Genomic DNA, 144,179 nt, shown 5'->3' with positions numbered 1-144,179 from the left:
CCTGCAGCTGTGGCCTACTGGTTAGGGCTTTGGACTGGTAACCGGAGGGTTGCCGGTTTGAACCCCGACCAGTAGGAACGGCTGAAGTGCCCTTGAGCAAGGCACCTAACCCCTCACTGCTCCCCGAGTGCCGCTGTAGCAGGCAGCTCACTGTGTTGGGATTAGTGTGTGCTTTACCTCACTGTGTGTTCACTGTGTTTCACTAATTCACGGATTGGGATAAATGCAGAGACCAAATTTCCCTCACGGGATCAAAAGAGTATATATACCTATACATGGTGAAGCAGCTTTGTGCTGCATGCGGCCCAGGTTTTTTGACGAATGACATAAAACATGTAAAACTAGATTTAAGACCAAACTGTTTTCAGAAGCTTTCTGTTAACTGATCAAATGCATTTTGTTATTATGTGTTTTAATTATTTTATCAATGTACTTTATTTTCTAAACTATATTGTATTCTGCTTTTATTTACTATTCTTTGCTTTGGTTTATGTAAAGCACATTGAATTTTCCCTGTGTATGAAATGTGCTATAGAAATTTTTCATTTTTAATGATGTTTTTAACATGTGTAATAAAATTGGTACAGTAAGTAAGGCTGATTCAAATACACAGCTCCTCTCAGGATGTGAATCTCCCTGCAGACATTAAGAACCTATACTGCCAAGTGGTGCTGGACCAGAGAACTGCCTGTTAGCAGGAGGAAGTGAAGGCCTGGCCAAGCAGAGTTTTTGCTGTGGATGCTAATTCACATAACACACATTATGAGGTTTTAATGAATACAATTCACACATTATGCACTTATGATGAAACCACATCGATCCATAATCTGTGGGTTTTGGCCAAATTGTAAGCAACAGAGCACAGCAAAAACTTATATTTCAGTTGTTAACAAGTTTAATGTTTTGGAATATCTTCACAAGAATAGCTCTCACATATTTTTTTTATAACATAACATTTCCTCTTCTTTTTACAACAAATTATTAGCAATCTTTTTGTACATTTGAACAGAACATTCCCTCTCAACTAAAGTAGAGAAGCAAGACGAATTTAACACATCTTAATATACCACCTTTTTATGACGGTTTTTGAACTGTAACCTGTTCACTCCTCTGTCCTCAATGTGTTCCCTCTTGTTAAGAGAGGTGGATGAGTAGGTCTGGCATATAGATGACACAAAAAGCTTGATAAACTGCCAACAAAGAACTGAAACATACATTCTGCGCTGTTTGAGGAAAAACAAAAAGATGAACAAAAAAGAAAGTCCCTCTACAATAAGAGTTCAGCAAGTTGGGGTAGTTTGTGTGTTGTCATAAGTACTTCCAGTTAGGCTGAGTTTGGGGCAGATTTACAGGGCCGAAACATCACAAATGATCTGCAGGGGATTCTCTGTCTTCCACTACGTGCTGCTCTTGACAGCGAGAACTGTTTTCCATTCCCCAGAACCTGGAAAACCTGCGCCTTTCCCTCCAAATGTTCACTGCTGGTCATACATTTCTTACTGCCTCCCCCCACCCAAATTCCCAGCCCTTCTACATTCACTAAGTCCATTACAGGCTTTCCCTCTATACGTGGGGGGAAGCTAGCACTCTGGTTCTCGTCTGATTGGGTCCGGGTGCTCTGGAGAAAGGCTCACTTCCGGCACATTCTATGGGGCGTTTTTTTCTTCTTCTTGACGGATACCTCCGGCCGACATCGGACACGTTCACGTTCATCCAGCCATGGGAGTTCAAAGTTCCTGTGGAGACAGGAAGACACCATGCTGAACATACCTGGAGATATACTAGGACAATGATGTAATTATGAAATTAAATCAGCCTGTTGCAACTGCTTCAAATGTATACGTTTCGGGGCTAAAAAAAAACTGTACAGAAATGAATTGTTTCCCATTATTTCACTTACTGTGGTTTTATGTTTGGCAGAGGTCTACCAAATGCCACCACTGGCAGGAAAGGTGTGATCATGATGGATTCCACTGAAATGCAAGAAAAACTAAATCAGAAGAAAGAAGAGAAACTACAACCCGCCCCCCACCCAAACGAAGGCCTCTGCTAACTACAATCATCTGACTTTTGTTGAAAGAATGTCTCTGCTAACAACGATTGTCTGACTTTTGACATTTTGCTGTGGAAATCAGCACAGGTCCGAGAAGCCTGAGCCTCGCCTGCGGGTCCGTACCGTCCTCGGCTTCGGGGTAGAAGGACAGCAAGTGGGACTCGGGCTCAGGGATGGCCTTCTTCTTGTTCATGCGCTGCTGCAGCCGCTGGAAGATGCGCTGCTCACGGATGCGCTGGATGTCCCATCTATCAGAGGAGGGCAGGGGGTAGATACATGGGGCAGGAGTAAGGATTTTAAAAGCTGAAAGTAGACACTGAAGTGACTTCAAAAACAAGAAAATCAAAAATGTCCATATCAGATTATTTCCTTATTGTTAAATCTGACGAGTAATTGGTGCAGAAGCATTTTTCTGCACCTTATCCCCTTGAGCTGATGGAGCTAAAGAAAGTCATCACTGTCCTGGCTGTCAAGCTGTTTGGGGCAGCCGTGGCCTACTGGTTAGCGCTTCGGACTTGTAACCGGAGGCTTGCTGATTCGAACCCTGACCAGTAGGAAGCTGAAGTGCCCTTTAGCAAGGCACCTAACCCCTCACTGCTCCCCGAGCGCCGCTGTAGCAGGCAGCTCACTGCGTCGGGATTAGTGTATGCTTCACCTGTGTGTTCACTGTGTGCTGAGGGTGTTTTACTAATTCATGGATTGGGATAAATGCAGAGACCAAATTTCCCTCACGGGATCAAAAGAGTATATATACATTAGGGCTGTCTAAATAAATGATTAATTTAGATTAATTAATTTGAGAAAAAAATAACCGATTAAAAAAAAAAAAAATAGTGCAGATTAACCGATTCCGTATGACCTCTGACCCCAAGCCGTTCTAGTCAGTAACCATTAGACTATAAAATGAAGGAGAAAGAAGAAAATGTGCTGCCTAGATCATTGATTGGAACATTTACTTTCAAAAAACAGCCTGATGGTGTTGATAAATATAAAGTATTGTTTAAAATAAAGTCCTCTGCAATGTCTGCAGCAATGAATTTGCATATCACCGGAGTTTGTCAACTCTAAAGTCGCACATTAATGCAAAGAAATAGTGTTGACATTGAGGGGAGTGTTAATTTATTTTCATTGTGTCCCCTAGGTTATATCTGTGGCCTGAAATGCCTTGTATGTGAAAAAAAAAAACTTCTTCCTGAAGCACTTTTGAATTTATTTCCTCAGCATATTAGGTCATATCATAGATTATTATGGCCATTATTTGAACAGTGACAATAATAATAAAAGAGTTTTTCAACTTTAATGTCACTAATGCTGATTATTCAATGATTCATTTGAATTTAAATATTTAAAATACTTTCACAGCAAAAATTATATTTTAATCGATTCACAGCCCTAATATACATACACACATATATATATATATATATATATATATATATATACATACATACACACACACACACACACATATTTACACGCACACTACTTCTGAAAGTCCACACTCTGATTAACTTAAATAAATTTAAATTAGATAGGAAAATGCTTCTGTTAGGTTTTGTTTATAAGATTTTTCAGGGGTGCCAATAATTGTGAGCGAAGTGTTTTGGTTAAAAATATTTATTTCTTTATGAGATTTTCCTTTTTCTCAAAATAAATTTGCTTCCCTTCAAGGTTGTATTTTTCCTAATTTATTTCTTTGTGAGATTACAATAAATTACCAACAGATTATGTTTTGTACAGGTTTTTAGTCAACTTTAGCAGAGGTGCCAATAATTCTGGAGGGTACTGTATATAAACTGTCTGCCACACCCTGTGAGGGCTCTGCCCCTGAGCCCAGGCACTCACCTCTTCCTCCTCTTCTCGTCCAGCTCCAGCTTAATGTGTCGCTTCCGGAACACCGTATCCTCCAGGCTCTGGGGGAGACACAGGATGGGAATGGAAAACAGTGAGTCTTTAGTGGTGAATTTAGATCAATTGGGTGAGAGGATGTGAAATGTCATCTACAATAAATAAATCTACAATATATCTGCTACAATTGTCAATGTGTGGTACACTACTAGTGCGCGTCAGAGCTATGTAAAAACACAGCAACACTACTATTAGAACAGATTGAGTTTAATAATATTTGATCAAATCCCTTAACGGATTTATCGCACCTCATAAAATCCTGGATTGCTCTAAAACTGAACTGCAGTGTTTATATTGTATTTATCACTTTGCATTAAATCACGTGTTTGACACCAATTGAAAAGGTTTGTTTAAATGTTTTTATTCTACAGTCCATGAACCCCATGACCGTTAGCAAATATGACTTCCATTGGGGCGGTGGTAGCACAGTGGCTAATAAGCTGTGCTAGAATGCAGTAGCCTGAAAAGTTGTGGGTTCATTTCCTGGCTTCCACCTTTGTGCCCTTGAGCAAGGCACTTAACCCCCGAGTTGCTCTGGGGAGAACAGCCCTTGTAACATAATTAACATAATAAGTCACTTTGGATAAACGTGTTTGCTAAATGAATTAAGCTAAATAAATGTAAATGTGACTCTCTTATTATATGGTTCTAACGCACATCCCAGCTTCATCTCTGGCTCCTCAGCTTACCTCTGGGATGTTAGCCGCTTCCTTCTCTCCCAGCGGAGCCACCGTGTTCTCTCTCCAGGAGGGCACTGCACACACAGAGCAGGTAGCAGGACAGGTCAGTCACAGAGCAGCAGGACAGGTCAGTCACAGAGCAGCAGGACAGGTCAGTCACAGAGCAGGTAGCAGGACAGGTCAGTCACAGAGCAGCAGGACAGGTCAGTCACAGAGCAGGTAGCAGGACAGGTCAGTCACAGAGCAGCAGGACAGGTCAGTCACAGAGCAGGTAGCAGGACAGGTCAGTCACAGAGCAGCAGGACAGGTCAGTTATGGCCTATGCAGATTACACAATTTTTTTTGTCTTCCACGATGGTCTTTTACGATTGACCATGTCAGACTAGACGATCTTAGAAACATACATTCTTGCCACATCTTGCTCGGGAGATTAGCCTCATTACAAGATCATCTAGCCCATCGTAGCCTACTCGTGGCATGTCGTCATACTGTCAGTGTCAATACGGGAGTCGTAGGAGATTCCCCAAAAATTCTAACATGCCAGACTTTTGGTCGTGGAGTCGTGGAAGATGCGTTACAAGACGCGTTACTCCTTCTGCGTCGTTCCTGACTTTTCATATTCAGGCATGAAACTGGAAAGTTGTCGGCTATGACAAAATCGTGGCAAAATCGTGTAGTCTGCATAGGCCATAAGAGAGCAGCAGGACAGGTCAGTCAGAGAGCAGGAGGACAAGTCCGTTAGAGAGCAGCAGGACAGGTTAGTCAGAGATCAGCAGGACAGGTCAGTTAAACAACAGACAGGACATTTAGGTACCTGATGCAGTGCACAAAGATTTGGAAATGTTCAGAGGAAATACTGTACTTCCTCTCAACTGCTGAAATCAACAAGCAACAGCTGTTGGCTTGTTTACCCAGTTGGGTATGATAACAAAATGAATACTGGATAGGTTACAGATTGATCAATGTCCACTCCGGTATTACATAATGATGAGGGTTTGGAGCCATGCCTGGACAAATTAGATTTTATAGAACTGTTTCTGTGTGCTTTTGTGAAACTGAATGTTTGCATAGTCTTAATACATACATACACACACACAGCAAGATTCCAAATAGAGCAGTTAACTATCATAACCTTTAATGATAATTAATTGATTATTATTGAGGCAATATATTATGTTTCCAACTTCACGAGTTTGAGTGAGTTTGAAGTATGGACCAGATTATAGCTATGCTAAGATTTCACTAGGATATGGTCTAGAAACCCCAGCGTGTGTAGGGGACATGTGTCTTTTGATCAAAATGAGCCATGGTAGAACAGTGTAAGGTTAACGTTTAACCTAAATTATAGGCTGAAGATTAGATAAGGTTAATTTGTGTTCTGAACTACGCTCATTTCCGGCAGACTCCACCCTATTAATCCATAAAAAACAATTGTCCTGTGGTGACCTTGCAGACCAAAACAAGTACAGTGATTATCAGGGAAAAGTATTGGCAGGCTGATAAGTTAAAGCAGACCTTCTGTAAGGTGAAGGTTGTTAAAGGAGAATTCCGGCGATTTTTCACATAGATCTCTATTTCTCGAGGTGATTTCTCATGAACATGCCCCCAGAGTGTAGCTGCAGCAACTCGAGCTAGGTGGAACCAATTGTTTTATTTATTTTTTTTCGTGCCAACAGTACTCGGTGATCTCGAGAAACAAAGATCTATGTGGAAAATCACCGTAATTCTCCTTTAAAGCTTGCCTTCTGTAAGGTGGGGATTGTTAACATGTAGGTGAGGTAGGTCAGGTCATTGTCATGGACACCCACCGTCCACCATGTCATCTTGGGTGGGAGAGGGGTCACGCCAGGGTGAGTTGGAGGTGGGTGGCGGCTGCCAGCAGCACAGGTACATGTCGGTGGTGGCCAGGTAGGGGAGCTCTTGCATCAGCTTCACTGACGCCACGTCCTCCCCTGTGCTGGGTGAGCTCTGGAGGCTGAAGTCTTCCCGCACCGTATCCTCTTCCTCTTCGTCATGATCCCCCTCATCCTCCTTCTCTTTGAAGACAACGACTCTCTGGGGAGGGGAGCGGGGGCCTCCGCCGCGGCGAGACCGGCCAACTCGGGGCTCTTGACATAGGAAGCGTCTACAGGAAGTAGAGGGTGGGGGTTAGACAACAGGCGATAACCTAATTAGTAGGGCGTCACAATTCTCCAAATCCTCGATTCGATTTAACTTTCGAAAGTCATGATTCGATTAGATTTTCTTTCTCCATCTTTTTTTAACATTATATTACTATTAATGCATTTCTTTTGTTGTTTACTTTTTAGCCTTATTTCCAGTTATGTTTTGGGGGTTTCATTTTGAATGGAACCATTCCTACTGCGAGCTACTGACACAAACATAGACATGAACATAACACTGAATGATAATTTGATTTTCATAGCACACTCTGAAGAGGCACAATGTTGGCATACAGAATATTACACTGTTAATGTGCGTTTTATGCCTAATAATAATGCCTAAGTAATTTTGGACTCCATCTATAATTTTAATTGCAAAGTTGAATAGCCTAAGTTAGTGTTAACTGACATGAATGAACCTTAAAATATTTCCACACCCGTGATTTCAGAGAAGCAGGAGGGGTTCCTGTTCAGTTGATGTGTATTTTAGTTTGAGGAGATAATGTTGATGCGCCGCACTTCAAGACGTGTGTGTTTTTTCCCCCTCTTGGCATGCCTGCTGGATGTGACATTGGGGGTGTGGCTGCATCATCAATTCTACCTTTGATTTTGAAGTTTGAGATTGTGATGTCATTTCGATAAATTTTCGACATAAAATTGAGGTTGTTGTGACCTACTAATTAGTTTATTTTATATGTTTAAATTCAAACTATACAGTCTTATGTAATGTTCTCTTAACTCTTGGCTTGGGAGTGTTTTAAACTGGTACAATTCAAATAAATAAAAAAGGACTTAAAGGATATAATTAGAGTTTTGTTTTATTGTGCATATGTTGTGTAGGGCAGAACCACAGATTGGAGTCTATAGGTAGACAAATCCAGGCTGCAGTATTAACAGATTTAACACCAATATCTTAACCCTAATTCTATGGTCATGTTATATGGCAGTGAACAAAATACCATTTGTACAATAACCCTAAATTGAAATTGGCTTTCTTCACCTTTTATGGCCCTTGCCGCCCCGGCCAAAATATGGCTGTTTGGGGGTGTGCAGCCCTCTCTGGGACAGCCCTGGGCCTTGCGCGGTCTCAGACAGGGGTTCCGGCTCTTTCCGCCTCGTGGCTGTAGACGACGTCTGGGGGGTGCGTGGCGCGGCCTTCTTCACAGTCTGCTGCAACCTCCGCTCCATGCGGTCGATACGTGCGATCAACTGCAGCAGAGTAGAGCAGAGGTGATGCATATGGCAAGGACTGACACATTTGACTATTAGTCATGACAAATAATATTATTAAGAACTATGCAAGTAGATATTCTAACGCATGTAATATTATTGCAGAATATGCAAGTGTGTGTGTGTTTAGGGGGTTCTACTCATAGAGCAATAAATAGTGAAAACATAAATTCACTCCTCAGACCCTGTACAAATTTGGGTTTGTGAATGTACAGATCAACAATTTGCATGCTGCTTATAGTAGTTTTATCATCAAAACTGTTTCAAAATATTGCAGAATGTCATGGTATAGTAATGTTTATGTACTGTTTATATTAATCTTGAAAGGCTGTAAATATTTAAATCTGTACTGCATAACATGGTTCACAGGAACCTTGTTAGCAAACGCACCATCTCCTTTTCCGCCTTGAGGTCGTCGATCTCGTGGTTCTTGGACTGCAGCTGCTGTTGCTGCTGTTCGATGAGCTCCAGTTGCAGTAGCAGGATCTGCCGGATGCAGTTGGTCTGCGCTGCGCCATGGTTTGGCCCCTTGCGGACGTTCCTCCTCTTACCCTCGGGGCACGGCTCAGGTGAGGGCATTGGTAGCCCCCCCAGAAGCTCCCCCAAACCCACGGCGCCCTGAACATCGTCCGCCTCCCGTGGCTGCTTGCTACCGTTCGACACCACAGGGTCCATCTTACCCATACTCTTGTTGGCGTGTCCGAATAGTGATTTGCTTTTCACTAGGATTCCCTCGCCCCCCATCTGCTTGCAGGTGGGAGTCAGGGCCCCGACACTTCCCAAAAGTCCAACGTGCCCTTCCCCAAAAGCAGGGGACTGCCCTGGCCTGCACGCAAACGTTCGGGCGGGGCCCCTGTTCTTGTTACGGAGGACCGGCCCACTAGTGTGCTGAAAGGTGCCAATCAGATTGGGGAGAGTGTGGATGAAGTGGCGAGTGTCTTCTTCCTGGCCTGCAAGGAAATCTTGGACTACTGCTTTGGTAAGGCCAAGGTCAAGTGCTCCTGTGTCCAGATGAAGCCCTCCACTTGTTAACAGAGTGGATCTCATAGTCAACACAACACACCTGCTCACCACCCTGAGCACCCTGGTTGGACTTGAGAGGGAGGCAGAAAATCACTGGATGCAAGTACACCCCCTCCGGGGTCCATTTCCATACCTGTAGAGATTTTTTTTAAAAAGGCAACATTTTATTATCAGTAGTCAGAGGAGACAAAACATGCTCCAACAGTGTGTTTCAGGCCAATGACATATAAGAATGCTCTCCTGTCTATGGTCGAAACGCGTCGCTTCTGATGTCACCTCGGATTTCGGAGGAGACGTGATGACGCAATGGATAGGGGCGGGTTGGCCGAAATCAAAACAATCGTACTTGACGTTGAAGTGATCTCTATAAACACTGTTGTTCTCAATAACACCACAATGTTGCACCGGCCTGAAATATATGTGTTTTCAGTACACCATAAGCCCCTTAAATACCTATGTGTCAAGTTTACTACATCACGTTTGGTTGGACTGCTTCCACGGCTAACAACGTCAACGTTTAACTCCCACCAGGAAGTCGGACTTCAAAGCATCCTAACAAAGTCTAGGCAATGCATGATAAGTCATTCAGTGCTAACCTTATGAGACAAAGCTTGACTTAGTCAATTATGATAGCTAACATAATCTGACTTGAAGACGCTTTTAAGTTAATTTAACCCACTGCAGCGTGAGCATTAACTCGCAGCTGACGTTTTCTGGTCGGCTACTGCAACAAAGTGGCTAACGATAATTAGAAAGTAAAAGGGTGCAGTTAAACAGCATAGCCTGCATATTACATGACGACTATTTGCTGGTTCTATCTGGCACATAAAACATCTCCTGCTGCAACCTGCTTGCTAGTCCTGCGTCCTCCATTTTAGATCTACAGCAAAACAATGACAGTCTTAGCAGTGCTTCTTTTGCAGTAAAGGGCTCATAGTGGCGCCATTTTAGAATTTGCAATATTTTGACAAGGCAATTACGAGTAAAGACAATTATTTGGTTGTTTAAAGCATCATAGTATTTTGTTTGAAGCCCTATTTAAATTTACCCCGTCCCCGCCCGAACTCACCTATCTCCGTCATGCCCTAGTTTCGGATTTTCTTTAAAACACAATGTACTACGCATGCGTCAAACCCTCCCATTTGAAGGGGATCTGATCTTCAGTCCCAACCACTGTCTATGGTCCCAACAGATTCAAAGGTAGTTTCTGCTCAATCATAGATTTGAAGTGGTTTTAACTTTAATGTAGCCTAAGCTATGGCAGAAAATTGTTCTGCCACCATAAAAGTGAAGTATATACAGTGAAAGAAACCAATGCTTAGTTTCAAACATTAAAAGGATGGCTTGGCCTGACGTGACCCGAAAGTCCACCGTCTGTTCCTGCTTTAAATATGAAGATAGGCTACCAAAGAGGAAAGATACTTAAGTGGCAGGTTTGTAGCAATGAAGGATAGGCCTAACGCATGTCACAACCATGCAGCCAAATGCATATAGGCTGTTACAGACAGGAAATGTGTTATCCTATATGATGACATTTGTCAATTTGACTAGGCTACCAATTGGTGCAACAGTGAGCTGCCTGCAACAACAGCCGTGCCTACTGGTCGGGGTTCGAACTGGCAACCCTCCGGTTACAATTCCGAAGCGCTAACCAGTAGGCCACGGCTGCCCCAATTAAATACATTTACCCCCTTCATAAACTTATTTTTATACTCAAAGATTCACAGTAGGACTTGCCTTGCAAAGCCTAGCAAGCCTTGCAAAGCCTTACAAAGACCACTTTCAAGCCTTTTGAATTTTTTATGTCAAAATCCAATGGTGTTGTTTTCTTAACCCTGGTGCCTAAAGTTTTCCATGCAGGTTTAAATAAGTTATGAGAAGAAAATATTTTTATTGGAGTGAAACACACACATACCTGTTTTTATGCTTTTTGTTTTTTAGAATTTGTATTAATATTTATTTTGTCATTATTTTATTTATAAGCTAAGGTTGTTAGCACAGGTGTCTAAAAAGAGATAAAAAGATTTGCACTTTCTCTTTGCAGTTTTGTGTAGTATTTGAAATTTTTTTTTCAGAATTTTCAGAAATAGCCGTTATTTTTTGTATTATTCTTCAACACTGACGTGGCCCTCCAATCAGATGACGTTGACGAAGTGGCCCCCAGCTCATTTGAGTTTGAGACCCCTGGCCTATCGCATAGATCGGCACTAGAGGAGACAGTTGGTTTAAATCTCTCTCAATTTTGGGCACATTTCATGGATTCCCTTGAAAGCCCATTCTTGTTCCAAGTTTTCATTTCTGGCTTATACATATTGTTATTTTTTCTTAATGATGCCAGGCAGCAATGTTGCTAATATGAGTTAGACTAGTCAATAAAAGTCCTCATAATTGACCCAGAGCCAGTACTAATTAGCCTAACTCCAGAATTGATTAAACCATTTATTAAGCCCACTGTATGGCTGTGTATGAGTGAGTAGCCATATGCTACACTATTCCACCTATAAATGAACTAGCAAGCTGTGATGTAGCCTATTCATAATTAATTTGGGTTGGGATAAAACAAAACCACTAGCATAAGATTTCATGATGTTTGTAGTGATCAATTATGACACCCAAGGCTATTATCAATTACTACTGTTATTATTATTATTATTATTATTATTATCATAACTGTTTATCAGTAGTTGTAACATAGGCCTATCGTAGCCTAGTTGGCTGAGGTGTAGTAGAAGACCATGATTATCAACAACGACATTAGGATGACATTAATAGTCTATTAATGATAGCCACATAAATAATAATAGGCCTATGATAATGATATTGAGTGGGCTTTTCGGAATAGGCATGTTAGTAGCTTGTATTAAGGCTACAATCAGGCCTATATTCTTGCATCAACATCCCTAAGTGTTTGTCAATTATTTTAAATCATCAGAAATGTTCCTGGTTACTCATTTTTGCCATGGCTGTTTACCATGTAGAAAACAACACCAAGGAGTACTGCACCGGACTCACATGTCACAGCCGCTCCTCGAGGTGTTTACACTGGTTAATGACCCACGTTGCCCGCTGACTTGCTTTTTTCCACGAAAATAGAGCGCGAGCTACACGCCCATTCGGCTGTTCTACATCTATAGTACTGCCGTCGTAAGAGCGCCCCCTCACGTGGATCGGCCGTGTGACCGCGCACACCCGCTGCAGTGTTTGGTGACGACACTCCCCTCTCACGCTCCTAGGCGCTAGTGCGCTGTCCTCAATATCGGAGAGCTCACATGTAGCACGGGACCCTGTGACAGCTGCCTTCAAGTATGAAGTAAAGGGGCCGCGTCACCATAAACCTAGTCTGCATTTGCTGTTGCGGCAAGAGTACAAATTACTAGGCTATTGCATGCATGTTGCAACAGATAGGTTACACGATTGCTATAGCCTACTGTTTAGGCAAGATACTCTGGCTGTAGCCGGAGACGTCGTCTGCATTTTAATGATCACATTCAGCTGTCATCATAAGCAGAACAAGTGTCTGAGCATATTCCATACACATTGAGAATCCAGATCATGAGCATCTCACATTTTGAAGTGTCAAGCCCCTGAAAAGAACAGTGAAATCGTTGTTTGCCCTGATGCCCGCAGCGACTGCAGGCAGAGGAGCGCTCCTTCCTCCGTAGAGTCACGCGGACAGTAGGTTAGGAGGCGGCTTGCTTTGCGACATGACCTACATTCTCGGAGCTCTGCACCTCAACTTTTTTTGTTACAGTGTAACTTTCGAATATTGAGTTAAACAAGTTTAACACGAGAAATGGCAAATTATGTAGAACACTTAAGATCAGTGATAATTCTTTGATGTCAGCAACACGCATGGTGATGCCCTGGGGAGCATTTTCTTTAAGCAATGACTTAGGATTCAGTTTTTCAAGAATAGTCATGTTTAGTCAGGAATAGTGCTTGCTGCTTGGGAACCGATATGGTAACCAAGTGTAGTCGACTCGACATTCGGAAAACATTTTACGTGTGGGAAAAGTGCGCGCGCTCCTTCAAATGAATGGGAGGAACATTGTACCAATTGAAGGAGCGCTTTACTGTGGCTATTTAAAGATACTGCAAGCGCCACAATGACCGCTACTGCGAAAGCTACAAACACCACCTCCGACTGTACAGAGGCACGCGGCGATAAATGCGCGATCACGACGCTTGGGTTTTCTCACGAGGACAGACACGGGAACCGGTGTCTCGTCTAATAGCAAGGGCACCGAAGCAGCACGGGGGGACGGTCTGGCAAATCTCCTCTTATGATGCCCCCGGCACGAGATCAATGCGTGTGTTTGTGTCTGCTCTGATGTCTTATGATTTATTTTATAATGCATTGTCAGATGCGTACACTACTGAGTTGCAATTAAAACTTCACACACCTCTCTAAACTGCGTGTTTAGTGTTTGAAAGAAATAGTGACATAATGATTGGAATATAATAGCTCTTTATACAAATTATTGCTTTTTCAAAATATATGTGCCATCCTATGTGCAAGGATATGTGATCTAAGGTGATCTAATTGTCCACAGTGTTTAAAAAAAACTCAGTCCATTGCATGTGCATGCTTACAAACGTGACTCCAACAGGGTGGATGTTTTTGATCTGGTATGTGCTTGAAATAGTCACACGTGTTACTTGAATAGTTATTACTTTGCTGCGCTCTACTGAAAGAATGCAATAAAAGTCTCATATCAGACGCAAGCCAATTGCTTTCATTGTTTCCGGCATACGGATGACAACCGCTGCAGGGGTGATTATCTTGAACTGAATGCTTTAGTGATCAGCATACTGTGCAAACACGCGCGCCGCCGCCGTGGCTAGTGGCGTGCCGTTTAAACGTGAGGAAAACGCTACTCAGTCATCCCCAGGAACAGTCATTATCCGATGGCCTTGATCCCACAGTCAACATCTCGTGCAGGGTGAGCCAGGTGTCTCAAACATGCTTGACTGAGTGACATGAGGGCTGTTTGGCGCATGTTCGCTATTTACAGCGCAAAAACAAAGGTGACGCCAACTCTGTTTAGCACAACGTGCTTTGCGTGATGTGCGCAAGATTTTGAGATAGTAGCCTAATGTAACCATGTATTGTAAACAACGCAATAAAAAAGGATGCTCAAGCCAATTTCATTCAACTGCCGGTGCCATACTGAGAGCTACAATTAGATTCCCATGCGCGTCTGACGGGTTTCTGTTCTGATCTATAAAAGCATTTTGCTGCTATTTCGGACACATAGACATAGATATGAACAATAGCCTTATGGATTTAATTCAAGGGACAATAATTTGTTTATGTGCTTTATTTTTGCAGCTGCCCTTCCTGTATCTGCAAACCAAGAGGCTATTTTGGAAACAAAAGGAGACAGACGATTTGATGTGGCAGTCAGAAGAAAGTGAGCAGAACACATACACAGATATGTGCCAACATCAACACAATGTTTTCTTCGGTAGCAAAGGACAACAAACTTCTGGTAGCAAAGAAAAACGTTTTTATGTTGCAAAGAAAGAGGTCGGTCCAGTCCTGTCATGCAGATACACTCACGGGTGCACTGATAGCGAAATTCTGGGCCCATACTGATGTTTAAAACAACTATTTGGCCTTCATAGCACCACATCTGAATGCCCCATTCTGCACATAACTCTTAACATTTTACTGGTGCAGACTTGATGCAACATAACAGATGCATCATCCACTGATGTCGGTAAATGTCATATCAATTTGCCAAAAACCAATATCAGTCAACAAGGCTGATATCGGCAGATACTGATGCAGATTGCATCTCACACATTTTACCTCTAACCCATTGGCTATATGGTGTGTTGCAATAGAAGATGTCCTAGCGTCTGCCCTATATTAAATTTCACTGCAGTATCTGATACATGTCCCAGTAATCGGTCCTTTGTATGATGGCCCTCTTTTGAATACTTTAGAGGAACACACCTTTACAAAACAATCACAGATATCAGGACTTTGTTCGGTTTTATCACTTAATTGTTCTCCGTGGATGAAATTACTACCCTATCACATAGCATGATACAATACAAGGCTATCCAATATACAGTAATGTTTGGACAGAGGGCATATCAAAATAGGTGTCCTCCAGAGCCATTGCATTTCTATTGTAAGGGAAAATAGAGAGCTTTGTTCTGTTAGAGACTACTAGATATCTTTCATACTGCTGTGCGATTGAGGAGGGCCACCCTTGCTGCCGGTGTATTCTTTAAACCAGGTCCAGAAACCATAGAATTCTAACCCAATTATGCAGAGTTTGGTAGGTTTAGGGTCAGTCATGGCCTACTGGTTAGGGCTTCGGGCTTGTAACCGGAGGGTTGCCGGTTCGATCCCTGACCAGTAGGAACGGCTGAAGTGCCCTTGAGCAAGGCACCTAACCCCTCACTGCTCCCTGAGCGCCACTGTAGTAAGGCAGCTCACTGCTCCGGGTTAGTGTGTGCTTCAACTCACTGTTTGTTCAATAATTCATGGATAGGATAAATGCAGAGACCAAATTCCTTGTATTGGCCGAGAAACCTTACTGATTAAATTTACGTTCAATGAAAAAAACAAGGTAACCCATCATGGGAACACAGTATGTGAAGGGAGCCAGTTTGAAGGTATATTGACTCAGGTAAACCTGATTTTAAATGTCAGTACATTGGTCAGTTGCAACCATGCTTTGTCCATTTCTTAGCTAGTGTTCTGCTGCTGACTTGTTTGATCTGACATTCTGTTTCATTTTGTTCTTTTCCTGAATATCTATTTTTCGATAAATTTAAATGATTGACCATTTAGATGATCAACAACTAGTGTAACCTAATGTATCTGTATGCAAGCAAGAAATCTGATACTGTAGCCGACACCGATCATAACACCACATCTTTCTCATGGAAATTCATGGTGAAACCATTGCTGGCAAGGGATCAGACGAATCAGACCCTGTTGGAATACTCCACCACATTAATGAATTATTCTCATATTATTATCCTCATATACTGCATACTTTGCTCTGACAGACTGACAGATGCCACAGGGGCATTAATAGCCTATGAAATGTCAAGATCAAGCAGTGCAGGCTCCTAGGGCCCATGAAGATGTAACGTTACAGGAAGTAAAAATCCAATTCAGTTCAGCATACTCTACTCCTGCAACACCAAGTCGGCAACAACAGAAACAATTCTTTGGTGACACCTAAATGTAAGTCTGTATTCGCATTGCACAAGTATACTTCTGCTTTTATGATTTTACACACTGTTTTGTAGTATGTCTGGATTTCTACCATATCTGCCATTATGCCAGTTCGTGTGTGTGCGTTTGCAATGTGACTGTGTGCATACCTGTGTGTGTAATCCGATCCAGCCCACAACATACATGCTGCTCACAAACTAATTTAATACACATGCCTACATCCAAGTAGTGATCACAGACCAAGCAGCTATGAAATATGTCAGTTGCAGCGCCCCCTACGGACAGAATGGCATGAAATTATACATGAAAAACGTAAATCTGAAGAATGTAACAATGCAGCATGTGTGAACTTGGACCCAAGTTACCTACCCTGGCTGCAAATGACATTTGCTGCCGCTAGGGTGCGTCAAGATTTGTAGGCTAGTTACCAACATACTGACTATTGAATTGACACTTGGCTATGAGCTGAATTGATCCACCTCATTGAGACCACAAAAATTTAATATTTGGGTGCAACATCTAGCGAGTTATTCAGTGCGGAGGCGGAATGGTTTCCCAGGACCAAGAGCTTATATTTCTTATCAGCCTAGTGGGGCTACATGCACCCCAGTGTTTCTGCGTCCCAGGAATCGTTGATGAAAAATCGGTGTAAAAAAACAAAACCGATAATAGCCTAACCTATTTGTAGGATGTGGAACGAGATTTTAAATTGATAATGTGGAGATACATTGTCGGCATACCTTTGTACCCTAACCCTGCATGGTGCCAGCAAAATGCACTTGCAGGCATGCAAAGTTTCTTTCGAAATCACCACTAATAATCTCAAATATAAGCTCGTGTGCATAGTTCTGAAAACGCCTCTGTACATTTGCTTTAATGTTTGAATAAATGTAGCCGCCAATGCAGTGCAAAACACTACAAATCCCATAGACACTATAGTACACGTGCGCGGGTTTTTTAAAAGAACACTCAAATGTCTTCACGAGAAAAGTGTGTCACTGGGGCACGAGGCACTCCCCGAGGGTCACATGGTCCCGTTTTTTTGCAACGTGCGGCAAGCGGCAAGCGGCTGCGCCTGCGCTGATGCTCTCCCGTTCCTGGGGATGAAGCTAGCGGAGCAAAACCAGGCCGACTTCAAACTGCAGATCAGAGCGACACAGATAGAGAGAGTAACAGCAGGGGTGTAATCATAGTCTCCTGATTTCTTTCCCTTTACTTTTCCTCTGGTATTGAATGAATCACGTTTCGAGGAGGCTTTATTCATAGCTGTGCGTTGCGTTCTATTCCTTAGAAATCCCAGCATTTTGCGTAAATGTTTAATTTGAGGGAAGTTATTTCTCTTGGATAGACAAATAACATCCTAAACTTTAGAATGGCATGGTTATAGCAGAAAACTCACATCGGTGAAACAGAGCAGATATTGCGAAGAAAATATCCGGAGGCAGGAGCGTTGCATCCTTACCGTTTCCAGTGACGGTCTCTTCATTTTGTCATTATCTGTATGACTCTCTTGGAACTTAAGATGACCACGGCAATGGACACCAACAATAATACAGGTAAATAATGCAGTATGATTGATATCATGTTCATTTCAGCCAGTGTTTGTAATATACTAGGTAGATGCTTTCATGTGAGCACCTGGTGTCTTCTGGGGTCTCCATCACTTTGTGCTGCAGGATCAGTGTTGTACAGAATGCTTGTTGAGGAGCGTGAGAGAGTTGGGAGTTCAGGTCGTGCATCACTGTGGGTGCAGGTGGAAGTTAAGTGGAACTTGGCACAGTTCACAGTGCGTCAACACAGCGTGCTCATCACGGAAAATTCAATTCAGCCCGTGGTGGTCTTTGGGTTCCCATGCACCTCACCATCATTCGCCCCAGCCTCACTTAAGTAGCTTCATATGTAGCCTGTGAAATATCTGGATGGGTGTTGTTTATGGTTCCAGACTGTAGCCTAATGATTCACATGGAATAATTTGTGTATTTAAAATTAGTTAGTTTATCTGGTGCGATATAAAGGCTAATTTTGACATAATTAGACAAACTCGAACTCGGATCACAACAGGCATACCCAATTCCCACTGTAATTGTCTTCTATATGACTAAGAACGTGTTCATGTTCCTAAGATATTGTATTGAAATGATTATATTTGATTAGATGTGTTGTCAATGCAAAGACAAATTGTTCAAAAAGAGTATGGGGAACTGGGTCATGGCAGCAAAGTCAGGTGTACAGACACCCCAGTGATGCGAGTGGCGGCGCATGTCCTTGCTTTGGTTCACATGGCCAGCAGAATCTAGCCATGTGCGTTTTGTTTTCATTCGAGCACACCGCCTCTATCCATTGGCAAACGCGCGCCGTCATTACATAATCGCCCTTTGCCGTTCGTATCCGTGACGGATCGTCAAGAGCCATGTGCGCTAGGCGATTGGATGGCGTGTGGTTGAATAGTGGCCACTGGCACGGATATACCTCTCAAACCTGCGCTTGACTCGGAAGTGGGACATGAAATTGATCCACTAAAACGTACCCCCTCAATAGCCGTAAGATACCTGTTGGCTGTGAATTAGATGTAACCAGTCTAATTGGAACGCGTAGGCTCTGGTTTTGTAATGATGACCTGAAACATTGCATATTTGAAATAAAACACTATCCATCCATATAGTGACGATAAAGGCTTCAACGTGAGCAATATGACATACTTTGAAATGATTCATTGGCTGGGAAATTAATAAGAAGAGAATACTGCTTGGATATTCTTACAACAACAGAAAAACTGCAGTGCGGTGAAAATGATGTATTTTTCTAAAGGGGAGATTGCCAAGGCTAGGTTACTGTATTCGAGGTGTGTCTGAGGTGGAACGTGCAGCTGAACTACGAGAAGAATGGGCGTTCCGTGGGCGGGTCTTAGTCTTCCAGTCTCGTTGACGAGCCTTATGTCTACAGTGCACGTGGAGTGGGGGCGTGATTCGGTGTAAAGCACTGAAGTTGTCCCACATGGCCGCTCACGGAACCGACACGGGTTTCAGCCTTTGTTTTTTTCTCAGCAATCAGTCAGTGGGAACAACTGGAGCCTTGGCCTGATTATCCATTTTTAAAGCGCAACGGTCTGCAGGACATAATAAAGCAAGTCAACTAATCTGAACATATTTCTGTATTTTACAATGAATTGTAAATAGGATAATAGGATAATAGGATAACGACAGAAATATGTCATAGAAGCTACACTCAGTCAGAGGTCATTTAAACAGAATATGCTGTCATTATATATTTTCGATATGCTACTAATATAACACATCCTTTCATATAAATGTCATTACTGACTGGAGAGAGTGTCCTTCTTCACTAAAAGATGCAGGGAGTAGGGGATTGGCCGAGGGAGGGGTATTTTTATGCAGCGGAGAAAAGAACAGGCGACTGCCGTCTTGCTGTTGGGGCTACACCTGACATAGTGACCCTATGACCCTTTGTGCTACAGTTATGTAATCCCTATGGGGCTGCCTCGCCTTCCCATTTGGAATGGCTCTAAGTACAGAATAGAACAGGCACAACATGCCCTATGCACTGGAAGTGTTTGCTGGGTGATTGCCAGCCATAGTGGTATTTGAACATGGAGTGCTGAAATGTCAACAAGCACGCACAGAGTTGCTCTATTTCCTTATAAGATCTTAAAAAAAAACTCCATTTATGTATTTTACTTCATTATAAATATACCAATCGTCCTTTCTTAGATTTAAATAAAATAATAACAATAATGAGTAAACAAACTGTAAACAGAGCTGATAAAAACATATGAAGACTTTTGAACTAACAGTCAATTCAGTACATGACTGGCAATTTAGATAGCAATAAACTCCCCTCTCATCTCTGATAAAAGAACTTGTTTACCACACTGAATACTCAAACTTGAGCGATGAGATTGATATAAGGTGAAGATGTTTCAGAGTTAGACTGTCAGCTTAAACACCTTTCCTGTACAGTCTTACAATATCATTCAATCATTCCTGTTCCTCTTCAATTATCTCTCAAAAGACACACATACACACAAAATCCAGAAAGACAAACACACATTCACACGCACGCACATGCCACCAAGGGCAGAGCGCCCCAGTGTACACTAGGCACTTCAGGTGCAGGTGGCCCTGCTGCCGTGGTAATGTGATCTGAGCGCAAGAGAGGAAGTGAGAACAGCGGGCATGCCACGCCAACAGCCAACATCAGTCAGGAGGATTAGGGTACTGGGGGGTGGGGTGACGTATGAACACACGTGTGTGTGCCCACACACAGCACACCGGCAAGCTTGTGTACCCAGGGTAAACAAGGGCCACCCAGGATGACTAGAGAGCCAAGGGCAGCCCTCCGTTCCCTTCTGTGTAGGTCGCCTGGGGAGAAAGGAACCCCATGGCAAGCTTCAGAGGCATCGGCACGGCAGCAGCAGCGGCAAGCTAGTGGAGTTTTACGGGCGTTGCCGTGGCAACTTTGTTTTCTAAAGTCTCTCCAGTACATCCTGCTCCAAAGTGTTCCTAGAAAGCGCTCCTGTTTTCCAACTGCTCCATCTTCCTGGATATCCTCCAGGAAACACTGCCCCCCCTTCCCGCTATGCGTTGCTATGGTTCCATCTGTGCTACTGCGGCTCCATGGGTAATTGTGGGAACATTTGGAGCCTTGGTGCAGCCGGCCCTTTTCCACGGCACGGTTTAGAACTCTGGGCATACGTCCAAAGTTCTGCTTAGTAGGTTGTCATGCTCTCTTTCTCCCTCCCTTTTTCTTCCCCCTCCTTTGCTAACTTTAAAATCAAACCCCTAAGGGAAAGCATGGAAAATCACTTGTAGTGGTGGGCTAATGTGCTTGTTTTTCTTCTCTCTTTTTCTCCACTAGGGGGCGTCATTTCATACATTGGCTCCTGCGGCGGCTCCCCGAACCGCAACAGCCCGGTGTCCATGTACAGCGAGAACTCCAACAGCAGCCTGCAGTCGCTGTCCCAGCCCTGCTTTGGCTTCCCACCCTCCCCCAACGGCTCGCACGACTCCTCTCGCATGTACACCAGCGGCAGCAGCTCCAGCTCCAGCTCCAGCTCAGGCTCCGGGGACGACGGGAACTCGTCCAGCTCTGGAGGCTCCCCCAGGGGCCGCGAGGATGTTACCATTGCCCGCTCTTCGCCCAGCAAGTCTGTGGCCAGCCTCACCAGTAAGTGTGGAGGGGTGCCCTCAGGAGAAATAAAGTGTGTGAGTGAACGTGTGTGTGTGTGTGTGAGTGTGTCCGTGTGAAGGAATACACCCTAGATGATGAGTATCCCTGTTAATGAGTATGTTCCTGTGTGTGTTTTCCAGAGCTCAATGGGATGGTGCTCCTGTGTAAGGTGTGTGGTGATGTCGCTTCGGGGTTCCACTATGGTGTCCATGCCTGTGAAGGCTGCAAGGTAAGCACCTGCCAAACATACATAGACCCACCACTGCATCTTTGCTCATGCTCGCATAAATCCACATATACAGATCACATACTCCATGTCTAATGGTAGATGGCTGACTCTTGTTCTTGCCTTTCGTCTGCAGGGTTTCTTCAGACGCAGCATCCAGCAGAACATCCAGTACAAGAAGTGCCTTAAGAACGAGACCTGCACCATCATGCGCATCAACCGCAACCGCTGCCAGCAGTGTCGCTTCAAGAAGTGTCTCTCTGTGGGGATGTCTCGCGATGGTGAGTGTTGTAAGACCCATGGTTGATTACAGCTCGTCACCACTGTGAAGTGCCTGACTAATGCTATTAGCACAAAGCCGTTTACTCGCCAGGTTTCACACTAGAAACAATGCAGCATCTTGGGTGCGATAAATTAGAGGGAGTGTTTAAAAATGGAAAGTGAGGGTCGATTATAGCTAAGTAAGTGGCCTGCTGTGGGCTATTAAGTTTAACTGAGTGTGTTTAATCTCTTTCAGCTGTCCGCTTTGGCCGCATTCCCAAGCGTGAGAAACAGCGCATGCTTGCCGAGATGCAAAATGCAATGAACAACATGGTAAACAACCAGCTGCAGAGCGAGTTCCAGCTGGCCAGCATCACCTCCACTACCTCATCCTCCACCTCTTCCTCCTCCCCCTGCCCGGGCCTGACGGTGGCAGCCAAGCCACAGCCCTCGACCAACCCTCAGGGCCCGTCTCACTCGCCCCCAGCCCCCACCCTGCCCTCCCCCTCGGGCCAGCCTCCCTCCCAGAGCCCCCCCATGACCCAGGACTCCCTGTCCCCCAAGTGCGCCAGCCCGGGCGTGGACCTCACCATCTCAGCCATCACACGGGCGCACCGGGAGACCTTTGTCTACGGCCACGACAAGCTCAGCCCGCAGCAAAGCCCCGAGCTCGACAACTGGGGTAACAACCGCTGCACAACCGGCTACCACCTCAATGGCCACAACACCATCTATCACCATGACAACAACACTGCCCGGCAGCAGCAGAATGGCTACAAGGCGGCGCCCGACAACAGTTGCTTCCTTCCAACAGTCACCTCGGCCGCAAACCAGCAGCAGCAACACGGGGCGCTTACGCAACCAAACAGCAGTCGTCGGGTCCACAACAGCAACCTCGTGGGGTCGCATCTGGGACCACAGCTCACCAGCGCCCCCCAGGGGCAAAACTGCCCGTGGAAGAACCGCAAGAGTATCCTACTGGTGAGTCTACAAAACAACAACTTCTTTCTAATGACATCCTGTTAAACCATACTGCTCTTCAAATAAGACATAGTCAAATAAGACAAGTCACTACTAGTAATGCAAATTATCTGACCGCTGCCTTTCACCCCTTCTGTGCCCCAGGCTTGTCCGATGAACATGCACCCTCAGACACAGCCCAACAAGTCTGCTCAGGAAATCTGGGAAGACTTCTCCCTCAGCTTCACCCCTGCCGTGCGAGAGGTGGTGGAGTTCGCCAAACACATTCCAGGGTTCGACACGCTGTCTCAGCACGATCAGGTCACCCTCCTCAAAGCCGGCACCTTCGAGGTGAGCCCTCACAGTAGTTCACGGAAAACAAACGAAAACAAATAAAACAAATATATGCAATCAAATGCACTTTTGACCTCTATTGCACTGAGTCTAAAACACTTGTCCTCTTGTCTCGCAGGTGCTCATGGTGCGATTTGCTTCCTTGTTCAACTTCAAAGAGCAGACGGTAACCTTTATCTCTGGCACCACCTACAGCCTGGATGCCCTGCGCTCTATGGGCATGGGTGACCTGCTGGGGGCCATGTTTGACTTCAGCGAGAAGCTCTATGCCCTGGAGCTCTCCCCAGAGGAGCTGGGGCTTTTCACCGCCGTGGTGCTCGTCTCAGCTGGTGAGTGGACCACTTGTGAACAAGAATAAGCGAGAACTTCCAAGTTAGCATACTCTAGAGACATGTTGAACATCCCCATTGTCCCGTTGGCTTCTAATACAATGAAGTTGACTTCCCACTGTAGAATACTCAGAGGAGATACAAGAGGATAGAGTGGACTTCTGAATCGCTTTTCATTCCTGGTTGTTGTTACTTTGAGATAATGCTAATTGTTTTCTTTCTTCTTCCCTCTCTTTGCTTCTCCAGATCGGTCTGGCATTGAGAATGTGAACGCCGTGGAGATGCTTCAGGAGAGCCTCATCCGGGCTCTCCGTACTCTGGTCAGCAGTGGTGCTCCAGGTGACCCGTCCCGCTTCACCAAACTGCTGCTGAAGCTGCCAGACCTGCGCACACTCAACAACATGCACTCCGAGAAGCTGTTGTCCTTCCGCGTGGATGCATGAGGCCTCCAGAGACAGATACAGGAGAGTGGTGCCAAGAGTACCCTCCTCTCCCCCAGACATGGCTGCTGTCACCCAGGGACTCCCTCAGCTGTATTGGGGGGTCCTTTGAAAAAGGTGCTAGACCACCACAGATGGTCGACAGAGGTCGAGTGAAGCTTTTGGTGTGTGTGTGTGTGGGGGTGACATCTCGCTTCCAAGCTGTCTCTCAAAGAACAATACACAATGCAGCTAGTCCTACGACAAACGACTTTCCAGCCGACCCTCATACAGTATCGGAAGGGATAATCAGTCCAACACAGTGACTGCAGATGACTTGGTTATCCTGAATGAAAAAAGGCTTATGCATCCTCATATGAACTTCCAAAATGACAGCCAATTCCAAGTCAGCAAAGAGATTTCACATCAGCGGTCCATTCCAATGCACCTCACCCATCTTAGGACATTATAGGACCTTGTCCTGTTGTAGGACAAGGTAATGGGGATGGTTTTAGTGATTTTGTAATGGGATGAATGTCCTTTCAAACAAGTTTTAGGATACTGGACACTGAAAGCATAAACACAATCAAACAATCAGATATCTGAGGCCAGCAGGACCCTCGTCTAAAGGGGTTCAACACAAAACCAGCTCTGAAATCTATGCTTTACCAGACCTATATGTTAATGTGCATCATTTTATTTGGTGATCTGTTTTATCAATGAAGTATATACACATTCAGATTGGTGAATGTATATATACATACACATAGTACACTACAACTCTGACACTGTAAAAAATGTACATATTGAAATAAGTATATATGTGTGTTTGTGTGTATATATGTATGCTTATATATACACATATATGAATTTAAATGTATACCGATAAATACTTGAAGATACTTAAAAACTGTAATATATATATCTATATTTTTTTGTTAAGATAAACTGCTAAAAGTGCAGAATCTTTTGTGTGGGCACAAATGTATACGGTTCAAAATGGAGTGCTTATTACTGAAAAATATTCAAACATGTATTTCTAATATGTTCTATAATGTGTTCTATGTCATAAAGACATTTAAAAGAAAACATATTTTTTGCTATCTCTGTGTGTATTATTTTGCCTTTTAAATTTGATCAGTAATTTGATTGTATTATTAGTTCACTTGTGTCTGGGACGAGTTGCTCTACCAGAAGCACCATGAGAAGGATATTGGGGCAGTAGTAAACCGGGCACAGCTCTGGTCCTCATCTGTTTATGACTCAGATGGTTGTTCAGGGAGTGCAGTGGTGTTCACAAAAACAAACAAACAAACTGGTGCTTCTTATCACTCCCACAACACAGTGACCCACGTCCCAGTCATGAACCTGGGCCAGCACATGGGTTCTCTGCCATATCATACATGTACAATGGCCAGGGGACCAGGTAAAATGCAGTCATTTCAAAGTCAGTCACTGTGCTAAGCTAGAAAGAAAAGAAATAAGCTAAAAAGTCCACGGTAAAGCCAGATGAAGGGACTATTGAATGTCATGTCTTGCCCGAACAAGATCGGAAGCAACATGGGCAATCATCTATAAGCTTTTGTGTATGATACAAGGATACAGGGGTAAAATTGCAGTAGAAGGGGTTTAGTAGATTAAGTGGCAAGGGCTGCATAAGAAAGGTGGGGGGAGGATTGGGATTGGGCGGGGGGCACCAACAAGGAGCACCCAAGAGCAACAGGGGCAAGGAAAAACTCTCTTACCAAGGAAGAAACCTTGGGCAGATCCACGGCTCAAGGGGCTAACCCAACTGCCAGGGGTCTTGGTGTGTGTGTTGGGGGGATGACAGGGGAGATGGGATAGTGTGCTGTGTATGTGGGGAGAGGGCAGTGTGCAATATGTGTGTTTGTGTGTTGGAGAAGCTTCCTCATGAGACAATGTGCTGTGTATGTAGGGGAGAAGAGGGGGGGGGGGGCAGTGTACTGCAACTATGGTGAAGGGACTTACTATTGCAAGCAGAGTACTGTATGTATGATGTATGTGAGTGATGACAGTGAAGATGTGTGTGTGGGCGGGAGGGGAGTGGAGCAGTGACTGTGTGTGTGTGTGTGTGTGTGTGTGAGTAGTGTGTGTGTGGGTAGGTGAGGGCAGTGTGCTGTAAGTATGTAGAGGATGTGTGTTAGAGAAGATCCTGAAGACAATGTGCTGTGTATGTAGGGGGGGGGCAGTGTGCAGCAAGTATGTAGAGGAGGCTTACTCTAGCAAGCAGTGTGCTGTATGTATGTGAGGTGATGACAGTGATGATGTGTGTGTGTGTTTTTTGTGTGTGTGTTGGGGATGGGGGTGGGGTGGGGGGTGGGGGCAGAAAGGCTAGGCAATCAAGGACATGGGTAGATGGATGGAGGAGAAATCAAAAATAATAAATAAAAAGTTCTATGGAGATGTGCAAAAGTTGGAGAAAGTCAGATATGTGTGTGTGTGTGTGTGTATGTGTGTGTGTGTGTGTTTTGACGTGTGATGAAATAAGAAAATAAATAAAAGGTCTGTAGCATAGGGAGAGGGATGTAAAAGTGCTAAAAGTCATGTAGGTGTGTGTGTGTGGGGGGTGTGTGTAGAGTCGTTGTCTGGACTTCTACAGAACATATTGAGTGTTAACAGTCCATGTTAAGTCTTCAGTAATGTGGACACCAAGGTATTTAAAACGTGTGACTCTCTCTACAGGTTGCCCGCTGATCATTAGTGGGGTGTAACTGTAGTTCTGCTGCTGCCTTCTGTAATCCACTACCATTTCCTTGGTTTTAGTGAATTCAGCTTGAATTCAGATATTCATATTCAAGCTGTTAGATTGACACCACTGTGCCACCTCATCAACCTGATCCAAGTAGAGCTGTTCATTGTTGTTACTAATCAGGCCCAAGATCACTGTGTCATCCGCAAACTTGATGATGGAGGTATGACTACTGTTGGCTTTGCAGTCATGTGTGTAGATGTTTTACAGCAGTGGACTCAAAACACAGCTTTGGGGAGCACCAGTGCTGATGGTTAATGAGTCAGATGTCAGACCCCCCACTCTAACCACTTGTGAACGGTTGGTGAGGAAGTCAAATATCCAGTGACACAGGGTGGTGTTCAGTCCTAAGGCCTTCATCTTTGTGACCAAGGTGAGAGGTACTATCGTGTTGAATGCTGAACTAAAGTCAATGAACAGCATCCTCACATAATTCCCATTCCCCTCCTCCAGGTGAGTTAAGGTGGTGTGCATGAGGTTTGAGATGGCATCCTCTGTAGACCTGTTGGCTCTGTAAGCAAATTGGAGGGGGTCGAAGGAGGCAGGGAGGGATGAGCAGATAATGTTTTTCACAAGCTTCTCAAAACACTTCATCACTGTAGACGTCAGGGCTACTGGGCGGTAGTCATTCAGACATGATGGACTTTTGTTTTTCGGTACTGGAACAATAACAGACTGCTTGAGGCAAGTAGGAACTGTCTCTTGAGCCAATGATGTGTTAAAGATATAAGTGAACACAGGAGCTAACTGAGCAGCGCAGGATTTCAAAACCCTGTTAGAAATTCCATCCGGTCCAGCAGCTTTTCTACAATTAACCCTCCTAAAGGCATTGCTCACATCGACCTCAGAGACACAGAAAGGAGCAGTGACTGTGTGTGTGTGTGTGTGTGTGTGTGTGTGTGTGTGTGTGGGTAGGTGAGGGCAGTGTGCTGTAAGTATGTAGAGGATGTGTGTTAGAGAAGATCCTGAAGACAATGTGCTGTGTATGTAGGGGGGGGCAGTGTGCAGCAAGTATGTAGAGGAGGCTTACTCTAGCAAGCAGTGTGCTGTATGTATGTGAGGTGATGACAGTGATGATGTGTGTGTGTGTTTTTTGTGTGTGTGTGGGGAGGGGGGGGGGGGGGGGGTGGGGGCAGAAAGGCTAGGCAATCAAGGACATGGGTAGATGGATGGAGGAGAAATCAAAAATAATAAATAAAAAGTTCTATGGAGATGTGCAAAAGTTGGAGAAAGTCAGATATGTGTGTGTGTGTGTGTGTGTGTGTGTGTGTGTGTGTTTTGACGTGTGATGAAATAAGAAAATAAATAAAAGGTCTGTAGCATAGGGAGAGGGATGTAAAAGTGCTAAAAGTCATGTAGGTGTGTGTGTGTGGGGGGGTGTGTGTTGAGTCGTTGTCTGGACTTCTACAGAACATATTGAGTGTTAACAGTCCATGTTAAGTCTTCAGTAATGTGGACACCAAGGTATTTAAAACGTGTGACTCTCTCTACAGGTTGCCCGCTGATCATTAGTGGGGTGTAACTGTAGTTCTGCTGCTGCCTTCTGTAATCCACTACCATTTCCTTGGTTTTAGTGAATTCAGCTTGAATTCAGATATTCATATTCAAGCTGTTAGATTGACACCACTGTGCCACCTCATCAACCTGATCCAAGTAGAGCTGTTCATTGTTGTTACTAATCAGGCCCAAGATCACTGTGTCATCCGCCAAAAACTTGATGATGGAGGTATGACTACTGTTGGCTTTGCAGTCATGTGTGTAGATGTTTTACAGCAGTGGACTCAAAACACAGCTTTGGGGAGCACCAGTGCTGATGGTTAATGAGTCAGATGTCAGACCCCCCACTCTAACCACTTGTGAACGGTTGGTGAGGAAGTCAAATATCCAGTGACACAGGGTGGTGTTCAGTCCTAAGGCCTTCATCTTTGTGACCAAGGTGAGAGGTACTATCGTGTTGAATGCTGAACTAAAGTCAATGAACAGCATCCTCACATAATTCCCATTCCCCTCCTCCAGGTGAGTTAAGGTGGTGTGCATGAGGTTTGAGATGGCATCCTCTGTAGACCTGTTGGCTCTGTAAGCAAATTGGAGGGGGTCAAGGAGGCAGGAAGGGATGAGCAGATAATGTTTTTCACAAGCTTCTCAAAACACTTCATCACTGTAGGCGCCAGGGCTACTGGGCGGTAGTCATTCAGACATGATGGACTTTTGTTTTTCGGTACTGGAACAATAACAGACTGCTTGAGGCAAGTAGGAACTGTCTCTTGAGCCAATGATGTGTTAAAGATATAAGTGAACACAGGAGCTAACTGAGCAGCGCAGGATTTCAAAACCCTGTTAGAAATTCCATCCGGTCCAGCAGCTTTTCTACAATTAACCCTCCTAAAGGCATTGCTCACATCGACCTCAGAGACACAGAAAGGTGCATCCTCATTTGCTTCACATGCTGCAGCTAGTGCAAGATAGTCTGTGTTTTTCATGTCAAAGCGAGCATAAAAAGCATTAAGTTCATCAGGGAGGGCTTTACTCACATTCAGCATAGGAGGGGACTTTCTTTCAAAGCCAGTGAGGGTTTGGAGTCCTTTCCACACTCGTGCTGGATCACCCTCCAAGAAATCAGCTTCAACTTTGTCTCTATAGCGCCGCTTAGCATCTTTACTTTGATACACAAACTAAGCAGTACTCAAAGACAAGCATGTGGTCTACTGTACTCCAAAATGTTTATTTTCATAAAGCACTACTACCCCAGTGTGCGTTTTATCCATTTGTATAACCATAAATTTAACAAGTAAGAAAAAAAACTAATAAAATAAAAAAAATGATAATGTGACTACAAAGTGCGTGCTGTCGTATTTCGCTGTATTGTTGGCTGTGGTAAGAAAAGAGAAGAAAGAAAGTAATTGGTAATACCCTGTAGCATGGGAACATTTCTCAGTTGAGAATATTTTACCACATGTGAAAAGACAATGCAACATCCTCCAAAATTCATTCAGAATCATGATATTCAGAATGGCTTGTATTTGGGAGGTGTAAATCAAAGCTGTAATGAGAAGGAGAGAATTCACTCTGATAAATTACTACAAATAACATGTCACCAAACCAAGCCAAACCAAATTATAAACATTTTAAATAACAATGAAGTATATAAAATATAATGAAGTATTTTAGCAGCACTGCAAGCATAATCTCCATGCAGTGTCTCATCCAGTCCCCCCAGTAACAGTGACAGAACCTGGCGAGCTTATCGGAGAGCATATATTCTCCCTCAGTGCTACCGACCCAGAAAAAAGCGACAGGACAATGCAGTCTGCTCTCTTCCTGGCCAATGTCAGGAGTGAGATGAGCACATGGCCATCAGAAATAGGTCAAAGTGCCCGCATAACCAACTTTTCACGGCTCTTTTGTGATTGGCCCGCTCGACAGAAGCGCCAGCAGCCACACCAGCCAATCAGCTATCAGCTCATGTGGAGTGAGAAAAAAGTGAGTGAGATAGAGAGAATGAATGCAGGAAGAGGAAAAAGAATGGAGAGAGGACAAAATGGGGAAAGAGTTACAGGCATCAAATCCTATGAAACTGGCCCAGTTTGCAACCCCTTTCACACACATGTCTCTGATATTCCGTGAAGCTTGTCTATAAATATTTGCTTTCCTTAAACCTAACTCTAGTGAAATGAGCAGGAAACTATGGGTTAGGAAACAGAGAGACAGAGTAAGATAGGTGTTAAGGAACTTCTTGTGTTACCTAACCCTGTTATGTCATAGGTTACAGAGCATGCAAGAATGCAACAGTTTTGTGCCAAGAGACTCATGCTAATCTAGTGCCTCCTAGTGGTGAAATCACATCACTGCATTCAAGTGATGGACTCTCAGTAGTTGCTCTTTAGATCGGGGCTATCAGGTACAGAACTAATAATGCTGTACCTTTTTGCAAGGCTTAAATGGACATGTCTAGAGATTGCACAAGCATTGTTTCTTTTTGTCCTACCTCTTTACAGCTGATGATACACAGGGCAGCCTTTTGAGGAATGTTGCTGGGAAGTGTTCTTCATTATTGTGGCACGTTCTCATTGATATAGGCCACCATTTCTTTTCTGGAGAACTTAAATAGGAACTAATAACTTTAGTAATCCGATATGAATAAATGGAACTGGTTATGTGGTTGCCCATTAATATTGCTCAAAAGAGTTGCCCCATGTATCATCTCCTTAAAGGGTTGACACTGGTATTGTCCTCAACAAATTATTCACAAAAGTCTCTTGTACACGCTCTTGCATTATCATTATTATTACAATTTTTTTTAATTCAACGCCTTTTAATAGAGTGAGGGTTCACTCTGGTGCTGTCCACAGTGGATAATTCACAATAATTTCTCTTGTACTGGCAAGTTTCAAAATACCACTTCAGTAAATTCCTCAATATGCAGTTGTGGCAAATAATTTGATCTGTTGAAATAACATCAATCAAGTTTTGTGATGTGTTTTCTTGTGTGTTATTCCCAATCTAATATAAACATCACAACCAATCATAACCTCATTTATCGTCACAATAAATAAATATTGGTCTAGAACAGTGGTTGTCTGGCGACCACCCAAAAAACATGGGCCAAGTCTCGCGACCCCCTTGTCTCTAACCGGCGGAATTTGGTTTCTAAATGTTGTGAGATGGGCATTGGAAGCAGAGGCAGAAAATGTCTTCTCTCATAGGTAGGCTGTGTCAACATCAAAGGCATTCTGTCAATGGCAGCCTTTGACTAAAAGGGACATTCCAGAATTAGAGGACATTTTGGCATTTACACTTCTTAAATAATTATTTTCTATTTTAACATTTTATGTTGAATATTTAAAAAATATAGGTCATAAACTACTAAATTATATGATTTGTCAAGCTCAGGCATCAACGGTACTTTTTCCACCTCAAATGTTTTATTTGCTGTGTACATGTAGTTATACGCAACCCTGTTACAAATACAAAATAGCATGAAAAAAGTATATTTTTAAAATATTTTTCAGTAAATCTTTTTTCATTCAATAAAGGAAGTCATTTTACACTGAATAGTCATATGATTTCAAGTAAGATTGTTAATATATATTATATATGTTAATTAGACTAACTATCACAGGCTTAATTATCTTCCATTTGAACAGTGACATACAGTTTTTTTTAATAATTCCAGTATCTATTCTCAAATATGCTCAGACACATTGTGCATTTAATCATATAAGCTGTTCTAAGGATTATTGATGTAATTTTTTGTGTGATAGCAAAATTACTTACCATTATTTATCCTTATTTTAATAAAAATGTTTTTGTAACAGGGTTGCAAATTGAGTCATAACATCACAAATCTGTAGAAATCCATTAGAAATTCTGATATTAGGCCTATCTATTGCAAATAATCACAAATATCTAACCAAAATGTGTTTATTTTCAGCTGTAATTGAATCTCAACATGTATTGTAGCACACTATGCTGCAATGACGCTGTACTAACAGAAGAAAATCTGGTAATTTATTTAAAATATGTAAATAATGTTTAATTATACAAATAAATTCATTTTTATAATTTAACTCAGCATATTTAATCATAAATATATCATAGTTAACAAAAAATACCCTGATAACTATGATAATAACCATGTTACTTTAATTAGAGTAACAGGGTTGCGAATTAATGCTAATATAGCATCTACCTTATGAACAGAAGCTAGCTGTAAAATTTAGCTATTTTACCAAGGTCAAGGACCAATGTGGTTATACAAATACAGAAAATAAAAATGAAATTATTCAACATTAATCTTAAAACATGAGTAACAGGGTTGCGTGGTTAAGCTTTATGTACTCAATTATCCCAGAAAAGTTTGAAAATATATTAAAATTGGAAGAGGACACTCACCTTTTGTCTACCCATGTTTTTTGAAAATGATTGGATGATGTCATTTCTTGTTTGTAATATGACATAATATTTTAACCCTTTATCAGCCAGGCAAAAATGGTATTGGTAACAGGGTTGCGTGCACATTCGGGGACACAACTTCATGGCACAATAAATAGTATTCAAAATATGTTATAATCAAAGAAATTCTTTTTTACAGATACAATAGATGCGTATCCACAAAATACTGCAAAAGATAATATATTAAAGACTTATTTTAGCTGTTCAATTTGGTTTAAAAGTTGGTCATCAGGAGCCGGGGACAGGATAAAAACCCCATTTTAAGGGGTGTTCCAGAACTAATCGGTATTTTTAATCATGTAAAGGAACCACTTTTCCCCAGCAGATTATTATGTTTTGCTTTATGACAGTTTCACTTGCAGGTTATGTAAACATTTTTGTTATTTTGGACTTGAGTATTTGAAATATCAGGGGGGGGACACCAAATGTCCTCTAATTCTGGAATGTCCCAAAAACCTTTAGAAAAATGTCAAATAATTTCACGACCCCACGAACCACTGGTCTAGAAGATGGGCAATGGGTTGATTTGATGCTCAGTGCAGCTGACCGGTCCTGATAAATATACTGCTCAAAAAAATTAAGGGAACGCTTACAGTTTTCCACAATCGTTAAAACACATTTTTTGAAACCTTCCACCCTTTTGTCCATTCTCAAAATACATTCACAGAATGTCTGACAGTTCTGGCAAAATAAAACACGTGCCTTAAAAGTTTTACTTGTGCTCAGAACCAAACAGTGTCAGAGTACCGATCCAGTGTATGATTGAAGTGTTCCCTTAATTTTTTTGAGCATTATATATTCACTTTCAAAGTAAAGACAGACATTTGATTATATCTAATGTGTTCAAACTGTACAAGAATATATCAGCTCATGAAAAAAATGTCTGCACATTGTCTGTAAACCCTGCATTATTTCTGTCTGATTATATCTAGAGATTGATATTGTATATTGTCGGTCTGGCTATAGACATTTATTTGGCTTTGTACCGATAGTTGGCAAGGTACTGACAAAGTTGAATCCAATGTAATGCAATCTAATATGCATCAGACAACAGAGGTATTATTTTCAGACTGAGATTTTATTGACCAAGTCACATAACAGCACAATATCAGCAGGAAAGAAGAGAGCAATGATACAGCCTCAGAAGAGGAAAGGACAGGTTAATTACATACAAACTAAACACAAATACATGGAGAAGGTGCAGTCAGCAATAAACTGAAGGAAAGCAATGCATGTGTCAATCGTGGAGACTTTAAAAAACAACATATGGTTCTATGCCAACTGAAAAGCATGGGAAACTGCAATGGTCCATGAAGCAGAGGAGTATATGTTACGACAATGCAGTCCAGATCATCAATACTAAGCTGTAATTTTGTCCAGGTGCACATCACCCTTCAAGATCTTCTCAGCCAATCAGGGTTCATGCCACTGCAGGATTTTGGACCCAGGATCATACTCGGGTTTGTGAACCTTTGTTCATTATGCCCTGTTTTTTTGTGTCCAATATGTGACATGAATCACCCTTGTGATTCATGTAGGTGAGTCTTGATTGTGATTCATGTTCTGGCTACCTTTAGGCTAGATCCATTGACTCACACAGTGTTGTGGGACTTTATGTCGTCAGCTTTTGTTTTTAAGGGCGAGTTCACACGTCTGGACAGCATGAGAGATACTCCAGCCACTCCGTCAGGCTAGGATTCTGTGAGGGGGGCTGGTCAAGAGACAGACATGCATGATCATACAGGCATGGTATACGCACACACACACACAAACACAGACACACACTTCTCTATACAGAAATAAACAAACATGTGTACAAACATGTGTACATGAATCTCTAAATAGTCTTGCTACTATAAACATTCAGGGTTTTTCCCTGGGAGATCTGCTAATACAGAACAGGGGGTTGGAATGAGGCTGCGTCTCTTTCTGTTCCCTTTCAACAAAACATCTCTCTGCTTTCTAAGAAATCCTCTGTTTTCTCACATATTTGCATAAAATGGTTGTCAGAAACATTGTTTTCAGCTTTTTCATTTTATGTATCTGAAGAGTTCTCCTACTAAAACCGGTCAGTTTTTACTACAACCGGTCAGTTTTTTGCCCCCCTGGGAGATCTGCTTGTACAGAACAGGGTGCTGGACTGAGTCTGTTTTTGTTCCTGTTCCTTTCAACAAATCATTGCCCTGCTTTCACGCATAATTTGCACAATATGGTTCTTTTCAGCCAGAAAAATTATTTTCCCCTTAAGCTAAAACAAAGTGGTGAGGCGGTCAACACGTTAATTACGTAACTGATGTCTTTGGGCAAGTGAGCAGACACACACTGCCAACATTTCTGTTGGTTGAGCTTTTGTGTGGGTGAATTCCAACAAACACATCCCAACACACACATAGACTCACGGCTCCGAGCACATCCACAACGCCAACACAATCCCCACACACCCAAACTCACTGAAGAGCTCACCTGCAGGGTGGTGATATCGAGGTCATGGGCGTCCTTTCGCACCGCCAGCAGAGTGGCACTGCCACCCGAGGGGTAACCCTCACCCACCTCCAGGTGGCACACCACCGATGCTGTTTTCAGGAAAACCAGTAGCCGCTGGGCAGGGCGCCAGTCAATGGCAAACCTGGGAGTGGGCATAGAGCAAATCTCAGACACTAGGCCTTATGGATCTCTATGAAAGATGAATTATCATCAGAGCCAACAAGTACCATCTGGGGTTAAGACACTGTAAAATGGTGGTTAACCTGTTTGTTCTGAATTCCCCCTCCCCAATGGGACTGGGGGTGATCCTGATCTGATTACATTATAGTTACATATATCAAAAGCAACATATATTAAATATAAATTATTAAACAAAAATAAATCAACATCGATTTGCCAACATATCAACAAGCAACCTCAGTGCAGGGAACCAATCGGTGACCTGCAGAGCCTGCTGTGAGTAGCATCCGTATATGCTAATTATCATCAGTGTTTGTGTGCTCACTTACATCAGGGCAGTATACACAGCTCACAGACCTGTGTGTCACCAAGCCCAAAATATGATACTTTATCATGGTACATAATGATAGCAGATAGTACAACTGAAAGTAATCAGTTCAAATTTATGAAGGAACAGTATGAAAGAGTCTGTGATTCAGTTTCTTAGCTCATTAGCCTATCCAATGACACCCCTCCCTTCTATGCTGAGGACCTTGTAATAGAGGCATTCTCTTGACAAAACATAGCTATAGGGCTCTTGCTTTAAGTGGCTTACTACTGAATCTGAGTTAGCTTATCTGTGATAGTCACTAAACACATACTTGAAATGCCCCCCTGAAATACAAGCCACTGTGTTAGTTTACAATTTGCACTGTTGAATATACGTTATGTGACTTGAGCGTAGGCCGTAATGTGATTGTGATGCAGTGGCTATGCTTGGACTTGACAGGAGAGCATGCAAGTGGTGCTGTGATGAGTTTACAGTGCAGAATGTTTTAAAAAAAACAGTGCAGAATCTTTTACTGTGTGTTATTTAAATCCACTTAGTTGACGGTAAATCAGTGCACAGATCTAGGTCTTGGTGCAGATTAAACTGTATTTGGGTCTAGATTCAGACCAGAGTTCGTCTGTGCCTGGTCTAGAGACATACATGTTGTGTGTGAAGCTCTGTTCACATAATAAGGCAATTCACGAATAGCCCGTATCTTGTCACCTCAAAAGTGGAACTTATTTGACGTTTTGCGTTGCCAGTGGCTATTTTCGCTGTTGGTTGCTGAATTACATTAACATTACATGGTCTCTTGCAATCTGAATGGGGCTTAAGTGTGTTGCGAGACATGCCCCAGTGTTTGTTTACCTGGAGTGCAGAGCCTGCACCTCGGTCAACATCGCCCCCTGGCTGACGTAATGCTGCATGACTTCTAGAAGGGCAGCACTCAGCTGCTCAACAGGACCCTTCACTGTCTCCTCCAGGAGACCTGCAGTACCCTGAAACACCTGAGAGAGAGAGAGAGAGAGAGAGAGACAGAGAGAGAGAGAGAGAGAGAGAGAGAGAGAGAGAGAGAGAGAGAGAGAGAGACAGAGACAGAGAGAGAGAGAGACAGAGACAGAGACAGATAGACAATAATTAAGAAATTGCTCATGAAGCCAAATTTCAGCTGTCCTGGTCAATAATAGATTAGCTCACAAGCAATACATTGTGCTCACATACAGCAACAAGACGATATGCTTCCATGTAGAACGTAAACCACTTGGAGAGATCTTACTGGTTGCCAAAACACAATTCGGTGCTCAAACAAGAAGCTAGTCTGAACTGTTCCATTTCATGTGGGATTTCAGATCTTGAGTACTATGTCAACATGTAAATTGCTCATACCATACCTTTCTATCCCTCTTAAAGCAAATGTACATAGAACTACAATAATGAACTACAATCTGAAGAATAGCACAGCAGTGCATTTCCCAAATACATGGTTTAAAGGGCTATACATAATTTCTCTTAGAAAAAAGGGGAAGGAAAACAATTTCTCAACTGACCACCAGAGGGATCAATCTTTTGATTATACTGTATTTTTAATCATACTTGCTGAATGACATCACTTTTGGCATCGTCTTGAGTTTCACATGGTAGAACAAAGTGCTAAAACACCACATTCAACTGGTTGTACACAGAGCAGGTCCTAACAAGTGTCATTCGCTGAGCACAAATAGTTACAGGAAAAAATGTGTAGGCTATGTCTGCATTTTACTTTACCACACACAGGTTCATTAGTTCTCAGTCACTTTGGATGAAAGAGGCAGCTAAATGCGTAAATGCAAATGTAGAGTACTGCTTGAAAGTTTGTGAACCCTCAGAGATAGTCAGTTAAAATAAATAAATAATAATAAAAAATACAAATAAATAACCTTATTTAATGCACGTCTAAACCCAAATTTGTAAAGCTGACCTTCTAGTCAAGTAATAGACAGAAACAAAAGAAAGTCAAAATATGACATCTGCAAAAGTATGTGAACCCATGTAGTTAATTTCTTGTAGCACCTCCTTTTGCACCACTACTTCAACCAAACGTCTTCTGTACCTAACCAGTAACCAGTGCCTCACATCTGACTGTGCACATTTTTGCCTACTCCTCCTTGCAGGACTCAGACAGTTGAGAGAGGTTGGAGGGTCAACTGGCATGTACTGCCCGCTTCAGATCTAGCCAAAACATTTCTATTAAATTGAGGTCTGGACTTTGACTAGGCCAATCCAGAGCACAAATTCTCTTTATCTTAAGCCATTCCTTGGCCATTTTTTTTTTTTATCTTTCTGTTGCATCTTGGTCATACTTTTGATGGGCATCCACTTCTAGGAAATGTTGCTGTGATGTTGAATGCCCTCCATTTGCAAATCATTTGTCTTACAGTAGATAAATGGAGCTGCAATCTTACAGAAAGAGTCCCCAGACAATCTTTTAGTGAGCTTTCCCCAGACAGGTGGGCTGTCACTACTCTGTTCCTTATGTCCTCGCATATCTCCTTTCCTCTTGGCATTGTTGGTCCCTGTGGGCATGCCTTGGCACTACAGTGGTTCGGCGGGCATCCTGTGGGCATGCCTTGGCACTACAGTGGTTTGGTGGATTTCCTCCCTCTTTTAATCATGGCTGCTCAAACTCTTTCCAAAGGAAGTCTGTTTGATTAGTATGCTTAATTGATTATTTCTGCACCCAGATATGTTTTACATTAATCAATTACCTACTTGACTTTACCAATGCAGCTGGGGGTTCACTTACGTTTGTACATTACTTCCATGTTTTCTTGGCTTCTCACACAATTTCCTCTAAACAAGTCCATGAATTTGATAAATATATACACCTGACAGTTCATATTTAAAAATTGGTGAGGATAAAATAAGAAAATCTTGATAAAACACCAGAAAACTCCAAACTGTTGAAGGGGTTCACATGCTTTCAAGCAGCACTGTATGTAAACACTTTGGGAACAGAGATACAGTCTTGACATCAGTGTGGAGGAGGTCAAAGGTGAAGGGTCACCTGCAAGTGGAAGTGCTGTTGGTGGTTGAGGGTGACGCTGAGCTTCAGGGGCTCTAGTTTCCCACAAACAGGCCGCAACTCAACACACATCTCAGACGGACTCACACAAGTCACCCTGTACTGTGTCAGGCCCTGAGTCGCCTCCAGGCAGCTCCATAGCCTACAGACACAGACACACACAATTACACCACAGCCGATATTTTTATATATGAATTTGCGCATCTAAGTGTGAGGCGTAATGGGTCTTACTGCTCTCTAAGCTCTGTGCATTTGTCCAAGCGTGACTGGAGGGCATCGTTCTCCATCATAAGCTGGCGCAGCTGTCTGTCACAGGAGTGCAAAGCTTGCTGGGCCGACAGAAGAGACTCGTCCAGCTGCAGGCTGACGTGCTTCTGAGGTGGGAACAGCAAGAGGAGGAGAGGAGTGGAGAGAGGCAGAGAGTGAGGACAGTGATGAAGCAAAGCAAGACGTTAAAAACTGTCAGAAAAGGTCAGGATGCTATTTGCTCCTACCTCGACTGATTGATTCTTCTTCTTCCTGATGCGTTCAACTGCTTGGCATTCCTCCTTCTGTGAAGAGAAAAATTACTTTTATCATTATTATTATGCATCATTGAGACTCCATCCATCATGATTCACGGACGCAGATGGATGCTAGCCTGGCGAGCCAGACCCACATTAAAATGTAGGGTCTGGGCACTCACCGTTCGCAGTGCTCAGTCCGAGGGGCGGGATAATCAGTTGTCTTTCAAATTCCCTCTGCACGCAATAGGATATTTGTTTTCAAGTAGCAGGGAATTCAAGCCAAACCGTTGCAACTCTGCCATCAATCATTATGTTAAGCCCACCAAACGACTCTATACACGATTTCAATGCCTGATTTCTGGAGCTCACAAGCCAACGGAGTTGCTAGACTAGCCCTGGCAGGAAATGTAATTTGCTGCCGCTAGGGGCGCGTCTAGATTTCTAGGCTAGATGGATGCTGCTTGGCTGAAACAATAATCCAGTCTCAACATAAACGCAGATATGTGAGCTTGTGTATCTTGTGTTCTAACATGAATACAAATGCTTCTGATTCTGTGTGTGTGTATAGACTTCTATATTCAAAAGCAAGAATCAATGTATTCAGTCTCACCTTTCCTCCACTGCATTAGTGAATGTGTGTATGTAAAAATGTAAGCATAAGTGTACGTGAGTCAGGGATGAGTGATGTAGAACTAAAAACTATTTTTTTTGCAATATAAATTCTAATATGAAATATGAAAATAGTCTTATTGGCCACAAATCAGTTTGAGAGCCATTCAAAGTCAAGCAAAAAAAAAAAAGCTCAACCAAAAAAGCTCCACTTTGGCCATCATCACCAATGAACTCTCACTAGCCTATGGTTTGAACTTCCATCCTGCTTATTCTTGTTCTGCATTGGGGTGGGCTACCCACAAAACTGTGCAAACATATCATGAACTATATTGCAGGACTCTTATCCTGGGGAAGAATACTACTGGTATTTCATACTGTAGGTGACACGATAAGTGTGATGAATACCTTTTGTTCGAGAGTAAGCACCAGTGTCTCTAGGCGGTCCCTCCGCTCCTGAAGCTGGTCACTGCGCTCCTGTAAGCTGCTGATCAGAGTCTCCACCTCCAGCAGGCCATCTTGGTACTCCTTCTTCAGGGCCTTCCACCGCTTGCGAGCCTCACTTTCTGCACATACACAGACAGGTACAAATAATCAAACGCACGCATACACACACACAAAAACAGGTAATTTCTTTGCCTATTAAGCCTAACAACTTTGAGCCTGAAATGCATGTTTTGCATGTGTGCCAGTGGCAGGGCATATGGAATTTCTGTTTTTAATGGTTTACCACAGATGTGCATATGCCAATGTTTTGGATCAAATAACATAATATCTCAGTAAGGGTTGATTGAGAATGCTTTGTTTCAAATGCAAGTTGTGCAGTTGTTCTCCTACTCCAAAACACCTATAGAAAAACTGTTAGGCCAAGTTTATTCATTGGACACTTGTTTGGCAGTGAACAAGTGAACTGGGGCCAGGAAGGCCAATAAATATTTTGGCAGTCTAATTTTGTCAAAAGGTTGCCGATATTGGAACTCAACATCCAGTCAAATTACAAATCCTCCTTCCTGTGTTCCTGAAGCAACGTATTGTGAGACTGGAATTGTTAAGGGCTATTGGTCTATGTTTGTCACTTTGCATTCTAACTTTGACGTTCATACGCAGTATGGACTCTATGCCTCTTTGAGCATACACACCAAACAGCCAAGTAAAGGGTGGTAAGGCTATATAGTATTAAAGCCTTAGTGTATTCACTTTTTGAATGTTCAGTTAACGGGCTTCAGGCTTAGAATGCAGACTACATTCTGGAACAGACAATAGAATATAAGATTTGTATTTTATCTAAAAAAAATTTGCCTTTTGGAATCAAAATGGGGAATCGGTAGGAACCAAACTCAATTGGCAGAAACAGAATTAATACAATTTGATGCATAACCAACCCCAGAGGACAGTAAGGAGCAATTTGATTAAGGTTGGTTGAACTAGAATTGCTGTCTGCATTGGGAAGAGATACATTTACCGGTACCTACATGAATACATACTGATAGTAAAGGTTTTTTGCTACTATAACAGGGAATTAAATTGATTGGGCTACAGGGTTCACATGCACCCTGACAAAACACCACTCCACTTCTGAAATGGGTCTGGGGACCTTCATTTACTTCCAATTTCTAAGGGGTGTAACCAGCAGTGAAATTAAGCTGAAACTGGTACAACCCCAAATCAGAAAAAGTTGGAACGTTGAGTAAAATGCAAATAAAAAACAGAATGTCATAATCTGCAAATCCCATAACCTCATATTTAGCTCCGAATAGGACACATCATCAAATGTTGAAAATGACATTTGACTTTCATGGAAAATATGTTAATTTTGAATTTGATACCAGCAACATGATTTTAAAAAATGTTGGGACGGGGCCAAGAAATTGTTGGAAAAGTTGTGTAATGATAAAGGAAACAAAAGTATTTTACAACTACTTAGGATAACTGACAACATGATTGGCTATGAAAAAGAGCATCCCAGAAAGGCAGAGCCTCTTATAGTCTAGGTCCTAGGTAAGACTTGTATGCACTTCATTTAGCGGAAAATCTCTCAACTGTTATCTAATATGACCCCATTGAACAACATGGGATGTGTGCCAAAATCTCTACCCGGGACGAAAGTCTTGAAAATTACCACAACAGATGACACTATTATCACACTACAGGTGAATGGAACTTTTTTTCCCCTTTATAGATATCCCCATACATTTCTACCAGATTAATCTTCATATTAAGATAAATACTTATAAATACACCCACCCCCCCTTTTTTTCTAAATAACTACTTTTCTAGTTTTTCCTAAATAACTACCTGAACCGTGGCACTGAGGATGAAGAATCTTTATGGTATGTTGGTCTCAAGGGCCCACATCAATCAGGCCCATAATCACTCATTTGTGATTTGCACCCCCCGGTAAAAAATTAAAATGCAATATTACTCTGCTTTAAATCGCCCCTATCTTCAGTTAAGATGTTCAGAACTGCACCAAATTTTATGTGTATGATTGACCTGGCATTCTCTGGGGGTATGCCAAGTTTCGTATAATTTCATCCATTGGGGGTCTAAAAAAAATTAGGTTATGTGTACATTTAGTGACTGTACACTCATTGGCCTGTAGATGGCAGTGCACACATATACAGGCACCCACATACTATCGGTATTAGAACGGCCGATACATAATTACAAATTCAGTAGGATTAAAAGAAAGCCAAAATAAATATTCATCATCATCATCATGGCTGCATTTCCAGTATTGGCGATAAGTAGTCGTTTGTCCACTAGATGGCGCGTCGTTGCAGTGAGACGTAATTTGTTTGGAAGTTAAAAGTGGGTTGGAAAAACAATGGACGCTTCATACAAGGAGTGTAGTTTACCGCAGAGAACGTCTAATAAGGATAGGATGATGTTCACATGAAATGTAATTTCCATTTCTTCTTGAAGCCGAAATAAATCTGAGGATGTTTATCGGACATGCTTGGTTTTACTGCAGAATGCGTTAATCTTATAATATCAATAAGGACCTAGGTAATGTTACCGTTAGCGTTGGTTGAGTGATGGAGGCCAATTTGATTGATTGCATTTGTAGAAAACTATAAATGCGGTTATACCAAGCAAACTGATAGCAGTACTGTAATTGTATCTTTCGACTGTCATTTGTTGCACGTGCTACAAAAATCATTCTGTGCAATGGAAGATTTACCAATGTTACACCGGTCTGATACAGTTTTGCCTATACATGCGTGAGACTGAGACGACTGTTTATTTTGTTTTATGTGCGTGCAGCCTGATCTGCCCGCTATTTATTTTTTGATTTCTTAAAAGATTGAGCTTGGTCTGGTGAAAGCCAGACTAGCCATGGACCTCAGTTACACAATGCAAGGGAACATGAATCAGCCTATATTTGCACGAACAATAACGGACAACAACTCTTCAACTTTGGCCCGTTAAAATGTGTATGAACAGTCTAGCGACGCATTTCATCAAGGCCCATTTGGACATGTCAGTTATTTGCACCACTGAAATATAAAAGAGCATTTCGTTTCAGACTACCGTTACTTAATTTGTGCATTAACAATAACGTTTCAGACTACTGTTACTTAATTTGTGCATTGACAATAAAGTATTACATGAACTAGAAGATGACTAAAATCTTATGTAGAAGAAGAAACATTCACAAAAAATCCATCCATCCAAAAATGACCTTTGTTTTTGATAGCTGTTGAAAACGGCATGGAACTGACAGATGTTTTTGTTTATAAATAAATAAATAAATAAATAAATAAATAAATAAATAAATAAATAAATAAACATTATGCTGATACCTTTTGCTTTTCCCAAATACAATGTAGCCTACAGGTGTAAGTGACCTTTCATCAATCCAGTTGCAATGGATGAACTGTGATGAACTGTGATGAACTGCCCTACTTGTGATTGTTTAGAGATTTTAAAGGTTTTATAACAATGCTACATCTTCTTTGGCTATTCTACAATCTATTCACCTTTTCAGCACCAGTATGCTACTTTCTGTGCAGCCGCACACACACACTCAGGCATGCCAAACAAGCATACACAAAAGATTCAAGAGTGGGGGATGGAGTAAAATATGGAGACAAATTGAAGTGATTTATTTTTGCGGAACGGATGTACAGGACTGAGCGGCGGTCATATTTTGTACCGCTATGCGGTACATCTAGTTTTTACTCGCACGTACGAGTGAAATGGGCGCACTGTAGAGCCCTGATGCTTCTTAACATGATATTGTGAAGTATTTTGGGAGTTCATCATCTAATGTACGTAATATTAATATTCAGAGAAATCTTGGCAAACAGAGCTGAAAAACAATATTGGACGGCCGTGGTCTTTTGGACCTCAGATGCCACTGCATTAACACCAGACCTGTTTCTGTTATGAAACTCATTGTATGGGCTCAGGTAAACCTCTGATAACCACTGTCTAAGAGCACAGTGATACATAAATACCATCTTATCTGAGCCTGAACTCATTTAAAATGGACTGAAGTAAAGTAGAAAAATGTCCTGTGGTGAGATCAATCAACATTTGCCATTATTTTTGGAAATCATGGACTCATCTGGGCTAACAAGGAGGGCTTATCCAACTTATCTAACTAAGTGCTCAGTTCAAAACTTAGCATCTGATGAAGGTGATTAGTGCTTAGAGCATGGGCAACTAGCACATCTGACAAGGCACAATCAATCGTGAATAATACAGGTTTTGAGCAACATAATGTCATCAAGGCAACATCTTTTCCGTGGAAGATCTTGAATATTTCAGGAAAGCAATGATTCAATAATATTTAAACAGTATTTCTCCATAGAGGAAGAGTCCGGTGTTAAAATGGCCCATCTGCAGTCCAGACCTGTCAAATTAGGTGCGTCATGGAATGAAAAACATGATTAAGAATACTCCACACTGTTGAAAAACTGAAATCCTTTATCGGGCATGAATAGGACAACATTTCATTCTCAAAACTCTAGCAACTGGTCTCCTCAGTTCCTAAACATTTGTAGAATGTTTAATGAGGTGAAGCAGGTAAACATGTCCCCGTCCCAACTTTTTTTGAAAAGTGTTGCTGGCATCCAATTCAAAATGAACATATATATTCCATGAAATAGTAAAAAATGTAATTTTCAACATTTTATATGTTGTCTATGTCCTTTTTGTAGCTAAATATTGTTTTACGAGATTTGTATATATGATCACATTCTGTTTTTATTTGCATTTTACACAATGTCCCAACTTCTGATTCTGATTTGGGGTTGCACATTGCATTCTTAACAAGGGTTTTCGGAAGTACAGCAACCATCTTTCTTGTAACCCAAGGTTTGAAATGCAGTTGTTCATTCAATTCCAAACAAAATACACGTCCATATAGTTGAACAGGCAGAGCACAAGCAAACCTGATCGTGACTTTTTTTGGCTTAGTCAGGGGTAATGGCAGAACAGTTGAGGTCGGCGAACAGAATCTTACCTGTGGCTTTAGGAGACGGGTCATTGAGGAAACACGCCGGAGATTTTAGCTCTGCCAATAATTCCATCATGTTGTCTAGCATACAGAGTTGCTGGCACATCAGCTTCTGTTTCTGACGACAGCCCTAAACAGAGACAGACAGAGAGAAAGAGCGAGAGATCTCTATTTATTGGAGGTTCAAAGCTCGTATAGTGCAGGGTTACCCACACATCCAAAACATGTAACCTATTTTTGTGCATCTATTTTCATAGATGCAGCCTGTCTTACCATCAAGTAGGAAACCATCATCTCAGTCTCGCCTCTCTCCTGTGGGTCCGCTACCTCGCAGAATAGCTTGGAGGGGTCGGACCTCTCCAGCAACCTGATCACAAGGACGCATGATATAAAATCAGACTGACACATTCTCGCTTTACGCTTTTTGGGTCAATACAAAGCGAGCGTATTGTCGATTCTTGATATCCCTGTTTCGCAACAGGTAAATCAAGGAAAGAGGTGTAGAAGCTAACATTACTAGACGTTGTCAAAACAATGAATGCTAATGCTATCGTTAACATGTAACGTTAACGATAGCTAGCTAGCCTACACGAAATTCAGTAGCTGCTCTGAGTTGTGCTGGTTACTACTTCTCCAACATTGAATGTAAGCATCGTATTGAACTTTAGAGGAAAATAACACATCACTGAACGAATAACCAGTAGCCAAAAATATGAGCTTGCACTTACACTGGAGCAACCTCCATCGCCATTTCTGTTTTTGAACCAAACACGCCCAACTGCGATTGGTCATAATTCGGCCAATCAGGAAGAAGCCGCTCAAGTCACATGGTCGACAGCTATATATATTTTTTTTTTTTTTTTTTTTTTTTTTTTTTTTTTTTTTTTTTTTTTTTTAAAATTCATCTTGGCGAGTCGGCGACAGTGAACCATTTTACGTTAGGCTGCCTGATAGTTCAATGACCTAAGCTGCTTTATGTAAGGCTTTTAAGGCTTTAAATGAGAAACACAAATGTCTACATTACCACAACAAACGTTTAAGCCAAATGAATATCTTATGAATGTTTTCCACTAGAAGATGTCCATAATTCTACTGAAATACATTGGACTATTTTCTTTTTACCACTTGATTCAAGTGAAAATCGCCAGAAAAGTCTAGCCAACAGAGCATCTTATTTAGAGATGGCAGTCTAGCCTAAGTGAAAAGTAAGCTATGCATGAGACAACAACAACAACATTTCTGTTATGTAAAGTAGTTTGTGCATTTATTTTCATAATGTTTGTGTAAACCTACTTAAAAGTTAACTTTAATTTTCGAATTAGAACAACCTATAGAATTCCTTGAGGACAAAAAAAACTTGCCAAATGGGGAAAGACAACAATAAATAATCATAATCCCTAATGCCTTCATTACAAATTGAGCTTGGTTGATTTTACTGAGTCACTCATTTTCCAAGGGAAACAGTTCCAAATAAGATTAAGAATGAATACTGGGGACTACTTTCAATGTGCCTTTAAAATTTTTCCAATTGCATTACTTCTACAATTTGTAAAAAAATCTGCAATTTGTATCCCAATTTATTCTCATTTAAGAATTTAAAATGTTCCCCAATTAAAAAAGTTATTAAGTATAAAAGACATTAAGCATAAGACTAAGAAGGACAGAATTAAAACCAGTTGACTGTGATCACCCATCTTCTATACATGAAGAGCTCTTTTCCAAAATGCTATAAATCAATTTTTGAACATTAATAAGTCATGTTATTTAATTGTGTATTTCAGGTAATATCAATAAGAGCAGTTGTGTTGTTTTGATTGAGTAAAGATAAATCAAATAATAATAAAACAATTACAGTTCCACTGAAATTATTTGGAAAAAATGATCTATGAAAGTGCATTAAAATGGAGGATATAGCAGTTTAGAGAAGAGCTCTTCATATGTCTAATGCATTTTTACATGAACGAGTGAATAAAACAGCACACAAAAACCACAAAAGATATTCCGGTTTTCTCATCTTTTAATATCACATTCATATCTATGCTCTGTATTGTTTACAAGGAGTTAAAAACAAGTGTTGATGAACTAAAGAAAATAAATCAGGCAGGCAGAAAGTCTGCGTGTAAAGTCCAGGCACTTGAGGGGGTAGGGGTGAAAAGGAGAGGCAGATAGGTGAGGAGAAACACGGCTATGATAAAAGTTTCCCCTCCTCTGCAACTCTTTTGCCCCCCCTGTTCTCCCCCCTCCCACCCTCCAGCCTGCAAATAAATGTCCTTTTATTTCGGATGAATCATTAAAGATAAAGTAATAATGAGTTTGTTTTTCCACATCATGCAGCTCTGAGAGATCTCACAGAGTGTTATGTTTGCACTTCACAGAGAAATAGAGAGAGATAGAGATCTAATGCATCCAAACACAAGAGATACAATCCTATGTCATTTTCTTTAAAAAGCAATCAGGAAAAAAGAAAAAGAAACGAAGAATGTTTGAGGTTAAACGTAAGTCTAATGAAAAAATGAAAAGATAAAGAACGGTGATTGGATAATGAAACTGACATTTTCCTTTTATCCCTCCCTAACCCTTGTCATAGCATATTTTTTTCCATTTCATAATCCTTTCAGAATGACTTCTAACAGCGGAAAGAACAAAAAAAAAAAAAAAAAAAAATCATCATCTTTGGAAGAAGTAAGTTTTTTCCTTTAATAGACTATCCACTACAGTATATGTAGATGCTACCCACTTGCTTATGAAATTCATTTACTTTATTTTTCGTTTGAGCATTTTCAATTTTTATTTTTTTTGTGTCCTTTTTTTCCAAGTCGTTTTACCATTGTCCTATTTTTTTCTTTTTCCTAAGAGGTAGATCAACAAAAAATATTACATGGTTACAGGTTTTCGTGCCCATTGATTCATAAAGTGAGTACGGGGGTGGGGTGGGGGGCTTGGGGAGAAGGTTAGGGGGTATTCAGAGTGTAAATATCGGTAAAAAGAAGTTTGTGGAGAAAGAAGGATCAAGGGTCAGGTTGGGGAGGTACAGAGGGTCTTAGAAGGGCGGGGCCATATAAGGATCATTGAGGATCGTGAACAGGCACAAGAGTGTTTCATCAACTGAGGTATACAAAGTTTACTTGAGGCCCACCTATAGCTCGTTCCGCACAAGAGCGCTACAGGCTTCTATACAGTAATAAAATCTTCAGTAAGAACGCGAGTGCAGGGGTGGAGGGGTGCAAACAGAGACTGTCCTAATGCAGTGCAAAGCAAGGCAAGGCAAGTCATTTCACCTATTACGGTCAGTGCTCCATCCCCACCACCCCATAATAATTCTCATTCTCCATGTTCGTCTTGGGACCCTCCACCTGAAACCACCGAAGGCTTCTATGAGCGCATGCTGTTCCCATCCTCAGTGTCACCTCTGAAGCCGCCCTCCATGTCTACTGTGCTAGTCTTGAGTTGCAAAGAGCCCACTCCCAACAGTCAACTAATCTCTGCCCCCAATTAACAAATCAACCAACCAGCACCTCCCGTCACCACTGGAGCCCTTCCCTCAATCTCCACCTTCATTTTGTTACATTTAAGTTCCCAACTGTAAGCCGGAGAGGTAAACTTAACCCAAAAGTGTAAGAGAAACAAATGAGTAAATGAAATAAATTAAAGAAAAAAAAATCAAAATGTAACATGCACTGTCGCTCTTGTCTGGTTGATATAAACAATCTTATGGCTAAGTCTTGAGGTAGCGTTCCTAGTTATGTGAGGTTTTTTACGTCTTGGTAGAACCCAATGTCTTCTTTGAATTTCGGCCAGAGTCTAGTGGGAGGTGAGAATCGTGATGTGTTTCACTCTAAAAAACAAATCCACCTGACGTGGTTGAGGTTGACAGTTGTCTATGTGCGAAACTATATGCTGTAGTAAGTGGAGCAATCTAATACTCACGCCCCTCTACCAATGAATGAGAAGACTTAGAGGGCTATGAACAGTCGTTGTGACGTATGCCAAAAGTTAATTTGGCTTCCATCACAAAATTGCATAAGAAAGGACAAATGAAAGGTGTGTTGTTGATTTAGTTTGTCAACAGAGCAATTAAACGGATCGTAGCACTGTGGCGAAAACATGGGCCACTTTGTGATTAAACCAGGTCTGTATGAATGCTCTTCAAGCATCCATAGACTATTAAGAGCGTAATAGTCATGGTATCTCTCTGACTACCCCAAAGAGCTCCGTTTGGCACAGGTTTCACTAAACGTCATAAGTTTCTTGTTAGTATTTCAACTGATTTAGCTGCTGAAGAGATCTGTGCATTAAAATATGATTGGAAAACAAATCTATATTCCAAACTAAAGGTCACAGAAACAAATAATAATAATAAAAAAACAGAAGTGACTGAACAGAAGTGAGAAAACGGACACAAACGAGGCCAGCGTAAGAGAGGGTGTACTCCAGAAAGTGTCAAGAAAGGTCCTTATGAACGACTGGAGTACAGGAATAATTCCAAATGAACTTAAAAACATTTATGGGGATGGAGAAAGGGGGCATACAAATGGGAGGGAAAGGAAAACAGAGGACAAAAAAGCGCAAGCAAGAGAGGAGGCAGTGTAGTCCTCCCCTGTGTTAGATCACTAGTCAACCTGCTACAGTTTAGTCAACTGTTTGTTTTAGGCAACAAAAATAAGCTGTATGTAGATAATTCCTAACAAATAATTATTCTCCTCAAACTTTTTGACATAAAGACAATACATTTCTACTCCACCCATCTCCATAAAAACAGAGAGATTGGTCCATCTTCCTTTCCTCTTTTGTATGCCTCCCTTCTTAATGAAACAAAAACAAAACAAACCAAAAAAAAGAAACAAAAAACACCCTCTCTTTCTTTTCCAACTTTGCATCAAGTTTCAAAGGTTCCTGGAGATTTCGGTCATATTTCATAAATTTAGTCAAAGTCTTCCATTATAAATGAAACAGTATTTAACCAGATGTCATGTCCAAATAAAGCTTGCTGTTAAACAAAGTAAAAAGACTAAACAAAAAAAAAAAAAAAAAAAAGTCATAAAGGCTGCAGTCTGAATAAACCTAAAAGTGTACATCTCGGTATCTATGGTTACAGCTCTGTGGACTTTTAAGAGACTGAGTATTTCACTACTTATTTTCCCACCTGAGGCGGGAGCAGGGAGGGGTCGTCTCCAAGGAGACAGCCAAGTCAAGAGGTACTAACCAGGCCTGCTACTACAGAAGCAGCAGATGTTGCTGCCGCTAGCAGAAAGCGAAATGGAAGTCAAAAAAGAAAAGACTTTTAAATCGATAAGTAAATTCCTAATTCCTTAACTAAGCCACTGGTCCAACATGATATCAGTTGTGTGGTACACTCGTTGTGATTCAAAGAATATGATGTGGCAGTGGTCTATCAATGTGAGACATTTACTTAGCTTTGCACTCAGAATCATTACGTTTGTCATCAGTTTAGTTCACTGATTTTTTTCAAAGTTATTTAAAAATACAAAAAATCTTCACAATTGCTTTCTTTTAGATCTTATTTACAGGTTAGATCTCTAGTGATCATTTACCTTTTTGTTCTTTTTGTTTGCTCCCATTTCTCAGAGATTTTTTGAGCATCCCCGGTCCAAAGGAAAAACAAAACAAGCAAAAAACCCCCCAAACAAACAACAACAAAAAAACAGACAGAGGCCATAGAATCTCCTTTGAAGTATTCACCCCACCGCTACCCCCAACAAAAGTATGCTCTTAAACCCAACTTAGACACATATTGTCAGTCACTCTCGCACACACACTCAGATACACTCAAGGCAATGAGGGGGACTGCAGTTACACCAGCGCTGTAAGGTAATAATTATTCACATTCTTAGTGTGTGTTTGTGTGTGTGTCTCTCTCTCTCTCTCTGTGTAAATGTTTTCGTTGTTATGTGTTTATTATTTGTGCACGTTGGTTTTTTTTTTTTAAGGCGCTCACCACGTCACTGAGTTGCACTGCACAGTGCAGAGGACAGCACGGGTTTGATACAGTCCACCTCAGCCCTCTGTGTACAACAGAAAACGTCACCTCATGGAGGGTTGCTGTGGAAACAGGCATCATACAACGCCACCTGTTACGTTTTTCAGCATTCCACAGTGTCAGCATTCTGCCATCAAGCGACCGTTCCCCTGTAGTGCAGGTAAGGAAACACTTGAATGACCAGAGTTTTAAAAAGAACACAAAAAGTCATAAATACACATATTTTGACTGGGTCAAAACACTGGCAAGACCCACACTGGAGGTGACATTGTCAGTTGTGACCAAGTGTTCTCCATTTCATGGAAAAGCCACTTCTCATTGGCCAAAAGTGTGATTTCAAGATTAGCTCAAAGCTTGCTTCAGGCAAGTCCCAGAGGTTTACCCTAACAACTGCCACCACAATGGAAAAAACAAAGCACTCGAGAACCACCCACTACAAACTTTCAGGGTCACCTCTGGTTCAATCTGAAATCCATATCAAAGAAGAAAAAAAAAAAACAGCTCACACAAAGACACATGCACACATATAAGAAAAAAAAAAACGAAAAAATACCAAAGTAACAAGACAAAAAACCTAAACAAATTACTTCTTCTTTAAAAAAATAAAATATTCAGGACCATCAGCTTTTATATAAAACACCAGCAAGCTAAAAAAAAAGGAAAAGAAAATTAGGAATACTGAGGTAACAATACCCTGAGGTAGGTTTTTCTTTTTCTTAATTTCATCTTTTCTCTAATCTGTTCTCTATTAAGGGAGAGCGTGCCCAGACCTCTGGTGCCCTCTCCGGCAGACTCTGAGCCAAGTGGGAGAAAAGAGTGGCAGTGGCGTAGCCAACGACCTTGCCTGCTTGTGACCTTTGACCTTAAAGGTTGGAGTGAGGGCTCGGGGAGAACATGTCGGGTTCAGACACACCATGGTCATCCTAGAGCCACTTATAAGGTTTCTCCTGTCCCACAAAGACCTCTGCATGTGACTCAGAACTATTCAGATTTTACTTATGATGACATTTAATACCTTACTTTTAACAAAATTGCACATGGAGGTCTTTGAGGGTAAAGACTGAGTTTAAAAATGAACAAAAAATTAACCAAGGGGAAGCCACACTTACATCACAAGCAGCTATAAGATGGCCATGTCCTTGTACTGAATTACACCCAACATTTCTCCTCTGCCCTCCCTCTCCCTATCTATAATTCTCTGAGGGGCTGGGTTAACTCACATATCATATATATATAATATATATAAAATATGCCATTTGGGCGCGGGTCATCTGCCAACCAGCATCGCTGGCTGCTTTTCAGCCAAACGTTATTTTTTTTTCCATTTTTGTATATTTTTCACACGTGGCATTATAGGCTGCATCTTTGAGCTGGTGCTCTGCAATAGAACTGCAGAGTCAGCTTCGACCCGCGCACTAACTGTTCTCTCACCGCAATGACCGTCCGGCAACTCTGGGGCACTCCCCGAACTCCAACTGTACCTCATCTGGGTCCTGGTGCCCAGCTCGTTGCTGTCGGTCACTCACAGTATTTTAATAAACATTTATGAAGATTATATTTACAACCTCTTTATTTTCTTCTCTTTGCTTTTTTCCAAAATCTTCAACCCCCACAACCTCTCCTATGTGGGGGATTTAAAGAGCAGTGTCAACAACTGCAACCCCTCGGCACTCGTTTGATTGGTCGGGTACAGGGTCACCTGACTGGTGGCAACGCACCCGCCATATGCAATGACTTCCGCCACTGCCCCCTTTTCTCCAGACTTGGCCGCACTGCATTTTCTTTTATAATACCTCTGAATAAACATTTCTATACATATAGCTCTATTTTTCTTTTAAAAAAACACCCTTAAAATATCAAAATGACCAGAGATGGCGAGGACTCCAAAAAGGGGAGGTTGGTTAGTAGAAAGACCTCTTGGCTGAGCCCAAGTGCAGGCGGATGTTGCCTCTAACAGCAGACCCTGGTGCAGCATCCTAAGCCCCACTCCTTGTTTTTAGTATTACAACTTAAGGCAAATCTAATGTCAGGTCTGCTGTATAACTGGGCAGCTTTACTATGCTTTAGCTCCCGGGCTTGGTGAGCTGCAATTCTATGAGCATCCACCAGAGGGCGACCTTACTCCCTTTTACCACAAGGCCCTGCCATCACCGGTCATTAATTCTGGTCTGGCATCTGGTCTCTGTTTTTTTCTCTAGCTATTTATTTTTTTTCCTTTCTCTCACTTTGTATTATGTATCTGTCCTCTAAACTTTGTCTTCTCTCTCAGGCTTCGTCCCTCTATTCGTTTGATGCTCCTCTCCCTGTCTGCCGCTGGGTCTGTGTGTCGCTATCTCGGTCCGTCCATCAGTCCGTCCGTTTGCACGCTCTTCGAACTTCTGGTCTAAAGTCTCGTCCGTATGTCTGTCCGTTCATCTGTCAGTATCTGTCCATCAGTCCAAACCTCTGCCCCTCCGCACTGCCGCCCTCCCCGGGGGGTAGGTGGTGGGCGGGGGGACTAGTGGGCAAGGCGAAGGGAAGTGGCCAGGCGCTCACTTCCTCCGGTTTGTGTCCTGCTGTGCCAGACCCTGCTCGGGCATCTGTTGATGCGGCTTCTGCTGCTGTTTGACCTGCGTCAAAATGTCCCTGATCTTTCTCTGTGCCAGCTGGGAAGAAAGAAAGAAAGAAAGAAGTGATAAATATTTGAAAAAAAGTGCTTTCTTCCTGAAATTTTTGTTTTCTTGTCTGGTGTCAAATACAAACAGGTACTGGCAAAGATAAAGGCACAGTTGAATGAGTACAAGACTGGAGTACGCCGTTGAAACCTGTGGCAGGAAGTAGATAAGTTGGACACAGCACTCTGGCCCTACCTGGCTTGCGTAGAAGTGGCCAATAATCTTGACGATGACCTGGTCCTGTTCGTCGGGGGTCTGTTCTCGGGGGACCACCACCTCAGCAGCAGTCAGGTTCTGGAGCTCATTTACCTGCATGGGGGAGAGAGCACCTTAATTGACACCTTTGCATCCATGTGAAAAGTATAAGGTTCTGATCAGCTTGTTTACACAATATGTAAAGAAGCTTATCAGAACCTTAGATACTTTTCATGCTGCCTCTATACAAATCAAAAATACAAAACCAGCAGACAGCAATGCCTAAGTGTTGTGGTAGCACCAACTACTTTCTGGATCATGGATAACATGTTGCCATATCTCCATGGCAAAAAACACTAAGCACTAGCAATTTCTTTCACTGCATGATTTATGCATCTGCTATAACATGATTGGTTTAGTTTGTACGTTATGCTGGTCGTCTTGCCAACCCCTCTGGCCCATAGCTCTGGCCACTAGTCCACAGTGACCAGCTCCTTACCGTCTTTCCACCCTTCCCGATGACCCTGCCTGCAGCTGCGGCCGCGACCTTGATGTGCGTCTCTAGTTTGACTTCTTCCTTGGGGCCGAAGAAGTTCTCCTCCTTCAGTTTGCCGTAGATCCTGCCCTGGGCCTAATAGTGGACAAAGGAGGGAGAGGATTATTACAAAACTATTACAGTGAGATCAAATGAAGATGAAAACTTCAAGTGAGTGTCCCAGATTAATTTTCTGTTGTGTGAGCTATTGTACCCCTCAAAAGTGTAACTGTGGTCATTAAGGATGTACGGTACCTTGAATTGAGCCTCAGGTGGTCCAGTCACGATGACCATACGCATCTTGGAGTCGGGTGTTTCCGCTGGTGCAATCTACAAGGAAAGACAGAATCCGTGTGATCAGTCAAAACATCAACAACTCTTCATAAAGTCTACAGTCACATGCATCAACTGATGTACAAAGAAAACAAAAAAAGACATGAAGTCCAACAGTCTGACAGGTCTATAATTAGATAGATAAGTATAGATAAAAGGAAAGTGCATGTTTGTCTGCGTGTGTGTACACATTATAGTCAGACGTGTTCTCGTACCTTGATGGAGGCTCCAGCAAAACGACTGAGCTGCTTGATGTGCTGGCCCTTCTTCCCGATAATAGCACCCACTGCCTGGGCTGGGATGTACACATGGACAGTCTCCTGCTCTGGAGCCTGTGAAGCCCACATGGTTAGTTAGGTGTGTTAATCACCATAGGAGGAGATGAACAACAACATCATAACATGATCATAAAGTCACCAGCTATAATGTTAACTGCCAAACTCCAGATCAATAAATAGCAAGAAAAGTGTCAATGGATTGAACATTTAGCTTGAAAGGGCTGAAAATGGACCACATCCAACCACTAGCGGTGTGCAGTGTGTTTGCCTAGAGTGTTGCACTATAGCCAGAAGTAAATCCCAGTGGCAAGCACATGCAGGTATTGTTGAAAATGAATGCAGCCAAAGCAAGGTAGTGATGCATCAGTGGCATTAAGGCACACACTAAGGTAGCAGTCCAAATTGGCATGATAACTCTTATGTTTATTCACTTGTAGAAGTGCACGTTCATATGCAGTTGTATAATGCCTTTCTGCATAATTTGTTTGACTCATGAACACTTCTGTCATGTAAGCATCATCAGGAACAAGACAGCAATACAACACTGCCTGGCCTGAGACTAGCTAATTAGATCATTCTGAGTGGCATTCTGGACTGAACACAGTAGCTGATGCTTGTTCCTGTGGCCCCTCTGTGGTCTGCTAATGACCAGCTAAATTACAGCCACGATACCCTCAGACAGTGCCATTGAAGAGCAGTAGTACTTTAAGTTTAATGCCATATCAGCATCTAATGACTATATTATGGTAAGAAAGGAAAAATAATAATTTCTAATAAATTAGAAATGAGAACAAATAGAATGGCATAGATAACACAAATGTACATATGATAAATTCCAGAACCTTATGCAATGGTGCATTATTGAAAACATATTAAAACGGAAAATAAAATCGCTGCACACACACACACTGCACGCACACTCACACACACGTGCACACACCACACACACACACACACACACACACACACACACACACACATCTGTGTAAAATGACTGCATGCTAAAACAAACTCCACCTCATCCATTAGTTGTTTAGTACCATTTTGTGCAGGGGAAGGAATCACAATCTGAGGCCAACCACATGAGTCCACATGAAGCTTTGGTAGGACTCTAACGTGTCTTAACGTGTGGATTGTATTGTATTAATTGGTTACACTAATAGTATCTACAAAAAAACTAAATATTTAGCAGCATTATAACACCAGCAACTAGACCTATGATGAAACCATATTATAAAATTGATGTCTGCTGCAGCCTGATGTGATGTGAGCCAATGACGGCAGTCCCCCACCGTCAGAACGCTCAGAAAAATCACATGGCTCCTGCTCAAGTCCAGCTTTATTTAACGGCCAATCGCCTGTCGCGCACAGCATGCGGACAGATGCAGGGAATCTGGGGGTGTGTAGGCTGACAGCCAATCCAAGGAGAGCTCTTACCCCGAACGATCCATAGGGGGCGCCAGCAGCTGGGTTTCCTGGAGGAGGAGGGGCCATGGCCGAGGAGGGAGGAAAGAGCCCGAGAGCGCCAAGGTTCAGCCCTGGAATCAGATGAGTCTGTTGCTGCAGAGAGAGACATGGGCAGAGAGGGAGAGACAGAGAGGCTCTCTTTAATTCATTATTCCTTATTATTTAATGGCGTCCAGACAGCACAAAGCACATACAATTCTGACAAAAGAAAAAAATTAAACCTAAGAACACACACACACTTCAGTCCGGTCACAGCTACACAGTCCACTATTGGGTTCACAAATGTGCAGCATAACTATGAACACACACTTCATCAAATACAAATAAAACAGCCGCTATTTTCACACACCACCACTCACGTTCATTGCGGCGATGTCATTGTCGTAGGCTTCGCGCACTTTCTTCATAATCTCCTGCTCAGCCAAACAGCAGGCCTCAATGGCGCCCTTCACTGTGATGGTCCTCTCAGGGTTGTACAGAGTCAGGTCCTGCAGCCTGGAGAGCAACAAGGGACCTGGCATTAAAACTCGGAAGGGTTGCCAGGTGGTGGCTGACCCTGAAAGGCACCCTGAGGAACTTCAGAACACACAACATAGCGTGTTTGTGAGTGAGTGTCTGAGACAGTCGACACTTACGGGGAGATGGTGATCTTGGTGTCCGTGTCCTGCTCCACCTTCTTCAGATTGCGACCCTCCTTACCGATCAGACGACCCACAAAGTTATTATGGGCCAGAATCTTTAAAGGCACCTCATCGGCACTGTAGACAGACAGACACTTTGTGATTCACTAATTCTTGCAGCTCCATACATAGCAATGCCTTTCGAGGCACAGTAACCCTGTTTTCTTCAATGCCTCATTATGTGTGTACGTGTGTGTGTGTGTGTGTGGGGGGTGCAAGGGAGGAGTGTGACCTGCATGATAAACTAGGAAACTGATCTATAAAAATGTAATGGCGTTTAGGCAGTTGTTCACGGAAAGGGGTTCCGACGTCAATTACACGAGATTAACACAGAGACATTATCCCGTTACCAATAAAGAGATCCTTTGCCAAACGATGTGTAAGCTCGTAAATGGAGTGTGCAAACAAGCTGCAAATAGAGCACACGCCCTCACACAAATGTACACTATCTGTCTAGTTTGGGAAACAACCTTTTGCAACTCACAGTCCTGCCATCTCTCATATGTTCTGCCTCAGAGCTTTAGGACACCAGTGGGGTTGCAATTTTTTCTCTTGGTAGGGATCTGGGAGTCATACTAGGCTGACACGCACGCACGCATGCACATTATTTTTTAAAAAGACAACTTCAGCTTGTCCACATTGAACCAAGACTCCCACTTCGATCTCAGTTTAAATGCACCATAGTGTTGAACTGCACTTCAATCAAACTATGACATGCAAACCTATAATACACAAAATAGACAAAAGTATTGAGACACAGGAACTTCAGTGGCATCCCGTTCTAAGTCCATAGATATTAATATGAAGTTGGGCCCTCCTTTGCAGCCGTTACAGCTTCAACACTTTTGGAAGTTCCTGTGGGTATAATGGTACCTGAATACTTCTGTCTATATAGTGTATATTTAAGCAATAAGCCCTGAGAGGCCGTAGGTTACACTGATTCTACAACAGCTAAGGGGCGTTGTTAGGCACAACGTGCTTAGCTGTTGTAGAATCAGTGTAACCTACGGCTTCGAGTGGCTTATTGCTTTTCTAAAACTGTTACTATAAATACCTGGCAAAGTTTCATAAAGTAAAGGCACAGCAACTAGAAATATAACAAGTAATTCCTAGATAATCATTCTTCCACCAAGAAATATATTTACTCTATCTGAATGGTTGCCAAGCAATGTCTAGACGCAGCTACTTTAACTTTTGTATCAAGTTATGGTAGTGCATTAATATAGAATGAAATGCGGTCAAGGTGTATGTTTATGCTGCATTTTACAACGGCATCGAATGTGATTCAGCCAATCACAATCAAGGACCGGAACGATCAGTTTTAGAATGGGATTTCTACTATTTTTACAAGTTTCTGGAAAACCACAGCTGTAAAATACACCATGCTCGCTACAGCACCCCTGAAGAGTCCAGATGTTTTCTTTAATGTTGTCTAAAGAGGCCTAGCTGCAGAATAATCCAGGAACCATCCACAATGTTCCTGTTTGTTCAGTTCAGTGCAGCTTCAGAACAGTCTTGGCTAGTTGTTGGGGGGAGCCAGGTGTGGGTGGGTGGTGTTAAGTTTGGGTGTCTAACACTCACGTCTTGGTGTCCTGCGCCTCCTTCTGCATGATGTCCAGAATCATGCGGCAGGCGGACGAGCAGCCCTCTGGGGTGGAGTGGATGCTGATCGGCTTCTCGGCTGCGCCAGCGTTCTCCTTACGGTGGACATCAATCCTGAGAGCGAGGGAGAGGGGAAGAGAGGAACAAGAAGAGAAGAGAATGAAAGGGAAGAAGAGAGGCAGAGGGAAAAAAAGGGACAAAAAAGAGAAAGTCGAGCGGACAAGAGAAGAGAAGATGGCATGTGAGAATAAACACCACACCAAACCGAAGTGATGAATGACAGCAGAATGTGTGGATTTGAAGCAGCCTTCCCCTGGGCACTCACTTGCTCTGCGTCTGCTTGGTGATGTTGCGGATGGTGGCGCCCTCTTTCCCGATGATGGCGCCCACGTACTGGGTGGGCACCAGCAGGCGCAGGGGGATGTCCGTGTGCTGGTGCTTAATGGGGATGCCCGACCCCGGGGAGCCCTGGCGGGGACCACCCCTGGAGCCGTACCCGGAATGACGGCCGTTGTCAGGGCCACGCTGTCCATCAGCTTCGGAGGTCTCGTCTGGGATGTAGGAGACGCGAAGGGCATTGTTCTCAAACTGGTATCCGTTCAGCTTCTGAATGGCTCTAAAGACAGGGAAGGATTTCAAAAAGGGAAAGATTTTAAAGACCGTTGCCTTTACTTTAGAGCAGAGCTCCAAAATGTCACGGAAGGCAATAATCAAATGAATGGTCTCCATTTACAGCACAATGTTTCACAAGTGGAATTTGATATCACACATTACAAATAATTGAAATGAGTGTTACACAAACAGTGTTTCCTGCTCAGTCAGCAAAATACAACTTCAGTATTAATGACTAATATCAGACAGTAGAGTGCACATTTTCAGGGAAACCTTACTAACCAAAAGCGCTAAACACCGGACCACAAATTTTATTAGTTGCAGTACTGGTTCATATACACTAGATGTCAGAGTTGAGACGCAGAACAAAATAAAAATAATACGAGCGCTTTTAGAAAGGTGCGCTCCAAAAGCGAAAGTCAGAGAGAGAAAGAGAAAAGAAAGAAAGAAAGAGAGGATAGAGAGAGAACAATTTCAGAACTTTAAAGTAATGGAGGGATACATACTGTCTGGCCTGTTCCCGAGTTGCATATGTGACGTTCACCACAGCAGTCTCACTTTCTGTGTTCACTAAGAAAGAAGGAAGGAAAGAAAGAAAGAAAGAAAGAAAGAAAGAAAGAAAGAGAGAAAGCAGGTGATGGAAAGAAAAAGAGAAAAAAAAAGAGAAAGAAAGAGAGATGCTTCATTAACATACAAATATTGCCATTTCCAAAACCGCACACAATTCCAAAAGGGAGAATCCTTTCCTTCTCTTCTCCCTTTCTGCCGGTCTTAAGCCAATTCTAGATGCAGCCTCCATGTCAGACTGTGACAGTTGTGCAACAACACAGGATTGACCAACATAATAATGGCAGACGTTGTCTGATCTCTTGCGTAATCGTGCAGATAAAAACGTCAAACATACTGATAAAGAAAACATTAATCATGGAGAAAAATACCATGCAAGATTATAACCAAGATTAAAATACATAGAGGCAGTTTCATTAAATCAAAAGCCACTTTTTCATAAATAAAGCACCTCTAGCAAATACACAAACACATATGAGCGGTTATAAAGCAGGGTCAACACTGAGCCGATTACCCTCCCACTCTCTGACACTTCTCTGACCAGAGGGCCACTTATGACAGCTTAGAAAAGGTGGATAATGGCTAGAGGTCAATAAATTCTCTCTCAGGCAGGTCACAGGTTTCTCCTACACTTGCATGTATTGGGTGTCTGTAGATGCCACCTGCTCTGCCGTGCAGTCTTCTCAATAAGTGTGTTTATCGTCATCCCATTTGGACAGGCGACCTTGAACATGGTGGGTCGCTCGGCCAAGAGAACCATGAAAAACATAAAACCAATTTTGTGCATGTGTGCTATATTAGAGCACCATTTGTTGCAGCAACATCAAAAATACAAGAAAGGTAACTTGCTCAATTTTTGGCATTTCATTTGGTGGTGTGTTCAAAGCCTTGAAGATCGATTTGATTTGTATCCAGTCTGAAAGAATATTGTACATCAAGGTAGAACAGAAGACCTGATAGAGATGGCAGGCTTCTGTAGAACCTCCAATGCCCACCAGTGTAATACCAAACATGTCCTGCTGACTAAATGGAAGCCACTGGTGGAAGAGGAAGAGAATGCCATGAGAGTAATGCCATCATGAAGAGGAGCTGAGGTGAGGCGAGTTAACGCTGTAGCTCTGGCCCCCTGTAATGAGCTTATAGCATTCCAGATTGACCCGCATGCAAATGGCAGGACGAATCCGCAAGGACAGGTGGACAGAATGAGATGGAAATCCCTCCCCAGTCACCCCTGGTGTAGAGTGCAGCCGCTCCGCTCCCCACCCTGACCCTCAGGCACAGGAGAAGCCAAAGTCAAAATATCTGCTTGAAAATCACACAACGGACAGTTCACTGGGACTGTTGAATAATTATATAGTCGAAACATTAGACTTGGTTTGTTTGAAACTACATAGATATTTCTAACTAGAATCAACATTTAAATCCTAATAATGTTTATGGTGAAACACAAAAAAAAGCCAATGGTCATTTTTCCCCAGTGGACAGACAACATGCGGTGTACCGCTGGCCACTTGGCTTGGAATAAATCCTAGCTTCTGACCAAAAACAAGCAGAGAGGAAGCAAGCATATTGAAAATATCCATTTTGCAAACCACAGACACACGCTCTTCTACATCAACCTGACAGACACGAGCCTATTTTCAGTTACTGCTCAAAAAAATTGGGAAACCAACCCATTTAACTCAGCTACATGTTGGGCTGCTAGCCATCTTCTTGTGCTGCTCAGTCGCAGACTTAACTGTAAGTGGTTGGGCTATAGCCCAGAGCTTGCCCAGTGTACTCCTCCATGCGTTTCAAGCCACTACTGAATTGAACAGCTAACAGATAAAGGTTATCCCTGGTCGCTTCTCTCAAGCAGCCAGTGCTTCGCTACAGCATTGCCGACGGATGGGGGTTTTTAGGGGAAGACAATCTAAAGTGGGCCATCTTCATGCGTTTGCAAGTGTGTGAGTGGAGAGTTAGCGTCCGCACTGTGAGGTCGTACCTTGTTCACAGTTCTCCACGGTTCCGTACTGAGCCAGCAGACCATCCAGCACCTGTGACAGAAAAAGAGAAGAAAGAGAGAAAGGAGCGTAGAGGGAAAGGTGAGAGGAGGAGGGAGAGAAAGAGAGAGAACAGAAAGAAGAGAAAGACTTTTAAATGGTCCATGCAAGGATTTATTAGCACCTACAAAGCTTTCACAGTCTTGCCTGAGTCATTCTCCTTTTGCCTGCTTCCTGACACTGGGCTCCATAATGGCACAGGACCTAGTCGAAGGTGACCTTACAAATACGAGTGACCAATGACTGTTTAAACTTGAAATTGTGTGTGTGTCTTTGTCTTTCATTCACAGACACACACACAGACACACACACACACACACAAGCATCAATTATGTGTGTCCAAGGAAACTATGAAAAGCTTCCTGTGCAGCAGTAAGAACATGGTCAATTTAAAAATAAAAATAAAAAAATGAACTGAATGTCACTAATCCCCCAGGGACTGCTGAAGTATTCATCTCATGCCATCGTTCATTCTGATCTTTACAGAATTGGAGGGCTACCATTCACTCAAATATGGACAGAGGCTGTTATATCGAGACTTAAAAGATGTCCAGAGCCCTACCTCAGAAACACATCCTCAAACCTGATGAACTTGAGTAGTACTCCAAATTTACTCAAAAGTTCCAAATACCTCCCTGAAATCTTATTCTCCACTCCAAACCTTACTCAATTAGCCTGTCTAGTTTCCTTTACTGGTGTAATAGGCCAAATAGGGAATGTTTTTAAGCAAGCAGATGCATTGCAGCTATTTTGTTCCTACGGGGGCTTTGAAGAACCATACAGATTCAGAGAAAACAGCAAAACTCTGGTTGTGGCTCCTCGGGTTTATCAGGTAGCAGATTGAAATCAGTCGCAAAATGAACAAATGGCAAATCACTGAATGACACACTGGCATTACACCACAAATGAATGAATGTAATTAGTCCTTATTAAATTAGTTTTGACTGGAATATCATCAGTGAGCAAATGGAGCTTGTTTGTATTTAGCAGTGTCACAAGTGCTTTTGGTGTAGCCTGTGATATCAACAGCTTAATTCGTGGCACGTTGTTCCCAATCAAGCATAATATCAGTGATGAGCAGCAAATTATAAAGGCTCTCAGGATTTCCTGCAGCACCAGACATATCTGGGATGAGGGTTAGCAGAGTGTTTGGTGGGCCGGCAGACAAGCTAGGTCTCTAGATACCAGCTACAGTTCAGAACTTGGCCAGTGCTGGTGGAGGTCTGTCTGCTTTGTCAGGTGTTCGTCAAGTTGGCTTCAATCGAGAAAGTGGAGTGTTACAGGAAAGCTACACTGGGCACGTAACTGAAGTGATTCTTCCGTGGAGCATCTGTCATTATAATCAATGGAACCGATTACACCAGACATGATGGGGGTGTGTAGATTTGAAAAAAATACAGCAGTCCAACAGTATTTTTAGGATCTGCAAACTGAGCGCTTCATTTCAGTGTCAGTTCTGCTGTTCCCCTCAATGTCATGTGTGCAAGAGGCATCACAAGAGGGGAACAAGAAGAAATTCAGTGATAACTATATAACTCCCAATCAACCGGTACCAGATGTGGGGGTTCACCACCTGAGGCTGTTTCCTGCTGACCTTCTGTCATGCACAGGCACTAGAGGCTAGGGAGTGGCGACAACCTCAAGTTCAGTCTCCCGTCTAGAATGATTTATTCCAACCAAATATACTGCAGCTGCTTGCGACCTGACAGGGTTATTAACAGGCAGGTATAGCATTGGGAAACGTATGTCCCACCTGGGAAAACACAGACAACAGTCTGCTAGCCTTGTGACGGAACACACATCATGAGTGACAGACAAACTGTAACTCACTCTTTATTCTTGAGTTCATGTCCAGGGCTTCCCCTTTCATCTCCTCAGGGGTACAATCTGTCTGATGAGCTTGAAGAGTTCCAAGCTCAAACACAATATCACTGCAAGGTCACAGTATGTTGTGGGGGTTACATTTGGGCAGTATGCTTATAAGTGTGCTATGACTCCTTTAAATGGGTGTTTCAGCCTTTTTTTATAGCCAGACCCAACTCCCAGCAAAGATCACTTTGCTCCAACATATATTCAAGGAGTTAGTAGAAAAAAACATCCCTGTGATCCTACCGGCAAACCCAGCGTACCCAAAAGAAACCTTGATTAGGAGTTAGGGACCTTAGTGTTAAATGAATTCATTTATGCTTCGGTAGGTCTCTCAACGGACTGACTGCCTGTGCGTCTTCATCGCTCACCTGCCTGCTCTGGAGCCCTGAGTGCTAACTGACTTTACATGCTGGTGGTGTCCAAAACCAGAATGTACCAGCCATTCTGCAAGCTCCTTCTACTGTACTGTACCAGTGTGCGTGAGGGGGCAGTGCAGGGGTGCCGTCGCCCCCGTGTGGCAGGCAGGAGAAGGGCAAGCGGTAGATCAGGGAGTCCTGTCTGGCTGGATAGGACACGGCGGTCCCGCCCACTGGAGCTGCCAGGGCCTGTAACCGGCAATGTGGCCAGTGCCACGCCCCGCTCAGACACATACACGCGGGCACACACACACACACACACACACACTCTTGCACATACACACCCCCATGATGCAGAAATGCCAACTTCACTGAAAAAGATGGCTTTACATATTTATTTATTTTGAAGGATGGTGTTGGTGCCACTTAAAAAAAAATACTTCTCAGTAATTCACAACCAAATTTTTTTTTGGCTGATCAAACTTTCTAAACCGTTTTCTGATACTCTTTTTATTAACCTGTTCCTTATTCCCTGCAGTAAAGAAAAAGTTGTCTGTGATGTCACAAGTAAATCAGATTTGATCAGGACAGTTGCTAAATGCCACAGCTGCTGATTCCAGATCAGCTCCCTGGTCCAGATCAGATCAAGATCTACTAAAGCGGTTCCAGATCTAACCAATAGTTGCATAATGTTAATTAAATTACAACTGCCAAGTATGTTAAGGTCACTGTGACTGAGGTTGAGGGCTGAGCTACACCAGGCACGTAACTGAAGCATTCCGTTCGCGACACGTAAAATCCATTTTAGGTGAATGGTCTATTTTTTTCAAACGTACATGCCGCCATCACGTCTGGTGTAGCTACTTCCATTGATTATAGTGGAAGCTACTTGTTGCAGCAGACGCTACGCAAACGGAACGCATCAGTTACATGCCTGGTGTAGCTCAGCCCCGACTCTAATCAAGGTTTTGGATAGACATGGTGTGAAGACAAGAGAGCTGGGCTGATCCGCACAGGGGGTGGAGACGTTACTTACCTCCCACTGTAAGTGTGGTGGAATGTTGCGGATTTGGAGTTTCCTGGTCCTGAAATGAGAGAGAGAGAGATGGAGGAATTAGAGAAACATCTTTGTATACACATACACACACCTTTACAGCACAGACATCAAGGCTTTTCGGAGTTGGCCACCAGCCCAAAACGTATATAGAGTATGTAAGAGGGCAGCCTACAAATAGACGAAGTCAAATGTTTCAGCAGTGTTCTATATGGCTGAACAGGAACATCCCTATGCGGAACATAAAGACAACAGCTGACACCAGGCTAGGTATTGCATTATACCAGGGATTAAAATAGTAAGCAGTTTATAGTTTATTCAAAAGGTAATATTTTAATTAGATAAGGACTTCAAAAAAGTCAAAGTCTATGGAAACAAACTGTCTGTGGACATATTTAAATTATTTAAATTAATGTTTACAAATGCTGAAACTCTGCATGTCTGAAACATGTATTCACACACACATATTTGAATTCTGAAGCTTCAGACAAATATTTATGTCCAGACCAGGCCAAGAAAGCACTGTTCCAGGAACTAGCACCACTGTCAGTATCCAGTTACGGCAGCAAACCACTGGAAAGTCAGACAAAACATTGTTCATACTTCCTCTTTAAACGCTAATTCAACAAAGCTTTAAAAAAGGACATCAGGCTCGTTCACTAATGAGCCTTGGCACACAGTGCCACAGACGAGGTGGGACCCGCCACACAAACTGCCCAGCGAGAGATGTGAGCACTCTGGTGGAACGTACCGGAAGGAGCTAGCGCTTCCCACTAGAACTGCAAGTGTGCACATCCTACAGCCTGTTGCTAACGCAAACCCGAGGGTGTGTGTGTGTGTGTGTGTGTGTGTGTGTGTGTGTGTGTGGGCGGAGGAGGGTATATTGAATGGGTATATTGAAACTGGACACTGACGACTGCTGTAGCACTGTGCCAGCTGTCCTGGATCCCATCCCATGGGCGGAGAGAGAGAGAGAGAGAGAGAGAGAGAGAGAGAGAGAGAGAGAGAGAGAGAGATTTTGAAAGAAAGAGAGAATATAAGTGCGTGTGATAGAGAAAGAATATAAAGTGTGTCCAAAACAGGTGGTGAAGGTAGAGTACGTAGTTTTTGTATAAAAAGTACAACAAAAAAAACTATTACAAGTCACTGGCAACAGTAACAAAACAAGTTCAATTCTATTTACATTTTGATTAACATTTACTCTCACACACATACACAGACACACACCTCCAAACATGTTTATATAACAGATAATCTATAACACATAAATGTGTTCCCAATGAATGAATTAAGCAATAAGCCCCGAGAGGCCGTAGGTTACACTGATTCTACAACAGCTAAGGGCCGTTGTTAGGCACAACGTGCTAGCGGAGTTCCTAAAACGCTAGAAATATAAAGAGTAATTCCTAGATAATCATTCTTCCGCCAAGAAATACATTTCATCTATCTGAATGGTTGCCAAGCAACGTCGAGTCGCAGCTACTTTAACTTTTGTATCAAGTTATGGTAGCGCAGTAATATAGAACGAAATGCGGTCAAGGTGTATGTTTGTGCTGGATTTTACAACAGCATCGAACGCAATTCAGCCAATCACAATCAAGGACCGGAACTATCAGGAATGTAGTTTTAGCTTTACTGGTTATTCTATAGATACACTGGGTTCCTCAGACTCATTGATCAAATTCATATCTAAGCAGACAAAACAAAATTGTCCACCTGCCTGGCTCACAAGAGCTAGAATGACAGAGACTCAAGAGAAACACTGAGAACTGACTGAGGAATAGGACTGGATGGTGGCCTGTGCAACTCCCTGGTGCCTTTAGAGGGCGCTCTTGAGAGAGAGAGCGAGGGAGGGCGAGTACGAGCTGAGCGAGTGGGGCATGTGCACAGCTCCATCCAGGAAGTTGGTGGCTGCAGGCTGCTCATGGGAGGGGCCTCGGAGGGCCGCCTCCATTCCACTCTACTCCGATGGCTGGGAAATGGGTCAAAGGTCAGCGCCTATAGCCACCAACCCATAACCATGGCAACCTCTGACCCCTATGTGGCCACACCCATTGCTCTAGCTCTTTTCCCCTCCCCAGCCCCCTCTGCTGCTCCTCCACTCCCCCTCTCTTCCTTTTCTCAGCATGTCAAAGGGAAGCGCAGCAGCCAATCAGATTGGCCAATGTCACAGACCACCACCAAAGCGTCTCACGGCGACGGAGACTGCTTCCAGGAGCACGGCCTCGACCCGAACACGCACACACACCCACCCACAAAAAAAAAAAGACAGACTACTAAAACAGCCCCCGTGGAATCACCTCCACCACAACTTCTGTGGCACAAAATGGCGGACATTTTGAGCTGCCGCTCTGCGGCTCCACGCAGGTCAGACCTCCCTAAAATGGTGGTTGGATTAAGCTGAACGCCGCCGCCCACAGCTGGGGGCAGGAATGCCAGTGGGGTGAAAAGGTTGTGGTCAGGGTGACAGGAGCAATCACACAGATGCGTTACGGAGCAGTTAGTCATCGTCCAAAGGGATCGAAGACAGAGGTTGTCAACTAAGATGTGCATTTTTGAGTGTTTTTTTTGTCCCTCTGAGAACATGCATACATACATATACAGTTATCTTATTGTACACACATACACACACACACACACTCTCTCTCCCTCCCTCTTATTCCACATACATACAATCCTCTTGTTGTCCCACTAGTCATCTGTGGCCCTTACCTCCGACTTGCTCCCATCCGTTTGGTCCTGGGGCCACACACACACACACTCTTTTTAAACAGCCCCCCCCACGAGCCAGGACCTTCAAGCATCAACCCCAACCCCCCACCCTCGACCTTTGAACTTGTATAATAATAATAACACGCTGACCTCTCATTGGCTAAGACGATGCAAGGCCTGTTGGGTATGGAGGTGGTGAGAGCTAAGATGGAGGGTTCTGATGGGAATGACACCGTTGCAACCCCCTTTTGTTTGTGGCTTTTTGTCTGTTGTGTCTTTTAGAGGGTTGCAGGAATGGGTGGTTGGTGGGAGCTACGAGATGGGGTGATTAGGTCGTAGAGTGGGATGGCGTAGGCTGTGTGTGTGGCGCGGGGAGTGTATGGGGGTTAAGGCTAGAATTATCCACACCCTCGCCATCATCTCATCCCACAAAACTGGTGTGGAGATCAGAACCTCAAAACACGTGAAGCACACACTACAGAACAGCCAACCGTCTGAACTGAGACTGAGGAAAGAAGAGCAGATAACCAAGAGGGAACGAAGAGACCAAATGTGGAGGAAAAAAAATGAACAAGACTGTGTGGAGAAGAGTAAAGAAGCAGAAGTAAAGATGAAAAAACAAGACAGGGGGCGAACCTTTAGCCACAGGTCAAAGGTTAGGATTTTTTCAACAAACCCTGGATGGGAGGGGTCTGCTCAGAGGGGTGTGTGGTGTGTGTGTGTGTGTGTGTGTGTGTGTGTGTGTGTGTGTGTGTGTGTGTGTGTGTGTGTGTGTGTGTGTGTGTGTGTGTGTTAAGGGGGGGGGGGTCGGTTATACTACTATGTAAAGAGTGGTGGGGGAAGGGTCACACTGGTATCAACATTTCAAAAGGTTACCTTTATCTGAATGGTGCATTCACTTACAAAAGGCAACATTGATTGGGCAGCACAGAGGAGAGTGGCTCTCCATGAAGGAGTGAGTAGTTAGATTGGAGAGAGCAAGAAACAGAGGGAGAGGAAAAAAGCAGAGAGTAAAGGGTAAAGGTGGAAAAGGGGATGAGTATAACAAGTGAGGGGGGTGGGGAAGGGTTTCTCAAACCGGTGGTCAGACTGAGACAACCCCACATTCCATCTTCAACAAAGTTAAATAGAGCAGCTTACACACACACTCAGGGAAGGGGGATGTTACTTGGGTCTTCACCTAAGTGGGAGATGGAGTTGTATTCTCCATAAAGAGTAAAGTAAATTATGTACTTATTTCCGGAATTGAAAGTCACTTCCTGGACTCGTCTGAGGTCTCTAAATGACTTAACCCCTACTGGAGAGTGGGAAGAGGGGGCACCTGTCATTCAGCATGAGAAAGGATGTTGATGGTGCACTGCACCCCACTGGCATACCTCTGTTGCATGATGGGATAGAGTCAGCAGGATAGGAGGACTCCACTGAGCCCAGTAGAGAGACCAAATCAGGGGCATTCCAGTTAAACATACACATTAGGACTAAGGTCCCTGGAGAACACACACACACACACACACACACTTAACTAAAGTACAACAACTGACTGATAGAGAGTATATTTTTCCAAAAACACACTCTAAAAGAAACAAAAACCTACTGATGGTAATTTTGATACCATAGATTTAATAGAGACCCAGTCAGACCAATAGTATGAAAAATCAGGAACAGAGTTTATTTACAATGATGCGCATCAAGGGAGAGACAGCATGACTTCACCTAAAGATCCATCAGCTGCTCTAACTAGACAAGGAAATAGTTAGGGTTTAAGTATCCTTCCAAGCTGACCGGAGATGGCGATGGTCATCCCATCTCACGTGGACTACACTGAATCAGACTCTGATTAGTGGCAACCTGGCAATCCGGAGCAGATAGCTACTGACGCAGCCATGCAGAACAGTGAAACACTGCAAAGACATAATATTCCTGCTTATCTCTAAATACAGTCACACACAGATATACACAGGGACAGTACAGATATCATACAGTCATTACATAGAATCCTACTTTTAGTATCATAGTGACCCACTAATGAGAAATGCAGAACATTAAACCACATATTGGAATATTGGACATAATGTTTAATTCCACTTTCTCTCACTACCCAGCCAGAGGTATGTCCACCTACGGCAACCAGTTTTGAGCATAACTTGTTTGGACAGCAGCATATCTGCCCAAAAAGCTCAATCATAGTCCGTCCTTATCAACCAACCAACCAACCAAATAACTAAATAAATAAAGCAATAAGCCCGAGAGGCCATATGTTACACTGATTCTACAACCCCAAAACAGAAAAAGTTGGGACGTTGTGTAAAATGCAAATAAAAACAGAATGTGATAATATACAAGTCTCGTAAACCCATATTTAGCAACATAAACATATAAACGTATCAAATGTTGAAAATTAAAATTTGGACTATTTCATGGAAAGTATATGTTAATTTTGAATTTGATGCCAGCAACATGTTTCAAAAAAAGTTGGGATGGGAGCATGTTTACCACTGTGCTGTATCACTTCTTCATTTAACACAATTATGTAAATGTTTAGGAACTGAGGAGACCATTTGCTACAGTTTTGATAATGAAATGTTGTCCCATTACTCCCCGATACAGGATTTCAGTTGCTCAACAGTATGGGGTATTCTTAGTCATGCTTTTCATTTCATCATGCACCTAATTTGACAAATCAGGACTGCAGACAGGCCATCTTAGCACCTGGACTCTTCCTCTATGGAGAAATACTATTTAAATATATGCAGAAATAATTTTGGCATTGTTTTCCAGAAATATTCAAGGTCGTCTCTGGAAAAGTTGTACAACAGCTAAGGGGCGTTGTTAGGCACGACGTGCTAGCGGAGTGCCTAAAATCCCCCTTAGCTGTTGTAGAATCAGTGTAACCGACGGACTCGAGTGGCTTATTGCTTTTCTAAAACTGTTACTATAAATACCTGGCAAAGTTTCATAAAGTAAAGGCACAGCAACTAGAAATATAACGAGTTATTCCTAGATAATCATTCTTCCGCCAAGAAATATATTTCCTCTATCTGAATGGTTGCCAAGCATCGTCGAGACGCAGCTACTTTAACTTTTGTATGAAGTTATGGTAGCGCTGTAATATAGAACGAAATGCGGTCAAGGTATGTTTATACTGCATTTTACAACGGCATCGAACGGGATTCAGCCAATCAATCAAGGATCGGAACTATCAGATTTAGAATAAATAATAAAAACTTGACATGTTTGACAAGCTGCTTTACATTGTAAATTGTGAAAGTAGAGTTTCAGATGTGCTGACTAACAACCACAAGGGAGAAGAGATCTCTACAAAAAATGTATTCAGAAAATAGCATATTGCTAGACTCAGTGTATTTTTGCAGTGTTGGGACATTGTGTTTGCAAAATCCTCAAAGAGCAAGAGAAAGTGAGACCACATAGGAGCTTTGCGTCGGCATTAGGGGCCTCAAACGGTTAAACTGAGTGGAGTGTGTGCTCTTGTGCCGAAACACACACACACACACACACACACACACACACACACAGTAGCCTTCGCAGTACCCCGAATTAACCATGTGAGGCCCAGAGCTGGGGTGAAAGGTCAAACAGGAAATGGAGTCGCAGGAAGTGCCAGTGGCCAGTGGCCTGTCTTCCCCCTCACCCTCTATCCTGAGGAACTTCCTGTCTCATTTACATCCCCCGTCTACTCAGCCAATCACACTGCGGCAGCATTGAAGAGTGGGGGTGGCGCGTTTAACATGGAGGGAAAGAGGAAGAGAAAGAAAACAATAGAGCTTCCAAGACAGCAAATCTCTCTCTCTCTCTCTCTCTCTCTCTCTCTCTCTCTCTCTCTCTCTCTCTCTCTCTCTCTCTCTCTCTCTCTCTCTCCAATGCGCCCCTCCCCGATTTCTCCCCTTGAACCCCCCCTCCCCTCCACACACACACACACACACGTATATTCACTCACTCCCAGCTTCCGCTCACTTGCCTGAGGAGAGAGATGAGGAAAAAAAAGAGAGAAAGAAAAAAACAGAGGACTAGTATTAGACAGAAGGTCTGGGTACAACAGATCTGGCTGATTAGGAGCTCCTATGCACGGCAATAGGAGAAGGGGGTTAACCGTAGACTGGCCTATTCAAGATGGCGTCACATCAACACACCCACCCACCCACACCCACACACACACACACACACACACAGTTTGCATTGCTAACAGCCTCGGGAAACATACTGCACATGGGTTGGGTGACTGAGATCTCCTCCCCATAACGTATCCAAGACTGCCATGCGAGTCTTCCAGTAACAAAACTACTTCACAGGGAACTTCAGAAACAAAAATTCTGCTGCCCACAATGCAACAGTTAATATCTGAAATGAGGGTTTCGTGGCTGTTATAGAAAAATAACTTTAAATAATACTGGGTTAACAGTTAGTCACACAGATACACACACAGAACAGTTAATCATTTAAATGAATGCACCAAACTAGAAAAATAAAAATACAGTACGGTGAATTGCAGCAGCTGGAGGTTAAGTTTGATTAAACGATTAAAGCTACTTTAATGAAAAACCTCTAACAAACTTCACAGAGATTAAAACAAGTTCTGAGATCTATGATTAATTTGAAACGCACTAAATGCTGAATTATTTAGGAAGCTGAATAGGTTTGAATACATCATATGTGTTGATTAAAAGGCTAAAATAAGCTATTTTTTTCGAAGTGTCAAGTGACAAGATAAAGACATATGACTGCAGCTTTCACAGCTGTACATAATACTATTCTTTTTTTGAAGACAATCAGATGATGCCTTGAAAACTGTCACATCACACAATCACGCTGTAATTAATCAAGCGCAATCCAGCTTTTCAATAAAATCTTTATGATGCCACCTTAAGACATCTTATTTACATGAATTTATATGTGAGCATCTGCATTGTTTTTGTCTTTTTTATGTACTGCAGTGTTTAGTGAAATCTCGAAAAGCAGTATTAACACAAAAAAATTATTTCATTATTCAATATGACATTATTCAATATGAATAGTGAATAACCTAAACACATGGCCAAACTTTCTCTGAAATACAATTGGTAAGACCCTTCTGACCAACACATAGCTGTCTTTCAGCACACATTACTGCATGCTATGCTAATCAGTCACATCAGATACCCACAGGGAGAGAGAAAACAGTTCCTTGTGGTCCAGATAGATAGATAGATAGATAGATAGATAGCACTTTATTCATCCCAGGAGGGAGATTCTAAATGTCCAGTAGCTTACAAAAACACAACAACATAACACTTCCACTCATCTGCATTCATACAAAGGTATAAAAATAGACATGGGATTGATAAATATATTAAGTGCATAAATAGAGATTTAAAATTAACTTAAAATTGTCCATCTCACAGCATAGGCCAGTCGGGTTGCTGAGGCAAATATAGTTGGTGTATGTTTATATGTGTGATAGACAGAGTAGGGCATGCACCGATCCACCAGTTGTGAATTCATAAACTTTGTGCCTCACTGGCAGAGGATGGGATCATTATTTTGCGTATGGCAACATTAGGCTTGACATGCCTTTCCTAATTTATAAAACAATTTATATATTTTTTTTACTGAATCATTTATAAAAATGGAATCAACGTATTCCTAGCAGAGAGAATGACCCCCCACCACCACCATTACGATTCTGTTCAGTGCTCCTCACAGTACCTGGGAAACACTAGCTGCAATGCTGTGCACCTAAAAAACACCACTGGCATTCCATATCATCCTTCAGCAAAACGCCTTAATGCCACACAACTTCAAAACATCTCTGTTTACCAATAGAGGCCCTCTATGGCACCTTTTTTTTCTACAAGTTTCTGCCATGTGTGTTCACCTCTAGAATTGTTTCCTATGGGTCTTCACTTCGACATGACAGCGGTAATGGGTCACCGTCCATTATGTCGGAGACAGTGATGTGCACATTAGACATGTGCCACTGAAAAGACTTACACACCAGGATGTATTTTCACTCATTTTATGTTCTTAAACCAAAGTAGGCCATCATGCATACAAATAATTTCTCACATCCTGTGGTAAATTACTGATGAATATTTTCTCATATCAGTAAACGGCAACAAGAAACCCACCATAATAGCCGTAATATCAAAAATCTCACACATTTGTATGATGTTTGATGAAGCTTCAGAAAACAAAATCCACAGGTTAATTTGAGATTTATTTTAAATCACACAGATGGTGGGAATGACCGTACAATTCTGTAGCACTCACGACTTCAGGGGTGCAACCTTACAACCCATTTTTCAAGACTAGGTCACAAATTAAAACCACGTGATAACTTTTCCGGAAGCCAAGACAAATTTCATGACTAGTTATGAAACTCACCGATGATTTCATAGGCCTATAACACAATATATTAGTCAACACTTGGTCTGCTTGCGTCATTAAAACTGATAAACAGACACTAATGAATTTTTTAAAAATGTTATTTTAATTGTTTATTTTCTGCAAGTTCAAAACAAGCTATGTATGGCAATAACAATTAAAAGGGGCTAAATTAACAAAATTGTTTTTAAAAGAGTTTTAAGTTCTATTTTTAGACCCAATAAACACAGGGGCACTTCAACAGGGCACTTGCTGTGCAAAAACAATTCTCCTTCTGCCCATAACTGGGACTACTGAAGCCTTTTGGCTGTTGGTCACGGCTAACAAAAGGAAGCTAGTCTCCCTCTCGGTGAAACCATTCCGTTCCGGGGCTAAAAAAAGCCCACAGACAGTGAGAAAGCGTCCGCAGCGGCAGCGGCAGCACAAGCCCTGCAGGTCAGCTGCCCGCCCGGCATAGGGATGGCCGCCAGGACAGAGGGTGGGGCTGGGGTGGGTGAAGGGGGACATTCCCTTTACCAATACCCCCCACTCTACCCCCCCTCCTCTTCCTCCTTCTCGCTCATTCCTTCTCTCCCTCTGGCCTGCTCGGTCTCCGTTACTGGGGCCCATGGTTGGAAGTTCTAAGCTACTTAAAGCTTATGTGAAGGTCCCACTGAACCAGCCTCATGGCCAGCGCACACGGGAAGACGCAGAGAGCTGCAGTTTGTTTTAAGCCAGTGCATCAGTGTCTAGCTCAAAACTCAGGGGTTGCAGGAGACCGACACACACACACACACACACACACACACTTGTCGATGAGATACAGACACATGGAGGAACCCCTTTGAGCCGTTTTGGCTGTGACTCAAGGCATCCAGACAGACACACCCAACAGTGATGAGTGAAGTAAAAACAGAGGACCATGGAGTGAAGGAGAAGGAGCTGACCAGACTCTGAAGTGCCACTGTGCACAAGAAAGTCTAGCACCACACAGAAGCCTTTTCAAAATATTTTTAGCTGTGGTCTTGTGTATGTTTTTGAGTTTAATAACTGAATAAATGCCTAAAAACCTATTACATTAAATAATCATTAATTTAATGATTCATCTCTGAAGTTCTGTTCAAATCAAAGGTTTAAATTTATTCATATTTTGTGCACATAGATTAAAAGCCTATACCGATCAATAAAGCCTTTATATGTACATTATCAAAATATCTGTAACACTATAAATAAGCCACGTTAATGCTTCAGGAGCGTATATATTTGCTAAATATGTTGTAAATAAAAAAAGAAGCAGACTACACCTTGAAGTTAGCCTTTTTCTGTGTGCATACTGAAGATGATCTAAATGGTTACCAAGAGAGGTAATGAAGAAGAGTTTGAATGGTCGACAGACAGACAGAGTGAGTGAGTGAGTGAGTGAGTGAGTGAGTGAGTGAGTGAGTGAGTGAGTGAAAGAGAGAAAGAGAGAGTGCAAAAGAAAGTAATCAGTGACTGACACCACATGCTGTGCAGGACAACTATATAAGCTGTAAGTACTGGCGAAAAGTGAGGGTAAATATTTAATGGAAGCTATCTAGGCACCAGCGAGCATAAAAATCAGAATGAATATTTAATTGTTGGTGCACAAGTGCAAAGGCATTGGCAGATCATAACACTCAGTCTCCTCCTCCTCGGACAGAGTCCCCGTGCTAGAGGGGGGCGTGGTGCAGGGAGAGGGTGCCGCCGCTGCACCATGCCAGCCTGGCCAGTGTGGCTTTCCATGGGCTTCCTGAATGGACAGCAGAAGCCCTCCCATGAATGTAATACTGAGCCTGATGCTTTAAATAGCCAGACTGCTTTCACTGAGAAACAGGGCAAAGGCAGGGAGAAATACAGCAGCCAAGAGAAGGTGGTGGAGAGGGTGGGAGAGAGAGACAGACAGAGAGAGAGAAGGAATAGATTAACTTTCTGAAGGAAAGAATAGTAGATAAAGAGATGGGAAGGGATGAAAGTGAAGGACGTGTATTTCTTATACAAATACGGTATAAGAATGGATGATTGACTGTATACCATGAGCATACAAGTAAGTGTTTGTGAGGGAGGGAGAGAGTTAAAGAGAGAAAGAGGGAGGGAGAGAGTTACAGAGAGATAGAGACGGAGGGAGAGAGAGAGAGAGATTCCTTTTATCCTGGTCTTGGCCAACAGGCATGTGACACACAGCGAGTTGTAAGCCTACCAAGCCCTTAGTCAGAAAACTGCTGATCAAAGGACAGCTAGTGTGTTCAAACGCTTTCATCAACACGGCAATAAGTGCAAATCTACCAGCAAAAGGACTGATATGGCAAGTCATAGTGCAGTTAATAAAACAAACAAAACTTTAAATACCTGCTCCATCTTGAAAAGATGTTGCATTTCCAGTCAAAATATTTATCTTCAAAAATAGAGATTTACAGCAAATACATCACTAAAACATCCCCTAAGCAAATCTATCAACCCTGAGACTATACAGATTTAGTATTGATTTATATATATATATATATATAAAAAAAATAATAATCATTCATCACATGAATGCCCCCAGTCTCTGCTTAATAGGGCTTTATAGAGTAGTCAAATTTAAAGTTGAAACTTGACCGCATGTCTATACAACCAAATTGACCCTACTACATGGTAGATCCACAAAAACTCACCTTAGCAAAAAGCTAACTATGGAGAAGTAGAAATCACAGAAATGCAAGATATATTGCACCACCATCCTCTCAAAGAGACAGAAAAAAATAAATGAATGGACATCGGCTCCCATAACAGGAGCTTGTGTTTTTTCAATTATGGTTCAACTTTCTCATGTGAAAAACATGGATATTTCTCTAAGGGAGACAATGATCTTGATATGATAAAAGTGAGCTATTGTCATCAGTGTATGTGTGTGTGTGCATGTTTTTGTGTGTGCACGTGCCCGTGTTTGTGTGTGTGTGTGTGTGTGTGGGGGACCACAACAAGGTCCACACATTATATGGACCATCCTTAAGCCTTGAGCGAGCGAGTGAGTGAGTGAGCATTAGTGTTTTCTGGGGGCCATTTCTCTGCTACATGTCTGAGGACTCAGGAGAGTGGTATGCTTAACAGAGGAATGCTAGTCTTCTGCGTCAGGACCCTACGGTCCAGAGAGGACAGAGGAGAAAGGTAGACAGAAAAAAGGAACAGAACAAGAAGAAAAAATACAAAACCTTGCACCACCATCATCATCATCATCATCATCATGTTTGAAGCTCAAAAGATGAAGCTCACTCCCCTTCATCTCTTCTTCCTCTTTCTCTCCCCCCCCTCTTTTTCTTCCTCCGTCTTTCCCCTGTGAAATTCCACAGCACCCAAGACAAAAAAAAAGGGGGGAGGTGGCGCAAAGGATTTCCCTCTGTTCTGTTCAAGGTGGAGACAAATAGTTCCCAACCTTTAACTCGACCCTTGACCTCAGAGTGGACTAGGACTGATCTCGATACAAAATCGAAAAGGAGCCAGAGGCCATGCAGGGACAGCAATGGAGGGTAGACGAAGACAATTGGACATTTCAAAGGGGGTTGAGGTTTTAGTTGAGGACAAGGCCGCCATGTTTGTGGAGAATGGCCCCTTCACCCAACCCCTTTCAATTTAAAAGACCATTTATTCACACAAGGTTGCATGCTTGATGTTTAAACAGAATATTCATAGCCTGATTTCACAATGTAAAACACATGTGGGATGCATGATTACGTTCATGTAAAAACATGCAGTGTAATACTATATGTTATTGTCATAATGGTGGCTTTATGTGATTTTTTTATTGCCTGAGTGTCTGTGTATGATGTGAGGGCAAGAGTGAGTGATGACGTATGGGGGTGTTGTGGGGTGTGGTTGTTTGGCGTCGAAAAACTTCTTCCATGTATGTTATACACTGTGTTCAATAAAGCATGAAGTTGTGTCCTGGTATTGAGAAGCATGTTTGGAATGGACATTACTTTAATTGTTGTTGAGGTTACAACAGTAATGGTTAAGAATATGCATAATTGCTGAGCATATACCTTATGCATGCACCTGAACAAATAACCTGAACTCTAATATGTGCTTTTTGACCCAAGATGTATGCCATACTGCATATTCAGAGAAGAATTTTGCAATTGTGTTGAGTTAATTCGTCTGATGTAACAATTTCATATTTAAAATAATAATCATTTTAAAATGTGTCCTCGGGCCTGTAGCCTATTTGCAATGAAACGGTCAAAAGAACATTTAAGCCTACACTTATTGATCGCATTATTTCATTCATGTTTATATCAGAAACATTTGTTTTCCACAATGATCTCCGCTACGCATAGTTTTACAGTCACTGCATGCGCCAACAGTGGTCTGTCCCTTCGTGTGTGTCTGTGGCTGTGTGCGTGCTTTTTGGTGAGCATACTGTTCGGGTGTAGTCTGTATCGTGGGTGGCAATGGTAGGCACGCCGGGGTGAGAACATCAACTCTGGTATCCATTTAGTGGTATATAAAGGGGATGCGTCTTCAGTCTGGGTCAAAGTTCGCGCCTCACTCAAATTTGACCTGCACGGCAGAGAAGATGGAAGTCTAGCGAGCCTCCATTTTGTGAGTTGCCAGCTTGAGCCTGAATCATGGGCTATTGTAACTATGGACGGCAAATACATAAAACATGAATGATATTCAAATTAAATTGCATCCACTCCTGTAAAACAAACTTTTCTCGACAGCTTATAACCGTCTTGACAGGTCCTTTTTTTTACATTTTGGCGACTCAAAAGCGTGTCACCATAAAGAGGGGTTCTCTCAATTTATGCGAATTTCATTCGTTTCTTTTAACCTGCAAACTGCACAATGGATATATTCTTATCGGAATATCGGGATCGGAATTCAAAGAGCCTTAACCATCACACACACCGAGCGCCATTTTGTTCACTGCCAGGCCCTGCAGAAGTGTTCCAAAAGAGAGCGCAGAATACCCCTGCCCCATTTTGCATCAAAACAGCGTTCGATGTGGAAGGACGTGGCTGCTGCATAACACAGAATTGGCTGCTTTATGTCACTGTTAAATGAAAAATACTTACAATAACCAACGTCTTGATCAGCAGCGCTATATGCTCAATCTTGAGAAATGGAAGAAAGGTGTGCCATGAGCGTAATCATGCATTTACCACCAAACAAACGCCTTACCAGCCCATTAGCTTTCAACCATTGAAGTTAATTCTACTTTCGCCAAACAAGAACTGTTCATGGTTCTCGAAATATTCAGTGTTCACAAACCTACTCTGTAAATGGGAAACGAGCATAATTGATCGGACCGAGCCATAAACCATTCGAAACAATTAACACGTTGCTTTGAAAGCACGGAAAGGATGGGTGTAAACGTGACTGAGCTCAAATTACCTTGGCAGATTCGTGGACTTCAGGGAAGAAATCTACTTTAATCACAAACCAATTATATTAACACTTAGATATATTTGCAATTTTGCATCATTTTTGCTGTGGGCTGGAGATTGCCCGAACCCAGTGATGATGCGTAAAACACGACACACTCATTTTATGATCGGTCAATCGGCCAACACTGTCCATCAAAAAAGAGCAGAGAACGGAATGATATAGCCTCTTGTGCCATGGATTTAATTAAGATGACATTAGCCTTAACCTCAGGAGTCAGTTTACTCATTTTAACCCTGGTCACCAATTGAAATGAGTAAACGAAAAGTGCCCTCGTCTAAAGGCATCGACCATATAGCCTACTCCAAACCTGTCTATATCTAGACTTAGGTGAATTTTCATCCAGGCAACATCACAGTGGCCTATGCAAGAGTCGACCCGGCTAAGCCTTAACCATGTGAGCCAGCGAATAGGCAGCCATCTTCATTTGACAACGCCCAATTACCACAACGAGTAACAGTCAGATGAAACACATTAGAACTCCCAGCATTGCTCTGGATTCATGCAAGTGTACAGAAGATGGGTGCAATATTCATCATTCTTAAGCCACAAAGACTAGCCTACATATCGGTGAATAAAGCACGATCCAAGCTTTGTCTGGCATGAAATGGCAGATAAGATAATAATGGTGTGATTGAAAACAGTCAAGGCTGATGTTACAAAGCAACAAGCTTTCATCGATGGATTAGCTTAAGGTGATGTATCAGTAAAATGCCTCATGCATAATGTCAACATTAAATACCTATTTATATTGACATTAGAGAATAAGCTCGTTATGTAGTCTAGACAAAAAACTGACTTTCTCTACAGTAAATGTCAGGATGCTGTGGTTAAGTGCACCGCGCATTGTATCTATCTGTTTGACGGATGCTTTAAAAAGGACAATAGCCATGTGAGAAATCTTCTCGTTTGCTGCTCCAACCGTGCGGTGGCTTCACGCGCACACCTCCCCCACAGCTCGAGCAGCGTTGCAGCCTCTCGCTGGCGTCGAGGGGAAGCCTGCCTTCATTCATAAAGTCAGTAAACTACTCGAGAGTACTACAGCATCGTGAAAGAGGCGGCGCGCAGAGCTGCAGCACCGCCCACCATAGAAAGACATAGGGGAACGGTGAACAGAGATAGAGGCTCGCCTATCCAACACTAAGCACATCGGGAAAACGGAGTAGCACGGTCAAAAGTAACTTGACAGTAGCCTTAAATGTGTTTAACATACCCGCGGCCAAAATAATAATTAGATGAAGAGACACCGACAGGTGGCATTCAAACATTCAGGTAGGCTATATGGATGGACTTACACGGTCATTATACGCTGCATGTATTCCTCAAGCTTCTCAAACGTCACACAATATTCCCTCATCTTCTCATGCGGTATCACCCCTTAAAGTAAACGTACGGTTAGATCGCCGTTTCAGCTGTGAGCAGTCCTGCATTTCAGATTTCTGAGTCAATCATATTCGGTATGCATCATGTCTGCTCATATCACAACCCTACCATAACCAACTCTCAGCTCTCTTAAATGGATTTAGCCTAATTGTTCCACAAAAACAACGAACATTCTCTTTCAAGAAAGACTGGCAAAGTTTTCTTTCGTCGACATACAAATCAACCAACAACGACGCTTTCCATTAAAACATTTTTGTACGGCAGTTTCGCGATTATCATAATGAAAGGCATTGGAATGGCAAATATATAAACGAACATATAAAACGCACAAAATTAAACGCATCGACTAACGTGACCTCAATGTGGGAAAGAGGGACAGCACAGCCCCGAGTGACAGACATGAATGGGAGACGTCAAGACGGAGAGAATGAACTGCTGTGCTTGAGCAAACATTATAAAAAAAATGTACTGCCGAATCAGTACAATAAGATGGCAACTCAGTTGCTCTTATTTGTCTGCTTGGATATGGTAGAAATGTTTCTGAAAACCCGTTCAAGATGGCCATTTGTCCAGTGTTTTCATTTTCAGGTAACTGAAAATATACCTTGCCCTTCAAGCACAAATTGAACCATTAACCAGCTTTTTCTTGACTGAGCAGTTTCACTACACTTATTTGTTGTTGTGAAAGGCTGGTTATGATGTGACCCATAACATGTTTTAATATCTGATACTGAAAAAGCAGAGGATACAAATATTTCTAAATGAAAGGCACTAAAAAGTGCATTCTTCAAATAAAGCTATAATAATGATTTAAACATGTATAATACAAAGCATGTCCAAACTATGTCTAACTAGTCAAACAGATTTTATTAAAGTGTACTATGCATTATTGGCATGCTAAACAGTATGTAATTAAACTGAATAATCTGATCAAGAAACAAAGAACACATGGAATATTCTAAGTGCATTTTAGATTTTTCTTTAAATCAGGTTATAAAACTCAGTCAATATGGTTAACTTTGAACACCATTACAATTAAAACAAGCCCTTAAAATGTTTAGCAAATTGTTTTCAATCCATCATAAAACTTGATAGAAGTGGTGAAATAAGGATGAATTACAAGTCCAAAACACACTCACTCCAGAATGATAAGAGAATATTCAAACTGTTCACTTTAGTTAAGTATCATTCTTTTTAAACTATTTGCCATTTTTAAAAATAAAATCCTCCAAATATGTTGCCACTTGTAGATGAAGGATGAGGAGTCACTGAATGCATTTTGTGTACAAGATCCCACTCAATGATCATCAAAACAAAAGGTGCTTTGAAAATCAACTACACACATTCTGCCTTTCTACGAGGACAACAAAATGAGTTAATTCTGAAGGACACTCTGGAGTACATCTTTAAAGGAACAACTAGCATCTTCCAGTCTCTCACAAGGAGGTATATTCAAGCTCTTCACTTTCTATATTCAAGTTGTCCACATTGAATTAAAAAAAAAAAAAAAAAAAAAAAAAAAAAAAAAACCACACACAAGAGAGGGGTTTCTTCCTACTATGGGTGTGACGTAAGTGGCTGACTTTGTTTAGAAGCAGCCAACCCAGAGAGTCCATACAATGTCCCCAAAAGTGGACATGGGCACAAGAACACACCAAAGCTCCATAGCACAGCTAAGCTCCATGCTTGCCCCGCTATTGTTTTCCTTAAAACAGGTGAAACATATTTCCTACAACACTTCTATCAGAAAGCTTTGCGCTCATCTCTTTTCTTGGCTCTTCTGCGACTTATGTTCATTACAAATCATTATTTTCCTTTTTTCAATAAAACAAGTCATCATGCACATTACTGTCTGCTGGAATTCAAACTCAGGGGCTCAATATTTCCTTCATCAGCTGTTTTTTTTGCCGTTATTTTCTAGGAAGCTTTGTGCACACTTGTTTTCAAATGAATAAATGCAAACTATGACAACTCCAATATGATCCTGGCAACAGAGATCTCCATGGTAGGAGACTATGTTGGGGGATCGGATTATAAATTTAGTCAAGAGCTCATTGCAAGTCATATATAGCAACCATGCATGTGTTGGATCTGCTACTCGCCTGGTAAACACATGATCGTTGTGTTTCGTTTCATTCCAAGTTCTGTTAACACTGGACAATAGTGTACCTTTCACTTTCTAAAGTTGAATTTAACAGTCCATGGATCAAAAAATAATACTCTACTTTTATCAAGCTTTCCACTTGACATGGCAAACTAAATATTGTATTGAATTGTGTGAACATACACAGGAGAAATACTTTGTTACCTGTGGCTCTGGTCAAAAGTATTTACCAGTTCTACATTTCAAACCACACTAATCATTTTGTTACAGAACTGGTAAAGATAGGATGAGCCAAAAGTGGAACACCATGCTCAAATGCCAAACATCAGAGAGCTCAATTGAACTGACTGCCAAATTAATGTTTGAAAATTCTTGCATTCAATTAGCTCATTTTGCTTGGCAATTGTCAGCCAAGCCCATTCAATAAATGGCCTACTCCATAAGATATGACCAGCACATTCACATGCACATGTGTCCCCTGGGCTCTGTCGCCGCCATGCTGTGTGATGGTGAGGTGAACTGCTTGCATGGAGAAGGCATGACCACATGTGGGTTTGTGTCTGTGTGTGAGAGAGAGAGAGAAAGACAGCAAGAGCGTGTGTGTGTGTGTGTGTGTGTGTGTGTGTGTGTGTGTGTGTGTGTGTGTGTGTGTGTGTGTGAGAGAGAGAGAGAGAGAAAGAGAGCTGGGCCCCTCCTACTCTTATACCCCTTTCCTTCGCTTCATCTCAGAATGTATGTATGTATGTATGTATGAGGGGCTGTATGTATGTATGAGGGGCTGTATGTATGTATGTATGAGGGACTGTATGTATGTATGAGGGGCTGTATGTATGTATGAATGACTGTATGTATGTATGAGGGGCTGTATGTATGTATGAAGGACTGTATGTATGTATGAATGACTGTATGTATGTATGAGGGGCTGTATGTATGTATGTATGTATGTATGTATGTATGTATGTATGTATGTATGAGGGACTGTATGTATGTATGAGGGGCTGTATGTATGTATGAATGACTGTATGTATGTATGTATGTATGTATGAGGGGCTGTATGTATGTATGAGGGGCTGTATGTATGTATGAATGACTGTATGTATGTATGAATGACTGTATGTATGTATGAATGACTGTATGTATGTATGAATGACTGTATGTATGTATGAATGACTGTATGTATGTATGAATGACTGTATGTATGTATGAATGACTGTATGTATGTATGAATGACTGTATGTATGTATGAATGACTGTATGTATGTATGAATGACTGTATGTATGTATGAATGACTGTATGTATGTATGAATGACTGTATGTATGTATGAATGACTGTATGTATGTATGAATGACTGTATGTATGTATGAATGACTGTATGTATGTATGAATGACTGTATGTATGTATGAATGACTGTATGTATGTATGAATGACTGTATGTATGTATGAATGACTGTATGTATGTATGAATGACTGTATGTATGTATGAATGACTGTATGTATGTATGAATGACTGTATGTATGTATGAATGACTGTATGTATGTATGAATGACTGTATGTATGTATGAATGACTGTATGTATGTATGAATGACTGTATGTATGTATGTATGTATGTATGTATGTATGTATGTATGTATGTATGAATGACTGTATGTATGTATGACTGTATGTATGTATGAATGACTGTATGTATGTATGAATGACTGTATGTATGTATGAATGACTGTATGTATGTATGAATGACTGTATGTATGTATGAATGACTGTATGTATGTATGAATGACTGTATGTATGTATGAATGACTGTATGTATGTATGAATGACTGTATGTATGTATGAATGACTGTATGTATGTATGTATGTATGTATGTATGTATGTATGTATGTATGTATGTATGTATGTATGTATGTATGTATGTATGAATGACTGTATGTATGTATGAATGACTGTATGTATGTATGAATGACTGTATGTATGTATGAATGACTGTATGTATGTATGAATGACTGTATGTATGTATGTATGTATGTATGAATGACTGTATGTATGTATGAATGACTGTATGTATGTATGAATGACTGTATGTATGTATGAATGACTGTATGTATGTATGAATGACTGTATGTATGTATGAATGACTGTATGTATGTATGAATGACTGTATGTATGTATGAATGACTGTATGTATGTATGAATGACTGTATGTATGTATGAATGACTGTATGTATGTATGAATGACTGTATGTATGTATGAATGACTGTATGTATGTATGAATGACTATGTGGTACATGTTACTACACGTTTTACTCAACTGCCTGTCAACTTTAACATCTTAATTTAACTTTGAGCTATTAGTTTCTCCATAGTTTGACCACAATTTATTTAACATTAAAACTCTCCATAGCCTCTTGTGTTACTAGTGGGACTAGAGAGGCTATGCGTGTTCACACGGTCCATTATAACCTATTGCACAGTAATGTAACATCTATTACTTCTACACCTTTGTCCTTTCATATAGTACACCTCACAGGTTTACAGAATATCTCCCTTCATTGAATTCGTTATCCTGTGGCAAGATGTTGCTACTAGCACCATTTTGAAACTATATTGAAACATAATTGATTGCTTCACATTGTCATTACTTTTCACCAGGGACAGGACCCCAAAGCCCTTCTTTTTTTGTCTCAATTTATTCCACTATACAGACCATTTGGCATTGCTTAAATACAGTAACAGATGCAGTTATAATGACATTTAACATTTAGCATTTATTTCAGTGTTAACTTTTGCATTTCATTATTTTATTATGTTATGCCATTAACAACAAAATCAATACAACCTTTCATTCAGAAAAATCTGTTTTCTATACATTAATTATAGTCATTAACTATAACAAATGTTCCAAGTGTTCAAATCTTAACATGTCAGCAGAAAATGGTGACTAACACCATTTAAATCAAAAAGATATTAGTTTCCTAATTTTCTTAGCATAATATGCAACAGGACAAAAACAGTAAAAAACTCTAAACATTTCAAGTAATCAATCCAACACTACATGGAAAGCATTAGACTAGTATACTGGTTTACACTATTCGTAAGACAAAAAGGTTTAAGTGTATGCATGCAAACAAACAAAATTACTCCTCACATGCTTGCCCACATGAAAAAAGGAAGTGAAAGTTTATGCCTGTTGAAGAGGATGACCGCGAAAAACTATGGAATCTCATCTTGGACAAGATTTGTTTTAAAGGACCTAGTCTTTCATGAGATTACTTACCACTAGGCCATTAGTCGCCACTAGATCAAAAGTTGGTGACATTTTTGAAAAGCAATGACTTTGTTCTCAAAGGCATAAACAAAATACACTTTCAATCTACACACCACCACTGATATAGTCATATACATAAGAGAATCCTTTTAATGTATGAACAGACATTTTGTATTTGTTTCCTTACTCTTACTACACATTTCACAGGAACCCAACAGATCTGTTTGGCCTATGCTTGAAAAGCAACACATATCCACACAGATTCTTCACTGACATGCCAAAAGTGTGCCATAGGTCAAAGCAAGTTTTAGTCACCAAACTGATTTTTTTTTTAATTAAAAGCACAAAACCCAGGCCACAAGCAGCAGAACTGAAACCATATGGACAATAGTCATAACTAATTTTAACATAATTTTGGATAGTTAATTAGTGGTACTGTTTAACAACAGCAAAACAGATCTTCACTCTTCCAATGCAAGCTATGTGCTTATTTAACCTCTTGTCCGTTCCCCACTTCACAACCTCATTGGACAGCACCAGACATGTGGTCGTTGTTACTGCCAATTCCTCTTATTTGAAAAACGTATACAAAAATGTAAAGAATTTAGGTTTAAGAGGCACCACCCCCTACAAGTTATTCCCCTACCTCCCTGATCCTCTCCCTCTCTCTCCCTCCCTCTTTTTCTCTCTCTTCCCCTCCTCCTTTGCTCTTGTTCCTTTGGTAGTGTTTACTATGGCCTTTGGCTGGGGCCAAGCCTACCATGGGGGCCAGTTCAGGAGGCACACAATGAAAGGGTTAGAGGTGTGAGGGCCTCAGTCTCACAGACAACAAAAACAGCTGGGTCGGGAGGTGTAAGGGGGGTGCTTGAAGTGTTCTCTTATAGTGCCTTAGGGTTGAGTAAGAAAACAAAAAAAAAAAACAGTTACATAAAGATGGCCTTCCATTTAAGACTTAATAGTGCATTATAAGACAAACAGTCTTCTACTATTTAGAAGCCAGGTATCAAGAGGTCTCAGTAACTTGCTTATATTAAGCGCCACAAAATCTGAAATGAACAATGTATACACGTTGCATAATTTGTGAAATGTAAATAATTAAACTTTCCTGCAAACAACTGAAAAGCAAACAACTGAAAAGTCACTGCGAGAGGAAGGGAAAAGGAAACCTTGTCCTCCTTTCTTCACAAACTGACTTCATTAATATGGAGCTAAACTGCTTCTAGAACCATCTTCAGCAGCAGGGTGCTACGCTGATCTGATGTAATGCCGCCTGTGTTTTGTGAAGGTGCCTCAAATGTACCCTCCTCCCCCTCTCAACACCAACCTCTGCCTAAAAACACCACCACGACCACCACCACCATAGGAGGCTCCAACCGCGCCCCTTCGTCCTCAACCAAACGCTTGCAATCATTCCTTGCACACATTCCACAAGCGCCGCCTCATCCCTATGCTACAATGGCGTATGGGCTATAGCATGAGTTGGCGTGCTCACATTTGAGGGAGTGGGGGATGGGAATTGGGCAGGCTAAAGGGGTGTGTGTGCGTGTGTGTGTAGGGGGGTTGGGAGTTGGTCTACTGCTCCATGTCACTGCCAGGTTGTGGCAATTTGACCTTTCTACGTAATGGGAAGCATAGCACTGTGCCTACGTGGACTCAACACCAAGCGGTCAACAAGGGACCGCTTCTATTCAAGACTGAATGCCTTATAACCCTCTACACACAAACACACACCTTTCCACCCATCAACCAGACCCTTTTGCCCCCCAAACATACACATTCACTCTCTCTCTCACACACACACACTTTGCCACCACTTCCCTTTTTAATGGCCTTTTTTATGTCAAAGCCTTCAAATTTCTTATCAAAATTACCAAAGTGCTCCAAACCACTCTCTGCCTTAATGATGACCGTGGCTGTGTGTGTGTGTGTGTGTGTGTGACTATGACCAATGCGAGAGCATGAGTGAGCAAAGTGTGTTGACTTGGATGGGGTGGGGGGATGGGAAATGGTGATGAGGGCTAGTCACTGCAAACCGAACGGCGAGCGGGAGAGAGCAAAAGAGGGGTAAAACTGAGGTAGAGAGACTCAGCCCCTTTAAAACAGGACAGATGGTTCTAAGTGGGGGGAGGGGTGCATGTTGGTGAAGCACTAGTCTATAGAGGGGGGGAGTGGTCTTGAAGGGAAGGCATACATTTCTCACCCCAATCCCCCCTCCTTTCCCCACAACTATCCCCACCCATCCACAGATCCGGCCACACATGCAGAGAAACTCCAAAGTCCTTTTTTCCCAAAGCGTTCTCTCTCTATCTCCCTTTATCTTACCACCACCCCAGAAATATCCTGATCTGGTTATAGTGCTATGATGGCGGAAAGAAAGGCAAGTCCTTGAGGAAGTAGAGCCTCCTATATCTCCACCCTCCTCTCCCCAACCTCAATACCCCCAATCTCTCACACACACACACACACACACAAGCCCTATGCAGCCAAGCCCCAAAGAGAGCAAAGCTGATCATATGACTCCAACGGAAGAGGAAAAAAAGAGTGACTGCAAGACAAAGACAATGCGAGGGAGGCAGGCAGAATGAAAATGAAAAAAGGAAAGGGGGAAAAAAATGAAATAATCAGAAGAATGCATACGTAGCCTTCATGCAGCCATCTCTTTCTTTAAGTGGAGAGGCAGAGTTGCATGTGCATGTGTGCCGTAATCACGAGAAGGATGGCCTCCCTCCTTCTCCTCTCTTTCTGCATCCCTCTCTCTTTCTCCCCCACATTGTGTTTGCAAGCGCGTGCGACCGCCTCTTGCCATGTCGTCAATAGCTTCTCGCGGAACGACTCACAGGTGCTCCCCCTTCCTGATTGGTCGCACCCCCTTGAGCTTGCCGGCCCTTCCCCCCACCCCACCCCCTGCCTTCCGTAGTACTACAACTGAGGAGAATACAGAGAGGGAGGGAGGGAGGAAGTGAGAGAGAGAGAGACAGACAGAGAGAGTGAGAGAGAGAGGGAGAGAGAGGGCGCGAGAGCGAAGGGACAGAAATAGGGAGGGAGAAACAGAGAGAAGTAATGAGCAAGAGCAGGGAACGTGCCAAAGTCAATGTGACCACTGCATGCTACCTCAACTAAATGCCAATGATTTTGAGATCCAACAGCATCAAAGCTTGCATTTGATAAACCTCTACATAAGAAATAACTCTTCTCAGTCTTATATTGAAGAGGTTCATTAGGCTTACTGTATTACTAATTCTTACTGTTTCTCTGTACAAGCCAATAAGGTAAAATTGTGTACCTGACAAGTTTCGGCTACCTTGCCTCTGTAGCCTTCATCAGAGGTGTCACGTGATGTTGCTGTGACGTCGTCTGAGCTGTGTTATTCTCAGTCTTTGACACACCTTTAAATGTTTTGTCATTTTGAACATTAAACACTTACGTTTTAGTGGACTGGACATCAAAGTTGCTGTATAAGCTTTGAAATCATACATCTTAACAATGCCTATAATAACTGTGTATAAGCAATCTCTGTGTATACTGTAAACACACACAAAGCCTTTATGTTTTTAATGAAACCAATTGAATATATTTCTCTATGACTTAACCTTAATAAATCCACATATGAATATTCTTTGCCACATTTATCTTTAAAAAAAAAATTCATTCACAGTTCACCATGTAAATGCTGCCAACTCATTTGAATACCCTGCATTGCTATCTGTATCTTTAAAAGAAGCAAATCGTAATGGGTGGTTAGGGGATAAATGCTTGCAATTACTGAAGAGTTTTACAAAACAAACAATTACAGTAATGAATGTAATCAGGTTTGGGAGCACATTCCTTTTTTCACCAAATGCCCAGTATAGCCATCTAAGACATACAAATCCATTTGACAGTGCAGACCAATACAACCCTAACAGTTGGTATAGGCCTATAGCAACTTCATCTCATTCTTACGTGGGAGGCAAGTATGACATAACCGTAGGCACAGCTGATGGGTAATTGTTTTTCACTTTCAGGTGCCTTTTTAAAAAATTTAAAGTGGAAAACATCCAAACAAATTGAAAAACAAAAAGAAAAGCTCAGAAGTAAAGTTCTTGACAGCAATGTGCAAATGAGCTACAAATACAACATCCCTATAGCAAGAACAAGGTGAGCATTGCTCTCTCTTTTTGTCACACACACACTCAGAAATTATGAATTTATGAACAACTTCACTTCTACCAAAATAAAAGGCTTTTCAAAAAATATATGATCAAATTTTGTTCAATTAAGTGAGTGTACCCATCTGAAAACAGCAATCCCTTTCCCCCCCTATTTTACAGGAATACACTTTTCCTCCATAGTACACGCTGACGTTTCTCATACTGTGCACAGAGCATGGTTATGTAAGGTGAGCCAGGGAGAAAACGCACAGGGGTGAGCACAACAGGAGAGGACTTTGCTACTCAAGACCATTGGCTGCTGGTGAAAATTTTGGTTAGTGTGGTTGATTTTTGGCAATACTGGATTTAGCACTATATGCTGCACTACAGCTTTTTAACACACACACACACAAAAGTCTTGATTGGACTATTAAATTGTTTGATCAATTCAAATGTCAACATTACTTTCAATAGAGAGGGTAGTCAAAATGACAAATCACCACATTAAATCAAGACATTTTTCACTATCATCAAGTACATATTTGTGGATAGTGAAACAATTCCAATTCTTCTTTATACATTTTTTTTTACTTATTTTTGCCAGGTAAAGGAAATTAGAAATCAGCTGTATTTTTCTGTGTCTACACTCATCATTTGTCATGCTGTCAATGAATTACAAATCAGCCACTTGGGGAAAACACACCTGGTAAAAACAAAGTTAGGGAAAATCATTCAGTAGCCTACTCCAGTGCCCCACACTGTACTACATATTCAAACTGATCTCATTAACACAACAAGAATGCATCACCTATGCTATTACCTCAAAACTATTAGGGCCTTATATGACAATCAATATATTGGCATCACAAAGTATAATATTGTCTATATACTGTACCTGTCAACAATGATCAGTTGTATACAGGAAAGCACAACAAGTCTCCTTAAGTGTCCCTTATTCATCATACGTACATGATAGGATATAGCAATACAGCTATACGTTCCAACTTTGGCAGTTAACTCACAAGCTTGCTCACATGCTCTATTGTGATTTCGTTTAATAACTTAGCAGTTTCTCAAGACAACTTTTCATGCAAATGTTTGCTCTGAAAGTGGCAGCAAGGATACGCTTGACCTTAACCCTATGAGCGCTAAAACAATCCATTAGGATTCAATCAGGATGATACTTAGCTAAACATGGGTGTTAGCAGCCAGACCAACATGGCATCATCAACCTAATGATTTAATAATGCTCTATTACTAAAATGAATAGATGAAGCTGCAGCACATTTGAAATGGCCCATGCAAGGTAGGTTTATGGTGGACAATTGCAATGATTGGGCAACGGTCTGCTTTCAGACTGTAGTGATTGGATGACAAGAGACATGCAGTAATGTAATGTGAAACTTTTTTTTTTTTCCATCCAACACCCCCCCCCCCACACACACACACACACACACACCCCTTTTTTATGCAAGGAGGAGTTTCAGTCCATTCTCCACTTTGTACCAGCAACTACTGGAAGAAATAGCACTAAGCTGTCCTGCGCACCCACATCCCCAACAGATATAAACACACTCCAACAACAAAATCAGAATGATGGAAGTCTGTCACTAGGACCTGAACAAACTGCATGGAGTCATACACCCCCTTCATGTTTCTCAAAAAAACCAACATAAGTTCCACGTCATCCAACGCAATATCCAACTCCTGTCCTTAACCGCTAGGCCTACGTTTTAACACTTACACACGGTAGTAACTCTGGTGATCAGCATAAAAGAGAAAGATATTAAAAGGGGAGTCCACATATTTCAGCCATATGTATGCATGGCCGCACATGCACAGGCCTTTTAAAAAACGAAATGTTCATCAGACGCACGAGTGAGAAACCGAGGGAGAGAGCATATATATATATATATATATATCTACAAATAACTAATTACGCCATAATTCACACACAACCGTAGGCTATACGCAACACGTAGCCAACAGAAAGTACTTTACGCAAGATTTCTTTTTCAAAAGTTATTTTAACTATGTGTGCTGTAATGGAAATGCATGGCACACACATAGCTTTGAAATACGCATGGCGTTTAAAATGTGCAGAATTCACCATGTAGTCCGTCAACATGTGACATGGGTCCAGTATTTCCAGTATTTTATTACATTTTCTATAATCTGTTCAATTTGCAAACTACGTTTCCTTATAACATTCTATGCTGGTTAAACAGCTTCAACAAATGATAGTTTATAGAGATTCTGGGCATCAACAACGTTGTCTTTGGTCAATGGAGTGCCCCAGTGCTCTACAGCCATGTAGGTGCATACAGTGTGGGCCTACGCCATTTTCCAATCCAGTGACGTTAGTCGACTTCTTGCAATGGGAGCGACCACGTGTCTATTGAAGCTCAAACAAATGTAGCTTCTATCAAAAGGTTCCATAGCATGGTGTAAAGCTTAATACGTGACCCTGATTTATCCATGATGTCATGACTTAAATGCATGGAACAGTGCATTTATTTAAATAAATATTTCCTGACGTAGAATTACTAGGGAGGAATCATTTTCCTGTCATTAGCTCTTAAGTCAGCAATAGTTTCTGCGATACAATGAATCGTCATTGCATGTGCGATACAACCACAGGTTAACTATACATTTAAACTGCGTCCTAGTTGCGCTAATCCACTACCCTTCACGCCATCCTGTAAGTAAATCATATATGGCCGATTGTGGTGCAAATAAAAACAACTTCATATTAACTGGATATGTTGTATTGCTTAATTTAAAAAAAATCTCAAAAAGGTGTCTACCCACAACGTTCCACTAGGCCTACTTGGATACCGTATTACGCATTAGCCTAGTTCATTTATATTTTCATTGCATTCAAATAGCTTACATATAATAAGAGTTTATTTGTTTTGTAGCACATTAGTGCACTCGAGATGATGGGAGTATTTTTTTTTTCACAACATAGGCTGACAGAACAGTGTGTTGTGGAGAGGGCGCGAGGCCACCATTTTTAATTCAGTTAACAATTTGAATATTCACAACGAAGCGCTACACCATTTAATGACTTTCGAAAGATTACCATTTTTATTATTTAATTTTAACCAGATTGCAGGAGGTTCGTACGTTTAACAAATCCATATAGTTATTTAATTAATAAAGGTCCGCGCTCTAACGTATTCATGCCAGTGGTAGGCCTAGCTCGTGGAAATGTAAGTATTCGTGCAGTCTTAATCACAACCCTACTATCAGGCTACATATTTCTTTGTATTGATGTTGCACTATAAACAGAACAAACGCATGCAACAGATGTATACTTAAATTCTGAGCTGAAATGAATGGTATGGACAAAGGCCTGACAGGCCTACCAAGTCGACTGTGTGTGTGTGTGTGTGGGGGGGGGGAATTGCCAGCGTGTGAGGGAGGAAAAAAAATCAAAGACATTTTACTCATACAATAAGACGACTTCACAACATGTTGGCTTAATCAATCCGTCCCCGTAACATACTCATGCATAGGCTAGGCTATACGGTTAACGTTTTTAAGTTATAGTACGATACGTTTACAAAGTTACTTATTAACGAGCACACAGGCCTACATGGTGGCAAGGCCTAGAGAGGAGTGAGCATGTGCGAATAGAATGATGACGTTGCAACCAATATTCAGAAAACTGTGTCATATCAGCTTCTTGTGGTTCATGAAGACTTACATTGAATAGGACAACACTGCAAACTGAAATAATCATACACCTTGAGACAGACGTCTAAGAATATACATGTAACAATATGTGTATGAGCATCTACGTAGATGAATAACCAGACCTACATCATTGTCTGTTCAGCGTATGAGGACAACCCCTTTACGACCCAGGCAACATGGCGATTGAGAGGTTTCAAATTGTGTACATCCACACATGCAACAATCTACGTGTCAGGATCACGTCAAGAAACAGCAAGTTCTTTACAACACAAGACCCAGCACACAATCTGGTACTTCTATGTATATGCTATAATGCGAAGCAGCAACCCTGTAAGGCTTATTTAGAAAAACAGAGCTAAATACCTTTGCTTCTTGGGGACAGAATGCTCGACCTCAATGCGTTTGCCGTGGAGTTCCACTTTACCTGAAGAAAAAAAAAACAAATGTATTTCACAAAAATTAGGCCACCATCGCCATTAATTTGACTTGATCCCCCAAACCCATAGACTGATATGCAGCGAAAACTAGCGGGTACACATCTCTTTCAAATCTAGTTTAGGGCGTTATATCAAATATATTGTTTCGCTGCAATTATTGTAACAATTTGTGTCGTATGGGCTAAGACAATGTAGGCCACTTTGAGGCAAGCAGGAGGCAAAAGAGTGAAAAGTTACCCACGTAGGCCTACAGTTTAGTGAATAGTTATTCAACAATTGCCATGTATTTACTCCATCAACTTCCAGCTACTTAAATGACACAACTTGTGCATACATTGGCATAACTAGTCGTCTTCCCACACTAGCAACATGCCCCATATTTTTAAAAACAGATAATTTCCAATAACAATTGCATGGAATCACGTTGTCATTTTTCAGGCATGGTTTAACATTTAGTAGGAACAGAGGCTAAACCATTTACGTGCCTGGAACTTGTTGTAATGATCTATTTAAGGCGTAACACACAAAAAGCATGGCGACCTTCGCGCTATAGAGCACATCACATGCTACATATGTTGAAAATCGCCAAGATACATTTTAGCCAGGAGGGCCTAAATGTGACCCGTGTACGAAAATGGGGTGTGTGATCGTATTTTCACGCCGGGTAACTATTGGTTGTAATGTCTGTTCGTTAAATATACATGAATAACGTTAGTATTTTATCTTGGCTATAGTGTCCTATTAACCAAAAGGGGGAGGGGTGCGATGTGATTCTATAGCTGGAACGAGCATACAGAATGTTGAACCACGCAAAGCTTCCAAGTGGCTTCAGCGTTTGACCTACAATGAAACCGTGTTCACAAGAGGCCAAAATGTAGTCTATGCATTTGAGCACCAATGCCATTTTCCTCCCAACGTGATCCAATGTAGAATGTTTGACTGAAAATACATTTACAGCAGATTATGGTAGGCTACTAGAAAGTCGGTGCTATACATGGTTGCATCCGTCGAGTTCCTTCTTTCAAAAGTTGGATCTTTTGAGGAAGCACATTAGCCTACATCAGTTACCTTGTTTTAATTAAATAAAATTATCGATATGGCTTTATTCCTCCGCCAGTCTTTCAAAAGTAGTATTTGCATTCGGGACATGGGATGTCAAGGGAGTGGGCATTGAGTCCTCTATGTATTTTACACAGTCGGCAGAGTCACAAGTGAATATTTTTTTTATAAAAAGGTAAAGGTTGACAAGCGCTCCACAGATCCAATTAACTTACCAGAAAATGTTTCAATGGCTTTCATAGCCCATTGGTCGTCCGGACAATCAACAAACGCATAGCCAGTTTTCATGAGAAACTGTCCAGAGTATGGAATCTTGTAGTCATCAAAGGTTTTGACCAAGTCCTCTGCAGTCACGTTTTCATTCAGATTTCCAATATAAAGCTTGTTCATGATGAAAATATGAGGCTCTCCAGTGAAATTAAGAAATCAAAACAAACAAACAAAAAAACTTGATCGAAACGCTCTAAATGATATCACAAGAAATGATAGGCTATAAGGCGCTATAAAAAGCACTTGTAGACGGTAATGAGCTGTAAGTACAAACGCAATTTTAGAATTCAAAACAATATCCAAAAGCAAAAAAGGAGAAAAGTTCGGCTAATGGTGGACTAATGCTGTAGTCTGATAATGTCCAGTAGAGAAGTGGAGAAACCTTGACTGTAGCCAACCCAGGCGAATTTCTCGCAGTGTAGAAATGGTATCAATTTGAATGAATCTGATGGTGGTTATGGTGGAATAGTGGTAGAAGTATGGCGGGATCGGGAGAAATTCTTTCCTCTCTCTGCCCCTCAACCTCGAGCTGTACCCTGCACTGTCACAGATCCTTCTGACTAGGAATGGCACCGCCTCTAAACCGACTCGAATTTACTAATTTTTTGTTTGCAAAGAGGAAACCACGTGGTCTCAGAGTAGCTCGAAAGGGCCGCCCTCCTCTCTCTCTGAGCAGCCCAGCGGATGGGTGTGCTGTAGAAATTAAGCTTTATATGTGCAATGCGTTTTCCCGTTGTCTGTGGATAAGCAATAAGCATGCACACGTAGTGCACTGTTGACCGAAGATATGTGTCTTCAGTCTGTCTTCAAGCGTAATATGAGGGGCAAAACCATCGGAGAGTAGGTTATTTGGAGGCGAGCCGATTGAAAAGGCTTTGTGTAATGAAAACATGAGGGCAGTACTAGACTGTATGACATTCGTAGTGTTGCATTAAGCTGTATATGCTACTACACACAAGGACAACTTAGTTGTGTTTTAATCGTCTTTAAATTCCTTGGACTACTATATCTGGCAGAATAAGCAACACGACTTCGCTTTAAAGCCTTATGAGGCCATTGGCGGGACGATGCTACAGTATATGGGCTTTGGTTTGCCACAAACCAATTGCACAGACCAACAGATGCACATCAAATTCCCGAATGTGACATATGTCGCAGGAAATACTTCTTGTAAGGTTGCAACCAATTAAAATTGCTTTGATTATTTTTGCAATTAGACTATAACTGCACACTTGAAGTTCACGTAGGCCCTCAAGTTTTAAACAAAAAAATGTAAGGCCCTCCTAGGCTATTTTGCCGCTGGGCTGTGACCTAGGCCAGTGTAGTTTAGAGTCAGCATGGCTAGTTTGCCGTCCGTAACAGGGGGTGTGGGGTAGGCAAAGTCAGGGATAATGTAAAAGGACCATTTCCACAAGTGCACACCTTCCACTACACCGGATTTGGGCAACTCCCCTCAGCCTCCATGGTGGTGCTGTGGCGCTTTGTATCATGAGCGGATCTCAAAATGGAGGATTTTGAAAACAGTAGGCCTCAAAGCGTGCTACAGCCCATTCGCATTGGATGGGTGTTTTCGATCAGAGGAGTTCACAATAGGAGTGGTTAAGCCTTTATTACGATTAGCTTAATGCATTTGTATAATGTGTTACTGTTGCCAAACATGTTGCGCTTAATCAGATACAATATTGCTGCCGAACAACCTGACCACGTCAACAAATGTGGCGACAATGAAACTACAATAAGCCGGAATTTAGAATACTGCACCAGCCTTTTTCGCCAGTGTGCGTATCTGTTTGAAATGTGTTGACGTGGCGGCCACATCAGCCTGTCATTGTTTTAAAGAAAATGGCTGGGCGTAATAGGCGAAGTAACGGAATCAGTCTGATCCGCCAGCCACTTATCATTTATTCGTAACACAAGATAGTATTTGATTAATCTGTTACCTGTATTTATTTTATGGACTTATTTGTGATTGAATGGGATAATTTACATCTTCACATGAGGTTCAATAGGAAGGCAATATGCCTAATGCCATTATCACGGTCTACATATCAACATAGCTTATTGTGTTCCGGAGTAATCCATTTATATCACGCATAAGCGGACATTGATTTGATCCTTTATTGAAAATGGCCACTGCTTTGAAACTGTGTTTCCCATGCGCAGCCCAGTAGCCTAATGTTTATGCGTAGTGCAATATTGCTAAAAAATAAAGGGCAAAGTATTATAGGGCCAACATGACCTAGGCTATGCCTAGATGGGCCCATATATTGATATTTATTTACAAATGGTAATGCATACAGTGGAATTCTACACCTAACTGAAATGGGTTTGCAAGAACAACCTATTCAATCCTACAACCCGACAAGTGGTTTTAGATGATTGTGGGAGGTTTGAATTATAGCAGGTTGATATTAATATTAATATTTCAAACATGAGTTGTTTTCTCACTTTCTCCAGTACATATTAACGTTTTGAGTGGTAGTGCATAACACATGATGTGGATGGTGGAAATCTCACAAATAAGGATACAGGATACACCTTTTACAATTAAGTTATACTGCTTCCAGAAGACAGCACATTCATTTCATTCAAAATGTAGGATACTCCTGGGTTTGTGGATTTGGGTGCAGACCTGTGCATAATACTTAATACATATTATCAGAAGTAGCCAAAACAATCAAAGAGACACACGGTTATAGCCTATCAGAAGACTTAGATTAGAAGACTAGCACTACTAGTGGTTAGGTGTTCTCCATGCATTCGGTTGGGAGCTTCATTCATGTTTTTCAGATTTAAATCTTTTTTCAATTTTCATGATGACGGCCCTTTCCAGTGGACATTGTCATGGTGGAGACTTGTTGACATGAAAGGGTCTGAAAAGCCTCAGAATACACACCCAGTCAGATGGGATTGCAGCATACCCTGCACAGGGAGCATGGTTTAGGCTAAGGTGGGGGTGGGGAAGGCTGCTCTGTGGTTGGTTGATGCAGACCTCTTGCAATTCCAGGAGGGACCTTTCTTTGGAGTAGACCTGTCTCTCTTGTGGTACAGATCACCACCAGCCTGTGGCTCTTTGAGAGCGATCAGTTGGGGCTGTGTGATTGGGTTAAATCAAACTGATCCAGCAGCCAAAACTTTTTGCCTTTTTCATGAGATGGCATATGCCTAGTCGATTGCCAATTTAATAGTCTGTATAGTGTGCTTCCTTTGAGAAAGGCTAATTAATGTTTACTTGTAATGCTTGCCCGGTGACTTGTCCCCATGTCAGCCCAGAATGGATCGGGCCTTGACCTGATCCATTCTGGAACCTTAGCCAGGCCACCAGGAATTCTTAAACTGACCATCTGAATAGCTGCAGTGTCCTGAACAAGAAAATCCTGTGCGTAATAAAATCTGTGTCCTTCAATTGTGCAAGGGTTAAATTATGCCGTGGACTGTCTGAAATGTTGGCTAGTGACAAAAAGTATTACAATGCAATGTTGTTGAATAATCCAGCGGCCAAACGCTGTCTTAATAAAGCATCATAAGGAGGATAGGTATGTTGGGTTGGTCTGTGTGGCATGCATAATCTGTGGTTTGGATGGAGGTCTGAATGAAAAAGAACAATACGGAAATATGTAACCTTAAAATGGCTAGAGACTAACAACGTCAAATATGCTTCATCACCACTCATTTGGATCCTTTAGATATATGTGTACTGCAGGGGCATGCCCCATATCAAGGAAATGCTCAATTGACACCTCGTCATTTGCTTTGTCTCAGTCTCCTCATTATCTCAGCAAGATCCGAATAGTCACTGGAACCTTTATAAACTGTTTTCAAAGCCATGTATTTGTGGAAAACATACAGGTGTTTTTTGTAACACTGCTACATCAAATGCATGCAAACACCTGTAGGAGTGGGGCCCACAGCTCTGTAGGCTTCAGTATGGCTTTACCATGCATTCACTCAAAGATGTTGGCTGTTCTCTAACGGAAGCCACAGAATGTCAGGGGAAAGGAAAAGGATATGTATATGTAAAAAAAAACGAGCAATGAGCCTGAAGAAGTGTGTGCTTTGTGCAAACTTCGGGCTATGATATGGAAATCTTCTGATGAGTTGAGGCTTGATGGTTTGCAGATGCAGAAATAATACAGAATGTGATTAGCACAAATGTGTAATGTGTTCTTCTGATGATGTCTACCATTTCTGTTGTTTGTCGGTCATGATGGTGCCTCCATGTGTGTTAGTCACAAAATCAGCATGTTGAGATGAGCTCTCCCAGAGGCGCTGGCAACGGTTTCCTTCCTCACCTATGGTTGAACTCTAAATTGGTTGGTCAGCCCCCCACTGCATTCCCATGGAAACTGAGAGTGATTGACAAGTCAGTGGTTTCCCACAATGCCTTGCATACTTTGTGAGCCCCTCTTTGCTGTCTTTGCAGAAATATTATATAATCTTCACAGCCTAAGGACCCTCCCCCAATCTTACCCTTTCTGCACTCCCTTAATCCAGGTTTAGTCCTTCCATGGGATTGTGGTACATGAGAACAATAATTGACTGCTGATCGAAAGTCCTGTGTGTATTAGAGGACTTTCTGTGACCAATTCTGTAATTGTCTGTCCCATGTAGTCTGTATTACAGTTAAAATTAGTTGAATTGCTGAAAAGAAGGCCACAGTCTGTGATTGTGGATGCTTACAGAACCAAATGATCCAACAGTTCAACAAATTAAAAATTTTGCACAAATCTTGAAGCCAAAGTATGAAAATATGCACTCACATAATCCTGTTGTGTCTACTATTGATCTCAACTGAACAGTTGTTTCCACAAGTTTATGTATCAGGCATACATGTAATTAAGAGCATGGAGAAGCCATTATCTCTGTATCTAATATGATTTATTTAAGAGAGATCACCAGAATAGTGTGGACCATGAATCAACCACTATTTGGACATCAAAGACAAAGTAAAGTCTGATGTCAATAATTTCATCCATGTGGCCCAAGTTGGGAAGCGTATATTCTTTGGATATACCAATATTTGTAAACACAGAAAATGGAAAAAAATATTTGCATGAAGTCTATGAGGCATGTGATGTAGTAAACCTTTGCTATACTTCTTTATTAATCAACTTTATATGCCTTTCCTTTACTATCATTAATTAAAATGCCTGGTATCTTGAACCCTAGTGGAACAGCAAAACTGAGTGTCAGAATTGACTTTGTTTTTAAAGTCATTTAAATATATATATTTTTTTATCTCTGTTCAAAGATACTATTGAGTTTAGCTACAAATTTGTAAAATGTAACCTGCATACTTGCATGACTGAAAAAACACAGAAGAAACCTAGAAACACACAACCTAGAAACAACGTATAGGCTAAGCCAATCAGTTAAGGAAAGAAACAAAGACAAGGCAAATCATATACCTTTAGGCATATCATTATCTCTTACATCGAAGTTATTAAAGACATTTTCTGTTTGTTTGAAAGTCTCTGGAGAGTATACATACACACAGGAGGTATTCGGGTAAATCCCATTAGCAAAACAAAGTTCGTGTCTGAAAATTAAGAGCACACTATGCAATAATTCTGACGTGCATGTTCGTTCCCACAGCGTCCACCCACGCTCGAGTTGTTTGCGACTTCAAACAAAATGGAGAGAAAAAAAGACCACTTCCAATAAGCAATGTGCTCACCAACATATGGCGCGCGAATACTTCACTGCAACCAACTTGGGAGTTTTGGTGCCGATAAAAACTTGGTTTAAATAAACGGACACAGTAGTGTAAAAAGTTTTTTTTTTTTTAAAATCTCAATCTTAGTGCGATTTAATTGTTCGCTACAATGAAACAAGTCCAGATTTAAACGCAGTGTCAACAGTATTGTTTCTTTTTAAAAAAAAAACCAAACGTGGATAAGCAGCAAAAAATAAATAAAAAATCCGCACAATGTAGCATTTTCTGTTGAAAACCATATCGCGCTTTTGATAAAGATCATTAGCGCCCCTTTTTTCCTCAAATTGAACAGGACAAGCATGCTCTCTAAGCTCTGGACTTGTTTGTAAATGGTTTTAAGTTATTTTATTGGGCTAACTAGTTTTAGGTCATAATATCTTGTATACCACTATGTCACTCGTGGAAAACAATCAACTATTCACCGACAAATAATTGTTAAGAGGTTTTAAACTTTAACTACATTTGACACTCCTTCAACAAAGCTTCGTCTTGCACGTGTATGCTACCACCATGTGGACGTTTGGAGATAGTGCATCTTAGTAGAACACCACATCAGGGAACAAATTCTGATTTCCTTGAAAGGTAAATTTTCACACACAAACCTAACAAAAACAATAGCAATGGCGTTTTAAAAACTATGCATTATTTGTCCGCATATTACTGAATAAGATAAATTCCGTTAATGTTGGGTTGTACGTGTCCGGTATGGATTTAATCAGTAATAAAATGAAAAAAAATTCTTGACGTAATTTCTGGACAATAACAGATTTGATTTGTGGTCTTAAGCTGTAATTCGTCGACTCCCCTTTGGGTCTTCATGATGTATATATGTATATGTTATAGTAACGTTGCACACATGCAATAAAAATGTTTCACATTTTACGCACATATTTGCGCATTCGGTCTTTTGAAACATACGTTTGCATACCACATACCATGCCTTTCTCTTTTAGCCCTTATAACATAATTGAGAGGAGAATTTTAGATCAAATAAATTACAAAAACATGTTACAGTTTACCCTAGGCTAAATACGAGTTGTTTGTGTGGAACAGGCTACAGAAAAAGGTTATCTACAAACTAAACCGGTACATTAAGAAACATTTCTAAAATTGCTCCTTGATTAAAAACGTTTATTAACGTAATGAGATAATAACATTTTCGTTTTCACTTTCAAGCATATACAGAGAGAAATGTAAAATGTATGGTTATGTGAACATGTACTTAAATTAGCAACAGTTGTTTTGTTGCTTTCGTTCATGTAATCAATAGCATTTGCACGAATTCATATCCCATTGCGAAGTAGCCTTCTAGGCCATACTTCAAGATCGATGTAAATAAATGCTGCTTGAAAAAAAAATTACCATAATCATTTTGAATTTAAATCATTCAAAACACTTTGAATTTGAAAGACGGTTTATACAGACCCTCTCTGACAAACAGCCAGGTTGGTAACTAATTTATTGTTTAGTTGTTTCTATGTAACTAAGTGAATAAGATGTGTTCTTAATCTGCAATTTTGATTTCTATTCTATCTTTGCGTTATACACGCATTAAGTGCACCATCCACTGCAGAGTTGACTCCTTAGCTTATGGCAGTGAGTCATTAAAAGAAGGGGTACTCGTTTCTGTTGACATTGGTTGTAAATGGCAAGATGATTCAGATGAGCCACGTGGTTCTAAGTCCCATGACGTACCATATTGTGTCTGGTACATAGTTAAACTACATAAATGGAATGAGAGAATTTCCACAGCCTAATTCATCCACCATATTATTTATGATGCATGGCTCACCCTGTCCAGCACGTGTTGGATCTCACATGACAGATCACTTGTCCAACTGAGACACTTTTAAATTTGTATTTCTTTAATATTGAAGGTAGTTCCTGCATGTGTCCCATTGATATCAGTCTATCAAATGCAATTGTTTTAAGACTACATCTGTGGCAGGACCAGACCTACAACTATTAAAACAATAAATGTGTGTTTCATTAGTGAGTGCACATTTACACAAATCCAGTAAACAAATAGAAAACCTGCACTTATCTGATATCCTGAACATGTTGGCTTTGGAATATCTAATCTTATCACAATAACTAAAAACACTTTTTGACTGATCATTGTAAAAATTATTATAGGAGGAATAACCTGAGGTCACCATGTGATTTGAGGTTGCACTCAGTGGCAGACAGAACTGTATTGATGACTGAACACTTCTATACTTTTGACTGTTCTTTTCTTGTCTCTCTGTTTGTGGAATCAGGACCATCAATATAAGACTTACTCTTAAGAATAAGATTAAGGATCGCTAGACACTTTCATCTGACTGCTCACAGCTAGAACTGACAAGTGATCTTAAGGATTAGGGTCCACCTGTCCTAGTCACATAAACTACACATGAAGAAATATTCACTTCAGGAAAGTTAGTAGATTGTGGGTTAATATTCAATTTACAGCTGATGTTAATGGTCAAGATTTTTCCATAAAGCTGGCTTTAACCAAGCTGGGCTGAGTACACTGACTCTGCACATTTCTTTAATTAGGTTATTAAACTAGGGCCAATTACAGTCATGCAAAGATAATTAATCAACGGTATTCTTGGAGTTTTAATAAATCAAATAAGTAGAAGTGGTGTAATTTGTTAATTTGGGTTTCATGAGTCTAATATTAGGTTAAGTCTAAAGATTGGACAGATAGATAGAGAGGAACATGCGGAACAACCAGACACAGACGGTTGAGACCTGCAAAAGAATATAAAAATAACTTATATTGTCCCTCTGACAATCTTTCTCATGAAAGATAGACCTGAACATCCCTCATTTACAACATGACAGAACGGTTTGGTGAGTCAGGTATACTTAGCAGTGTATTTACTCCAGTGGTGTAGTCTACGTGATACGCTGGACTACGCAGTATACTCACTTAAAAAGCATCACCATCTCAGTATGCCCACTTACAAAGCATCACCATCTCAGTATACTCACTTAAAAAGCATCACCATCTCAGTATACCCACTTAAAAAGCATCACCATCTCAGTATACTCACTTAAAATAGGCAAGGATACATATTAACATTTGGGGTGGATCACAGCATACCCACTACAGCTAACTAGACTACATCACAGTATACCCACTACAGCTGACTAGACTACATCACAGTATACCCACTACAGCTGACTAGACTACATCACAGTATACCCACTACATCTAACAAGACTACACCACTGATTTACCCTGTCTTTGTGTAAAGCATTTGTATGCCCTTTGGTGCTACAATTGTTAATGTTCTTTTGTTTGTTCATGTCTTAAGTAATTATTTCAAATAAGTGTGCTGGGTTACGGGTATGCTGGCAAGTTATGCCGCTCCGTCCAGCACATGGATGTTTTATTTTTACTGTTTATTAGGCCTATTTGTTTGTTCATGTCTGTCTGTGCTAGGTTTGGGTACGCTGGCGAGTAACGCTGCTCCGTCCAGCACATACGTTTTTTTTTATTCTCTTTGTTTTATAAACTCAGGGCATTGCTGTAAAAGAGCTTAACATTCTTCTATCCCATCTTCTATCGCTGCCCAACTGGCATCACCCCCCCCCCCCCTCTCTCTTTTAGGCCACTCTTTCAGACCCCACGTCCATTGGAATAGACATGACATATTTTTGGGTCTAAACCAATGAAAATCTGTGATTTCACCATTTTAATTATGCTTTGTAACTGATTGGATCCTGATGACCCAATCAGAATGCAGTTAGGGCCTGTAACTTGATCTGAGAGCACTTCAGACATCAGACAAGACAAGCATGGCTCTAAGCACCTTTTCCCCCCTCATGAATATAAATGTATGTTTATGATAGCCTAACCAATTTGCACTCAGTATAATTCTAACCATTGCAGGTGATGATATTTGAAGTTAGTTTGAATATATTTCATAACAGTGTAGTACAGGATTTTTTCAAAGTTTAATGTCCATCCCAATGGACATCAGGTGTTGCGAGATGTTAGCCAACACTCATTTAATTAGTGTCACCAGGCATGGTTCTGACATATCCTCAAGACCCAAGCTATAATTTTGAATGCATTTTTTATTTATTTCAGCTATTTTGGATGAATATGCACTCATTTTACTAAAATGTGTCGTAATTTTTACTAAATCGTGCTCTCATTTTATTAGATTGTGCACTGAATTCAGTCAAATGTGTGCTCGGTTTACTAAATAGTGTGTTCATTTTGCTAAATGGTTGGCTCATTTAGTCAAATTGTGCTATTTTTTGTAGTGCACATTTTAGTACAATGAGTCCACCATTTACTAAAAAGAGTGGACGATTTAGTAGACGAGCACACTATGTAGTAAAACGAGTGCACAATTTAGGGTGCATTCGTAAATTCAATCTCACTCTGAAAATAGAATAGCTCTCTGAAGTTCAAAAAACTAGTTTATTACATTTTACATAACATTTCACTATATCTTGTGCACGTTTTACTAAATTGTGCGCTCAATTTACAACAATTAAAATGAGAGCACAATTTAGTAAAATGAGTGCACTATTTAGTATAACGTGCATAAGTTTTACTAAATTGTGTGCACGTTTACTAAATTTAGTCAAACGAGTGCACTATTTAGTATAACAAGCGCACAATTTAGTAATATGTGCACACAATTTAGTAAAATAAGCGCACATTTTCTGGATATATACCAAAAATTATCTTGCAATGACCGCTCTAGGGTTCCGTACTAACTATGTTACAATCTATTCTCGTTAGTATAACAGTACCCAGAGTGTAACACTGATAATTCCACCCACGCTCCAAATTTACGAATGGTTAAAAGTTTCAGAGTTGGCTCAGAGCACTTGGAGTGGCTGAGAACAAACGCACCCTTAGTAAAATAAGTGCATAATTCAGTAAAACAAGCGTATTTTATCTTGATACAAAAACAATCTTGCAATGACATCTCCTGGGGGGTGTCATTGCAAGATTTTCTATGTATAGAGAAAACATACACTCGTTTTACTAAATTGTACGCTTGATATACTAGATTGTGCACACATTTTTATGTATTGTGCGCTCGTTTAACTACAGTACATATTACTAAATTTTGCTCTCGTTTTATTAAAAAGTACGCTTATTTTACTAAATTGTGCGCTCTTTTTCCAAACATTAAAATGAGAATGTGATGAAATAAAATGAGCAATTTAGCAAATGAGCCCACAATGTAGTAAAATAAACACACTGTTTAGTAAAACAAGCACGTGATTCACAAAATTGAGCGCACAATTTAGTAAAATGAGCACACACACTTTAGTAAAGCACATTCCCTCCATATACACAAACAAATATGTTGCAAACATACCACGGTGTTCCGTATTGGTTCATAAGACTGTGTGAAAACAACAGTACAAAAAGCAAAAAACAATGCAAACTGTGTGTGTATATTGAAAACTGCTGAACATTCACCACAGGTATTGTGTGGACGCAATCCGGCACATTAGTTAATGTGCATGTTTTGACTTCCTCATAGACATTATAATACATTCAGACACATGCAAACATTCAGTTCCAAATGTTTGTCATATGTGATTATTACTTTCAATACTACTATGTAAAAAACATAGTGTTTTTTCCCTAAGTCCTTATGTCATTTTACACCTGTTTAGTCGAGGCATCCATTGTAATGGACATAAAAAATAGTAATAAAGACATGATTTAGCAAATAATTATGTTTTCCCCTTTATTTCTACATTGGAGAGGAGTAAAAATCAGCTGAATAATTTTTTTTTTGCCCAACAGAAAAAAAACAGGTCTGAAGGGGCTAAAAGGCACCAGAGTGAAAACATTAGAAAAATGATCAGTAAACAATGGCGATGGCTTAAGACTTAGAGAGGATCACTGTGCAAGGCAAGTCAGTGATTTCTCTGCAATTCTCTGTAATCAGGTCTCTTCACTTAACTGAGATCAGCTCACCTCTGCACTCTCTTTCTCTGTCAGTTATTCAGCATTTCCAGTTTGTGATTACAAATGATTATTTGAAGAGTTTGGTTCCATGTTATATCCTCCATTTCAATGAATTTTCATAAATCACTTTTTTACAAGTACTTTCAGTGGAAATAGTTGGGTATTGTTATTTGATTTATCTTTACTCAATCAAAACAACAGAACTGCAATTTTATTGATATTACCTTAAATACAGTTAAAATACCTGATTGTGGGGACGCACTAGGAAAATTGGCATTATTTGGCCTCTACAGGGGGCGCTGCAATACAGGAAGTGAGCTTGTATCTCAGCAACACTTTGTTGTATGAAGTCCAAACTTGATACATGGACATATTAGCTGATTGTGAGGACATGCAAGGAAAGTGGTCTCATTTGACCTCTAGGGGTGCTGTAATAAAGAAAGTGAGCTCACATCTCAGCAACACTTTGGTGTATGAAGTCCAAACTTGGTAGAGGGACATGGTAGCTGATTGTGAGAACTTGACAAGGACATTGGTGTAATTTGGCCTCTAGGGACGCTGTAACAAAGTAAATGAGCTTATTTCTCAGCCATTCTTTATCCAATTGCAATCAAACTTGCTGTGAGTGCTTGCTCATGGCATGGCAATGCCATTCCTGCTATAGCGCACTGCTTGGCCCCCATATTGCTGCTTGCAGCTATATTTATTATATGCAATGGGAGTCTATGGCAGCCCATAGAACCGTATGGTAAAAAGTTGGGAAATTTGGCACACTGATTGGGGACGGTCCCATGATTCATGTCACCAAGTTTCATGTCGGCAACTCGAACCCTCTAGCACCACCAACAGGCCAAAGTTGGACGTGCGTTCATGCACGTAACTTTTGACCTGTTGGTCCGATTTACAAAAGTCAGGTATTGTTGGAATCCTTGGACCAAGCCGAGTTCAACGCACCCTATGATGTCATTTTCCGCCATGATGGATTTTCCACCATTTTGGATTTCATCAAAAACACTTAAAATGTTTCAGGGGTCACATACTTTCTCTGATTCCCACCAAATTTGACACAGATCATCTTCAGACCAAGCCTCACAAAAGTTATCACTTTTTGTCTTCGGAAGTATTACCGTTCGCCCGTAAAAGCCAATTAAAATTTGCAGTGAAGCCGCCAAACAGGAAGTGAGCTCATATCTCAGCAACCCTTGCATGTATCAAACTTGGTACATTGACTCATGACCCCATCAGGAGGACCCTCAAGAAATTTGGTGACCTTTGACCTCTAGGGGGCGCTGTAATTCACAAACATGCCTTTTGGCCTGTAGCTGCTGCTGTGCTTAGAATTAAATTGTACTAGTGGTGTCTGGTAATACTGTGAAAGGTACTTAGGTCAACTGAGGGCAACTTGTCACATCAATATAATTTATCGGCCGCCATGTTTGATTTGATCAAAAACATCAACAATTTCGCACAGGTCACAAATTTCATCTGATCTTCACCAAAATTGGCACAGACCATCTTGAGACCATGCCTTGTCACTTCATTTATTTGCAGCTATATTTTTCAAATGTATTCGTCTCTTGTCCTTTGCAGTAGTCATTTAGCGCAGCATGCCTATTCATCAGCACAGGCCTGTCGTTTATCAGCCAATCACGGTGGTCACTGCAAGCAAACTTGTGCTTGAGAATGGATGTCAACCATAGGAATGAAGCCTCTCTCTTTTCATTCTTATCAGATTTTTGAAAAGCTTTTCGAGTATGGGCCCACACAAGGTTGTAAAAAATTGTTGTAAAACAGATTTTGTTCTGTCCAAGAAATCTGTGGATTGAATGGGATGACATTATTTCAGTCATAACTAACACTAACACACACACACATCCTTGGGTGTCTGATAGGTAGGTTTATTCATGCATAACTTACGGCGATGTCCAGTCCCATGTCAGTAAATGTTTTCATGCAGGCAGTGTGTGGTATATGGATGGGATAATGCCTTGCATGTCTGTCTTCATGTATCTCCAAAAGCCATAGAGACAAACGTGAAATGAATGCATTACTTTGTTTTGCACCATGCTAAAGTATGGGTAGCCTGATAGAGATAAATTCAACCAAGGTCTCAGATCGCAATTGTAAGAAGAGTTAACTGATGATGGTAAAGAAAGAGTTTTAATTGTCTGTTTGCTTGGCTGCCAAGACTGCAAGGTGATGTGATTTATGGCCAAAAAGATACTATGATCTTATTTTCATATCACCATTAAAAAATATCTTGATGAAGTTTTAGATCTCGTATCCCTAATCATTATGGAAAAGTAATGTGAATTTCAAAGCTTAATAAATACTCAGACTCCTTAAACAGTTATTAGGCTCCCCTCACACAAAACTCTTAGAATTGCTAGAAAGACAAATCAAATAAAACCCGTTTGACGGCAAAAGATCTTAGAAAAAAAGAACTGTGTAACAGAGAAAATTTAATTAGTAAAGGATTCAATTAATTGTTGGAAGCAAACATCACTGTCTAACAAAGCTGAAGATCAAAAGAGGATATCTTCTAACAACTAATAACACACCTCAAAATCCATACTTATATATACATATGAAAGATTCAGTACTGCTGAAGATTTTGCCACAGACCTCACAGTCCCCTGACCTACACTACGCATCATTAAAATCTGTGGATAGACCTAAAAACAAAACCTGTGCATGCAAAACAAGCAAGAAACAATGGTAGAAAAACCTATTGAAAGACTTTGCTGGCAACAAAATGTGTTTACAAGTTGCTTGCCAAATGAGGTACTAACCTTGCAGGCCTCCAAACATTTGCCTCAAGCTTTTTTTTGTTGTTGTTGCTATTTTTAAACTATAAAATATGAAATATTATCACTTATGATGTTAAAGAAATGTGTACTTTTTTCATTTTTGGAAATCAGGTAATATTGTACTTACTTAGCTAGGAGTAACATACATTTTGACCAGGGGCACCCAAATGTTTGCATGCTGTATGTGTTCCTTTAGCATTTTGCTGAATCTTTATTATGTTTCATGCATTAGCCCAAATATGGCTCCTGCATCCAAAAGACACTCACAAGTCCCTGCTATGTCTGTCTATTTTACTACTATATCATTCCTAATATTTTTTGTTTTATTTCTATTAATCAACCCAGATGTGTGATACATTAAGTATGGTAGATTATAGTACAAAAACACATTTGAAATATGTGTGACCACCATTTTACACTAAAGCATATCAATCTCTCTGCTTTTCCCAACTATCTTATCTTAGCTCATGGGAATACAGGCCCTCAATGAAATTCTACCTTTTCTGCCAGTGATATTCTCAATCTGATTGGCTCATATTACTATGTAATGCTCTTAATTCTTGAATAATTTCATTTTAGACATACACAGGAAAGATATTCAATTCCTTGAAATATAGGGGAATATCCCACAGTAGTCAATCAACAGCCAAGCCTATTTCACATTACACTGCACAAGATACAACATAAATTATTGGCTTTTGGTAGTTGCAAACGCACCGCATGTGGGACCCCCTGTAAAGGCCTATAAATAATATAAACACATTTACCCATCTACACTTTTATTTGGTTCAAATGTCTATTGAAATCTGTTTTAAAGTTGTTGTTTTTGTTTTGTTCTGGAACAGAAAACTTAGACTACTTACATAATGCATTGCATTATTGGATGGCTGTTGTGAACATCAGGCATGTTCATTTATCCTTTCAAAATGAGTTTGCAGATGATGTCAAAACTAGTTGTGTTTGAAAACATACCACAAAAACTCATTTTTGCCCAGTGTTGCTTTAAATAATGTCAATAATGGTATAATAACGGTAACTGGCACCAAGATTGATGTTATTTATTCTTTTTATACATTTGCAATAGATCGATACATTTACTGGTATATTATTTACACAATTAGAGAGTGTGATGACATCACAAACAGGGAACAGGTTAAAGACTATGTGAAGGAGGATTCTCCCGTCTCATCGTCAGTTCTTCCGGAGACAAAATCACTTTTTCACACAGCTTATACAACCAGAAAAGGAACGATGTACAGAGTACAGACTCACTTCACAACAATAAGCCCTGTTGTCCAGAAGTCGTATTGGGGGGAGGGGGGTGCATACAGAGACATCTTCTCACTGGTGGCCGCGTGCATATTGAACCAGGACCGTCTGTTTGACCACTCTGGGAAAGCATGACCTGGGCCCCAGCAAAGCAGCGGTATAGGAGTTTATGTGCATTCATTTTTTGCTTGGTGTCTAGCTGTTGGTCAACAACGTTAACACAACCAGTGGAGAATATCACATCTGACATATAGACCGCTGTACACCAGAAAAACCTACACATTTTGCAATGCGGATAGGACAGGATCCTAAAAAATAGACGACACCACAGCAACTGCTGGCATTTAAAATGAACAAAAACAATTGTCAGTAGCAGGTCCCCATGAATCTTCTGCGAATCACTCAAGCACAGTTGATTTTAATAAAAAAAAAAATACACAATGCAGACAAAGGGTTTCTTACAGAATATGCAATCTATGTATCTGTCCACCCTGCAGCCTTCCACCAGTCACATTGCCAGGACTATAACTCAAGAATGAAAACAGCCCAGGTCAGGGTCCTAGGCACTCCAGAATCAGGCGCTACCTGAATAAGGATCACGTCAGCGGTCACTAGATGCTTAAACTACAAAATGGACCCTTCAGATGCCAGCAATAATCTCAACTGAGAGTTCTTCTCTAAATTGAGATCTTGAGCTCTGGTCAAATAAAATGGCTGCTAGCTGAAAACGAATAAACAATCAAAAAGAACCAACTAGTCTAGTCTACCGCTCAAATCACGAGAGAAGAGGAAGAGTGCATCTGTAATGTGAAATATGGACCAAATGTCAAGGGAGCCTTTCACACCTCACCGCTCTCCCAGATGTCAGCGCTTTGTCTACACGCGCTCAACGCATTCAGTTTCCATGACAACCCAATATCGCTTAAGTAATAGTGCTGAAAGGTGCACAGAGAACACAAAAGTCGACACCAAGACAACCAAAATGAAAAAAAAAAAAAAAAAAAAAACCTCAACAACAGGAAAGAAATAAAAAAAAAGGATACAAATGTAAAAAAAAAAAGTTTTTGCGGGCTTGTTTTACTTTTCTCTTGTCTGGGGTTGCCACTTAGATTTGAGTCCTTGGCGTCAGACAGGGTAATGAAAAAGCCTGAGAGGTTTGTGAGTGTTCTCTGAACTAAAGCAAAAATCTGTCTCCGAGCACATGCCATTCCTTTTTACTTCCCTTTAGAGAGTCCCCTCTGAGGGTGGCCACTCAGCCACTGTAAGCCATATTACAACCCCGAATCCATCTGATGTGCTGTGCTGAGGTGGCCCAAAGGCTCTTTGTAGTATGTGGAAATCACAGAGGGGTGACCCTGGATAAGCACTGCACGGCTGAGATCATCAGGCCATACTGAAAAGAAGCTCTGGAGCCAGAGGAGCGGCCATGCTGGTCGCCCTACATTGGCACCGGATGCATTGGTCATCATTGTTTGCATTAGATGCATCAGTCCAACATCAACACGATCATTTCCAACCTATGCTCTATATATATAGATTATGTACAAGTTTCACGCTTGTGTGAATTTATGCTTTGATTTCTCTTAGATCCATGGATTGCAATTCAGTATGAATTTTCTGATGCAATTATGATTTGGTTCATAATTTTATTCTTCTCAAAGTGGTGTGGCTCAATGAAGAGGAGATATCGGTGTTTATGTACTCAAACATACACACACACACACTTAAGGAACAAGTAGGGCTGGAGAGATAATGGGTAAATGAAATTAGATGTGTGGTGTGTATGTAATATGGTGTATATGTGGGTCTCTGTGTGTGTAAGTGGGTATGTCACTCGAATGTGTGCACATGTGAATCCACACCTTACTACACGTGTGTGCATGTTTTTGTCATATGCATGTTTTGTATCTGCGTCATATGCGTGTGTGTGAGTATTTTAGGGGGAGATAGGGGATATTTGGAGGTTACCTCCATCTTTAACCAGAGAAAGTCGAGTTGCCACAGTTACAGACCACATACTCCGACATCCACTCCCCCTGTCAAAACCTGCCCCTGATTGGTTGCTGGCTTTCCAAGAGGCCAATAGAAGAATGAAAGAAAAGGCTGGTCACTGGCTATGGTGAGGACAGGAGCCAAATTTGAAGACTTATCTCTAGGAGTCTTTTTTTGCATCTCACTTGTGCGCCTCGACCAACTACAACCCGAAAAGCCCAAATCTCTGGTTCTGCCCTTCGCCTGCACAGAAGCGTCCAGACAAGAAAACGAAAGTCAAAAGGCAGCGCAGAAGATGACGACTACTGCGCGACCCCTTCCACCCCGCCGCCAGCCCGCTTTGCGGCCCGCTTACGGCTGGGAGCTGCCCTGGCTGTCCGGGTCAGTGCCGGAGGAGCTGGTGTCCGAGTCGGAGTCGCCGTCGTTCTCCTCCGACAGACACTTCTCCCGCAGCCGCCTGTGGGTGGCGCTGAGGCGCGCCAGCAGGCCCTGGTAGTCAAAACGGCCTCGCTTCTCCCCAAAAGGGTCCTGAGAGAGAGAGAGAGAGAGAGAGAGAGAGAGAGAGAGAGAGAGAGAGTGAGAGAGAGAGAGTGTGAGAGAGAGAGAGAGAGAGAGAGAGAGAGAGAGAGAGAGAGAGAGAGAGAGAGAAAGAAAAAAGAGAAGTATGTGGCAAGGCAGAGACATTGAGAGAGAGAAAGAGGGGGAGAAATACATATAGGGAGATTTAAAAAGAAAGCAAGCAAGAAGAGGGGGAGATGCAGACAGATATTTGAAGAATGTTAACATACTGTGTGTAAAGACATTGCACAACATGCTTATTTTGAATGGATGCACACTCAAACACACATAACCATATCCAAAGAAATAGCACCAACATGCAAGCATGAGGAATGTTTTTTCACAGTGTGTACTCACATACACAAACGAGACCCAAGTTCACACAAATACTCACACAGACATGATAAATTACAGTCAAGGTTAATTATATAGCTGTTGAATGACTAACAAGATAGATCTGCTTGTTTACAGTATTGGTCGTGCGTACGACATAAAACAGGCGTACGCTCATTTCCACGCAAAGCAGGGCATTTATCAATTTGAACATGAGCAGTGGCTACGCTCGAATCTCACGTCAAGTCTCAACTCGTGTACGTGTAAGTTTTTGATGCGGCATAGCATGGGGCAGCAGTAAATCGACAGAGGACTGGAAAGTTGAAGAGTTGAATTCATGGAATATCTTGGACCTAAGATTTTTCCTGCACAGTTGCAGCCTACTTGCCGTAATGTAGCCTGTTATGTTGACACATTTGATGGCTTAGGATAGCCATAGGCTATGTGGAGAGAATAATTTCTCTATGGAAAACGCAACAGTCATAAACTACTTTTTTTTTAATTATTATTGGCAAATGGCGGTGTTGTATGGTTTTGTAATGAATGTATTTGTAGTATGATGTGTTCTCTCTGCGAAAATAAAGTCTGTTGCACTTAAATTGCTATAGTTTCCCAGCTTTCTTGACACGTTTCTAGCCGTCAAAATGAACAAGATTCAGCTGGACTTGCAACGTCACTGTGGCCATCTCGAGGTCACAAACATTTGTCTTTTGGATGTATAATGCACCTCCACGTCGTAAATTCTAGGGACGAGGCCTTTAAAACGAGCATATAGGGTGTGATATTTAAATGACGCTTGTTTCCAGCCGCCACATTCATCAACACACGTTTATTCTTACCCTGGAAATGGAGTGATACGAAAGTTTCATGAATCACGTGAGCCCCGTCGTAAGATGATTTCTGCCCTCGGGTCTACGCTGGTTTCTACGCTCAGTTGATAAATGAGGGCCAATGTGATCCTGATGCAGATGTAAAACTGTTCATGCAGTCATATTAAAGATCCACTCTGCTTCTGAATGTTACCTGCATGTTCTGTCCTTGCAGGTGTAAGCGGTCTTTGCAGACGCCCTCGTAGAAGTCGTAATACTCCAGGAAAGACTTCTCCATCACACTCCTACACACAGAAGAGAGAGAGACTTCTTAAGCTTAACTCATGGCAGATAAACTGATTAGCAATAGGGACTTTTATTGGAGTAGATGCATAGAAAACTATAGGTTTCCATTCAGATTCCTGGGTGGGTCACTCACCACAGAGCCTCCGGGCAGGGCACTTTCCCCTCGAGCATGTCACAAACGGCCACCCGCATGGTCTCATGGCGGATGCACTCGTTGTAGTTTTTGCTGTCGCCTGGGTGACGTTCCTGAAGGGCAGACGACAGGCACCACAGCATGGGCAGAGGAAAAGGAGAAGACAGGTAAGGCATATGCACTTAGTCTTCAGCAGATGGTTCTCATCAGAAAGGCATGCGAGCCCAGTGAGGAATAGGTGTCTGACACAAACACACACACACACACACACACACACACACACACACACACACACACACACACACACACAGCAAAGAAAAGCTAATGAGAGCCAAACCTCAGAGGAATAGATGCATTAAAGATGCATAAATTGCATAAATAATATTTCTGGTTGTCCGCTGTACACAGGGTCTGGGAAATTAGAGGCCATACCTTCAGTTATGCTAGCAGTTAGTTCATTCTTTGAATATGACAAGCCAGTTGTGTACATCTGACCTTTTCAAGATAGGGGTTTGTAGAGGTGTATGTGTTTAGCGTTTACCTGCATGTGTGCATGTGATGAGAGAGAAAGAAAGAAAGACAAAAAGAGAGATAGTGTGTGTGTGTGTGAATGTGTGTTTACCTGCTCAAAGCCAGGCTCATTGTGATAGGGGTTCTCAGTCATCAGGGACTGGATGGAGATGAGCACAGAGGAGATGCTCTGAGCGGGGCTCCAAGCAGGCCCAGTCCAGGTGCTACAGGAACACACACACACACACACACACACACACACACACACAAAAAAGGTCAGTCAGCTGAGTCAACAACTATGCCTCCACAAATCGCAGCGCACCACTCAATATCTGACATCATGCGCCATGGCAACTGTTCCCGTGGGTACCCCTTCCTGCCGGAGGGATAACACTGGCACCAGCCACCAAGCTCAAATCAATCTGCCAAAGGTGAGCAGATGCCATGTAGCCGGGTTTTAGGCCTGACGGCTGGGCTGCATTTTGGTGTTTTCATTTGTTATTTTCATATTTTTCCCTTCTGTTCTAAACTGAATGGGTAAAACAAGGCAATAACAACACCAAGGACTAAGGAGCCATTTCTCTGGGAGCCCACAAATAATCTGTGTATCCCACAGTTGTGTATCCCATAACTTGCTTTGAATAATCAGCATTCTGCGTTTGGATAAGATATCTCTCTTATGGGGACTAAATGAAAAAATGACTAACTGTTCACCTATTCTATTCTAAGTTAGCAGTCATATGGAAAGAGTAGTGCTGACAGTTTCATCACATTAGTTATTATGTGTTTTCATTGAGACACTTATGTCGATGAAAAGCTTGAGTTATAGACGTTACTGTTTATTTATTTATTATTTTTTTTAAATGAATGTACAAGCTACATCCATCTTCATTCCACTCATAACAAGGCATTTCTCAAACTCAAGGAAGGTCCCTTCAAGGCTGCTTTGAAAAGGAAGTTACGTCATCGAATCTCGCAGAAGCATCATTCCAGTATCAAGCATCCATTAAATTCTACCAAGGACGAAGTCCTTCATTTTACAGAATGTTCGAGGATGCATGTGTGTAGCCTCCGCGTGCTTGGAACACCCACAATCCTGTGCGCACATTTGATATAAATGATGAGTAAAGAAACCAGAAAATGTTAAAACGTAAGAAGCTGGAATCAGAGAATCTGATGTTTTCTTCAAAAATTACTTAAACGAATTAATCGATTATCAAAATACTTGGCAATTAATTTAATAGTTACTATGCAATGTTTCCTTCTTTACTTTAAGGATCTGGACTTAACCCTAGCCCAAAGAATCTATGTCCGTTACGTACGTATTTATCGTACGTATTTATCTTATAGCAAATTAGACTTGCTTCTAATCCCTTTTTAACATGCACCAGGAACAGGCTGGTGTACATTTTCATTCAAACGACCGACTAATGATATTCAGGCCTCTTCCAAGCTTTGGTATTAAATATAAAAGCTACACAGATCTTAAAAGTCGGGTCTGTGAGACATTCACTGCAGAGGAAAACATGGCCTCCGTTTTTAAGAAACTGCTGTTATGTCAAGCAGTTGGAGTCTTTCATTTTCCCCACTTCATTTTCATACCTTTTCTGCTGTTGAGCTTTTAGATAAAGTATGTTTCTATTTCAGAACCATGAATGTATCGCAGGTGCTCCTTCACAGCAACTATTAAGCAGCTATCTGATTGGCTGTAATTATGCAGATCAGCTAATCAGAGCGAAGCATGTCAAGAACGTCAGTGAAAAACAAAGCTTTTAGTAGATTTTGCTATCTGAACTATTCACATCATACTCTTTACCCCATGTGGTATGTAAATGCTAAACTAAAGATATCCACCCTCTACTGAATTGGTTCCAAATTGAAATCACATAATGTAATATTAAAAAATTATGTTTAAGATGCGGATAGTAGGACTTTTACTGGTATGTGAAGTATAGTACCCAGATCATTATTAGTAGAGATTGTGTTTATGGGTCCTCTTATATGACTTTATTCAGACTGATTGAGACAAAATAATCAAGTCCTATGCCCTGACTTCCTCACTCTGTCCATCATGTTGACATTGCTCAATGAACTTCAAAGCTAGAGCCAGAAATGGTACCCTGCACTCTGGAGTCATGTCACGTTAATGCCACTGAAAAGAGGGAGAGCAAAAAAAATGCATGGAGAACGAATCGATTGAAGGAAACCATTCGACTTTGATTACATGGTGTATCTAATCTTAGGGACTAGGGACCTTGGCTTTTATGTATCCCTCTCCATTTATCAAAGTAAGGGAGGGAACAGGCCATTCTACAGTGCAACACTTCAGCAACACTATAAATCCGTACCACAATTCCTACCACAAAATTCACATAGGAATCTTAATATCATAAAATGGTTGACTGAATGACTAGATAGATTGATCTCTTCAATGCTGGACTTACCCAAGGATGCTGAGGCAGACTTTGCCGTTGCGGTAGAAGTTTGGGTTAAAGCGCACAGTGTTGTGACCTGTGGTGATGAGCTTGACCCGGGGAGGGTGGATGGGATAGTCTGGAGGGCAGCGGAACAGGAAGAGGAAGAAGCCTCCTTCGTAGGGCGTGTCGAAAGGCCCAGTGATGAGTGCATGGATCTGAGAGAGGGAGGGAGGGACACCGCATTTCATCTCATCATCTAAATGACTTTGGCCATGTATCTTGAGGTGTTCACCGTAGATTTTAATCTGATTAGGATTTATCACCTACGGAACCCTCTGGATTCTTCTAATCGTACCTTTGTCATGTCATGAGGATCGGGCACCACAAACATTCCTGGGGGTGGCTCCTTGTAGATCGACATGATATCTCTGAAATAAAACAAAAAGGTTGAAGTAAATACAAATGAATGATGAAAATATACCTCACACAATGACAGACATTGAACACAGTAGGAGTTGTTGTGTTGTAACTTCCTAGTTACTTGGTGGCCAAGTCATCAGGAAACAAATTGTTGGCCGAAGTCAATTGATGGCCATTGTTTGCAAAATTACGGTGTCACCAGTCTCGGTATGCAAATTCACACCAAACAAAAATAAGCCGAAGGCCTACAACTCTGTGATGGTCATTTTTCTTTGATTGTTGATGCAGTTTATTTCTTGTGAACCTGAGTCCACAACTAGAGACAATACACTGTACAGCAGCACTGTAAATTGCTACACACAATATCCTTACATTGGCAATAAAAGGTCAGTAACTGGCCTTCCGTAGGTTGCGAAACAGGGTTGGTCTCCTGTATAAAGCCCCAGAGAGGTAGATATGTGGTATATGACAGCACATCTCAGTGTTTAACTTGACGTTAATGTTACATCCTTACAGGACAAGCTCCTGCATTGACTGTGATATGTTCCTAATTAGGACATATGGAGCCTTAACTAGATGTACAGGTTTATTTTGATTCTGCAACAATCTGACAAGTAAAGTTGCATTACAAACTTTCTGCAGAAAAATCTTAAACGTCATACGGAAATGCACTTCATTTTACTCGTGGTAGGTAACATTAGCTACGCGACACGGCGCAAGATTTGTCTGGCCTTGAAACGGTACACTTGATCCTCGACCTTTTTGAAAACAGTCCGAGCTTTTCAAAAATGATCATGTCACTCAAAATATACAAGCCAAGCTGGCTTTCTCTAACGTTATTGCACTAGCGGTTAATATTAGCCATGTTAGCTCAAAGATTACTAGTCACGATGCCATATGCTTGACAAGCTAACGTTAACATTAGCTAAAAGCTTACCGTCACCTCGTTAAGTAAACATTTACGCAGTTGTAGTTACAGCAGTACGCCAAAAGGAATGGCTGTTAACGTTACCTTTTTATCCTGAGAATGCACTGTTGCGACGCCTTCTCGTTGTCCCAGTCTGTGCTGAGAGTAGGGTCCCAAGATGTGGCGTGAATTTGCGACAACAGGCCCGCTCCAGCCAGATTTGGGGCACCAGTGACCCCGAGCCCGATGCTCGGAGGGAGAGTGGGAGCCACGGAAAAGGGAGAAGAGACGGCGGAGTTGATCGCTGTACTCAAAACATCCACACTGCTACCATACGCACTGTCAACAGGGCTGATCGAATCTGCTATACCGGGAGCCATAACAGCTAGGCCGGTCTCTGCGGCCGCCGCGGGAGGCGGCGAGGCTGGGTTAGCACTACTCGTCGAGTGCCCCGGCAGGGAATTACCCAAACTCGGTAACAACTGAGCTCCATTGCCCTGACTTGTCCCTACGGCTGAACCAATGGCACCGTTGGATTGCTCCCCAACACTATCCGCCATTGTTGTAAAACGTCAACTTGATAACAACGCAATCTATCTTGATATGTCGTTCCGGGACTTTACTTTCCAGTTTGTCCTTCTACTGTCGGTTAGCGAGGAAATGAAGTCAGCCGAGGAGAAATGATTCCTACCTACGGCATACTCCTTTCGATTTCACCCCTTAAACTAGGTGATCTTCTTCTCCGAACGGCAGGCGTTTTGAATAAAATACTATTGTGTTGTCGACCTTCCTAACAGCGGATTTGACAGTGCACATCAAACATACGCAATGAGTTCCCACACCTTTACCAGTAGTCTACCTCTACATCGACGTAGGTTGGTTGCGGTTTTAGCCTGTTTGTCATGGTGTTTTCCAATTTTTTTTTGCTACTTCCTCTTCCTGTAACAAAATATACTGCCATCTAGTGTTGACTTTAGCTATGACATTTATTTGGTGACCACAATGGAGAATCTGAGCATGGGCTCTTCTCTGGTAGTAGTGGAAGTCAACTGTTCAGACAGTGTTTTCTCGAATGCATTTGCATTCACCACCACCACAGTATTAAAGAGTGCATCACTCAAGACTTTGGAATCATTAAGAAAATGTCACACCTCTTAGTAAACATGAATTAACTAATAATTTGGATGCATTGGGTCACTAGCCTATATGATCAATTGACTTTAGTCAAGGGCTGTAAGCCTACACATGGTGATGGAGTAGTTATGGTAAACGTTTAATAATAGCCTTCTTTAACTCTGTACAATTTTCAGAGCTTACTTGCTGGCACCAAATTACCCAATAAGGGGATCACATTTCCTCTATGGTGCTGCTTTAGTGTACACATACCCCAGAGATGAGAAATACTTTTCTGTTTAAGGGACACCTATGAAGTTACATAATCTTCAGTGTCCCGCCGGCGGGACGGTTACCCCCCTCCCCCCAATATTCTAAATCAATTGTATGCACCATATTGCTATGTAGCATAGTAATGTTATACACCATTTCAAAGCTTTGACTCTGGGAATCCAAAATGACATTTTTTCATACAATCTGTATAGTGCTTTACATTCTCAGATTGATCATCCAAAATGCCCCCCTCCCCCTCTTTTGGTGCTATCCTGACTTCTGGCTTCAGTGTAGCTGCAGCACAATAAGTAGATGCAACATATTTGGTACTGAAATATTCACAAGAATCCATAGAAATTTAATCTTCATGTTGTATTATCCAATATTAGTTGTATAGATGTATAGTCTATTTTATACACACTCATTGAACCAACAAAGTAAATGCAAACATAGAGACTTTTTTGTAATTATTCCATATTTTATCAGTCTATATCAGAACACCTGACATACAATCTAAATAGTCCACAAGAAACCTTAAAGTGTTACCTTTCATTTGAGACCAGGATTATGCTTCTACACAGAGGGGTTCATGTGCAGTGAACATTTGATTGCCAGTATGCATTTTGGATAACAAAAAGTCCTATTGGGAGTTTCCATAGGCATTTTAGAAAAAGCATGAGTAAAATCTACTTTTGCACACAGCTTCACAAGACCTGGTGCTAGGGCTCAATTGTGTTTCTAAGTGATATCAAGTGACCTAGAGGGCTGAAATGTGGTCAGTTCAGAGATGCTTGTAATCCGGCAGAAAGAAAAAAATATATTCTAGCCTCTGTAACTCTGTGTGAGTACATCATTTTTTATTTTGACTGTTTCCTACGAAAACTACAGGTTCCTCACCTTTCTATAGATGTCCAACATTTGATGGTAGGCCCCAAAAGAGGTGGGAACAATGCCCTTGTAAATAGGCACAGTGCAATTTCAAGCAAAAACTTGACATTTTTATTGAGATCCATGTGGTTAATCTGGTGTCCAGAATATCAGACGATCAGGCCTTTGTGGAGATGGGAGAACCTAGTAGGACAGCCATCAGCACTCCATAATTCAGAGCTTTATGGTAGACTGGCTGGATGGAGGCCTTTCCTCTCTAAAATGGACATGACAACCTACTGTAAGTTTACCATTAAGCACCTAAACGACCCCCAGGCCTTGAGAAGCAAAAACCTCTGGTCTGATTAATCTATTTGGCCACAATTCCCAATAGCTCGTGTAGAGGAGACCAGGCACTGAGCGTCCCCTCATTACCATCCCTAGACAAACAGTGGATGCAGTGTCATGCTGTGGATAATTACTTTCTGCAACAAGGATATGTCAGGATAGAGGGGAAGATGAATGCAGAAAAATACAGACCAATCCCAGGGTGATTAGGTTCTCCGTCTGGGGGAAAGGTTTACATTTTTAAACAAGACAACGATCCAAAACATACTGCAAAGAACACAGAAGTGGCTTCAGGAAAACTCCCAAACTTGGAATTTTCTTGCCAAGAAAGGCGTGCCAAGCAAATCATTCTCAAGAAGACTTGAGGTATAGTCAATTCTGCCAAAGACATTTTAACCAAGTAGGTAAAGTGTCTGAACTGTAAATAGTACATTGAAAACTAAATAGCAAATTGTACGTATATATTTTTGATACATTTATAAAAGAAACTCCAAAAACTTTAAGCTTTGTCATTGTAAACTACTGAGGGTAGATTGATGAGAAAAAGTGAGTCAATCAATTATAAGATGAGTTGGAAAATAAAATGTGGAAAATTTGAAAAGGTCTGAAAACTTTCCATATACACACTGGGAGCCTGGGGACTCTGCAAAGATGTTGAAAGTGATTATAATGCCTTCAATTCTTGCAAGTGAAAGCAGAACCTTGGAGCAATGGCTGTGCTGATTATCAGAGGAAGTCATGGCCCTAGGATGCCTGTGTGATGCTCTGGACAAAGTTCTGCCTGCAGACCTTGGGTATATTATATGTATATGATATTCATGTTCATCAGTTTGACACATGTATACATTGTTGTGCGCCAGGTATTCCAATTTGGTGATTCACATGATTATGCATATAGAAGTGCCCTCTTTCAATAAGACTAATGCAGCCTACAAAATGTACCTGCAGGCAAAACTACATCTTGTTGGTTACCATACAGAGAGGTTATGACTCTCTGAAGGTTGTGTTATGATAAGCTTTCACATCCAAACTACTTCACACTCGACACACTGCCCTTACTTGGGTCCTCATGATGAAGTTAATCAGATGAACGGTTTGCAACCAACCACATACATGCACACATACAGATTCCTTGTTTTATAGTTGGATAACTTACTCTTCCAAATTGTACAGGAACAGTTTGAAGAACATCAGAGTTTCAGATGTTAAAGATTTTGCAATGTGATCGAACATCTGTGCAATGCTGTGAGGGCTCCATCTTGAAACTTACCAGACCTATAATCTGCTGATAACATCAGATACCAGGCCACCTTCTGAGATTCTGTGCAGTCAATGGCTTGGTAGGTTGAAGCTGAGTTTGAAACCTTAAAGGTGCTCTAAGCGATGTTGGGCAACGTCACTTCACGTTAAAACAAAACAGAGCTAGCTCGCTACTCCCTCCCGTGCAATTGAAATTCTCCTAAACGCACATCTCGTCGGTCACTGGCTGGAAGTTTGTTTTTATGGTCCAGGCTGGACCAGGTTGTTTTTTGGAGCCTGGGCTGTCCACAGAGACCGCATTTTTTACAGTGTATCCAGGGCACAGGCAGCTAGCGCATGGTGAGGTGATGTTTGCTGTATGTGATAAACATTTTTAGCAACTGCGTATCATCGCTTAGAGCACCTTTAAAGTTCATGATTTTAAATCCCCATTGTTTACAAACTATAGAATTAATATACATCCAATGCCTTCAATTCCACACACCAGTCACTGTGTTTGTATTTCTGAAATTAACTAAACTGTGCCAAAAACATTAACATGTGGTCATCACAATAGTTTCACTAAACCTGATGCCATTTTATAGGTGAATACACAATCCTTCCTTTCATTTGAGAGTATCTGTAAATACACGTTCAACTACTAAACTGAACAAGTAGCATTGATTCCATATTTTAAATAACAGAAGAAATTCCTGTCATAGTGACACCAGCATGCATATTCAATGGATCACTGAGTAACAGGTCCTCAGCAAGGGATTCTAAATCCTGCATTGAGACTCTCTAATCAACACTATAGGGGTGGGCAAAGTCAGTGTATTTAAACACTTGAGCAGGCCAACTCAAAGGAGAGTTCTGCTAATCAAAAGCGGCATTGATAAGTTTAGTGCAGAATGCCAGACATGGACAGATGGACATCAAGCGCAGGGGCTCACAGAAGCAGGCTTCAGTTTTTCTCAGTCACTTGGCATTTCTCAGATCAGAATTAAAATATGCAAACCCACTTGTGAAAGACATCTCTTTTTTTGAAATGCACTTACCGTAAATTGTGATTTGCTGTGTAAATGATGATTCGAGAAAGGCACCAAAGCGACAAAAAAAAATGCAAAGGCCTTTGGCTTCACGTTCACACCTTTGTTCATTTGGTTTCTCTCAGTGGTCGAGTTGACGGTTTAAAGGGGCTATGTGTAGAATGTTTAGTTTTAAACATACAAAAATGACCTAGAAATAGCAACAAAAATCATCATATACAACAGTTTTGTCATTATGTTGCCCAGATACCACATAATTAGAGCCTCGGACCATGCATAATTCGAGGCTATGGGGTACACAAACCATTTCATTGTTGTGTACTATGCATTCACCAGTAGGTGGCGAGAATGCATTAATGATAGCCAGTGTACCCCATAGCCTCCTTTTTTTACATGGCCGCCGCGTGAATAAGGCGAATAATGAAGACGGGAGGAATTTCTTTTGACAGTTAACTTCTTTCTTAACCCTGTCTAGGTCATGTACTACGAAAACTGGGGTGGTCCCCTAATGTCATCCCAAAAAGGCACTTACTGATGTAAAGAGGTTCATACAGACAGGCAATTTATCCCAATCATTTATTCAGACACTGTCCAAACCAGAGTGAGATCTTACATAAAATCTTTGAAAAAAAAAAAAAAAATAAAAAAAAATAAAGGAACATAAAAAGGTAGGACTTTAGTAGATCTGATGGAATGGCGTTGCCACAGTGACGTCAGCTGCACGTCATAAGAAGAGTTCCGATCCCTGGGAGGGGGGGGGGGGGACATGATGTGGGGACAAAAAAAAAAAAAAAAAAAAGGGGGGTGGTGATGGAAGCTGCAGAAGAACAAGTGCCCAGTTACATGGCGAACAGAATGAGGAAAGCCACCATGAGACAGAAGAGACCCATAGCCTCAGACAGAGCGAAACCCAAAATGGCATAAGAGAAGAGCTGCTGTTTCAAGGAGGGGTTTCTGTAAGTAGAAAAACAAAAGTCCAATGATCAGTGAATCATAACCATAAACACACACAAATACCATGAGCAAGTGTCATTTGAATACTAAGTGCATGGAACGTCACAAATAACATACTTCATAATATTAGCTGGGCCCATCACTGAAATCAGGGTCTGACGATACCGATTACAGGATGGGCATTGAAAGAAAGTGCAGGGCTCTACACTAACTTTTTTTGAAATGTTTAAAGCCAACAGTTAAACATGCCAATGCACCAGTTTCAAAAACTAAGAATGACAGAACATTTAAAGGAAGCAAAATTGAAAGAATATTAGTACTTTAATTTTTGTCTGTTTTATTTGTCTTTTTTTTTTAATAATCATGCTGTCATATTTGCATTTAGCCTGTATATCAAGTATCCTGCAAAATGTAATTTGTGAATCCATCTGTTGCAAATCCAAATGGTGACATACAGTAACTCCATACTGCAGGCCTACTACTACAACAGCCCATTTCCCTTTCACAACTCCGCATAGCCTAATCAAGGATATTTATTGTAAATGACCCCATAATAGGTTATTTAATTAAGGCAGTGTATCTGTTTATAGATCACATGCTTGATCATGTAGGTCTGAAATGTGTTTATTAGTTCATGACTGAAGAGGCCTTATGCCAATGTAGTAAGGGGTGAGGGGCTTTTCATTTGAAACAGGTCGTTCAGAGAAGAAAGTTCATTGTAACGCATTGGTGTAACAGCTTTAGCACCAGTATGAGGAGCTAACGTAACAGTGTTATTAAGATGCAGCCTACTTGATGTGAAAGACAGGCAAACAAACGGTGAGAACATCAGCAGTAAAGTCTAAGCCACTAGTCCCAGGGAACCAGTATATTTTGCATATTCCAGACAATCCCTTAACTTGACTAAGGCATATTACAGCCCTTGAATTTGATAACTAGCAACTGAGAAACTAAGTAACGCGAAACTGCTAACGTTGAGGTTCATGTAGTTTAGGTTTTATGCTGCATTCGCGATGTCATTCTATAGTTCACACCTGTAATGTTTTTCAATGTTTTGAGAGGCATTCCATGCTCTAGGCAAAGATTATCAATGTAATGCACTGATTACAATAACGGGAGACCAAGAGAATCATGCCTGTCGATAAATACATATATATCAAATATTGTCTTGAACTGATACAGTCCCTATGTATATTTGACATTGGCTAGATTACAGCACATAGATTAAGGTTCTTATATTCCTCAGGGTAGCACTGCAACCTTAAACCTTCATACCTGGCATAGCCAATGATGAGGCTGCCGAACACTGTTCCAATACCAGCCCCTGACCCGGCCACTCCCACGGTGGCTGCTCCGGCACCAATGAACTTGGCGGCTGTGTCGATGTCTCTGGACACAGCACTGGTCTGGAAGCTGCGTGCCACGCTCACCATGGAGGAGTCACTCATTGGCAACAGTGCCTGCTGTAGACACAGACAGACAGAGAGACACGTTAGTCACTCCAGAGCCCAATGCTGTGCATTCCACGTCATTTTCTAATAGTGAATAACAAGATTCTCCTACAACCCAAGGTCAAAAGTAGCCTCAGCTGACAATGGGCTGAATATTTTTCACCTTCCATCATATACATGCGCCAGAAGCCATCTCAGGCAAAAGTGGACAATCACCCATCCTGACACAAAAGACCTCTGAAGTTCGCCTACAAAAAATCTGCCATCTTTGAGATCCAGTATCTGGCGATTTTTCCTATGGGAAAACAACATGGGGATTTTGAATTATCGCTCCTGTTAAACTCTAGCGGGGACGGAAAAGTCTGAAATGCAGATGTTTTGCTGTACACACTTTTGTCCTCTGCCTTCGACTGGATACTGTAATCTCCGGTATGTAAAAGGCAACACACTTTGATTTTGGCTACCCCAGAGCCAACTTGCTAACTTAATGGCAAGTTGCATCGCAAGTTAGCTCTGGGGTAGTAAAAATCAAAGTGTGCCGCCTTCACGTACCGTAGATCACAGTATCCAATTGAAGAAGTCCCCACGAGAGTTTAACAGGTGAGAATTCCAAATTCCCATGTTATTTTCCCATAGGGCAAAGATGGTCGCTTTTTTGTAGGCGAACTTCAGAGGTCTATGAAAGCATATAGAACACATTTGTATACCCAGAATGATTAAGACAGACATTTTTAGCTTTGCATCAACACTTGACGCAAAAACCTGAGGTCATGGTACTGGCTGCAGAGGGTGCAGTTCCAATAGTTATAATGGGACACTCACCTGCTCGCTTCTTGCCTCAGGTCTGTTGAAGATGGACACAGACACAGGCCGGGCCAACACTCTGGACCCACCGCGCAGCTGCAAAGGGAAAACATGTCAACATTACATCAGATCAAATCAATCACACACTCATACTTTTTCAGCCATTAAAACTCTTCCAACTTAAAATCAGTGAATAATACCTTTGATAAGTCAAGCTGTTTTAATGGCATTTTCAACTTATGTTTGAAAACTACCATTCTATTCATAGGCAAGTTATATCCATAGCCTAAACCAAGTTGAATTCTGTATGTCCCATCCTGAACCATCAAAAATATATTGCTGTAAATCCCTTACATTAGTGACCCAGATGTCATATGACATCGTTTTCAGATATACTGAAACTGAATGTGGGAGTGAACCCAAAGCTGATGCAACATTAAAGTTATATGGACTATACATTTCCACTAGAACAGGATTGCAGGGATTGTTATATAAATCTGTTTCTTGAGGGCTAGAGCAGCCAGGCAGCTACAGTGCTACACGCTAGTGGTATAATTTGTGGGGGATCAATAAAGTATCTATCCATTTTCAAAAATGCCTCCAGAGTGTAGCACTGTAGCAGACTGGCTGCAGCAACGAGTCAGGTAGAACCATTTTTTTTTTTTTACCGACAGTACTCTCTGATCTTCAGAAACACAGATCTATACACCCTTGTACACACCCTTGACCATTTAAAGGCATTCTGTTGCCACCACCTATTTTTCAAAAGATTCTCCCAGCTGGAGAGTTGGAGGATTGAGCAGTACTGTTGCTATTCAACCCCTGAACTCTGAAACATTTGTCTGCCAGGGTGAATACATACCACAGCAGGTGAGGTGACAAACTTAGCACAGGCGTACATGGTGGATGTCTGTGAGGGGAGACAGAAGGATTAAGAGGTTAAAAGAACAATCCTCCTGTAATTTGTACCAATAACAGTTTTAGATATTTAGTCAAGATATTTATTTGATCAGTTAAATGACTAGCATTTAGACTACATTAAAGATGTCTGGATAGTAGAACTATGAATGCTATTTACGCAATCAGTGTACATATTGTTAAAGAATAACTGTAATGCACTGCATGACCATACACTATCTTGAATGTATGGCAAACAGTCAAGATAGGCAGATAGACTACATCTGGTGTACACAATGTAGCATTTGATTAGGCCATACAAGGTTCAGATTACAAAAAAGCGGCATCAGATTAATCAGGAAAGCAAGATGGCAAACTTAAGCTAACGTGAGCAGCAGACCAAAAACTGTACCTCAAAAGGTCCTCAGGGAGGCCATGTACAAAAAAAAGCATTTTTGCACTTCCAGTGAATGGGGTAACGTCAGCCAAGACACTATATTAACGCGCCAACCTCAGTATGGAGAGATAAGTGGCATCCACTTCTGGTTGAATGTCACGGCTACAGCAGTGGACAATCACGTCTGTTGCACTACACCCTACCCCGTGACATTTAGTAAAACCGTAAAGGCACGGTCCACCTTCAAATCTGACCGCTTTGATTGCCAAGCCGACTAATTCAGAGTACACTATTAACGTTAGGCGCATTTCACTGACAGCAAGCTAATCCAATTGTGCAGTCAATCATCCTCATCACAAGCGGCAGCGTAAATGTTAGTTCAACCATTCACAGACATAGCATCTGGAAAAAGATTGACATCCACAAAGACAGCATCGCTGTTTTATGTAACGTTCCTTAATGCTTTTACCTGAATGTTAACACATATTTTAATCATTTTAACTCGCAAGTCAATACGACGCCATTTGTACAACCTTCTGAACAGGTGAAGCAAGTTACGCTACGTTAACGTCACCAACTTGTACCGCTGCGTAGCCAGTTTTGCAGACTAACGTATTATCTTTTAGTGTAGTATGCAGAAAATTAATATTGGGAATTTGGAACAATGTTAACTAGGCACAAGGTTGCAGTGCCACTCACCTTATTTGCTCTCTAACGTTAGCTAACCTCTGTTAGCATGATAGTTGGCTTGCTAACGTGTACTCCAGACTGCTAACGCTGACCAAGTCCCACAACGTGAAGGTCACGAATACTGGATAACCATAACGTTAACTTTAGTGCAGATTGTAACGTCCCAACCCAGTGTAGGTTTATCTGAAAATTACTGTTGAGTAGCGGATCCTAGTTTACCGAATTAATACTGGAACGTTAACAACGTGACTGTTAGCAGTACTTTGGTTCGTCAGGCCCAAATTTGGACCCAAGTCAGACATTTTGCAGAAATGTTGCTCAGAGTGCGCTAATCACAGCTAACCTTAGGTAACGTTACATGGCAAATAGCCTATTGGGGATAATATTAGCTTATTAACATTAGGTGTATGACACGTAACCCCACAGACACAAACATGAAAACTTCGAGTTGTCTGTCCATAATGCGTTGTTAGTAAGCTAAGGTGTAAGCTCACGCTCATTCATTCATTTCAAAGTGACTGCTAACAGGCTAGCTATACAAAGTTAGCTTGAGCAGTCATTGAATGACCGTCCACATCTCTCAGTAACGTTAATCAAGAGACACATTAACCAGATTGCTGGCTTATATCCCATGCATGCTATATGGATTCAAACATTACTCAACTAAAAATATCAAAGACAACCTACCTATTAGTACAGTACAAACAGACCCAGGAACAGAAGGCTCAATTTAGCAGCTGCAGTCAATGAATGTACCTTCCAGGCTGTCACCTTGTCATTTATAAGCAAAGAAAGCACGTCCTCAATGTCTATTGGATGAGTCAAAACACCCTAATGTTCCAATTGGTGTTGCGCTCAGCAATGTCGAAACGGATAACCGATCACAGGACGATACTGTGAACTATAACATGTTTCATTGGTCTACTTCATTTTACAAGCGGGATGTAGTTTTATGGTGCATTGGTATTGGACAATATTACCGGGAAGCCCACGAAATCTTCCGTGTGCGACAGTGTCCTCCGCGCTTATTGGTTTCCTTGAGGAAGCAGAAGTTACAATTGTAACTCTTTCAGAGTAAAGTTACAATTTGACACAATCTGGACACAGGGAACACTGGACCTGACTCAGAGCAATGAAAGTTGTTTGGACTACTGTTCAAGTTAAGCAATTTGCAAACCTCTTATACACAGTTTATTAATGTCACAGAGTTCCCTATGAATCATAAATTAGCCTACTTTTGGGATTGCAGCTACAGACAAACACACTCCTACTTAAGTACACATACAAAACTAACTGATCGGAATTTATTATTTCATGCATAAAGTATTCTATTTCACCCATTCATAAGAAAAATAATTAGACTTGTAAATTCTTTAATAATGCCTTCCACATTCTAGTCATTCCACTCCAAATTTAAAGGCCTTGGACATTTGAAAAAATGTAGCAATAGCCTTCCATTTCCAATCTGCAGTTCACAAGAAGATAGACACTGCAAAAAATGAAATCTAACCAAGTGTTAATAATCTTCTATTCTAAGATCAAAGAATCTATTTGGTATTGTTTTTAGTATGAAAAGAAAAGACTAGTGCTCTCCCGTAAGATCATTTTGACTTCATTTAAGAAGACCTTGACTTATGTTAAGGAGTCTTATCAAGACAAATTTACTCAACATACTGGCAGACAAATTTGCTTAACGCACTGGCAGACAAATTTGCTTGTTTTCAGGATGAGATGTCTTAAAATAAGTCAAACTTTTCTTAAATTAAGTCAAATGATTTCATGAGAAAGCTCTAGGTAAGTCTCTTTATACTGAAAACAATACCAACTAGTTTTTTTTATCTTGATATAAGATTAATAACACTTGGTTAGATTGTGTTAGATAAGAAGTTTTTGTAGTGTAGGATCTACACTGTACTCTGTAGAAAAGGTAAAGGGGATTTATTGAACTTCATTTATTGATTTAGCATATCAAAATTCAAGTAGAATGTAATGCCAAAGGAATTACAATAGTGGATGGAAAGCTGCTAAAGTTGGTGGGGAAATTCCTGAAAAAAAAAACATTAAATCACTTAATCTTTGAGTTCATACAAACCCTCGTACCAAAAGACCTTGTGTGTCAAGGCGTTCTTGAGATATAACACTCAAGGTGTTTTTCACCTTGACATTTGACCTTTGACCTCCAACATCAATTCACTTCATCTTTGAATCAATACAAATACTCATACCAAATTTCAGGCATGTATGTCAAGGCATTCTTGAGATATCGCACTCATAGTGTTCATTGACTTGACCTTTGACCTCCAACATCAACTCACTTCATCTTTGAGTCCATACAAACACTTGTACCAAATTTGAAGCACATGCGTCAAACCGTTCTGGAGATATAATGCGCAAAGCATGAGATATGGCTGTGACTTTTATTTTGACACACGGGAAACACTTAAACAGGATGTGTAGTTTTAGGGAGCACCAGATTGTATGCATTAGAAGCTGAGACAGTTGATTTCACAGGTGACACCTGTGTCAGTGTTCTAATTAGCCCGGGAACTACTCTGGGAGCTTAACAAGCGCAGCTGCCTTTAGGCCATTATGACATCACAGCCTTTGAAGTCTAAGGAAGAAAATTGAGCTTTTTAACATTTTTAATCCCCTATTTCTCAAAAAGTATATACTTTATAAAAAATCTGAAATAATAACTCTCTTGCCCCACTCCAAACCTTCAGAACGGTTATTTCAACATGTCTGTACGTTAAGCGGTTAGTCGCATTAATTCTTGAAAAGGTAAAAAGAAAAGGTTATAATAATAACTAGAAAACGCAATTCCAGGGAATTACCAGTGCATGAAAATGCAAAACATATGGTGTGAAATATATTGTTAAAACAGATGATGTGCTAATTGGCAACCAACATGATGAGGTTTAATATAGTTGGAATGACTGAGCTAGGTAGATGAGGTTTAATATAGTTGGAATGACTGAACAGTTAAATAGGTGGATAGTTTAAAAGGTTAAATTATTTGCTAGGTAGATGATGTTTAATATAGTTGGAATGACTGAACTAGGTAGATGAGGTTTAATATAGTTGGAATGACTGAACAGTTAAATAGGTGGATAGTTTAAAGGTCCAGTATGTAGGAAATAATGGAAAATAAACTGTAACCATTCCAAAAATGATCACCATATGTTGTCAGAGAGTAAGGAAACACGATGAATTGAAGCAATGGCTTATTTGACAACATTACTCTAACCCGTAAAACCCATGGAAAAAAAATTAGTTACGGGGCGGAATCTCTTGGAATTTTCGTTTATGTTTTGAATGATTAATTCTAGAATAGCGTATTAATAATGGGATAGCTGGCCCTCCCTATTTGGGTTGCCAAATTAGCAAAGGCCAACTGTCAACAGCTGTCAGTTGTAGTCATGAACGCCTACGAGAGGCAGGCAAATTTCCAAAATTAAAACAAGAAACAAATTAAGTGGACATCGGAGGAGCTTCCTGAGATGGTGACGTCTTCGTCAAACGAAGAATATCAAGTCTGACTCAGAGCTGGCCATATTTCTCCACAACAGGTAGCCTAGGCTAAACTTCATCTGCATCGCTAACTTCAGCTAAATATGTTACGTTGGTTAGACAGGTATTTTTTGTTTTCACTGTTTCCGTAATGTGTAGCTGGTGCAGGTCAACTAACGTTAGCTAAGTCTTGATTACATCTGGCAACCCAGGAGAAGATCGCGTCTGGTAGTCTTGAGAACGTTCACCAGTGTTTTGATTTTGGCCTACAGAACGTTCGGTAACAGTCCTACAAATCGCACCTTTAAAAGGTTAAATTATTTGCGAGGTAGGCCTAGATGAGGTTTATTATAGTTGGAATGACTGAACAGTTAAATAGGTGGATAGTTTAAATGGTTAAATTATGTTGTGGACAGAGGAAACAGTTGAACAAGATGTGTAGTCTTATTAAGAGAATGAGACTGCATGCTTAAAGCCTGAGAAACTGACAGTTGATGCAGGTGGCCGGAACACCTGGCCTAGGATTCTAATTATAGTGCATGAAAATGCACTGTACTGTTCTTCCTAGGCTTCTTCTTCTTATTATTACAGTGCATGAAAATGCACTGTACTATTCTTCCTAGGCAACTTCTTCTTATTACAGTGCATGAAAATGCACTGTACTGTTCTTCCTAGGCAACTTCTTATTACAGTGCATGAAAATGCACTGTACTGTTCTTCCTAGGCATTTTTACAGTGCATGGAAATGCACTGTACTGTTCTTCCTAGGCTTCTTCTTATTACAGTGCATGAAAATGCACTGTACTGTTCTTCCTAGGCTTCTTCTTATTCTTCTTCTAACGCGTTTAATGCAGCTTCAACCGTTTAACGTAGAAACTTCATTCAAACTATGTTACGTAGGTCTTACTTAGGACATGGGTGCTATGTATTTTTCAGCTTTGTAACTTTTATACTTTTTAAACTATTAATTAAAAACTGTTCAAAATGTCCCCATAGACTTAACATGGGCTGATGACATCACAATAGAGCCGTTAAGCAATTGTGGTTAGCATAGTTAGCATGCTAGCATGTTAGCATGCTAGTTAACATTTTTAGCAAAACTGCTTAAAATGATTAGCTAAGTCAGCTAAGTAACATGGTTAGCATAGTTAGCATAACTGCTAAAAATGATTAATTAAGTTAGCTAACTAATATGGTTAGCATAGTTAACATGCTAGTTAGCATAGTTAGCATAACTGCTAAAAATGATTAGCTAAGTTAGCTAAGTCACATGGTTCGCATGTTAGTTAGCATAGTAACTTGGTTAACATTATTATCTTTGTTAACATAGTTAGCATAACTGCTAGCAAACATTAGAGCCATTCCAAGTGTCAGTTATCGTCAACTATCTACCTAAATAATTTAACCATTTAAACTATCCACCTATTTAACTGTTCAGTCATTCCAACTATATTAAACCTCATTTACTTAGCAACCAATATAGTTTGTTTTTACTCTGTATGATATTTTACATCATATTTTTGCATTTTCATGCACTGTATTTCCTTCAGGAAATGCTTTTCTAGTCTTCTTCTTCTTCTAACGCAGTTAATGCAGCTTCAACCGTTTAACGTAGAAACTTCATTCAAACTATGTTACATAGGTCTTACTTAGGACATGTGGGCTATGTATTTTTCATCTTTGTAACTTTTATACTTTTTAAACTATTAATTAAAAACTACTCAAAATTTCCCCATAGACTTAACATTATGATTATGACATCGTAATACGGCCGTTAAGCAATTAGAATCCTATGGCAGGTGTTCAGGCCACCTGGATCAACTGCCAGTCTCAGGCTTTAAGGATACAAACTGGCCCTATTAAGACTACACATCCTGTTCAACTGCTTCCTCTGCCAAAAACTGTTTAAAAATAAGAGTCCTCACTACAATATTTCACTGTTAAACAATTTAACCCTTTAAACTACTGAACTTTTTAACTGTTCAGCCATTGTAACTGTTACTTGTCATCAACTATGACTCCTACCCACTGTAGCTAGTTAGCATGGTTAGCATGTTAGCATCGCTAACATTGTTAGCATTTTTAGCAAAACTGCTAAAAATGATTAGCTAAGTTAGCTAAGTAACATGGTTAGCATGCTAGCATGTTAGTTAGCATTATTAACAAAACTGCTAAAAATGATTAGCTAAGTTAGCTAAGTAACATAGTTAGCATAGTTAGCATGCTAACATGTTAAACATGTTAGCATGCTAGTTAGCATTTTTAACAAAACTGCTAAAAATGATTAGCTATGTTAGCTAAGTAATATGGTTAGCATAGTTAGCATGCTAGTTAGCATTTTTAACAAAACTGCTAAAAATGGTTAGCTAAGTAACGTGGTTAGCATAGTTAGCATGTTAGTTAGCATTTTTAGGAAAACTGCTAAAAATGATTAGCTAAGTTAGCTAAGTAACATGGTTAGCATGCTAGTGTGTTAGCATGCTAGTTAGCATAGTAACTTGGTTAACATTATTATCTTTGTTAACATAGTTAGCATAACTGCTAGCAAACATTAGAGCCATTCCAACTGTCAGTTATCGTCAACTATCTACCTAAATAATTTAACCATTTAAACTATCCACCTATTTAACTGTTCAGTCATTCCAACTATATTAAACCTCATCTACTTAGCAACCAATATAGTTTGTTTTTACTCTGTATGATATTTTACATCATATTTTTGCATTTTCATGCACTGTATTTCCTTCAGGAAATGCTTTTCTAGTTATTATTATTCCGCTTACCACTTTTTCCGTACGCAATTTCTCTTGAACGGTTTAACTTAGAAACTTCATTCAAACTTTGTAACGTAGGTCTTCAAACAGATCGGGTTGGTATGACTTTTCAACTTTTATACTTTTTTAACTATTAAAAGAAAAACTTTTTAAAAATCCCCATAGACTTAACATTGCCGATTGTGACATCATAATACGGCCGTTAAGCAATTAGAATCCTATGGCAGGTGTTCAGGCCACCTGCAGCCTCAGGCTTCAAGCATACAATCTGGGTCAATTAAGACTACACATCCTATTCAACTGTTTCCTCTGCCCAAAACTGTTTCAAAATAAAAGTCCTCACTACAATAATCCACTGTTAAACAATGTAACCCATTAAACTACTGAACTTTTTACATTCAACTTTTAAACGGTCTACTTTTAAACTATCTATCTATTAAACTAGCTGTCTATCAACAACTTTTAAACTATCTACATTCAATTTTTAATCTTTTAAACTATATACATTCACTAGCTGTCTATCAACAACTTTTAACTTGTCATCAACTATGTCAACACTTTTCATCAACTATGACTCCTACCCACTGTAGCTAGTTAGCATGGTTAGCAAAGTTAGGATGTTAGCATTGCTAACATTGTTAACATTTTAAACAAAACTGCTAAAAATGATTAGCTAGGTTAGCTAAGTCACATGGTTAACATAGTTAGCATGCTAGTTAACAGTTTTTAGCAAAACTGCTAAAAATGATTAGCTAGGTTAGCTAAAGTAACATGGTATTTTACGTCACAACTTTAGCATTTTCATGCACTGGTAATTCCTTGGAATTGCATTTCTAGTTCTTATTATTCGTCTTCTTCTAACGCAGTTAATGTAGCTTCAACCGTTTAACGTAGAAACTTCATTCAAACTATGTTGCGTAGGTCTTGTATTTTTCAGCTTTGTAACTTTTATACTTTTTAAACTATTAATTCAAAACTACTAAAAATTTCCCCATAGACTTAACATGGGCTGATGACATCACAATGGACTAATTAACTTGATTTGCACCTGTATCATCTTCCAGCTGCTCATCTAGGCCCAATCAAAGAATCAGTTCAACTGATTGCACCTGTTTCAACTGCTTTCTACTGAACTAGACCAACTCTCTCTGTGTTTCTCCATCCTACAAGGATATAAGACACATTTCATCCAACTTTCTATCCATTCATCCTCTTCAAACCATTCACTCATCCACCCATTAAACTATCCATCAACATCCATTAAACAATCTGCCTATCAACATCCATTACACTATCTACATTTAACTTTTAAACTACATACTCTGTCTCAGGCTTTAAGCATACAATATGGCTCTATTAAGACTGCTGTTAAGCAATTAAAATCCTAGGCCAGGTGGCCAGGCCACCTGCACCCTATCAGTTTCTTAGGCTAACCTTTTAAACTATCCACCTATTTGACTGTTCAGTCAGTCCAACTATATTAAACCTCATCTACCTAGCAAATAATATAACCTTTTACACTATCCACCTATTTAACCGTTCAGTCATTCCAACTATATTAAACTTTGTCTACCTAGCAAATAATTTAACCTTTTAAACTATCCACCTATTTAACTGTTCAGTCATTCCAACTATATTAAACCTCATCTACCTAGTTCAGTCATTCCAACTATATTAAACCTCATCTACCTAGTTCAGTCATTTGAACTATATTAAACCTCATCATGTTGGTTGCCAATTAGCACATCATCTGTTTTAACAATATATTTCACACCATATGTTTTGCATTTTCATGCACTGGTAATTCCCTGGAATTGCGTTTTCTAGTTGCTTAAGTGCTCTATTATTATGTCATCAGCCCATGTTAAGTCTATGGGGAATTTTTGAATAGTTTTTAATCAATAGTTTAAAAAGTATAACAGTTACAAAGATGAAAAATACAAAGCCCCCATATCCTAAGTAAGACCTACGTAACATAGTTTGAATGAAGTTTCTACGTTAAACGGTTGAAGCTGCATTACAGTAAATGCGTTAGCGGAAGAATAAGAATAAGAAGCCTAGGAAGAACAGTACAGTGCATGAAAATGCACTGTACTGTTCTTCCTAGGCTTCTTATTCTTAAGAAGAAGAAGAAGCCAGGAGATTTCAAGATAGTGGATTCCATCCACTATAATGATATGACCTGAAATACACAATTAAATAACACGTTTTAATGTTTTTAAAAATGGAGATAAATCATTTTGTAACCAAACTCTTCAATTAGACTACAAAATTAGCCATTTTAACTAAGTACAGCGTCAACAACTATTTATTGCATTTCTTTCCACAGAATGAGAAATCGCAGGAGAAGTACAGCTAGAGGAGTGTCTAGGGAGGTGCTGTGTCTGGCAGCCAGCGAGGTAGATAGAGGAAGCTCAATAAGACATGCAGCCAGTTCCTATGGCATCTGTCATGTCACCCTCCAAAGATTTGTAAAAAAAAAAATAAATAATGCAGGAGCTGCATGGTGGCAACCCACCATTGCCAACTGTGGGCTATTCAACCCACAGAAAGGTTTTTTCTACTGAAGAAGAAGAGAAGTTGAGAGACTACTTGATTAAAGCTTCAGACATATGCTACGGGCTGAGCCCACGTGAGGTAGGCCTAGGCTGGTGAAGAAAGGATTGGACAAGGACTAACTGAAATAATGCTCTGACCTTAAATTCAAGTTCATATTATTTCCCAGTTATAAAATGTTAGTTTGAATTATATAAATAAATGAATAAATAACATATATATATTAATAAATTGTCATATTCGTAAGACCATTTGTGTGAAACAAATGTAAAAACAATTAATCTATTTACTGTTTTTTATGTTTTTTTATTTATTATTTTCATGTTTCTCAGGTCAGAAAACTGGCATTTCAATGTGCAGTTCAGTTCAACTGCACGTTTCCAGAGTCGTGGCAAAAGTCCCAAATGGCAGGCAGGGACTCATTTATCAGTTTCCTAAAAAGGAATAGGTCTCTTTCAATCCGGAAACCCCAGGCCACCAGTGTAGCAAGAGCCACCAGTTTTAATATTCACACAGTGGGGCATTTCTTTAAGAACTTACACACGGTATATGAGCGCCATTCTTTCTCAGGACGAGATGTTTGGAATATGGATGAAACCGGAGTAACTACAGTCCAAGCACCGGAGAAGATCATCGGCCCGAAAGGACAGCGGCAGATCGGGGCATTGACATCAGGGGAGAGGGGAAAGCTGGTGACTGTTGCTGTAGCCATAGCAGCTTGGGAAATTCAATCCCACCCTTTTTTGTTTTTCCCCGTAAGAGGTTCCATGCACATTTCATTCGTGAGGGACCACCTGCTTCAGTTGGCGTGGCAAACGGCTCAGGGTGGATGCAGACGGAGGAGTTTGTGATATACCTCCGCCACTTCGCAGACCACACGAAACCATCCCGAGTCAAAAGTCCTACTCTTATTAGATAACCACGTCTCCCACATATCCGTACCGGCCATGCAGTTTTGCAGGGAAAAGGGGATAGTCCTCCTCACCTTTCCACCACACTGCACGCACTAGTTGTGTCCTCTTGATCGCACTGTATTTCGCTCGTTCAAATGCAGGGTCAACAATCATTTGGATCAATGGATGAAGGCCAACCCAGGAAGAAACGCCAACATCTACGATCTCAAACCTGACGTTTTTCAAGAGGACTTTTCTGTGGCGTACGTCACTGACAGGCCAGATCCAGCCTCTACCCCACTCACTCATGCCCCTTCTGCACTAGCTCATGCCCCCTCTGCACTCACTCATGCCCCCTCTGCCACAATGCCAGGCTCATCTGCACTCACTCAAGTCATGCACTCATTCAGCCCTTCTCAGGTCAGGCCTTTCCCAAAGGCCTGTCCACGAAAGGCTGTGGCCAAGCCCAGAAAGCGGATCGTAAGCACCATCCTCACCGACTCGCCCAGGAAAGAGGCAATTGAAAAAAAAACCCACAGGATCCAACACCAAAACAAACAAACAAAACAAAAAAAACAGGATCCAACACCAAAAAAAGCAGCAGTGGGAAAACAAAACAGATGACCACAAGTATCTCCATCTCCAATGATGATTGTGTTGTCTGTGGAGAACACATTTTGCTGCCTCTGCCCCAGGAGAGAAATGGGTAAGTCAAGTCAAGTTTATTTATATAGCGCATTTCATACACAGAGGTCATTCAATGTGCTTTACATAAACAAAACCAAACAATAGGCCTTTTCACACAGAGATCCCGCTAAATTTGCGGGAAGAGGAGACGTCTTTTTGCGTCTGAAAGCGAGGTGAAAATTTGCCGGCCTCCTGATCTGTTCACATGATGCGGCATTTTGGGGAGCCAGAAGGCAGGATCAGCTATAGGGAGGGAAAGTGAAAACCAGCGCCCCAAGTGGTTGCGTTCCTATCGAAGAGCAGCTCCAATGTTAAGTCCCATAGACCTATTTTTTTTTAAAAATACTGTGAAGCCAAATCAGCGATCTTATCCACCAAAAATATTTTTCAGTGTCTATACAGTAATAATCTTCTTACTGTGAAAATGTCAGACCATATTTTGCCTTATTTAAAAAAATCGAAATCGCTCCTTTTGTTTCATAAACAAACTACAAAAAAGCCACTTGTGACTTTACCCTTCGACGTTACTCACGGTAGCATGGTTTGTTTATTAGCCTGGTTAGCATTGCCACTTAACACTTACTGCCAGCTCTTCATGTGAGTAGAAGCACAACACCAGTTATCCAGACATAAAGGTTATCACCACGCGGTTTACATCACCTTCCGTTATTACAAAAATATGTAAGCCAGTTAAGCAAATTGCTGTATTGATCAGTTAGAGATTAAGCCCCAAACCTGTGACGTCACATGCAAGTGTAGTTTGTTATCACCATGTTACGACAAAAACTCAAAACAATTCAACTTATCCTAAAAATAAGGTATGACCACTTGAAGCAATAGAGGTGACCCCAGTGCCTAACATATGGAAGGCATTAAATTAAGATCCCAATGTGCACCAAGATATATTTTTTCTAAAAAAAAATCCCATCCCCTCCGCTAAACTCTAGGAACGCAACCACTAGATGGCGATGAGATTACTTTCCCTCCCTATAGTAAATTAAATTGTGACGTACAACAGGGGGCGTGTAGAGTGATAGTCGCAGGCCTTATTATGCGTGTGTGGGGCTTCATATACAGCAGGTGTGTGATTTCAAAAACCATGGCGGGAGAACCGACTGCACTTTGGTTAGCTTGCATTTGCTTTGCTGTTAGAATGTTAGATTCTTGCGATAGATGTCTTCAGACAATAAAAAGTAATTTGGAAGGGAAATTGAAGAGAAGAGTTGCCCTTGCGTTCGCTGTGATTTCCCTTTGAAAATCAGAGGTTCACAGGCTACTGTGGCCTTGGTCAGTGGCGCCGCCAGCCGTAATCCTGTACGCACTGTGCGTACAATTTATTCATGAAATCATTCAATATTACAACAATAAAAAATAGCTTGTGTATTGTCTTAATTGAAACATGCTTCGCGCACAAATGATAGCCTATGGCAAAGAGAATGGACATCTCAACATAAGGATACATTAGAAGATGATGATTGGTGTAAACTTTGTCACACGACGTGATAAGCAGTTCTGGCGCTTAAAAACGCAACGCTCCATTCAGTCATAAATCATTTAAGCGTAGGCCTAGTGCTCGTCATGAAAAGAAAACAGCAGCTTAATATTTTTTCAGGTGTTTAACAGTAGGCGCAGGCGCACTGTTAGCAGTTATGCCGAAGGCAGTGAGATTTTAGGCATTGCATCCTGTCACTCTGTTTGGAATATCGCAGTTCGGGTTGATAAGATTCAGTTAATGCGAGTATGGATCGTCTCAAAGTTTGAGACAACCAAACAGCAGTGTAGGCAAAGCAAATCCTAATTGTTAAGTTACCATATCTGTCTTTTCTCTAGGCCTGGGCCTATCGAAAATCGCGACATAAGCACATTGGTTTCTTTTTTCTTTTCTTTCTTGTTCGCGTGTTGGGTAGTGAAGCGATAATGCATTTAAAGCATAGGCTACATCATGTGAGCCAGAGCCGATATGGCCAGAGCTGCTGCACTGTATAGGTATTCTGTCCCACCCAAATTTGCTGAACTACTTGCGAAGTAGCCTATTATCACATATAGGATATACATATAGGGCAGACAGACGCTCATGAGTTCATGCTTTGTTTTTTCGCTGGCTTTTAGGATAGCCTATTATGGCAACTGATTGCATTCCAAGCTACAGTCAACTCTAGCAGGCATTGAATGACTGGAGACTTTGTGAATTTATAGATTGACATAATGTGCCGTCTCTGCTATTGCCGCTTTTGATCAGTTAGATTTTTTTGCAATCTCCTGTGGTGGGCTGGACATAGCATCGAAATGCCCGCCCAGATTCCCCTTTCCGCCTTGACCCATTCACACTGGTGCCGGAATGAAAAAACTCGGCAAAATGTCTAGGGGGCTTGGTAGTAAATTTGGCGAGACACTTTGTCCCGCCGTTCCGCCTCGGTCTATGTGAAAGGGACAGTCGTTCCGCGATTCTGGTACATATAATCGCGGCGATTTCGCCAGTGTGAAAGGGCCTAATAATAACAAATAAAAAGCATAGAAAGGCAATATAGTCAAAGAATAGTTAAAAGGTAAAGATCATAATAAAAAGAAAACATAAAACACAAGGTAAAATAATTTAAAAATAAAGGATAATTAGTAAGCAAAAAACAAAGGCAAAAGTAGTAAAAAAAGTAATAAAAGATAAAGTAGAATAATTATCAAGGCAGATTCAGAATTTGTAACTCGGCACAGTTAGCAGAAAGCATCTGAGAACAGTTTGGTCTTAAGTCTAGATTTAAAACTGGCTACAGTTGGGGCCTTTTTGATGTCATCCGAAAGTTGATTCCACAGCTGAGCCGCATAGCAAGCTAAAAGCTGCTTCACCATGTTTAGTTCTAACAGTAGGTTTTACTAGCAGGTTTTTCACCTGGGACCTGAGAGAACGAGAAGGTGTGTACTGCTGAAGCATGTCTGACAGGTATTTAGGTCCTGCTCCATTTACTGATTTATAAACAAGCAATATAGCTTTAAAGTCAATTCTGTGACTCACTGGAAGCCAGTGCAAGGACTTAAGAATTGGAGTAATGTGGTCAGTTCTTTTAGTTTATGTTAGAATCCTAGCTGCTGCATTTTGTATCATCTGAAGCTGTTTAA

General features: G+C 41.2%; 6 protein-coding genes across 11 annotated transcripts; 1 reads left to right on the top strand and 5 right to left on the bottom strand.

Annotated features, from left to right (window-relative positions):
• Positions 1 to 877: 877 nt before the first annotated feature.
• On the bottom strand, positions 878 to 12,185 carry msl1a (MSL complex subunit 1a). Of its 2 annotated transcripts, none has more exons than XM_048246833.1 (9): positions 12,069 to 12,185; positions 8,424 to 9,189; positions 7,804 to 8,012; positions 6,450 to 6,766; positions 4,651 to 4,715; positions 3,899 to 3,966; positions 2,177 to 2,301; positions 1,901 to 1,973; positions 878 to 1,736 (listed from the first exon to the last, which is right to left on the bottom strand). In XM_048246833.1, exons 2-9 carry the CDS (start codon positions 9,078 to 9,080, stop codon positions 1,631 to 1,633), a joined length of 1,620 nt encoding a protein of 539 aa, XP_048102790.1. In that variant the 5' UTR covers positions 9,081 to 9,189; positions 12,069 to 12,185; the 3' UTR covers positions 878 to 1,630. The 2 variants fall into 2 exon arrangements, with proteins under 2 accessions (XP_048102790.1, XP_048102791.1); XM_048246834.1 differs by lacking the exon at positions 12,069 to 12,185 and adding an exon at positions 10,126 to 10,190.
• Positions 12,186 to 17,402: 5,217 nt separating this feature from the next.
• nr1d1 (nuclear receptor subfamily 1, group d, member 1) lies at positions 17,403 to 25,085 on the top strand. 2 transcript variants are annotated; one of them, XM_048246857.1, is made up of 8 exons: positions 17,403 to 17,816; positions 21,136 to 21,444; positions 21,588 to 21,676; positions 21,810 to 21,954; positions 22,191 to 22,915; positions 23,060 to 23,245; positions 23,367 to 23,577; positions 23,824 to 25,085. In XM_048246857.1, exons 1-8 carry the CDS (start codon positions 17,762 to 17,764, stop codon positions 24,018 to 24,020), a joined length of 1,917 nt encoding a protein of 638 aa, XP_048102814.1. In that variant the 5' UTR covers positions 17,403 to 17,761; the 3' UTR covers positions 24,021 to 25,085. The 2 variants fall into 2 exon arrangements, with proteins under 2 accessions (XP_048102814.1, XP_048102815.1); XM_048246858.1 differs by lacking the exon at positions 17,403 to 17,816 and adding an exon at positions 20,879 to 20,993.
• An 8,690-nt stretch (positions 25,086 to 33,775) lies between these two features.
• On the bottom strand, positions 33,776 to 46,129 carry si:dkey-225f5.4. Of its 2 annotated transcripts, XM_048246262.1 has the most exons (10): positions 46,064 to 46,129; positions 45,609 to 45,702; positions 45,342 to 45,465; positions 40,277 to 40,434; positions 39,248 to 39,304; positions 38,985 to 39,127; positions 38,736 to 38,895; positions 36,560 to 36,699; positions 35,182 to 35,344; positions 33,776 to 34,429 (listed from the first exon to the last, which is right to left on the bottom strand). In XM_048246262.1, the coding sequence occupies exons 1-10, from the start codon at positions 46,084 to 46,086 to the stop codon at positions 34,364 to 34,366; spliced, it is 1,128 nt and encodes a 375-aa protein (XP_048102219.1). In that variant the 5' UTR covers positions 46,087 to 46,129; the 3' UTR covers positions 33,776 to 34,363. The 2 variants fall into 2 exon arrangements, with proteins under 2 accessions (XP_048102219.1, XP_048102218.1); XM_048246261.1 differs by lacking the exon at positions 46,064 to 46,129 and having other exon boundaries at positions 45,609 to 46,053.
• A 2,127-nt stretch (positions 46,130 to 48,256) lies between these two features.
• igf2bp1 (insulin-like growth factor 2 mRNA binding protein 1) lies at positions 48,257 to 97,007 on the bottom strand. Of its 3 annotated transcripts, none has more exons than XM_048246298.1 (15): positions 96,388 to 97,007; positions 95,040 to 95,100; positions 65,560 to 65,608; positions 62,241 to 62,292; positions 60,196 to 60,259; positions 59,403 to 59,693; positions 59,057 to 59,191; positions 57,431 to 57,553; positions 57,155 to 57,290; positions 56,766 to 56,888; positions 55,266 to 55,382; positions 54,973 to 55,047; positions 54,682 to 54,813; positions 54,183 to 54,296; positions 48,257 to 53,978 (listed from the first exon to the last, which is right to left on the bottom strand). In XM_048246298.1, exons 1-15 carry the CDS (start codon positions 96,560 to 96,562, stop codon positions 53,865 to 53,867), a joined length of 1,761 nt encoding a protein of 586 aa, XP_048102255.1. In that variant the 5' UTR covers positions 96,563 to 97,007; the 3' UTR covers positions 48,257 to 53,864. The 3 variants fall into 3 exon arrangements, with proteins under 3 accessions (XP_048102255.1, XP_048102256.1, XP_048102257.1); XM_048246299.1 differs by having other exon boundaries at positions 56,766 to 56,882; XM_048246300.1 differs by having other exon boundaries at positions 60,196 to 60,250.
• Positions 97,008 to 111,949: 14,942 nt separating this feature from the next.
• ube2z (ubiquitin-conjugating enzyme E2Z) lies at positions 111,950 to 121,487 on the bottom strand. The gene is made up of 7 exons (XM_048246676.1): positions 120,672 to 121,487; positions 119,595 to 119,667; positions 119,267 to 119,454; positions 116,935 to 117,046; positions 116,313 to 116,425; positions 116,088 to 116,178; positions 111,950 to 114,701 (listed from the first exon to the last, which is right to left on the bottom strand). Exons 1-7 carry the CDS (start codon positions 121,124 to 121,126, stop codon positions 114,525 to 114,527), a joined length of 1,209 nt encoding a protein of 402 aa, XP_048102633.1. The 5' UTR covers positions 121,127 to 121,487; the 3' UTR covers positions 111,950 to 114,524.
• Positions 121,488 to 126,017: 4,530 nt separating this feature from the next.
• On the bottom strand, positions 126,018 to 131,471 carry atp5mc1 (ATP synthase membrane subunit c locus 1). The gene is made up of 5 exons (XM_048247051.1): positions 131,336 to 131,471; positions 129,527 to 129,574; positions 128,683 to 128,760; positions 127,685 to 127,872; positions 126,018 to 126,409 (listed from the first exon to the last, which is right to left on the bottom strand). The coding sequence occupies exons 2-5, from the start codon at positions 129,563 to 129,565 to the stop codon at positions 126,295 to 126,297; spliced, it is 420 nt and encodes a 139-aa protein (XP_048103008.1). The 5' UTR covers positions 129,566 to 129,574; positions 131,336 to 131,471; the 3' UTR covers positions 126,018 to 126,294.
• Between the last annotated feature and the right edge of the window lie 12,708 nt (positions 131,472 to 144,179).

This window comes from Alosa alosa, chromosome 6, assembly GCF_017589495.1.
Source record: "Alosa alosa isolate M-15738 ecotype Scorff River chromosome 6, AALO_Geno_1.1, whole genome shotgun sequence".
NCBI lineage: Eukaryota > Metazoa > Chordata > Actinopteri > Clupeiformes > Clupeidae > Alosa > Alosa alosa.
This window is presented reverse-complemented; position numbering and strand designations above follow the sequence as displayed.

What these genes read in the sequence shown, in the direction of transcription:
- si:dkey-225f5.4 (XM_048246261.1), bottom strand. Translation starts at nt 45,743, where the DNA reads ATGTGTCAGTCTGATTTTATATCATGCGTCCTTGTGATCAGGTTGCTG. An exon ending in AGAAGAATCAATCAGTCGAG is followed by an intron (nt 39,128 to 39,247) that starts GTAGGAGCAAAT and finishes TTCCCACCTCAG; the next exon opens with AAGCACGTCAGCCTGCAGCT. An exon ending in TGCACAGAGCTTAGAGAGCA is followed by an intron (nt 38,896 to 38,984) that starts GTAAGACCCATT and finishes CTGTGTCTGTAG; the next exon opens with GCTATGGAGCTGCCTGGAGG.
- nr1d1 (XM_048246857.1), top strand. Translation starts at nt 17,762, where the DNA reads ATGACTCTCTTGGAACTTAAGATGACCACGGCAATGGACACCAACAAT. An exon ending in GGACACCAACAATAATACAG is followed by an intron (nt 17,817 to 21,135) that starts GTAAATAATGCA and finishes TTTCTCCACTAG; the next exon opens with GGGGCGTCATTTCATACATT. An exon ending in CGTGGTGCTCGTCTCAGCTG is followed by an intron (nt 23,578 to 23,823) that starts GTGAGTGGACCA and finishes TTGCTTCTCCAG; the next exon opens with ATCGGTCTGGCATTGAGAAT.
- ube2z (XM_048246676.1), bottom strand. Translation starts at nt 121,126, where the DNA reads ATGGCGGATAGTGTTGGGGAGCAATCCAACGGTGCCATTGGTTCAGCC. An exon ending in ATCCTCATGACATGACAAAG is followed by an intron (nt 119,455 to 119,594) that starts GTACGATTAGAA and finishes TCCCTCTCTCAG; the next exon opens with ATCCATGCACTCATCACTGG. An exon ending in ATGAGCCTGGCTTTGAGCAG is followed by an intron (nt 116,426 to 116,934) that starts GTAAACACACAT and finishes TCTGCCCTTCAG; the next exon opens with GAACGTCACCCAGGCGACAG.
- atp5mc1 (XM_048247051.1), bottom strand. Translation starts at nt 129,565, where the DNA reads ATGTACGCCTGTGCTAAGTTTGTCACCTCACCTGCTGTG. An exon ending in TTGTCACCTCACCTGCTGTG is followed by an intron (nt 128,761 to 129,526) that starts GTATGTATTCAC and finishes TTCCCTTTGCAG; the next exon opens with CTGCGCGGTGGGTCCAGAGT. An exon ending in CTGAGGCAAGAAGCGAGCAG is followed by an intron (nt 127,873 to 128,682) that starts GTGAGTGTCCCA and finishes CTGTGTCTACAG; the next exon opens with CAGGCACTGTTGCCAATGAG.
- igf2bp1 (XM_048246298.1), bottom strand. Translation starts at nt 96,562, where the DNA reads ATGAACAAGCTTTATATTGGAAATCTGAATGAAAACGTGACTGCAGAG. An exon ending in TCTGTCCCCAAGAAGCAAAG is followed by an intron (nt 65,609 to 95,039) that starts GTATTTAGCTCT and finishes CTCTCATTTCAG; the next exon opens with GACCAGGAAACTCCAAATCC. An exon ending in CGTGGAGAACTGTGAACAAG is followed by an intron (nt 60,260 to 62,240) that starts GTACGACCTCAC and finishes CTTCTTTCTTAG; the next exon opens with TGAACACAGAAAGTGAGACT.
- msl1a (XM_048246833.1), bottom strand. Translation starts at nt 9,080, where the DNA reads ATGAGATCCACTCTGTTAACAAGTGGAGGGCTTCATCTGGACACAGGA. An exon ending in TCAAGGCGGAAAAGGAGATG is followed by an intron (nt 8,013 to 8,423) that starts GTGCGTTTGCTA and finishes ACTCTGCTGCAG; the next exon opens with TTGATCGCACGTATCGACCG. An exon ending in CTGCCAAACATAAAACCACA is followed by an intron (nt 1,737 to 1,900) that starts GTAAGTGAAATA and finishes CTGTCTCCACAG; the next exon opens with GAACTTTGAACTCCCATGGC.